The sequence below is a fragment of the Vicugna pacos genome, unplaced genomic scaffold, assembly GCF_048564905.1.
Source record: "Vicugna pacos unplaced genomic scaffold, VicPac4 scaffold_17, whole genome shotgun sequence".
NCBI lineage: Eukaryota > Metazoa > Chordata > Mammalia > Artiodactyla > Camelidae > Vicugna > Vicugna pacos.
The window spans coordinates 4611203-4736165 of record NW_027328738.1 but is presented as its reverse complement, the minus strand read 5'-3'; the positions used below and the strand labels follow the sequence as shown (position 1 = coordinate 4736165).

Genomic DNA, 124963 nt, shown 5'->3' with positions numbered 1-124963 from the left:
ACTTCATTTCAATAACAGAATTATAATAGTTACAAATACTGTTTTGAAAAACTGAGGATAAATAAATATTCAAATTCAGGCAAAGAATCCACTCACTTACCACACTCCCTTCACCCCAGAGAAGACATAAACCCAGCATTTGCTGAATCTAGCGGAAGGCCATCGTTTCTTTGTGGGAGCTAAGTATTCAATTCCTATCTATTTCATACGAGAGTATTTGACCTTTATGGGGTTCCCTGTTGTTCACAGAGGATGAAGCTAGAGGAACTCTGATTCTAGGAGGGGCTTGCTCTTCTCTTACTGGCTTCATTGCAGCTCAGGTACTGATCCCTCAAAATGGATGCCTGAGTGGAGGGGAGGGAAGAGCAAGTGCTTGATAGCTAGGCCCAAAAGTGGGAAAAGGCTTACCTGGGCTTGGTGCACTTTGATCTGAATGGCTTGGAATTGCCCCTTGGGTCGTGTGGATTATCTGACCTCTTTCAAGAACATGAGCGTTTTTATCATCTCTGCCATCTCTTCTCTTTAGACGTCAGGGATCTCGGACCCGTTCTTGGAGCAGAGAATTGAGGAAATTCCTCCAGTCCACGGTGGCCCTCCGTAGGTTTCTACTAGTATCAGCGAGGTTCAATATGTCTCATGAATGCCTTTCGAGCCTGCTATCCTCTACAGCTGTCTCCAGGCCAGTATTCTCTATTGTAGCAGAACATCTCTCATCAATGTGTTCGCATCTCTCCTCAATCCGTGCAGCCAGCTTATCGTCCAGCTTCTCTTCGTGTCTCCCCTAAAGTCGACTTCACCAGGACTGGGCAAGTCTGAAAGTACCTCGGAGCCTGACCAGTAAGCTGATGACAGGCAGATCTTCCACTGTCTGCCCTTTCAGGTTCTGGAAACTGACCTGTGACCTCAGGTCTTTGGGCAGCAGCAGTATCTCGAACTTACACAGCTTCCCGGACCAAAGACCTAAGCCAAGCTCCACAGAGGGCGGCAGCCCCTCCATCACACTGATCCACCCACAGAACTCTGCCCGGTTACCTAGGATCCACCAGCCACAACAAGCCTCGCGGTACACAACAACATTCCACCTGGAATCCAACCGCTAACTGCCATCCCCAATGGCTGCTGCATCTTGTCAGTGTTGGGGGAGGGGCTGCATCCGACGAGAGGTTCCTAAGGTAAATGTGATTCTACCCACTAGCGTCCCATGGGCCTTTGTTCTTCCCTCTTTCCTTTTGTTCAGATCTGTATGCACTGTAGCAACGGAGGGAAGTGTGTCCATTTTCAGTTGATGTTTTCACACGTCTTTAAACTTTCTAAAAGTTCACACCACACAGAGACCCAATAAAGGAAACGTATGTTCCTGTAATATCCGTACATCCGGAATACATATGCGTCGCCTGATTTCTGCTGAAACACCCGCACTCTCAGGACATGGATCCTTTTGTTTAATGGGGGCTGAAATTCCAAGAAATGAAACCAACCCCAATGTGCACTTTACTGTCTGTCTCTTTTGCTCTTAGTACACTATTGCAGAGCTACTTGTCTTTGTTATAGGCTTATACCATTTCTTATCTACGTAGGGTAGAATATGGCAATCATTCATCCTATTGGAAGACTTGCAACTCTATATCACGGACAAGGACTCCATTTTCTTCCAAATCGGCATTTGGGTTAGGTCACGATATGCTCTTATGAATCAAAATTTACGAATATGAATGCACACGTCTGATTTCCGAATACAAGTGTGCTGAGTACATGCAAGCCGCGATACTGGGTCAATGCGTGCTGAATGATCCTTGATATCACCTTGAGTATTTACTTTTGAATAATCATGGTTCACTTTTTATATGTCAGCCAACCATACACTGTTGGTGCTTGTTTGTTGGTTTGATTCTTTGTTGGTCTACATCCCATTAGTTTTGCAAACACATCAGGACATGCATCTATCCTTTCGCTTAAACAGAGAGTCAAATAAGCTGATTCACTTAAGAGGGTGCTTCCAATCACCTATGATTTCCTGCTTCCCTCTCCCATCTTTAGGGTTTTGATGTCATCCTTGCCTTCTTCTTGTTTCTTCTTTGCCACTCATGCTCTTTTTGCATTTGCAATTATGGTTCTCTTCTTTCCATTTCATCTTGCTGCTTTTCTATTCAGGGGAGTATTCTCAACCATCCTTTTAGAAGAAGTTTTGAACTCCTGAATTCTTTTCAGATTTGCCGGTTTGTGGAATTCTCTAGCACTGCCGTTATTAGAAATGGTGGTCATGGGGCATAGGCTACCCTAGGTGGCAGCATTTGGCTATTCAGGATATGGTCTGTGTCCTGGCACTCCTCCTTGTCCTGCAATATTGCTGCCGAGATATCAGCTGAAACCCCTCTGGAGGTTTCCTTGTGACTATGTTGTTTCCTCCAGGTGCATTTTAAATCACTCGGATATTCGTGAACTTTGTTGATTTGAATCATACAGCTGCTGGTAGGTCTATTGGGATTCCTCCTAATTTGGATGCTGTGTAATTCCTGAATTCGTATAGATGATTCTTTCCTGGCTTTCAGCAATTTTCAGTCTGATTTTTCTACAGATAAATTTTCAGACATTTTTTTTCTTTATCTCTTGCTTTTCCTTCTGGGACTCTTATGAATTCTAGTCTTTCATGCCCTGTCTTAACCCAGTATTCAACAGCAATGTTTTCATTGCTTTGCACTTGCATTGCTATGTCCGCTTCTGACCGAAGGATTTCTGTTCCCCTGTTTTCACAGTCATTCACGCGTCCCTCTGCATTATCAAGTCTGCTAAGGACTGAATTTTGCCCAGATATTATCACATCCATTGAGTTTTCTGACATTTTTTGGCTTGTCTTTAGACTTTCTCTTCCCCTTTTCTGGTATTCTGCCTTTTGTGATTCTGATACAATGTTGTACTTCAGGGATTTCCTAACCTCCATTTTCAACACTTGGTCTGGAAAGCATTTTGCAGTCTAGTTGTTTGAAAGCTTAACTCTTGGGCCTTCAATATCTTTGGAAGTGAAAATGGAACTTCCTGTATCTTTTACTGTACTTCTTCAAATATTCTGCTCAGGTAATATCAGGTATCTAATGTAAAATCCAGGGCTTTGTTAAGTGAAAATTTTAGACTCTTGGCTCTACACAATTCCATGGGATTTCTGTGAGGACAATTTCTCCTAGACATTGATGCCATATCGTGTTCCTGTGTGTGTTGTCTGGTATATCTCCTATTGCTGGTGTTGCATTTGTTGTGATGAAAAACCCATACTATTTCAATTAGCATAACTTCAATTTGATTACACTTATCTCACAATTCTGGAAGTGCGCAGGACACTTCCTCTTGTGGAAATGAGGCTTCTAAAGGATCTCAGCTCTGCATTCTGCTCTATGTCATTTTGGAGTGTTTCCAAAAGAGCAAACTGAGAGTGCGCTTGTGCTTTGTAGTGCCACGGGAATGTTCCAAAGAAAGCAGTTCGTCTCAGAGCTTCTCTGTCTACTGAAACACCAGTGGAAGCACAACCATGGATGTCACACATCAGGGCCTGCTGGAATGATCCCGCAGACGGACCTTGGTGTCCTCGGTGCCGTACCGTGCCGGTGGCATCCAAAATGTAGCATCCGCTTTTGGGAGATAGTGCTGAAGGAAATGCTTCCTCTTCTCATGCTGTGGACTTGGACCACTTTTAGTTGTCCTCTCATCCTTGTGGCACGGGTGCACGAAGGCCAGCACAGAGCTGTTGCGCATCCTGTGCCTCAAACCAAACCATAATCCCAGCCCAGGTTATGAATGTAGCATATCCTAAGGCTTTTCATTTTGACTTCAAATACAAGGCCCCCTGGATACTTCAGAACAGATGCACGATAGCTCTGATTCAGCCCCACACGTGCTCTATTGGCAAAATGCCCAATTGGTCCCAGGTCCTGCAGATGCACTGGGTGTGGCCATGGGACATATCAGTAATCTCAACCGCGCGACAAGTGTGGTTGCTTTATCATTGGTACACAGTTCGGTTTGCTCTCTTGATTCGACCCACCACATCCCACAATGCACTCCAGATCCCTGAGACTCAGCATGTGCCATCATCCGTATCCCTATCCCTCACTGACCGTTGCCTCTGCTACCTCAAATTTTGCAGCTGGGATCTTATTCTCAGAATCAACTGTGGTGATATTTTGCGCTGGTTTCTTTGAGTTCTCTCAGCCAAGCATCTGCTGTGCACTCTTGTAAATCTCAGCACATCACCTTCTATCCCATGTCTCCTGTCCGCTTGAGAGTGTGCGTCCAAGTTAAACAGAGTTTCACCCTTGTTGCTCCATCTCCAGGGGTCAGACCCTGCACTGGTTTCCATTCCCTGCTTTGCCTTCTCCTGCTTTAGGGGTTCTGAGGCCTCATCCTATCTTTGGAAGTAACAGACCTCTCTTCGGCAAGTGTCCTTTGCCAAGGGCTGTGTGAGTGGTTGTTTCCATTGTTCTGTTCATGGGAGCGAGTGAGTGCAGGTTGCACTTATTCTCTGCCAACTGGGCATCGATGAATCAACACTATCCAGATACATTTCACAGAAATGTGATATTTGCTTAGCTCTTTGTTTCTATACAGCCGTGGTGTGAGGGATTGTCCGAAGACAACTATTTTTGACATTGTGTTGATATCCCATTTGCAGTCTTTAAGAAGTTTAACAGAACTCATTTACATGTTTTGGGAGTTATACGAAAATGGAGTTATTTTTTGAAACACACTAAATCGACCTAGAAGCCAGACTTGTCAATTTTGGTAACATTGTGTCAGCTCTACGGAAAAGCTAGACAGATAGAATGCAAACTAGCAGTCCAAACTGTTCAAGGGGTCATGTCAGCTCTTTACGGTTGAAGCCTCTGAACCCAACAGGAACAATGAAATAACTATTGGAAATATGAAATAACCCCAACCTTGAATAAACTTGTACATGTGGTGCCCTTTACTCCCAATGACACCTACTGGCCAATGTTGGCATTTCAAGGGGTAACATCCCTCTCTAGGAAAATACAAGAGGAAAGAAACCAAATATATACATTTAGGTTTGAATCCAAAAGGACCTAGAGGCATTATAGCTAGGAGAACCCTGCTGCAGTTATGCTAGTCTATTGAGAACCAGGTGTTCTTCTATCAGTGATGAGAACGCTTAATCATCCGATCATGTTGGGTAAAGCCATTTAACGCAACCAAGTCTGCACCCGCATGATATATTGCCCCCGGGGGCTTGACTCAAGTGAAAGACGATCCACATAAGCTGTGTCTTTAATATAATTGGCGACTTTTACAGTACAGTTCACTTTCTGACTTGTACTATTTACCTATACTGTCTGGAAAAAGTGAGGCCTAATACAGATTCAAGTTCAGTCAAAGATTCCCCTCTCTTACCACACTCCCTTCACCCCAGGGAAGACATAAACACAACATTTGCTGAATCTAGCGGAAGGACATCGTTTCTAGGTGTGAGCTAAGTATTCAATTCCTATCTAGTTCAGCCGAGACTATTTGACTTTAAGGAGATCACTGTTTTTCACAGAGTGTGAAGCGGGAGGAAATCTGATTCAAGGAGGGGCGTGCTCCTCTCATAACGGCTTCATTGCAGCTCAGGTACTGATCCTTCAAAATGGATGCCTGAGTGGAGGGGAGGGAAGGGCAAGTGCTTGCTAGCAAGGCCCAAACCTGGGAAAAGGCTTACCTGGGCTTGGTGAATTCTGGTCAGAGTGGCTTGGGAAGGCCCATTTTGACGTGTGGATTCTCACGACCAAGAACAGGAGCATTTTGATCATCTCTGCCATTTCTTCTCCTTCAGACGTCAGGGACCTTGGACCCGTTATTGGAGAAGAGAATTGAGGAACTTCCTCAAGTCCACGTTGGCACTCCGTATGTTTCTGCCTGTATCAGTGAGTTTCAATATGTCTCATGAATGTCTTTTGAGCCTGGTATCCTCTACAGCTGTCTCCACGCCAGTATTCTCCATTGTAGCAGAACATCTCTCATCCATGTGTTCGCATCTCTCCTCAATCCGTGCAGCCAGCTTACCGGCCAGCTTCTCTTCGTGTCTCCCCTAAAGTCGACTTCACCAGGACTGGGCAAGTCTGAAAGTACCTCGGAGCCTGACCAGTAAGCTGATGACAGGCAGATCTTCCACTGTCTGCCCTTTCAGGTTCTGGAAACTGACCTGTGACCTCAGGTCTTTGGGCAGCAGCAGTATCTCGAACTTACACAGCTTCCCGGACCAAAGACCTAAGCCAAGCTCCACAGAGGGCGGCAGCCCCTCCATCACACTGATCCACCCACAGAACTCTGCCCGGTTACCTAGGATCCAACAGCCACAACAAGCCTCGCGGTAAACACCAACATTCCACCTGGAATCCAACCGCTAACTGCCATCCCCAATGGCTGCTGCATCTTGTCAGTGTTGGGGGAGGGGCTGCATCCGACGAGAGGTTCCTAAGGTAAATGTGATTCTACCCACTAGCGTCCCATGGGCCTTTCTTCTTCCCTCTTTCCTTTTGTTCAGAGCTCTATGCACCGTACCAATGGAGGGAAGTGTGTCCCTTTTCAGTTGATGGTTTCACACGTCTTTAAACTTTCTAACAGTTCACAGTACACAGGGACCCACTAAAGGAGACTTATGTTCCTATAATATCCGTACACCCGGAATACATATGCGTCGCCTGATTTCTGCTGAAACACCCACACTCTCAGGACATGGATCCATTGGATTCATGGGGGCTGAAATTCCAAGAAATGAAACCAACCCCAATGTGCACTTTGCTGTCGGTCTCTTTTGCACTTAGTACACTTTGGCAGAGCTACTTGCCTTTGTTATAGGCTTCTTACATTTCTTCTCTACGTAGCCTAGAATATGGCATTCCTTCATCCTGTTGGAAGACATACAAGTCTACATCACGGACTAGGAATCCATTTGATTCCAAATCGGCATTAGTGTTAGGTCACGATATGCTCTTATGAATCAAAATGTACGAATATGAATGCACGCTTCTGATTTCCGAATACAAGTGTGCTGAGTACATGCAAGCCACGATACTGGGTCGATGCGTTCTGAATGACCCTTGACCTCACCTTGAGTATTTTCTTTTGAATAATCATGGTTCCCTTTGTATATGTCAGCCAACCATACCATTTTGGTGCTTGTTTGTTGGTTTGATTCTTTGTTGGTCTTCTTCTCGCTTGTTTTGCAAACACGTCAGGCCATGCATCTCTCCTTTCGCTTCAAACAGAGTCAAATAAGCTGATTCACTTAAGAGAGTGCTTCCAATCACCTATGATTTCCTGCTTCCCTCTCCCATCTTTAGGGTTTTGATGTCCTCCTTAAGTTCTTCTTCTTTCTTCTCTGCCACACATGCTCTTCTTGCATTTCCAATAATGGTTTCTTCTTTCCATTCCATCTTGCTGCTTTTCTATTCAGGGGAGTTTTCTCAACCTTTCTTTTAGAAAAACTTTTGAACTGCTGAATTCTTTTAAGATTTGCCGGTCTGTAGAATTCTCTAGCTCTGCCGTTATTTGAAATGGTGTTCATGTGGCATAGGCTACCCTAGGTGGCAGCATTTGGCCATTCAGGATATGGTCTGTGTCCTGGCACTCCTCCCTGTCCTGCAATATTGCTGCCGAGATATCAGCTGAAACCCCTCTGGAGGTTTCCTTGTGACTATGTTGTTTCCTCCAGGTGCATTTTAAATCACTCGGATATTCGTGAACTTTGTTGATTTGAATCATACAGCTGCTGGTAGGTCTATTGGGATTCCACCTCCTTCGGATGCTGTGTAGTTCCTGAATTCGCATAGATGATTCTTTCTTGGCTTTCAGCAAGTTTCAGTCTGATTTTTCTACAGATAAATTTTCAGACACTTTTTGTTTCTTTATCTCTTGCTTTTCCATCTGGGACTCATGATTTCTATTCTTTCATGCCCTGTCTTAACCCAGGGTTCAACTGCAATGTTTTCATTTGTTTGCACTTGCTTTCCTATGTCTGCTTCTGACCGAGGTTTTTCTCTTCCCCTGTCTTCACAGTCATTCACGTGTCCCTCTGCATTATCTAGTCTGCTAAGGACTGAATTTTAGCCCTGATATTATCACAACCATTGAGTTTCCTGATATTTTTGGCTCGTGTTGAGACTTTCTCTTCCCCTTTTCTGGTATTCTGCCTTTTGTGATTCTGAGACACTGGTGTTCTTCAGTGTTTTCCTGACCTTCATTTTCAACACTTGTTCTGGATAGCATTTTGCAGACTAGTTGTTTGAAAGCTTATCTTTTGCGCCTTCAATATCTTTGGAACTGAAAATGGTACTTCCTGTTTCTTTTACTGTTCTTCATCTCTACTGGTCAGGTAATATCAGGTATCTAATGTAGACTTCTAGGGCTTTGTTAATTGAAAAATTTAGACTCTTGTCTCTACGCAATTCCATGGGATTTCTGTGAGGACAATTTCTCCTAGGCATTGATGCCATAACCTGTACCTGTGTGTGTTGTTTGGTATATCTCCAATTGCTGGTGTTGCATTAGTTGTGATGAACAACCCATACTACTTCGATTAGCATAACTTCATTTTGATTATACTTATCTCACACTTCTGAAAGTGCACAGGACACTTCCTCTTGTGGAAATGAAGCTTCTAAAAGTTCTCAGCTCTGCATTCTTCTCTATGTCATTTTGGAGTGTTTCCAAAACAGCAAACTGAGAGTGCTCTTCTGCTTTTTATTGCCACGGGAATGTCCCAATGAAATGAGTTCTTTCCAGAGCTTCTCTGTCTACAGAAACACCAGTGGAAGCATATCTATGGATGTCACATATCAGGGCCTGCTGGAATGATCCCGCAGACCTTCCTTGTTGTCCTAGGTGCCGTACCGTGCCGGTGCCATCCAAAATGTAGCATCCGCTTTTGGGAGATAGTGCTGAAGGGAATGCTTCCTCTTCTCGCGCTGTGGACTTGGACCACTCTCCCTTGTCCTCTCATCCTTGTCGCACGGGTGCACGAAGGCAACCACAGAGTTGTTGCGCATCCTGTGACTCAAACCAAACCATAATCCCAGCCCAGGTTATGAATGTAGCATATCCTAAGGCTTTTCATTCTGATTTCAAATTCAAGGCCCCCTGGATCCCTCAGACCAGATGCACGATATCTCTGATTCAGCCCCACACGTGCTCTATTGGCAAAATTCCCAATTGGTCCCTGGTCCTGCAGATGTACTGGGTGTGGCCATGGGACATATCGGTAATCGCAACCGCGCGACCAGTGTGGTTGATTTATTATTGGTACACAGTTCGGTTTGCTCTCTTGATTCGACCCACCACATCCCACAACGCACTCCAGATCCCTGAGACTCAGCGTGTGCCATCATCCGTAGCTCTATGCCTCACTGACCATTGCCTCTGCTACCTCAAATTTGGCAGCTTGGATCTTGGTCTCAGAATTAACTGTGGGGATATTTTGCGCTGGTTTCTTTGAGTTCTCTCAGCCAAGCATCTGCTGTGCACTCTTGTAAATCTCAGCACATCACCTTCAAACCCATGTCTCCTGTCCGCTTGAGAGTGTGCGTCCAAGTTAAACAGAGTTTCACCCTTGTTGCTCCATCACCAGGGGTCCGAACCTGCACTGGTTTCCATTCCCTGCTTTGCATTCTCCTGCTTCCAGGTGTCCTGAGGCCTCATCCTGTCTTTGGGAGTAACAGACCTCTCTTCGGCCAGTGTCCTATGCTAAGGGCTGGGTGAGTGGATGTTTCCATTGCTCTGTACATGGGAGCGAGTGAGTGTAGGTTGCACTTCTTCTCTGCCAACTGGGCATCGATGAATCAACACTATCCAGATACATTTCACAGAAATGTGATATTTGCTTAGCTCTTTGTTTCTATACAGCCGTGGTGGGAGGGATTGTCCGAAGACAACTATTTTGACATTGTGTTGATATCCAATTTGCAGTCTTTAAGAAGTTTAACAGAACTCATTTACATGTTTTGGGAGTTATACGAAAATGGAGTTATTTTTTGAAACACACTAAATCAACCTAGAAGCCAGACTTGTCAATTTTGGTAACATTTTGTCAGCTCTACGGAAAAGCTAGACAGATAGAATGCAAACTAGCAGTCCAAACTGTTCAAGGGGTCATGTCAGCTCTTTAAGGTTGAAGCCTCCGAAACCAACAGGAACCATGAAATAACTTTTGGAAACATGGAATAACCCCCAACCTTGGATACACTTGTGCATGTGGTGCCCTGTATCCCAATGACACCTACTGGCCAATGTTGGCATTTCAAGGGGTAACATCCCTCTCTAGGAAAATACAAGAGGAAACAAACCAAATATATACATTTAGGTTTGAATCCAAAAGCACCTAGAGGCATTCTAGCTAGGAGAATCCTGCTGCAGTTATGCTAGTCTATTGAGAACCAGGTGTTTTTCTATCAGTGTTGAGAACGCTTAATCATCCGATCCTGTAGTTTAAAGCCATTTAACGCAACCAAGTCTGCACCCCCATGATATAGTGCCCCCGGGGGCTTGACTCAAGTGAAAGACGATCCACATAAGCTGTGTCTTTAATGTCATTGGCGACTTTTACAGTTCAGTTCACTTTCTGACTTGTACTATTTACCTTCACTGTCTTGAAAAACTGAAGCCTAATACAGATTCATGTTCAGTCAAAGATTCCCCTCACTTACCACACTCCCTTCACCCCAGGGAAGACATAAACACAACATTTGCTGAATCTAGCGGAAGGACATCGTTTCTAGGTGTGAGCTAAGTATTCAATTTTATCTATTTCAGCCGAGACTATTTGACCTTTAAGGTGTTCACTGTTGTTCACAGAGAGTGAAGCTGGAGGAACTCTGATTCTAGGAGGGGCTTGCTCTTCTCGTAATGGCTTCATTGCAGCTCAGGTACTGATCCTTCAAAATGGATGCCTGAGTGGAGGGGAGGCAAGGGCAAGTGCTCACTAGCTAGGCCCAAACCTGGGAAAAGGCTTACCTGGGCTTGTTGAATTTTGGTCTGAATGGCTTGGGAATGCCCCTTGGGACGTGTGGATTCTCACGACCTCTTCCAAGAACAGGAGCGTTTTGATCATCTCTGCCATTTCTTCTCCTTCAGACGTCAGGGACCTTGGACCCGTTATTGGAGAAGAGAATTGAGGAACTTCCTCAAGTCCACGTTGGCACTCCGTATGTTTCTGCCTGTATCAGTGAGTTTCAATATGTCTCATGAATGTCTTTTGAGCCTGGTATCCTCTACAGCTGTCTCCACGCCAGTATTCTCCATTGTAGCAGAACATCTCTCATCCATGTGTTCGCATCTCTCCTCAATCCGTGCAGCCAGCTTACCGGCCAGCTTCTCTTCGTGTCTCCCCTAAAGTCGACTTCACCAGGACTGGGCAAGTCTGAAAGTACCTCGGAGCCTGACCAGTAAGCTGATGACAGGCAGATCTTCCACTGTCTGCCCTTTCAGGTTCTGGAAACTGACCTGTGACCTCAGGTCTTTGGGCAGCAGCAGTATCTCGAACTTACACAGCTTCCCGGACCAAAGACCTAAGCCAAGCTCCACAGAGGGCGGCAGCCCCTCCATCACACTGATCCACCCACAGAACTCTGCCCGGTTACCTAGGATCCAACAGCCACAACAAGCCTCGCGGTAAACACCAACATTCCACCTGGAATCCAACCGCTAACTGCCATCCCCAATGGCTGCTGCATCTTGTCAGTGTTGGGGGAGGGGCTGCATCCGACGAGAGGTTCCTAAGGTAAATGTGATTCTACCCACTAGCGTCCCATGGGCCTTTCTTCTTCCCTCTTTCCTTTTGTTCAGAGCTCTATGCACCGTACCAATGGAGGGAAGTGTGTCCCTTTTCAGTTGATGGTTTCACACGTCTTTAAACTTTCTAACAGTTCACAGTACACAGGGACCCACTAAAGGAGACTTATGTTCCTATAATATCCGTACACCCGGAATACATATGCGTCGCCTGATTTCTGCTGAAACACCCACACTCTCAGGACATGGATCCATTGGATTCATGGGGGCTGAAATTCCAAGAAATGAAACCAACCCCAATGTGCACTTTGCTGTCGGTCTCTTTTGCACTTAGTACACTTTGGCAGAGCTACTTGCCTTTGTTATAGGCTTCTTACATTTCTTCTCTACGTAGCCTAGAATATGGCATTCCTTCATCCTGTTGGAAGACATACAAGTCTACATCACGGACTAGGAATCCATTTGATTCCAAATCGGCATTAGTGTTAGGTCACGATATGCTCTTATGAATCAAAATGTACGAATATGAATGCACGCTTCTGATTTCCGAATACAAGTGTGCTGAGTACATGCAAGCCACGATACTGGGTCGATGCGTTCTGAATGACCCTTGACCTCACCTTGAGTATTTTCTTTTGAATAATCATGGTTCCCTTTGTATATGTCAGCCAACCATACCATTTTGGTGCTTGTTTGTTGGTTTGATTCTTTGTTGGTCTTCTTCTCGCTTGTTTTGCAAACACGTCAGGCCATGCATCTCTCCTTTCGCTTCAAACAGAGTCAAATAAGCTGATTCACTTAAGAGAGTGCTTCCAATCACCTATGATTTCCTGCTTCCCTCTCCCATCTTTAGGGTTTTGATGTCCTCCTTAAGTTCTTCTTCTTTCTTCTCTGCCACACATGCTCTTCTTGCATTTCCAATAATGGTTTCTTCTTTCCATTCCATCTTGCTGCTTTTCTATTCAGGGGAGTTTTCTCAACCTTTCTTTTAGAAAAACTTTTGAACTGCTGAATTCTTTTAAGATTTGCCGGTCTGTAGAATTCTCTAGCTCTGCCGTTATTTGAAATGGTGTTCATGTGGCATAGGCTACCCTAGGTGGCAGCATTTGGCCATTCAGGATATGGTCTGTGTCCTGGCACTCCTCCCTGTCCTGCAATATTGCTGCCGAGATATCAGCTGAAACCCCTCTGGAGGTTTCCTTGTGACTATGTTGTTTCCTCCAGGTGCATTTTAAATCACTCGGATATTCGTGAACTTTGTTGATTTGAATCATACAGCTGCTGGTAGGTCTATTGGGATTCCACCTCCTTCGGATGCTGTGTAATTCCTGAATTCGCATAGATGATTCTTTCTTGGCTTTCAGCAAGTTTCAGTCTGATTTTTCTACAGATAAATTTTCAGACACTTTTTGTTTCTTTATCTCTTGCTTTTCCATCTGGGACTCATGATTTCTATTCTTTCATGCCCTGTCTTAACCCAGGGTTCAACTGCAATGTTTTCATTTGTTTGCACTTGCTTTCCTATGTCTGCTTCTGACCGAGGTTTTTCTCTTCCCCTGTCTTCACAGTCATTCACGCGTCCCTCTGCATTATCTAGTCTGCTAAGGACTGAATTTTAGCCCTGATATTATCACAACCATTGAGTTTCCTGATATTTTTGGCTCGTGTTGAGACTTTCTCTTCCCCTTTTCTGGTATTCTGCCTTTTGTGATTCTGAGACACTGGTGTTCTTCAGTGTTTTCCTGACCTTCATTTTCAACACTTGTTCTGGATAGCGTTTTGCAGACTAGTTGTTTGAAAGCTTATCTTTTGTGCCTTCAATATCTTTGGAACTGAAAATGGTACTTCCTGTTTCTTTTACTGTTCTTCTTCATCTCTACTGGTCAGGTAATATCAGGTATCTAATGTAGACTTCTAGGGCTTTGTTAATTGAAAAATTTAGACTCTTGTCTCTACACAATTCCATGGGATTTCTGTGAGGACAATTTCTCCTAGGCATTGATGCCATAACCTGTACCTGTGTGTGTTGTTTGGTATATCTCCAATTGCTGGTGTTGCATTAGTTGTGATGAACAACCCATTCTACTTCGATTAGCATAACTTCATTTTGATTATACTTATCTCACACTTCTGAAAGTGCACAGGACACTTCCTCTTGTGGAAATGAAGCTTCTAAAAGTTCTCAGCTCTGCATTCTTCTCTATGTCATTTTGGAGTGTTTCCAAAACAGCAAACTGAGAGTGCTCTTCTGCTTTTTATTGCCACGGGAATGTCCCAATGAAATGAGTTCTTTCCAGAGCTTCTCCTTCTACAGAAACACCAGTGGAAGCATATCTATGGATGTCACATATCAGGGCCTGCTGGAATGATCCCGCAGACCTTCCTTGTTGTCCTAGGTGCCGTACCGTGCCGGTGCCATCCAAAATGTAGCATCCGCTTTTGGGAGATAGTGCTGAAATGAATGCTTCCTCTTCTCGCGCTGTGGACTTGGACCACTCTCACTTGTCCTCTCATCCTTGTCGCACGGGTGCACGAATGCAACCACAGAGTTGTTGCACATCCTGTGACTCAAACCAAACCATAATCCCAGCCCAGGTTATGAATGTAGCATATCCTAAGGCTTTTCATTCTGATTTCAAATTCAAGGCCCCCTGGATCCCTCAGACCAGATGCACGATATCTCTGATTCAGCCCCACACGTGCTCTATTGGCAAAATTCCCAATTGGTCCCTGGTCCTGCAGATGTACTGGGTGTGGCCATGGGACATATCGGTAATGGCAACCGCGCGACCAGTGTGGTTGATTTATTATTGGTACACAGTTCGGTTTGCTCTCTTGATTCGACCCACCACATCCCACAACGCACTCCAGATCCCTGAGACTCAGCGTGTGCCATCATCCGTAGCTCTATGCCTCACTGACCATTGCCTCTGCTACCTCAAATTTGGCAGCTGGGATCTTGGTCTCAGAATTAACTGTGGGGATATTTTGCGCTGGTTTCTTTGAGTTCTCTCAGCCAAGCATCTGCTGTGCACTCTTGTAAATCTCAGCACATCACCTTCAAACCCATGTCTCCTGTCCGCTTGAGAGTGTGCGTCCAAGTTAAACAGAGTTTCACCCTTGTTGCTCCATCACCAGGGGTCCGAACCTGCACTGGTTTCCATTCCCTGCTTTGCATTCTCCTGCTTCCAGGTGTCCTGAGGCCTCATCCTGTCTTTGGGAGTAACAGACCTCTCTTCGGCCAGTGTCCTATGCTAAGGGCTGGGTGAGTGGATGTTTCCATTGCTCTGTACATGGGAGCGAGTGAGTGCAGGTTGCACTTCTTCTCTGCCAACTGGGCATTGATGAATCAACACTATCCAGATACATTTCACAGAAATGTGATATTTGCTTAGCTCTTTGTTTCTATACAGCCGTGGTGGGAGGGATTGTCCGAAGACAACTATTTTGACATTGTGTTGATATCCAATTTGCAGTCTTTAAGAAGTTTAACAGAACTCATTTACATGTTTTGGGAGTTATACGAAAATGGAGTTATTTTTTGAAACACACTAAATCGACCTAGAAGCCAGACTTGTCAATTTTGGTAACATTGTGTCAGCTCTACGGAAAAGCTAGACAGATAGAATGCAAACTAGCAGTCCAAACTGTTCAAGGGGTCATGTCAGCTCTTTAAGGTTGAAGCCTCCGAAACCAACAGGAACCATGAAATAACTTTTGGAAACATGGAATAACCCCCAACCTTGGATACACTTGTGCATGTGGTGCCCTGTATCCCAATGACACCTACTGGCCAATGTTGGCATTTCAAGGGGTAACATCCCTCTCTAGGAAAATACAAGAGGAAACAAACCAAATATATACATTTAGGTTTGAATCCAAAAGCACCTAGAGGCATTCTAGCTAGGAGAATCCTGCTGCAGTTATGCTAGTCTATTGAGAACCAGGTGTTTTTCTATCAGTGTTGAGAACGCTTAATCATCCGATCCTGTAGTTTAAAGCCATTTAACGCAACCAAGTCTGCACCCCCATGATATAGTGCCCCCGGGGGCTTGACTCAAGTGATAGACGATCCACATAAGCTGTGTCTTTAATGTCATTGGCGACTTTTACAGTTCAGTTCACTTTCTGACTTGTACTATTTACCTTCACTGTCTTGAAAAACTGAAGCCTAATACAGATTCATGTTCAGTCAAAGATTCCCCTCACTTACCACACTCCCTTCACCCCAGGGAAGACATAAACACAACATTTGCTGAATCTAGCGGAAGGACATCGTTTCTAGGTGTGAGCTAAGTATTCAATTTTATCTATTTCAGCCGAGACTATTTGACCTTTAAGGTGTTCACTGTTGTTCACAGAGAGTGAAGCTGGAGGAACTCTGATTCTAGGAGGGGCTTGCTCTTCTCGTAATGGCTTCATTGCAGCTCAGGTACTGATCCTTCAAAATGGATGCCTGAGTGGAGGGGAGGCAAGGGCAAGTGCTCACTAGCTAGGCCCAAACCTGGGAAAAGGCTTACCTGGGCTTGTTGAATTTTGGTCTGAATGGCTTGGGAATGCCCCTTGGGACGTGTGGATTCTCACGACCTCTTCCAAGAACAGGAGCGTTTTGATCATCTCTGCCATTTCTTCTCCTTCAGACGTCAGGGACCTTGGACCCGTTATTGGAGAAGAGAATTGAGGAACTTCCTCAAGTCCACGTTGGCACTCCGTATGTTTCTGCCTGTATCAGTGAGTTTCAATATGTCTCATGAATGTCTTTTGAGCCTGGTATCCTCTACAGCTGTCTCCACGCCAGTATTCTCCATTGTAGCAGAACATCTCTCATCCATGTGTTCGCATCTCTCCTCAATCCGTGCAGCCAGCTTACCGGCCAGCTTCTCTTCGTGTCTCCCCTAAAGTCGACTTCACCAGGACTGGGCAAGTCTGAAAGTACCTCGGAGCCTGACCAGTAAGCTGATGACAGGCAGATCTTCCACTGTCTGCCCTTTCAGGTTCTGGAAACTGACCTGTGACCTCAGGTCTTTGGGCAGCAGCAGTATCTCGAACTTACACAGCTTCCCGGACCAAAGACCTAAGCCAAGCTCCACAGAGGGCGGCAGCCCCTCCATCACACTGATCCACCCACAGAACTCTGCCCGGTTACCTAGGATCCAACAGCCACAACAAGCCTCGCGGTAAACACCAACATTCCACCTGGAATCCAACCGCTAACTGCCATCCCCAATGGCTGCTGCATCTTGTCAGTGTTGGGGGAGGGGCTGCATCCGACGAGAGGTTCCTAAGGTAAATGTGATTCTACCCACTAGCGTCCCATGGGCCTTTCTTCTTCCCTCTTTCCTTTTGTTCAGAGCTCTATGCACCGTACCAATGGAGGGAAGTGTGTCCCTTTTCAGTTGATGGTTTCACACGTCTTTAAACTTTCTAACAGTTCACAGTACACAGGGACCCACTAAAGGAGACTTATGTTCCTATAATATCCGTACACCCGGAATACATATGCGTCGCCTGATTTCTGCTGAAACACCCACACTCTCAGGACATGGATCCATTGGATTCATGGGGGCTGAAATTCCAAGAAATGAAACCAACCCCAATGTGCACTTTGCTGTCGGTCTCTTTTGCACTTAGTACACTTTGGCAGAGCTACTTGCCTTTGTTATAGGCTTCTTACATTTCTTCTCTACGTAGCCTAGAATATGGCATTCCTTCATCCTGTTGGAAGACATACAAGTCTACATCACGGACTAGGAATCCATTTGATTCCAAATCGGCATTAGTGTTAGGTCACGATATGCTCTTATGAATCAAAATGTACGAATATGAATGCACGCTTCTGATTTCCGAATACAAGTGTGCTGAGTACATGCAAGCCACGATACTGGGTCGATGCGTTCTGAATGACCCTTGACCTCACCTTGAGTATTTTCTTTTGAATAATCATGGTTCCCTTTGTATATGTCAGCCAACCATACCATTTTGGTGCTTGTTTGTTGGTTTGATTCTTTGTTGGTCTTCTTCTCGCTTGTTTTGCAAACACGTCAGGCCATGCATCTCTCCTTTCGCTTCAAACAGAGTCAAATAAGCTGATTCACTTAAGAGAGTGCTTCCAATCACCTATGATTTCCTGCTTCCCTCTCCCATCTTTAGGGTTTTGATGTCCTCCTTAAGTTCTTCTTCTTTCTTCTCTGCCACACATGCTCTTCTTGCATTTCCAATAATGGTTTCTTCTTTCCATTCCATCTTGCTGCTTTTCTATTCAGGGGAGTTTTCTCAACCTTTCTTTTAGAAAAACTTTTGAACTGCTGAATTCTTTTAAGATTTGCCGGTCTGTAGAATTCTCTAGCTCTGCCGTTATTTGAAATGGTGTTCATGTGGCATAGGCTACCCTAGGTGGCAGCATTTGGCCATTCAGGATATGGTCTGTGTCCTGGCACTCCTCCCTGTCCTGCAATATTGCTGCCGAGATATCAGCTGAAACCCCTCTGGAGGTTTCCTTGTGACTATGTTGTTTCCTCCAGGTGCATTTTAAATCACTCGGATATTCGTGAACTTTGTTGATTTGAATCATACAGCTGCTGGTAGGTCTATTGGGATTCCACCTCCTTCGGATGCTGTGTAATTCCTGAATTCGCATAGATGATTCTTTCTTGGCTTTCAGCAAGTTTCAGTCTGATTTTTCTACAGATAAATTTTCAGACACTTTTTGTTTCTTTATCTCTTGCTTTTCCATCTGGGACTCATGATTTCTATTCTTTCATGCCCTGTCTTAACCCAGGGTTCAACTGCAATGTTTTCATTTGTTTGCACTTGCTTTCCTATGTCTGCTTCTGACCGAGGTTTTTCTCTTCCCCTGTCTTCACAGTCATTCACGCGTCCCTCTGCATTATCTAGTCTGCTAAGGACTGAATTTTAGCCCTGATATTATCACAACCATTGAGTTTCCTGATATTTTTGGCTCGTGTTGAGACTTTCTCTTCCCCTTTTCTGGTATTCTGCCTTTTGTGATTCTGAGACACTGGTGTTCTTCAGTGTTTTCCTGACCTTCATTTTCAACACTTGTTCTGGATAGCGTTTTGCAGACTAGTTGTTTGAAAGCTTATCTTTTGCGCCTTCAATATCTTTGGAACTGAAAATGGTACTTCCTGTTTCTTTTACTGTTCTTCTTCATCTCTACTGGTCAGGTAATATCAGGTATCTAATGTAGACTTCTAGGGCTTTGTTAATTGAAAAATTTAGACTCTTGTCTCTACGCAATTCCATGGGATTTCTGTGAGGACAATTTCTCCTAGGCATTGATGCCATAACCTGTACCTGTGTGTGTTGTTTGGTATATCTCCAATTGCTGGTGTTGCATTAGTTGTGATGAACAACCCATTCTACTTCGATTAGCATAACTTCATTTTGATTATACTTATCTCACACTTCTGAAAGTGCACAGGACACTTCCTCTTGTGGAAATGAAGCTTCTAAAAGTTCTCAGCTCTGCATTCTTCTCTATGTCATTTTGGAGTGTTTCCAAAACAGCAAACTGAGAGTGCTCTTCTGCTTTTTATTGCCACGGGAATGTCCCAATGAAATCAGTTCTTTCCAGAGCTTCTCTGTCTACAGAAACACCTGTGGAAGCATATCTATGGATGTCACATATCAGGGCCTGCTGGAATGATCCCGCAGACCTTCCTTGTTGTCCTAGGTGCCGTACCGTGCCGGTGCCATCCAAAATGTAGCATCCGCTTTTGGGAGATAGTGCTGAAATGAATGCTTCCTCTTCTCGCGCTGTGGACTTGGACCACTCTCCCTTGTCCTCTCATCCTTGTGGCACGGGTGCACGAAGGCAACCACAGAGTTGTTGCGCATCCTGTGACTCAAACCAAACCATAATCCCAGCCCAGGTTATGAATGTAGCATATCCTAAGGCTTTTCATTCTGATTTCAAATTCAAGGCCCCCTGGATCCCTCAGACCAGATGCACGATATCTCTGATTCAGCCCCACGCGTGCTCTATTGGCAAAATTCCCAATTGGTCCCTGGTCCTGCAGATGTACTGGGTGTGGCCATGGGACATATCGGTAATGGCAACCGCGCGACCAGTGTGGTTGATTTATTATTGGTACACAGTTCGGTTTGCTCTCTTGATTCGACCCACCACATCCCACAACGCACTCCAGATCCCTGAGACTCAGCGTGTGCCATCATCCGTAGCTCTATGCCTCACTGACCATTGCCTCTGCTACCTCAAATTTGGCAGCTGGGATCTTGGTCTCAGAATTAACTGTGGGGATATTTTGCGCTGGTTTCTTTGAGTTCTCTCAGCCAAGCATCTGCTGTGCACTCTTGTAAATCTCAGCACATCACCTTCAAACCCATGTCTCCTGTCCGCTTGAGAGTGTGCGTCCAAGTTAAACAGAGTTTCACCCTTGTTGCTCCATCACCAGGGGTCCGAACCTGCACTGGTTTCCATTCCCTGCTTTGCATTCTCCTGCTTCCAGGTGTCCTGAGGCCTCATCCTGTCTTTGGGAGTAACAGACCTCTCTTCGGCCAGTGTCCTATGCTAAGGGCTGAGTGAGTGGATGTTTCCATTGCTCTGTACATGGGAGCGAGTGAGTGCAGGTTGCACTTCTTCTCTGCCAACTGGGCATCGATGAATCAACACTATCCAGATACATTTCACAGAAATGTGATATTTGCTTAGCTCTTTGTTTCTATACAGCCGTGGTGGGAGGGATTGTCCGAAGACAACTATTTTGACATTGTGTTGATATCCCATTTGCAGTCTTTAAGAAGTTTAACAGAACTCATTTACATGTTTTGGGAGTTATACGAAAATGGAGTTATTTTTTGAAACACACTAAATCGACCTAGAAGCCAGACTTGTCAATTTTGGTAACATTGTGTCAGCTCTACGGAAAAGCTAGACAGATAGAATGCAAACTAGCAGTCCAAACTGTTCAAGGGGTCATGTCAGCTCTTTAAGGTTGAAGCCTCCGAAACCAACAGGAACCATGAAATAACTTTTGGAAACATGGAATAACCCCCAACCTTGGATACACTTGTGCATGTGGTGCCCTGTATCCCAATGACACCTACTGGCCAATGTTGGCATTTCAAGGGGTAACATCCCTCTCTAGGAAAATACAAGAGGAAACAAACCAAATATATACATTTAGGTTTGAATCCAAAAGCACCTAGAGGCATTCTAGCTAGGAGAATCCTGCTGCAGTTATGCTAGTCTATTGAGAACCAGGTGTTTTTCTATCAGTGTTGAGAACGCTTAATCATCCGATCCTGTAGTTTAAAGCCATTTAACGCAACCAAGTCTGCACCCCCATGATATAGTGCCCCCGGGGGCTTGACTCAAGTGATAGACGATCCACATAAGCTGTGTCTTTAATGTCATTGGCGACTTTTACAGTTCAGTTCACTTTCTGACTTGTACTATTTACCTTCACTGTCTTGAAAAACTGAAGCCTAATACAGATTCATGTTCAGTCAAAGATTCCCCTCACTTACCACACTCCCTTCACCCCAGGGAAGACATAAACACAACATTTGCTGAATCTAGCGGAAGGACATCGTTTCTAGGTGTGAGCTAAGTATTCAATTTTATCTATTTCAGCCGAGACTATTTGACCTTTAAGGTGTTCACTGTTGTTCACAGAGAGTGAAGCTGGAGGAACTCTGATTCTAGGAGGGGCTTGCTCTTCTCGTAATGGCTTCATTGCAGCTCAGGTACTGATCCTTCAAAATGGATGCCTGAGTGGAGGGGAGGCAAGGGCAAGTGCTCACTAGCTAGGCCCAAACCTGGGAAAAGGCTTACCTGGGCTTGTTGAATTTTGGTCTGAATGGCTTGGGAATGCCCCTTGGGACGTGTGGATTCTCACGACCTCTTCCAAGAACAGGAGCGTTTTGATCATCTCTGCCATTTCTTCTCCTTCAGACGTCAGGGACCTTGGACCCGTTATTGGAGAAGAGAATTGAGGAACTTCCTCAAGTCCACGTTGGCACTCCGTATGTTTCTGCCTGTATCAGTGAGTTTCAATATGTCTCATGAATGTCTTTTGAGCCTGGTATCCTCTACAGCTGTCTCCACGCCAGTATTCTCCATTGTAGCAGAACATCTCTCATCCATGTGTTCGCATCTCTCCTCAATCCGTGCAGCCAGCTTACCGGCCAGCTTCTCTTCGTGTCTCCCCTAAAGTCGACTTCACCAGGACTGGGCAAGTCTGAAAGTACCTCGGAGCCTGACCAGTAAGCTGATGACAGGCAGATCTTCCACTGTCTGCCCTTTCAGGTTCTGGAAACTGACCTGTGACCTCAGGTCTTTGGGCAGCAGCAGTATCTCGAACTTACACAGCTTCCCGGACCAAAGACCTAAGCCAAGCTCCACAGAGGGCGGCAGCCCCTCCATCACACTGATCCACCCACAGAACTCTGCCCGGTTACCTAGGATCCAACAGCCACAACAAGCCTCGCGGTAAACACCAACATTCCACCTGGAATCCAACCGCTAACTGCCATCCCCAATGGCTGCTGCATCTTGTCAGTGTTGGGGGAGGGGCTGCATCCGACGAGAGGTTCCTAAGGTAAATGTGATTCTACCCACTAGCGTCCCATGGGCCTTTCTTCTTCCCTCTTTCCTTTTGTTCAGAGCTCTATGCACCGTACCAATGGAGGGAAGTGTGTCCCTTTTCAGTTGATGGTTTCACACGTCTTTAAACTTTCTAACAGTTCACAGTACACAGGGACCCACTAAAGGAGACTTATGTTCCTATAATATCCGTACACCCGGAATACATATGCGTCGCGTGATTTCTGCTGAAACACCCACACTCTCAGGACATGGATCCATTGGATTCATGGGGGCTGAAATTCCAAGAAATGAAACCAACCCCAATGTGCACTTTGCTGTCGGTCTCTTTTGCACTTAGTACACTTTGGCAGAGCTACTTGCCTTTGTTATAGGCTTCTTACATTTCTTCTCTACGTAGCCTAGAATATGGCATTCCTTCATCCTGTTGGAAGACATACAAGTCTACATCACGGACTAGGAATCCATTTGATTCCAAATCGGCATTAGTGTTAGGTCACGATATGCTCTTATGAATCAAAATGTACGAATATGAATGCACGCTTCTGATTTCCGAATACAAGTGTGCTGAGTACATGCAAGCCACGATACTGGGTCGATGCGTTCTGAATGACCCTTGACCTCACCTTGAGTATTTTCTTTTGAATAATCATGGTTCCCTTTGTATATGTCAGCCAACCATACCATTTTGGTGCTTGTTTGTTGGTTTGATTCTTTGTTGGTCTTCTTCTCGCTTGTTTTGCAAACACGTCAGGCCATGCATCTCTCCTTTCGCTTCAAACAGAGTCAAATAAGCTGATTCACTTAAGAGAGTGCTTCCAATCACCTATGATTTCCTGCTTCCCTCTCCCATCTTTAGGGTTTTGATGTCCTCCTTAAGTTCTTCTTCTTTCTTCTCTGCCACACATGCTCTTCTTGCATTTCCAATAATGGTTTCTTCTTTCCATTCCATCTTGCTGCTTTTCTATTCAGGGGAGTTTTCTCAACCTTTCTTTTAGAAAAACTTTTGAACTGCTGAATTCTTTTAAGATTTGCCGGTCTGTAGAATTCTCTAGCTCTGCCGTTATTTGAAATGGTGTTCATGTGGCATAGGCTACCCTAGGTGGCAGCATTTGGCCATTCAGGATATGGTCTGTGTCCTGGCACTCCTCCCTGTCCTGCAATATTGCTGCCGAGATATCAGCTGAAACCCCTCTGGAGGTTTCCTTGTGACTATGTTGTTTCCTCCAGGTGCATTTTAAATCACTCGGATATTCGTGAACTTTGTTGATTTGAATCATACAGCTGCTGGTAGGTCTATTGGGATTCCACCTCCTTCGGATGCTGTGTAATTCCTGAATTCGCATAGATGATTCTTTCTTGGCTTTCAGCAAGTTTCAGTCTGATTTTTCTACAGATAAATTTTCAGACACTTTTTGTTTCTTTATCTCTTGCTTTTCCATCTGGGACTCATGATTTCTATTCTTTCATGCCCTGTCTTAACCCAGGGTTCAACTGCAATGTTTTCATTTGTTTGCACTTGCTTTCCTATGTCTGCTTCTGACCGAGGTTTTTCTCTTCCCCTGTCTTCACAGTCATTCACGCGTCCCTCTGCATTATCTAGTCTGCTAAGGACTGAATTTTAGCCCTGATATTATCACAACCATTGAGTTTCCTGATATTTTTGGCTCGTGTTGAGACTTTCTCTTCCCCTTTTCTGGTATTCTGCCTTTTGTGATTCTGAGACACTGGTGTTCTTCAGTGTTTTCCTGACCTTCATTTTCAACACTTGTTCTGGATAGCGTTTTGCAGACTAGTTGTTTGAAAGCTTATCTTTTGCGCCTTCAATATCTTTGGAACTGAAAATGGTACTTCCTGTTTCTTTTACTGTTCTTCTTCATCTCTACTGGTCAGGTAATATCAGGTATCTAATGTAGACTTCTAGGGCTTTGTTAATTGAAAAATTTAGACTCTTGTCTCTACGCAATTCCATGGGATTTCTGTGAGGACAATTTCTCCTAGGCATTGATGCCATAACCTGTACCTGTGTGTGTTGTTTGGTATATCTCCAATTGCTGGTGTTGCATTAGTTGTGATGAACAACCCATTCTACTTCGATTAGCATAACTTCATTTTGATTATACTTATCTCACACTTCTGAAAGTGCACAGGACACTTCCTCTTGTGGAAATGAAGCTTCTAAAAGTTCTCAGCTCTGCATTCTTCTCTATGTCATTTTGGAGTGTTTCCAAAACAGCAAACTGAGAGTGCTCTTCTGCTTTTTATTGCCACGGGAATGTCCCAATGAAATGAGTTCTTTCCAGAGCTTCTCTGTCTACAGAAACACCTGTGGAAGCATATCTATGGATGTCACATATCAGGGCCTGCTGGAATGATCCCGCAGACCTTCCTTGTTGTCCTAGGTGCCGTACCGTGCCGGTGCCATCCAAAATGTAGCATCCGCTTTTGGGAGATAGTGCTGAAATGAATGCTTCCTCTTCTCGCGCTGTGGACTTGGACCACTCTCCCTTGTCCTCTCATCCTTGTGGCACGGGTGCACGAAGGCAACCACAGAGTTGTTGCGCATCCTGTGACTCAAACCAAACCATAATCCCAGCCCAGGTTATGAATGTAGCATATCCTAAGGCTTTTCATTCTGATTTCAAATTCAAGGCCCCCTGGATCCCTCAGACCAGATGCACGATATCTCTGATTCAGCCCCACGCGTGCTCTATTGGCAAAATTCCCAATTGGTCCCTGGTCCTGCAGATGTACTGGGTGTGGCCATGGGACATATCGGTAATGGCAACCGCGCGACCAGTGTGGTTGATTTATTATTGGTACACAGTTCGGTTTGCTCTCTTGATTCGACCCACCACATCCCACAACGCACTCCAGATCCCTGAGACTCAGCGTGTGCCATCATCCGTAGCTCTATGCCTCACTGACCATTGCCTCTGCTACCTCAAATTTGGCAGCTGGGATCTTGGTCTCAGAATTAACTGTGGGGATATTTTGCGCTGGTTTCTTTGAGTTCTCTCAGCCAAGCATCTGCTGTGCACTCTTGTAAATCTCAGCACATCACCTTCAAACCCATGTCTCCTGTCCGCTTGAGAGTGTGCGTCCAAGTTAAACAGAGTTTCACCCTTGTTGCTCCATCACCAGGGGTCCGAACCTGCACTGGTTTCCATTCCCTGCTTTGCATTCTCCTGCTTCCAGGTGTCCTGAGGCCTCATCCTGTCTTTGGGAGTAACAGACCTCTCTTCGGCCAGTGTCCTATGCTAAGGGCTGAGTGAGTGGATGTTTCCATTGCTCTGTACATGGGAGCGAGTGAGTGCAGGTTGCACTTCTTCTCTGCCAACTGGGCATCGATGAATCAACACTATCCAGATACATTTCACAGAAATGTGATATTTGCTTAGCTCTTTGTTTCTATACAGCCGTGGTGGGAGGGATTGTCCGAAGACAACTATTTTGACATTGTGTTGATATCCCATTTGCAGTCTTTAAGAAGTTTAACAGAACTCATTTACATGTTTTGGGAGTTATACGAAAATGGAGTTATTTTTTGAAACACACTAAATCGACCTAGAAGCCAGACTTGTCAATTTTGGTAACATTTTGTCAGCTCTACGGAAAAGCTAGACAGATAGAATGCAAACTAGCAGTCCAAACTGTTCAAGGGGTCATGTCAGCTCTTTAAGGTTGAAGCCTCCGAAACCAACAGGAACCATGAAATAACTTTTGGAAACATGGAATAACCCCCAACCTTGGATACACTTGTGCATGTGGTGCCCTGTATCCCAATGACACCTACTGGCCAATGTTGGCATTTCAAGGGGTAACATCCCTCTCTAGGAAAATACAAGAGGAAACAAACCAAATATATACATTTAGGTTTGAATCCAAAAGCACCTAGAGGCATTCTAGCTAGGAGAATCCTGCTGCAGTTATGCTAGTCTATTGAGAACCAGGTGTTTTTCTATCAGTGTTGAGAACGCTTAATCATCCGATCCTGTAGTTTAAAGCCATTTAACGCAACCAAGTCTGCACCCCCATGATATAGTGCCCCCGGGGGCTTGACTCAAGTGATAGACGATCCACATAAGCTGTGTCTTTAATGTCATTGGCGACTTTTACAGTTCAGTTCACTTTCTGACTTGTACTATTTACCTTCACTGTCTTGAAAAACTGAAGCCTAATACAGATTCATGTTCAGTCAAAGATTCCCCTCACTTACCACACTCCCTTCACCCCAGGGAAGACATAAACACAACATTTGCTGAATCTAGCGGAAGGACATCGTTTCTAGGTGTGAGCTAAGTATTCAATTTTATCTATTTCAGCCGAGACTATTTGACCTTTAAGGTGTTCACTGTTGTTCACAGAGAGTGAAGCTGGAGGAACTCTGATTCTAGGAGGGGCTTGCTCTTCTCGTAATGGCTTCATTGCAGCTCAGGTACTGATCCTTCAAAATGGATGCCTGAGTGGAGGGGAGGCAAGGGCAAGTGCTCACTAGCTAGGCCCAAACCTGGGAAAAGGCTTACCTGGGCTTGTTGAATTTTGGTCTGAATGGCTTGGGAATGCCCCTTGGGACGTGTGGATTCTCACGACCTCTTCCAAGAACAGGAGCGTTTTGATCATCTCTGCCATTTCTTCTCCTTCAGACGTCAGGGACCTTGGACCCGTTATTGGAGAAGAGAATTGAGGAACTTCCTCAAGTCCACGTTGGCACTCCGTATGTTTCTGCCTGTATCAGTGAGTTTCAATATGTCTCATGAATGTCTTTTGAGCCTGGTATCCTCTACAGCTGTCTCCACGCCAGTATTCTCCATTGTAGCAGAACATCTCTCATCCATGTGTTCGCATCTCTCCTCAATCCGTGCAGCCAGCTTACCGGCCAGCTTCTCTTCGTGTCTCCCCTAAAGTCGACTTCACCAGGACTGGGCAAGTCTGAAAGTACCTCGGAGCCTGACCAGTAAGCTGATGACAGGCAGATCTTCCACTGTCTGCCCTTTCAGGTTCTGGAAACTGACCTGTGACCTCAGGTCTTTGGGCAGCAGCAGTATCTCGAACTTACACAGCTTCCCGGACCAAAGACCTAAGCCAAGCTCCACAGAGGGCGGCAGCCCCTCCATCACACTGATCCACCCACAGAACTCTGCCCGGTTACCTAGGATCCAACAGCCACAACAAGCCTCGCGGTAAACACCAACATTCCACCTGGAATCCAACCGCTAACTGCCATCCCCAATGGCTGCTGCATCTTGTCAGTGTTGGGGGAGGGGCTGCATCCGACGAGAGGTTCCTAAGGGAAATGTGATTCTACCCACTAGCGTCCCATGGGCCTTTCTTCTTCCCTCTTTCCTTTTGTTCAGAGCTCTATGCACCGTACCAATGGAGGGAAGTGTGTCCCTTTTCAGTTGATGGTTTCACACGTCTTTAAACTTTCTAACAGTTCACAGTACACAGGGACCCACTAAAGGAGACTTATGTTCCTATAATATCCGTACACCCGGAATACATATGCGTCGCCTGATTTCTGCTGAAACACCCACACTCTCAGGACATGGATCCATTGGATTCATGGGGGCTGAAATTCCAAGAAATGAAACCAACCCCAATGTGCACTTTGCTGTCGGTCTCTTTTGCACTTAGTACACTTTGGCAGAGCTACTTGCCTTTGTTATAGGCTTCTTACATTTCTTCTCTACGTAGCCTAGAATATGGCATTCCTTCATCCTGTTGGAAGACATACAAGTCTACATCACGGACTAGGAATCCATTTGATTCCAAATCGGCATTAGTGTTAGGTCACGATATGCTCTTATGAATCAAAATGTACGAATATGAATGCACGCTTCTGATTTCCGAATACAAGTGTGCTGAGTACATGCAAGCCACGATACTGGGTCGATGCGTTCTGAATGACCCTTGACCTCACCTTGAGTATTTTCTTTTGAATAATCATGGTTCCCTTTGTATATGTCAGCCAACCATACCATTTTGGTGCTTGTTTGTTGGTTTGATTCTTTGTTGGTCTTCTTCTCGCTTGTTTTGCAAACACGTCAGGCCATGCATCTCTCCTTTCGCTTCAAACAGAGTCAAATAAGCTGATTCACTTAAGAGAGTGCTTCCAATCACCTATGATTTCCTGCTTCCCTCTCCCATCTTTAGGGTTTTGATGTCCTCCTTAAGTTCTTCTTCTTTCTTCTCTGCCACACATGCTCTTCTTGCATTTCCAATAATGGTTTCTTCTTTCCATTCCATCTTGCTGCTTTTCTATTCAGGGGAGTTTTCTCAACCTTTCTTTTAGAAAAACTTTTGAACTGCTGAATTCTTTTAAGATTTGCCGGTCTGTAGAATTCTCTAGCTCTGCCGTTATTTGAAATGGTGTTCATGTGGCATAGGCTACCCTAGGTGGCAGCATTTGGCCATTCAGGATATGGTCTGTGTCCTGGCACTCCTCCCTGTCCTGCAATATTGCTGCCGAGATATCAGCTGAAACCCCTCTGGAGGTTTCCTTGTGACTATGTTGTTTCCTCCAGGTGCATTTTAAATCACTCGGATATTCGTGAACTTTGTTGATTTGAATCATACAGCTGCTGGTAGGTCTATTGGGATTCCACCTCCTTCGGATGCTGTGTAGTTCCTGAATTCGCATAGATGATTCTTTCTTGGCTTTCAGCAAGTTTCAGTCTGATTTTTCTACAGATAAATTTTCAGACACTTTTTGTTTCTTTATCTCTTGCTTTTCCATCTGGGACTCATGATTTCTATTCTTTCATGCCCTGTCTTAACCCAGGGTTCAACTGCAATGTTTTCATTTGTTTGCACTTGCTTTCCTATGTCTGCTTCTGACCGAGGTTTTTCTCTTCCCCTGTCTTCACAGTCATTCACGCGTCCCTCTGCATTATCTAGTCTGCTAAGGACTGAATTTTAGCCCTGATATTATCACAACCATTGAGTTTCCTGATATTTTTGGCTCGTGTTGAGACTTTCTCTTCCCCTTTTCTGGTATTCTGCCTTTTGTGATTCTGAGACACTGGTGTTCTTCAGTGTTTTCCTGACCTTCATTTTCAACACTTGTTCTGGATAGCGTTTTGCAGACTAGTTGTTTGAAAGCTTATCTTTTGTGCCTTCAATATCTTTGGAACTGAAAATGGTACTTCCTGTTTCTTTTACTGTTCTTCTTCATCTCTACTGGTCAGGTAATATCAGGTATCTAATGTAGACTTCTAGGGCTTTGTTAATTGAAAATTTTAGACTCTTGTCTCTACGCAATTCCATGGGATTTCTGTGAGGACAATTTCTCCTAGGCATTGATGCCATAACCTGTACCTGTGTGTGTTGTTTGGTATATCTCCAATTGCTGGTGTTGCATTAGTTGTGATGAACAACCCATTCTACTTCGATTAGCATAACTTCATTTTGATTATACTTATCTCACACTTCTGAAAGTGCACAGGACACTTCCTCTTGTGGAAATGAAGCTTCTAAAAGTTCTCAGCTCTGCATTCTTCTCTATGTCATTTTGGAGTGTTTCCAAAACAGCAAACTGAGAGTGCTCTTCTGCTTTTTATTGCCACGGGAATGTCCCAATGAAATGAGTTCTTTCCAGAGCTTCTCTGTCTACAGAAACACCAGTGGAAGCATATCTATGGATGTCACATATCAGGGCCTGCTGGAATGATCCCGCAGACCTTCCTTGTTGTCCTAGGTGCCGTACCGTGCCGGTGCCATCCAAAATGTAGCATCCGCTTTTGGGAGATAGTGCTGAAGGGAATGCTTCCTCTTCTCGCGCTGTGGACTTGGACCACTCTCCCTTGTCCTCTCATCCTTGTCGCACGGGTGCACGAAGGCAACCACAGAGTTGTTGCGCATCCTGTGACTCAAACCAAACCATAATCCCAGCCCAGGTTATGAATGTAGCATATCCTAAGGCTTTTCATTCTGATTTCAAATTCAAGGCCCCCTGGATCCCTCAGACCAGATGCACGATATCTCTGATTCAGCCCCACACGTGCTCTATTGGCAAAATTCCCAATTGGTCCCTGGTCCTGCAGATGTACTGGGTGTGGCCATGGGACATATCGGTAATCGCAACCGCGCGACCAGTGTGGTTGATTTATTATTGGTACACAGTTCGGTTTGCTCTCTTGATTCGACCCACCACATCCCACAACGCACTCCAGATCCCTGAGACTCAGCGTGTGCCATCATCCGTAGCTCTATGCCTCACTGACCATTGCCTCTGCTACCTCAAATTTGGCAGCTGGGATCTTGGTCTCAGAATTAACTGTGGGGATATTTTGCGCTGGTTTCTTTGAGTTCTCTCAGCCAAGCATCTGCTGTGCACTCTTGTAAATCTCAGCACATCACCTTCAAACCCATGTCTCCTGTCCGCTTGAGAGTGTGCGTCCAAGTTAAACAGAGATTCACCCTTGTTGCTCCATCACCAGGGGTCCGAACCTGCACTGGTTTCCATTCCCTGCTTTGCATTCTCCTGCTTCCAGGTGTCCTGAGGCCTCATCCTGTCTTTGGGAGTAACAGACCTCTCTTCGGCCAGTGTCCTATGCTAAGGGCTGGGTGAGTGGATGTTTCCATTGCTCTGTACATGGGAGCGAGTGAGTGCAGGTTGCACTTCTTCTCTGCCAACTGGGCATCGATGAATCAACACTATCCAGATACATTTCACAGAAATGTGATATTTGCTTAGCTCTTTGTTTCTATACAGCCGTGGTGGGAGGGATTGTCCGAAGACAACTATTTTGACATTGTGTTGATATCCCATTTGCAGTCTTTAAGAAGTTTAACAGAACTCATTTACATGTTTTGGGAGTTATACGAAAATGGAGTTATTTTTTGAAACACACTAAATCGACCTAGAAGCCAGACTTGTCAATTTTGGTAACATTGTGTCAGCTCTACGGAAAAGCTAGACAGATAGAATGCAAACTAGCAGTCCAAACTGTTCAAGGGGTCATGTCAGCTCTTTAAGGTTGAAGCCTCCGAAACCAACAGGAACCATGAAATAACTTTTGGAAACATGGAATAACCCCCAACCTTGGATACACTTGTGCATGTGGTGCCCTGTATCCCAATGACACCTACTGGCCAATGTTGGCATTTCAAGGGGTAACATCCCTCTCTAGGAAAATACAAGAGGAAACAAACCAAATATATACATTTAGGTTTGAATCCAAAAGCACCTAGAGGCATTCTAGCTAGGAGAATCCTGCTGCAGTTATGCTAGTCTATTGAGAACCAGGTGTTTTTCTATCAGTGTTGAGAACGCTTAATCATCCGATCCTGTAGTTTAAAGCCATTTAACGCAACCAAGTCTGCACCCCCATGATATAGTGCCCCCGGGGGCTTGACTCAAGTGATAGACGATCCACATAAGCTGTGTCTTTAATGTCATTGGCGACTTTTACAGTTCAGTTCACTTTCTGACTTGTACTATTTACCTTCACTGTCTTGAAAAACTGAAGCCTAATACAGATTCATGTTCAGTCAAAGATTCCCCTCACTTACCACACTCCCTTCACCCCAGGGAAGACATAAACACAACATTTGCTGAATCTAGCGGAAGGACATCGTTTCTAGGTGTGAGCTAAGTATTCAATTTTATCTATTTCAGCCGAGACTATTTGACCTTTAAGGTGTTCACTGTTGTTCACAGAGAGTGAAGCTGGAGGAACTCTGATTCTAGGAGGGGCTTGCTCTTCTCGTAATGGCTTCATTGCAGCTCAGGTACTGATCCTTCAAAATGGATGCCTGAGTGGAGGGGAGGCAAGGGCAAGTGCTCACTAGCTAGGCCCAAACCTGGGAAAAGGCTTACCTGGGCTTGTTGAATTTTGGTCTGAATGGCTTGGGAATGCCCCTTGGGACGTGTGGATTCTCACGACCTCTTCCAAGAACAGGAGCGTTTTGATCATCTCTGCCATTTCTTCTCCTTCAGACGTCAGGGACCTTGGACCCGTTATTGGAGAAGAGAATTGAGGAACTTCCTCAAGTCCACGTTGGCACTCCGTATGTTTCTGCCTGTATCAGTGAGTTTCAATATGTCTCATGAATGTCTTTTGAGCCTGGTATCCTCTACAGCTGTCTCCACGCCAGTATTCTCCATTGTAGCAGAACATCTCTCATCCATGTGTTCGCATCTCTCCTCAATCCGTGCAGCCAGCTTATCGGCCAGCTTCTCTTCGTGTCTCCCCTAAAGTCGACTTCACCAGGACTGGGCAAGTCTGAAAGTACCTCGGAGCCTGACCAGTAAGCTGATGACAAGCAGATCTTCCACTGTCTGCCCTTTCAGGTTCTGGAAACTGACCTGTGACCTCAGGTCTTTGGGCAGCAGCAGTATCTCGAACTTACACAGCTTCCCGGACCAAAGACCTAAGCCAAGCTCCACAGAGGGCGGCAGCCCCTCCATCACACTGATCCACCCACAGAACTCTGCCTGGTTACCTAGGATCCAACAGCCACAACAAGCCTCGCGGTAAACACCAACATTCCACCTGGAATCCAACCGCTAACTGCCATCCCCAATGGCTGCTGCATCTTGTCAGTGTTGGGGGAGGGGCTGCATCCGACGAGAGGTTCCTAAGGTAAATGTGATTCTACCCACTAGCGTCCCATGGGCCTTTCTTCTTCCCTCTTTCCTTTTGTTCAGAGCTCTATGCACCGTACCAATGGAGGGAAGTGTGTCCCTTTTCAGTTGATGGTTTCACACGTCTTTAAACTTTCTAACAGTTCACAGTACACAGGGACCCACTAAAGGAGACTTATGTTCCTATAATATCCGTACACCCGGAATACATATGCGTCGCCTGATTTCTGCTGAAACACCCACACTCTCAGGACATGGATCCATTGGATTCATGGGGGCTGAAATTCCAAGAAATGAAACCAACCCCAATGTGCACTTTGCTGTCGGTCTCTTTTGCACTTAGTACACTTTGGCAGAGCTACTTGCCTTTGTTATAGGCTTCTTACATTTCTTCTCTACGTAGCCTAGAATATGGCATTCCTTCATCCTGTTGGAAGACATACAAGTCTACATCACGGACTAGGAATCCATTTGATTCCAAATCGGCATTAGTGTTAGGTCACGATATGCTCTTATGAATCAAAATGTACGAATATGAATGCACGCTTCTGATTTCCGAATACAAGTGTGCTGAGTACATGCAAGCCACGATACTGGGTCGATGCGTTCTGAATGACCCTTGACCTCACCTTGAGTATTTTCTTTTGAATAATCATGGTTCCCTTTGTATATGTCAGCCAACCATACCATTTTGGTGCTTGTTTGTTGGTTTGATTCTTTGTTGGTCTTCTTCTCGCTTGTTTTGCAAACACGTCAGGCCATGCATCTCTCCTTTCGCTTCAAACAGAGTCAAATAAGCTGATTCACTTAAGAGAGTGCTTCCAATCACCTATGATTTCCTGCTTCCCTCTCCCATCTTTAGGGTTTTGATGTCCTCCTTAAGTTCTTCTTCTTTCTTCTCTGCCACACATGCTCTTCTTGCATTTCCAATAATGGTTTCTTCTTTCCATTCCATCTTGCTGCTTTTCTATTCAGGGGAGTTTTCTCAACCTTTCTTTTAGAAAAACTTTTGAACTGCTGAATTCTTTTAAGATTTGCCGGTCTGTAGAATTCTCTAGCTCTGCCGTTATTTGAAATGGTGTTCATGTGGCATAGGCTACCCTAGGTGGCAGCATTTGGCCATTCAGGATATGGTCTGTGTCCTGGCACTCCTCCCTGTCCTGCAATATTGCTGCCGAGATATCAGCTGAAACCCCTCTGGAGGTTTCCTTGTGACTATGTTGTTTCCTCCAGGTGCATTTTAAATCACTCGGATATTCGTGAACTTTGTTGATTTGAATCATACAGCTGCTGGTAGGTCTATTGGGATTCCACCTCCTTCGGATGCTGTGTAATTCCTGAATTCGCATAGATGATTCTTTCTTGGCTTTCAGCAAGTTTCAGTCTGATTTTTCTACAGATAAATTTTCAGACACTTTTTGTTTCTTTATCTCTTGCTTTTCCATCTGGGACTCATGATTTCTATTCTTTCATGCCCTGTCTTAACCCAGGGTTCAACTGCAATGTTTTCATTTGTTTGCACTTGCTTTCCTATGTCTGCTTCTGACCGAGGTTTTTCTCTTCCCCTGTCTTCACAGTCATTCACGCGTCCCTCTGCATTATCTAGTCTGCTAAGGACTGAATTTTAGCCCTGATATTATCACAACCATTGAGTTTCCTGATATTTTTGGCTCGTGTTGAGACTTTCTCTTCCCCTTTTCTGGTATTCTGCCTTTTGTGATTCTGAGACACTGGTGTTCTTCAGTGTTTTCCTGACCTTCATTTTCAACACTTGTTCTGGATAGCGTTTTGCAGACTAGTTGTTTGAAAGCTTATCTTTTGCGCCTTCAATATCTTTGGAACTGAAAATGGTACTTCCTGTTTCTTTTACTGTTCTTCTTCATCTCTACTGGTCAGGTAATATCAGGTATCTAATGTAGACTTCTAGGGCTTTGTTAATTGAAAAATTTAGACTCTTGTCTCTACGCAATTCCATGGGATTTCTGTGAGGACAATTTCTCCTAGGCATTGATGCCATAACCTGTACCTGTGTGTGTTGTTTGGTATATCTCCAATTGCTGGTGTTGCATTAGTTGTGATGAACAACCCATTCTACTTCGATTAGCATAACTTCATTTTGATTATACTTATCTCACACTTCTGAAAGTGCACAGGACACTTCCTCTTGTGGAAATGAAGCTTCTAAAAGTTCTCAGCTCTGCATTCTTCTCTATGTCATTTTGGAGTGTTTCCAAAACAGCAAACTGAGAGTGCTCTTCTGCTTTTTATTGCCACGGGAATGTCCCAATGAAATGAGTTCTTTCCAGAGCTTCTCTGTCTACAGAAACACCTGTGGAAGCATATCTATGGATGTCACATATCAGGGCCTGCTGGAATGATCCCGCAGACCTTCCTTGTTGTCCTAGGTGCCGTACCGTGCCGGTGCCATCCAAAATGTAGCATCCGCTTTTGGGAGATAGTGCTGAAATGAATGCTTCCTCTTCTCGCGCTGTGGACTTGGACCACTCTCCCTTGTCCTCTCATCCTTGTGGCACGGGTGCACGAAGGCAACCACAGAGTTGTTGCGCATCCTGTGACTCAAACCAAACCATAATCCCAGCCCAGGTTATGAATGTAGCATATCCTAAGGCTTTTCATTCTGATTTCAAATTCAAGGCCCCCTGGATCCCTCAGACCAGATGCACGATATCTCTGATTCAGCCCCACGCGTGCTCTATTGGCAAAATTCCCAATTGGTCCCTGGTCCTGCAGATGTACTGGGTGTGGCCATGGGACATATCGGTAATCGCAACCGCGCGACCAGTGTGGTTGATTTATTATTGGTACACAGTTCGGTTTGCTCTCTTGATTCGACCCACCACATCCCACAACGCACTCCAGATCCCTGAGACTCAGCGTGTGCCATCATCCGTAGCTCTATGCCTCACTGACCATTGCCTCTGCTACCTCAAATTTGGCAGCTGGGATCTTGGTCTCAGAATTAACTGTGGGGATATTTTGCGCTGGTTTCTTTGAGTTCTCTCAGCCAAGCATCTGCTGTGCACTCTTGTAAATCTCAGCACATCACCTTCAAACCCATGTCTCCTGTCCGCTTGAGAGTGTGCGTCCAAGTTAAACAGAGTTTCACCCTTGTTGCTCCATCACCAGGGGTCCGAACCTGCACTGGTTTCCATTCCCTGCTTTGCATTCTCCTGCTTCCAGGTGTCCTGAGGCCTCATCCTGTCTTTGGGAGTAACAGACCTCTCTTCGGCCAGTGTCCTATGCTAAGGGCTGGGTGAGTGGATGTTTCCATTGCTCTGTACATGGGAGCGAGTGAGTGCAGGTTGCACTTCTTCTCTGCCAACTGGGCATCGATGAATCAACACTATCCAGATACATTTCACAGAAATGTGATATTTGCTTAGCTCTTTGTTTCTATACAGCCGTGGTGGGAGGGATTGTCCGAAGACAACTATTTTGACATTGTGTTGATATCCCATTTGCAGTCTTTAAGAAGTTTAACAGAACTCATTTACATGTTTTGGGAGTTATACGAAAATGGAGTTATTTTTTGAAACACACTAAATCGACCTAGAAGCCAGACTTGTCAATTTTGGTAACATTTTGTCAGCTCTACGGAAAAGCTAGACAGATAGAATGCAAACTAGCAGTCCAAACTGTTCAAGGGGTCATGTCAGCTCTTTAAGGTTGAAGCCTCCGAAACCAACAGGAACCATGAAATAACTTTTGGAAACATGGAATAACCCCCAACCTTGGATACACTTGTGCATGTGGTGCCCTGTATCCCAATGACACCTACTGGCCAATGTTGGCATTTCAAGGGGTAACATCCCTCTCTAGGAAAATACAAGAGGAAACAAACCAAATATATACATTTAGGTTTGAATCCAAAAGCACCTAGAGGCATTCTAGCTAGGAGAATCCTGCTGCAGTTATGCTAGTCTATTGAGAACCAGGTGTTTTTCTATCAGTGTTGAGAACGCTTAATCATCCGATCCTGTAGTTTAAAGCCATTTAACGCAACCAAGTCTACACCCCCATGATATAGTGCCCCCGGGGGCTTGACTCAAGTGAAAGACGATCCACATAAGCTGTTTCTTTAATGTCATTGGCGACTTTTACAGTTCAGTTCACTTTCTGACTTGTACTATTTACCTTCACTGTGTTGAAAAACTGAAGCCTAATACAGATTCATGTTCAGTCAAAGATTCCCCTCACTTACCACACTCCCTTCACCCCAGGGAAGACATAAACACAACATTTGCTGAATCTAGCGGAAGGACATCGTTTCTAGGTGTGAGCTAAGTATTCAATTTTATCTATTTCAGCCGAGACTATTTGACCTTTAAGGTGTTCACTGTTGTTCACAGAGAGTGAAGCTGGAGGAACTCTGATTCTAGGAGGGGCTTGCTCTTCTCGTAATGGCTTCATTGCAGCTCAGGTACTGATCCTTCAAAATGGATGCCTGAGTGGAGGGGAGGCAAGGGCAAGTGCTCACTAGCTAGGCCCAAACCTGGGAAAAGGCTTACCTGGGCTTGTTGAATTTTGGTCTGAATGGCTTGGGAATGCCCCTTGGGACGTGTGGATTCTCACGACCTCTTCCAAGAACAGGAGCGTTTTGATCATCTCTGCCATTTCTTCTCCTTCAGACGTCAGGGACCTTGGACCCGTTATTGGAGAAGAGAATTGAGGAACTTCCTCAAGTCCACGTTGGCACTCCGTATGTTTCTGCCTGTATCAGTGAGTTTCAATATGTCTCATGAATGTCTTTTGAGCCTGGTATCCTCTACAGCTGTCTCCACGCCAGTATTCTCCATTGTAGCAGAACATCTCTCATCCATGTGTTCGCATCTCTCCTCAATCCGTGCAGCCAGCTTACCGGCCAGCTTCTCTTCGTGTCTCCCCTAAAGTCGACTTCACCAGGACTGGGCAAGTCTGAAAGTACCTCGGAGTCTGACCAGTAAGCTGATGACAGGCAGATCTTCCACTGTCTGCCCTTTCAGGTTCTGGAAACTGACCTGTGACCTCAGGTCTTTGGGCAGCAGCAGTATCTCGAACTTACACAGCTTCCCGGACCAAAGACCTAAGCCAAGCTCCACAGAGGGCGGCAGCCCCTCCATCACACTGATCCACCCACAGAACTCTGCCCGGTTACCTAGGATCCAACAGCCACAACAAGCCCCGCGGTACACACCAACATTCCACCTGGAATCCAACCGCTAACTGCCATCCCCAATGGCTGCTGCATCTTGTCAGTGTTGGGGGAGGGGCTGCATCCGACGAGAGGTTCCTAAGGGAAATGTGATTCTACCCACTAGCGTCCCATGGGCCTTTCTTCTTCCCTCTTTCCTTTTGTTCAGAGCTCTATGCACCGTACCAATGGAGGGAAGTGTGTCCCTTTTCAGTTGATGGTTTCACACGTCTTTAAACTTTCTAACAGTTCACAGTACACAGGGACCCACTAAAGGAGACTTATGTTCCTATAATATCCGTACACCCGGAATACATATGCGTCGCCTGATTTCTGCTGAAACACCCACACTCTCAGGACATGGATCCATTGGATTCATGGGGGCTGAAATTCCAAGAAATGAAACCAACCCCAATGTGCACTTTGCTGTCGGTCTCTTTTGCACTTAGTACACTTTGGCAGAGCTACTTGCCTTTGTTATAGGCTTCTTACATTTCTTCTCTACGTAGCCTAGAATATGGCATTCCTTCATCCTGTTGGAAGACATACAAGTCTACATCACGGACTAGGAATCCATTTGATTCCAAATCGGCATTAGTGTTAGGTCACGATATGCTCTTATGAATCAAAATGTACGAATATGAATGCACGCTTCTGATTTCCGAATACAAGTGTGCTGAGTACATGCAAGCCACGATACTGGGTCGATGCGTTCTGAATGACCCTTGACCTCACCTTGAGTATTTTCTTTTGAATAATCATGGTTCCCTTTGTATATGTCAGCCAACCATACCAGTTTGGTGCTTGTTTGTTGGTTTGATTCTTTGTTGGTCTTCTTCTCGCTTGTTTTGCAAACACGTCAGGCCATGCATCTCTCCTTTCGCTTCAAACAGAGTCAAATAAGCTGATTCACTTAAGAGAGTGCTTCCAATCACCTATGATTTCCTGCTTCCCTCTCCCATCTTTAGGGTTTTGATGTCCTCCTTAAGTTCTTCTTCTTTCTTCTCTGCCACACATGCTCTTCTTGCATTTCCAATAATGGTTTCTTCTTTCCATTCCATCTTGCTGCTTTTCTATTCAGGGGAGTTTTCTCAACCTTTCTTTTAGAAAAACTTTTGAACTGCTGAATTCTTTTAAGATTTGCCGGTCTGTAGAATTCTCTAGCTCTGCCGTTATTTGAAATGGTGTTCATGTGGCATAGGCTACCCTAGGTGGCAGCATTTGGCCATTCAGGATATGGTCTGTGTCCTGGCACTCCTCCCTGTCCTGCAATATTACTGCCGAGATATCAGCTGAAACCCCTCTGGAGGTTTCCTTGTGACTATGTTGTTTCCTCCAGGTGCATTTTAAATCACTCGGATATTCGTGAACTTTGTTGATTTGAATCATACAGCTGCTGGTAGGTCTATTGGGATTCCACCTCCTTCGGATGCTGTGTAATTCCTGAATTCGCATAGATGATTCTTTCTTGGCTTTCAGCAAGTTTCAGTCTGATTTTTCTACAGATAAATTTTCAGACACTTTTTGTTTCTTTATCTCTTGCTTTTCCATCTGGGACTCATGATTTCTATTCTTTCATGCCCTGTCTTAACCCAGGGTTCAACTGCAATGTTTTCATTTGTTTGCACTTGCTTTCCTATGTCTGCTTCTGACCGAGGTTTTTCTCTTCCCCTGTCTTCACAGTCATTCACGCGTCCCTCTGCATTATCTAGTCTGCTAAGGACTGAATTTTAGCCCTGATATTATCACAACCATTGAGTTTCCTGATATTTTTGGCTCGTGTTGAGACTTTCTCTTCCCCTTTTCTGGTATTCTGCCTTTTGTGATTCTGAGACACTGGTGTTCTTCAGTGTTTTCCTGACCTTCATTTTCAACACTTGTTCTGGATAGCGTTTTGCAGACTAGTTGTTTGAAAGCTTATCTTTTGCGCCTTCAATATCTTTGGAACTGAAAATGGTACTTCCTGTTTCTTTTACTGTTCTTCTTCATCTCTACTGGTCAGGTAATATCAGGTATCTAATGTAGACTTCTAGGGCTTTGTTAATTGAAAATTTTAGACTCTTGTCTCTACGCAATTCCATGGGATTTCTGTGAGGACAATTTCTCCTAGGCATTGATGCCATAACCTGTACCTGTGTGTGTTGTTTGGTATATCTCCAATTGCTGGTGTTGCATTAGTTGTGATGAACAACCCATTCTACTTCGATTAGCATAACTTCATTTTGATTATACTTATCTCACACTTCTGAAAGTGCACAGGACACTTCCTCTTGTGGAAATGAAGCTTCTAAAAGTTCTCAGCTCTGCATTCTTCTCTATGTCATTTTGGAGTGTTTCCAAAACAGCAAACTGAGAGTGCTCTTCTGCTTTTTATTGCCACGGGAATGTCCCAATGAAATCAGTTCTTTCCAGAGCTTCTCTGTCTACAGAAACACCAGTGGAAGCATATCTATGGATGTCACATATCAGGGCCTGCTGGAATGATCCCGCAGACCTTCCTTGTTGTCCTAGGTGCCGTACCGTGCCGGTGCCATCCAAAATGTAGCATCCGCTTTTGGGAGATAGTGCTGAAGGGAATGCTTCCTCTTCTCGCGCTGTGGACTTGGACCACTCTCCCTTGTCCTCTCATCCTTGTCGCACGGGTGCACGAAGGCAACCACAGAGTTGTTGCGCATCCTGTGACTCAAACCAAACCATAATCCCAGCCCAGGTTATGAATGTAGCATATCCTAAGGCTTTTCATTCTGATTTCAAATTCAAGGCCCCCTGGATCCCTCAGACCAGATGCACGATATCTCTGATTCAGCCCCACACGTGCTCTATTGGCAAAATTCCCAATTGGTCCCTGGTCCTGCAGATGTACTGGGTGTGGCCATGGGACATATCGGTAATCGCAACCGCGCGACCAGTGTGGTTGATTTATTATTGGTACACAGTTCGGTTTGCTCTCTTGATTCGACCCACCACATCCCACAACGCACTCCAGATCCCTGAGACTCAGCGTGTGCCATCATCCGTAGCTCTATGCCTCACTGACCATTGCCTCTGCTACCTCAAATTTGGCAGCTGGGATCTTGGTCTCAGAATTAACTGTGGGGATATTTTGCGCTGGTTTCTTTGAGTTCTCTCAGCCAAGCATCTGCTGTGCACTCTTGTAAATCTCAGCACATCACCTTCAAACCCATGTCTCCTGTCCGCTTGAGAGTGTGCGTCCAAGTTAAACAGAGATTCACCCTTGTTGCTCCATCACCAGGGGTCCGAACCTGCACTGGTTTCCATTCCCTGCTTTGCATTCTCCTGCTTCCAGGTGTCCTGAGGCCTCATCCTGTCTTTGGGAGTAACAGACCTCTCTTCGGCCAGTGTCCTATGCTAAGGGCTGGGTGAGTGGATGTTTCCATTGCTCTGTACATGGGAGCGAGTGAGTGCAGGTTGCACTTCTTCTCTGCCAACTGGGCATCGATGAATCAACACTATCCAGATACATTTCACAGAAATGTGATATTTGCTTAGCTCTTTGTTTCTATACAGCCGTGGTGGGAGGGATTGTCCGAAGACAACTATTTTGACATTGTGTTGATATCCCATTTGCAGTCTTTAAGAAGTTTAACAGAACTCATTTACATGTTTTGGGAGTTATACGAAAATGGAGTTATTTTTTGAAACACACTAAATCGACCTAGAAGCCAGACTTGTCAATTTTGGTAACATTGTGTCAGCTCTACGGAAAAGCTAGACAGATAGAATGCAAACTAGCAGTCCAAACTGTTCAAGGGGTCATGTCAGCTCTTTAAGGTTGAAGCCTCCGAAACCAACAGGAACCATGAAATAACTTTTGGAAACATGGAATAACCCCCAACCTTGGATACACTTGTGCATGTGGTGCCCTGTATCCCAATGACACCTACTGGCCAATGTTGGCATTTCAAGGGGTAACATCCCTCTCTAGGAAAATACAAGAGGAAACAAACCAAATATATACATTTAGGTTTGAATCCAAAAGCACCTAGAGGCATTCTAGCTAGGAGAATCCTGCTGCAGTTATGCTAGTCTATTGAGAACCAGGTGTTTTTCTATCAGTGTTGAGAACGCTTAATCATCCGATCCTGTAGTTTAAAGCCATTTAACGCAACCAAGTCTGCACCCCCATGATATAGTGCCCCCGGGGGCTTGACTCAAGTGATAGACGATCCACATAAGCTGTGTCTTTAATGTCATTGGCGACTTTTACAGTTCAGTTCACTTTCTGACTTGTACTATTTACCTTCACTGTCTTGAAAAACTGAAGCCTAATACAGATTCATGTTCAGTCAAAGATTCCCCTCACTTACCACACTCCCTTCACCCCAGGGAAGACATAAACACAACATTTGCTGAATCTAGCGGAAGGACATCGTTTCTAGGTGTGAGCTAAGTATTCAATTTTATCTATTTCAGCCGAGACTATTTGACCTTTAAGGTGTTCACTGTTGTTCACAGAGAGTGAAGCTGGAGGAACTCTGATTCTAGGAGGGGCTTGCTCTTCTCGTAATGGCTTCATTGCAGCTCAGGTACTGATCCTTCAAAATGGATGCCTGAGTGGAGGGGAGGCAAGGGCAAGTGCTCACTAGCTAGGCCCAAACCTGGGAAAAGGCTTACCTGGGCTTGTTGAATTTTGGTCTGAATGGCTTGGGAATGCCCCTTGGGACGTGTGGATTCTCACGACCTCTTCCAAGAACAGGAGCGTTTTGATCATCTCTGCCATTTCTTCTCCTTCAGACGTCAGGGACCTTGGACCCGTTATTGGAGAAGAGAATTGAGGAACTTCCTCAAGTCCACGTTGGCACTCCGTATGTTTCTGCCTGTATCAGTGAGTTTCAATATGTCTCATGAATGTCTTTTGAGCCTGGTATCCTCTACAGCTGTCTCCACGCCAGTATTCTCCATTGTAGCAGAACATCTCTCATCCATGTGTTCGCATCTCTCCTCAATCCGTGCAGCCAGCTTATCGGCCAGCTTCTCTTCGTGTCTCCCCTAAAGTCGACTTCACCAGGACTGGGCAAGTCTGAAAGTACCTCGGAGCCTGACCAGTAAGCTGATGACAAGCAGATCTTCCACTGTCTGCCCTTTCAGGTTCTGGAAACTGACCTGTGACCTCAGGTCTTTGGGCAGCAGCAGTATCTCGAACTTACACAGCTTCCCGGACCAAAGACCTAAGCCAAGCTCCACAGAGGGCGGCAGCCCCTCCATCACACTGATCCACCCACAGAACTCTGCCTGGTTACCTAGGATCCAACAGCCACAACAAGCCTCGCGGTAAACACCAACATTCCACCTGGAATCCAACCGCTAACTGCCATCCCCAATGGCTGCTGCATCTTGTCAGTGTTGGGGGAGGGGCTGCATCCGACGAGAGGTTCCTAAGGGAAATGTGATTCTACCCACTAGCGTCCCATGGGCCTTTCTTCTTCCCTCTTTCCTTTTGTTCAGAGCTCTATGCACCGTACCAATGGAGGGAAGTGTGTCCCTTTTCAGTTGATGGTTTCACACGTCTTTAAACTTTCTAACAGTTCACAGTACACAGGGACCCACTAAAGGAGACTTATGTTCCTATAATATCCGTACACCCGGAATACATATGCGTCGCCTGATTTCTGCTGAAACACCCACACTCTCAGGACATGGATCCATTGGATTCATGGGGGCTGAAATTCCAAGAAATGAAACCAACCCCAATGTGCACTTTGCTGTCGGTCTCTTTTGCACTTAGTACACTTTGGCAGAGCTACTTGCCTTTGTTATAGGCTTCTTACATTTCTTCTCTACGTAGCCTAGAATATGGCATTCCTTCATCCTGTTGGAAGACATACAAGTCTACATCACGGACTAGGAATCCATTTGATTCCAAATCGGCATTAGTGTTAGGTCACGATATGCTCTTATGAATCAAAATGTACGAATATGAATGCACGCTTCTGATTTCCGAATACAAGTGTGCTGAGTACATGCAAGCCACGATACTGGGTCAATGCGTTCTGAATGACCCTTGACCTCACCTTGAGTATTTTCTTTTGAATAATCATGGTTCCCTTTGTATATGTCAGCCAACCATACCATTTTGGTGCTTGTTTGTTGGTTTGATTCTTTGTTGGTCTTCTTCTCGCTTGTTTTGCAAACACGTCAGGCCATGCATCTCTCCTTTCGCTTCAAACAGAGTCAAATAAGCTGATTCACTTAAGAGAGTGCTTCCAATCACCTATGATTTCCTGCTTCCCTCTCCCATCTTTAGGGTTTTGATGTCCTCCTTAAGTTCTTCTTCTTTCTTCTCTGCCACACATGCTCTTCTTGCATTTCCAATAATGGTTTCTTCTTTCCATTCCATCTTGCTGCTTTTCTATTCAGGGGAGTTTTCTCAACCTTTCTTTTAGAAAAACTTTTGAACTGCTGAATTCTTTTAAGATTTGCCGGTCTGTAGAATTCTCTAGCTCTGCCGTTATTTGAAATGGTGTTCATGTGGCATAGGCTACCCTAGGTGGCAGCATTTGGCCATTCAGGATATGGTCTGTGTCCTGGCACTCCTCCCTGTCCTGCAATATTGCTGCCGAGATATCAGCTGAAACCCCTCTGGAGGTTTCCTTGTGACTATGTTGTTTCCTCCAGGTGCATTTTAAATCACTCGGATATTCGTGAACTTTGTTGATTTGAATCATACAGCTGCTGGTAGGTCTATTGGGATTCCACCTCCTTCGGATGCTGTGTAATTCCTGAATTCGCATAGATGATTCTTTCTTGGCTTTCAGCAAGTTTCAGTCTGATTTTTCTACAGATAAATTTTCAGACACTTTTTGTTTCTTTATCTCTTGCTTTTCCATCTGGGACTCATGATTTCTATTCTTTCATGCCCTGTCTTAACCCAGGGTTCAACTGCAATGTTTTCATTTGTTTGCACTTGCTTTCCTATGTCTGCTTCTGACCGAGGTTTTTCTCTTCCCCTGTCTTCACAGTCATTCACGCGTCCCTCTGCATTATCTAGTCTGCTAAGGACTGAATTTTAGCCCTGATATTATCACAACCATTGAGTTTCCTGATATTTTTGGCTCGTGTTGAGACTTTCTCTTCCCCTTTTCTGGTATTCTGCCTTTTGTGATTCTGAGACACTGGTGTTCTTCAGTGTTTTCCTGACCTTCATTTTCAACACTTGTTCTGGATAGCGTTTTGCAGACTAGTTGTTTGAAAGCTTATCTTTTGCGCCTTCAATATCTTTGGAACTGAAAATGGTACTTCCTGTTTCTTTTACTGTTCTTCTTCATCTCTACTGGTCAGGTAATATCAGGTATCTAATGTAGACTTCTAGGGCTTTGTTAATTGAAAAATTTAGACTCTTGTCTCTACGCAATTCCATGGGATTTCTGTGAGGACAATTTCTCCTAGGCATTGATGCCATAACCTGTACCTGTGTGTGTTGTTTGGTATATCTCCAATTGCTGGTGTTGCATTAGTTGTGATGAACAACCCATTCTACTTCGATTAGCATAACTTCATTTTGATTATACTTATCTCACACTTCTGAAAGTGCACAGGACACTTCCTCTTGTGGAAATGAAGCTTCTAAAAGTTCTCAGCTCTGCATTCTTCTCTATGTCATTTTGGAGTGTTTCCAAAACAGCAAACTGAGAGTGCTCTTCTGCTTTTTATTGCCACGGGAATGTCCCAATGAAATGAGTTCTTTCCAGAGCTTCTCTGTCTACAGAAACACCTGTGGAAGCATATCTATGGATGTCACATATCAGGGCCTGCTGGAATGATCCCGCAGACCTTCCTTGTTGTCCTAGGTGCCGTACCGTGCCGGTGCCATCCAAAATGTAGCATCCGCTTTTGGGAGATAGTGCTGAAATGAATGCTTCCTCTTCTCGCGCTGTGGACTTGGACCACTCTCCCTTGTCCTCTCATCCTTGTGGCACGGGTGCACGAAGGCAACCACAGAGTTGTTGCGCATCCTGTGACTCAAACCAAACCATAATCCCAGCCCAGGTTATGAATGTAGCATATCCTAAGGCTTTTCATTCTGATTTCAAATTCAAGGCCCCCTGGATCCCTCAGACCAGATGCACGATATCTCTGATTCAGCCCCACGCGTGCTCTATTGGCAAAATTCCCAATTGGTCCCTGGTCCTGCAGATGTACTGGGTGTGGCCATGGGACATATCGGTAATCGCAACCGCGCGACCAGTGTGGTTGATTTATTATTGGTACACAGTTCGGTTTGCTCTCTTGATTCGACCCACCACATCCCACAACGCACTCCAGATCCCTGAGACTCAGCGTGTGCCATCATCCGTAGCTCTATGCCTCACTGACCATTGCCTCTGCTACCTCAAATTTGGCAGCTGGGATCTTGGTCTCAGAATTAACTGTGGGGATATTTTGCGCTGGTTTCTTTGAGTTCTCTCAGCCAAGCATCTGCTGTGCACTCTTGTAAATCTCAGCACATCACCTTCAAACCCATGTCTCCTGTCCGCTTGAGAGTGTGCGTCCAAGTTAAACAGAGTTTCACCCTTGTTGCTCCATCACCAGGGGTCCGAACCTGCACTGGTTTCCATTCCCTGCTTTGCATTCTCCTGCTTCCAGGTGTCCTGAGGCCTCATCCTGTCTTTGGGAGTAACAGACCTCTCTTCGGCCAGTGTCCTATGCTAAGGGCTGGGTGAGTGGATGTTTCCATTGCTCTGTACATGGGAGCGAGTGAGTGCAGGTTGCACTTCTTCTCTGCCAACTGGGCATCGATGAATCAACACTATCCAGATACATTTCACAGAAATGTGATATTTGCTTAGCTCTTTGTTTCTATACAGCCGTGGTGGGAGGGATTGTCCGAAGACAACTATTTTGACATTGTGTTGATATCCCATTTGCAGTCTTTAAGAAGTTTAACAGAACTCATTTACATGTTTTGGGAGTTATACGAAAATGGAGTTATTTTTTGAAACACACTAAATCGACCTAGAAGCCAGACTTGTCAATTTTGGTAACATTTTGTCAGCTCTACGGAAAAGCTAGACAGATAGAATGCAAACTAGCAGTCCAAACTGTTCAAGGGGTCATGTCAGCTCTTTAAGGTTGAAGCCTCCGAAACCAACAGGAACCATGAAATAACTTTTGGAAACATGGAATAACCCCCAACCTTGGATACACTTGTGCATGTGGTGCCCTGTATCCCAATGACACCTACTGGCCAATGTTGGCATTTCAAGGGGTAACATCCCTCTCTAGGAAAATACAAGAGGAAACAAACCAAATATATACATTTAGGTTTGAATCCAAAAGCACCTAGAGGCATTCTAGCTAGGAGAATCCTGCTGCAGTTATGCTAGTCTATTGAGAACCAGGTGTTTTTCTATCAGTGTTGAGAACGCTTAATCATCCGATCCTGTAGTTTAAAGCCATTTAACGCAACCAAGTCTACACCCCCATGATATAGTGCCCCCGGGGGCTTGACTCAAGGGAAAGACGATCCACATAAGCTGTTTCTTTAATGTCATTGGCGACTTTTACAGTTCAGTTCACTTTCTGACTTGTACTATTTACCTTCACTGTGTTGAAAAACTGAAGCCTAATACAGATTCATGTTCAGTCAAAGATTCCCCTCACTTACCACACTCCCTTCACCCCAGGGAAGACATAAACACAACATTTGCTGAATCTAGCGGAAGGACATCGTTTCTAGGTGTGAGCTAAGTATTCAATTTTATCTATTTCAGCCGAGACTATTTGACCTTTAAGGTGTTCACTGTTGTTCACAGAGAGTGAAGCTGGAGGAACTCTGATTCTAGGAGGGGCTTGCTCTTCTCGTAATGGCTTCATTGCAGCTCAGGTACTGATCCTTCAAAATGGATGCCTGAGTGGAGGGGAGGCAAGGGCAAGTGCTCACTAGCTAGGCCCAAACCTGGGAAAAGGCTTACCTGGGCTTGTTGAATTTTGGTCTGAATGGCTTGGGAATGCCCCTTGGGACGTGTGGATTCTCACGACCTCTTCCAAGAACAGGAGCGTTTTGATCATCTCTGCCATTTCTTCTCCTTCAGACGTCAGGGACCTTGGACCCGTTATTGGAGAAGAGAATTGAGGAACTTCCTCAAGTCCACGTTGGCACTCCGTATGTTTCTGCCTGTATCAGTGAGTTTCAATATGTCTCATGAATGTCTTTTGAGCCTGGTATCCTCTACAGCTGTCTCCACGCCAGTATTCTCCATTGTAGCAGAACATCTCTCATCCATGTGTTCGCATCTCTCCTCAATCCGTGCAGCCAGCTTACCGGCCAGCTTCTCTTCGTGTCTCCCCTAAAGTCGACTTCACCAGGACTGGGCAAGTCTGAAAGTACCTCGGAGCCTGACCAGTAAGCTGATGACAGGCAGATCTTCCACTGTCTGCCCTTTCAGGTTCTGGAAACTGACCTGTGACCTCAGGTCTTTGGGCAGCAGCAGTATCTCGAACTTACACAGCTTCCCGGACCAAAGACCTAAGCCAAGCTCCACAGAGGTCGGCAGCCCCTCCATCACACTGATCCACCCACAGAACTCTGCCCGGTTACCTAGGATCCAACAGCCACAACAAGCCTCGCGGTAAACACCAACATTCCACCTGGAATCCAACCGCTAACTGCCATCCCCAATGGCTGCTGCATCTTGTCAGTGTTGGGGGAGGGGCTGCATCCGACGAGAGGTTCCTAAGGTAAATGTGATTCTACCCACTAGCGTCCCATGGGCCTTTCTTCTTCCCTCTTTCCTTTTGTTCAGAGCTCTATGCACCGTACCAATGGAGGGAAGTGTGTCCCTTTTCAGTTGATGGTTTCACACGTCTTTAAACTTTCTAACAGTTCACAGTACACAGGGACCCACTAAAGGAGACTTATGTTCCTATAATATCCGTACACCCGGAATACATATGCGTCGCCTGATTTCTGCTGAAACACCCACACTCTCAGGACATGGATCCATTGGATTCATGGGGGCTGAAATTCCAAGAAATGAAACCAACCCCAATGTGCACTTTGCTGTCGGTCTCTTTTGCACTTAGTACACTTTGGCAGAGCTACTTGCCTTTGTTATAGGCTTCTTACATTTCTTCTCTACGTAGCCTAGAATATGGCATTCCTTCATCCTGTTGGAAGACATACAAGTCTACATCACGGACTAGGAATCCATTTGATTCCAAATCGGCATTAGTGTTAGGTCACGATATGCTCTTATGAATCAAAATGTACGAATATGAATGCACGCTTCTGATTTCCGAATACAAGTGTGCTGAGTACATGCAAGCCACGATACTGGGTCGATGCGTTCTGAATGACCCTTGACCTCACCTTGAGTATTTTCTTTTGAATAATCATGGTTCCCTTTGTATATGTCAGCCAACCATACCATTTTGGTGCTTGTTTGTTGGTTTGATTCTTTGTTGGTCTTCTTCTCGCTTGTTTTGCAAACACGTCAGGCCATGCATCTCTCCTTTCGCTTCAAACAGAGTCAAATAAGCTGATTCACTTAAGAGAGTGCTTCCAATCACCTATGATTTCCTGCTTCCCTCTCCCATCTTTAGGGTTTTGATGTCCTCCTTAAGTTCTTCTTCTTTCTTCTCTGCCACACATGCTCTTCTTGCATTTCCAATAATGGTTTCTTCTTTCCATTCCATCTTGCTGCTTTTCTATTCAGGGGAGTTTTCTCAACCTTTCTTTTAGAAAAACTTTTGAACTGCTGAATTCTTTTAAGATTTGCCGGTCTGTAGAATTCTCTAGCTCTGCCGTTATTTGAAATGGTGTTCATGTGGCATAGGCTACCCTAGGTGGCAGCATTTGGCCATTCAGGATATGGTCTGTGTCCTGGCACTCCTCCCTGTCCTGCAATATTGCTGCCGAGATATCAGCTGAAACCCCTCTGGAGGTTTCCTTGTGACTATGTTGTTTCCTCCAGGTGCATTTTAAATCACTCGGATATTCGTGAACTTTGTTGATTTGAATCATACAGCTGCTGGTAGGTCTATTGGGATTCCACCTCCTTCGGATGCTGTGTAATTCCTGAATTCGCATAGATGATTCTTTCTTGGCTTTCAGCAAGTTTCAGTCTGATTTTTCTACAGATAAATTTTCAGACACTTTTTGTTACTTTATCTCTTGCTTTTCCATCTGGGACTCATGATTTCTATTCTTTCATGCCCTGTCTTAACCCAGGGTTCAACTGCAATGTTTTCATTTGTTTGCACTTGCTTTCCTATGTCTGCTTCTGACCGAGGTTTTTCTCTTCCCCTGTCTTCACAGTCATTCACGCGTCCCTCTGCATTATCTAGTCTGCTAAGGACTGAATTTTAGCCCTGATATTATCACAACCATTGAGTTTCCTGATATTTTTGGCTCGTGTTGAGACTTTCTCTTCCCCTTTTCTGGTATTCTGCCTTTTGTGATTCTGAGACACTGGTGTTCTTCAGTGTTTTCCTGACCTTCATTTTCAACACTTGTTCTGGATAGCGTTTTGCAGACTAGTTGTTTGAAAGCTTATCTTTTGCGCCTTCAATATCTTTGGAACTGAAAATGGTACTTCCTGTTTCTTTTACTGTTCTTCTTCATCTCTACTGGTCAGGTAATATCAGGTATCTAATGTAGACTTCTAGGGCTTTGTTAATTGAAAATTTTAGACTCTTGTCTCTACGCAATTCCATGGGATTTCTGTGAGGACAATTTCTCCTAGGCATTGATGCCATAACCTGTACCTGTGTGTGTTGTTTGGTATATCTCCAATTGCTGGTGTTGCATTAGTTGTGATGAACAACCCATTCTACTTCGATTAGCATAACTTCATTTTGATTATACTTATCTCACACTTCTGAAAGTGCACAGGACACTTCCTCTTGTGGAAATGAAGCTTCTAAAAGTTCTCAGCTCTGCATTCTTCTCTATGTCATTTTGGAGTGTTTCCAAAACAGCAAACTGAGAGTGCTCTTCTGCTTTTTATTGCCACGGGAATGTCCCAATGAAATGAGTTCTTTCCAGAGCTTCTCTGTCTACAGAAACACCAGTGGAAGCATATCTATGGATGTCACATATCAGGGCCTGCTGGAATGATCCCGCAGACCTTCCTTGTTGTCCTAGGTGCCGTACCGTGCCGGTGCCATCCAAAATGTAGCATCCGCTTTTGGGAGATAGTGCTGAAGGGAATGCTTCCTCTTCTCGCGCTGTGGACTTGGACCACTCTTCCTTGTCCTCTCATCCTTGTGGCACGGGTGCACGAAGGCAACCACAGAGTTGTTGCGCATCCTGTGACTCAAACCAAACCATAATCCCAGCCCAGGTTATGAATGTAGCATATCCTAAGGCTTTTCATTCTGATTTCAAATTCAAGGCCCCCTGGATCCCTCAGACCAGATGCACGATATCTCTGATTCAGCCCCACACGTGCTCTATTGGCAAAATTCCCAATTGGTCCCTGGTCCTGCAGATGTACTGGGTGTGGCCATGGGACATATCGATAATCGCAACCGCGCGACCAGTGTGGTTGATTTATTATTGGTACACAGTTCGGTTTGCTCTCTTGATTCGACCCACCACATCCCACAACGCACTCCAGATCCCTGAGACTCAGCGTGTGCCATCATCCGTAGCTCTATGCCTCACTGACCATTGCCTCTGCTACCTCAAATTTGGCAGCTTGGATCTTGGTCTCAGAATTAACTGTGGGGATATTTTGCGCTGGTTTCTTTGAGTTCTCTCAGCCAAGCATCTGCTGTGCACTCTTGTAAATCTCAGCACATCACCTTCAAACCCATGTCTCCTGTCCGCTTGAGAGTGTGCGTCCAAGTTAAACAGAGTTTCACCCTTGTTGCTCCATCACCAGGGGTCCGAACCTGCACTGGTTTCCATTCCCTGCTTTGCATTCTCCTGCTTCCAGGTGTCCTGAGGCCTCATCCTGTCTTTGGGAGTAACAGACCTCTCTTCGGCCAGTGTCCTATGCTAAGGGCTGGGTGAGTGGATGTTTCCATTGCTCTGTACATGGGAGCGAGTGAGTGCAGGTTGCACTTCTTCTCTGCCAACTGGGCATCGATGAATCAACACTATCCAGATACATTTCACAGAAATGTGATATTTGCTTAGCTCTTTGTTTCTATACAGCCGTGGTGGGAGGGATTGTCCGAAGACAACTATTTTGACATTGTGTTGATATCCCATTTGCAGTCTTTAAGAAGTTTAATAGAACTCATTTACATGTTTTGGGAGTTATACGAAAATGGAGTTATTTTTTGAAACACACTAAATCGACCTAGAAGCCAGACTTGTCAATTTTGGTAACATTTTGTCAGCTCTACGGAAAAGCTAGACAGATAGAATGCAAACTAGCAGTCCAAACTGTTCAAGGGGTCATGTCAGCTCTTTAAGGTTGAAGCCTCCGAAACCAACAGGAACCATGAAATAACTTTTGGAAACATGGAATAACCCCCAACCTTTGATACACTTGTGCATGTGGTGCCCTGTATCCCAATGACACCTACTGGCCAATGTTGGCATTTCAAGGGGTAACATCCCTCTCTAGGAAAATACAAGAGGAAACAAACCAAATATATACATTTAGGTTTGAATCCAAAAGCACCTAGAGGCATTCTAGCTAGGAGAATCCTGCTGCAGTTATGCTAGTCTATTGAGAACCAGGTGTTTTTCTATCAGTGTTGAGAACGCTTAATCATCCGATCCTGTAGTTTAAAGCCATTTAACGCAACCAAGTCTGCACCCCCATGATATAGTGCCCCCGGGGGCTTGACTCAAGTGATAGACGATCCACATAAGCTGTGTCTTTAATGTCATTGGCGACTTTTACAGTTCAGTTCACTTTCTGACTTGTACTATTTACCTTCACTGTCTTGAAAAACTGAAGCCTAATACAGATTCATGTTCAGTCAAAGATTCCCCTCACTTACCACACTCCCTTCACCCCAGGGAAGACATAAACACAACATTTGCTGAATCTAGCGGAAGGACATCGTTTCTAGGTGTGAGCTAAGTATTCAATTTTATCTATTTCAGCCGAGACTATTTGACCTTTAAGGTGTTCACTGTTGTTCACAGAGAGTGAAGCTGGAGGAACTCTGATTCTAGGAGGGGCTTGCTCTTCTCGTAATGGCTTCATTGCAGCTCAGGTACTGATCCTTCAAAATGGATGCCTGAGTGGAGGGGAGGCAAGGGCAAGTGCTCACTAGCTAGGCCCAAACCTGGGAAAAGGCTTACCTGGGCTTGTTGAATTTTGGTCTGAATGGCTTGGGAATGCCCCTTGGGACGTGTGGATTCTCACGACCTCTTCCAAGAACAGGAGCGTTTTGATCATCTCTGCCATTTCTTCTCCTTCAGACGTCAGGGACCTTGGACCCGTTATTGGAGAAGAGAATTGAGGAACTTCCTCAAGTCCACGTTGGCACTCCGTATGTTTCTGCCTGTATCAGTGAGTTTCAATATGTCTCATGAATGTCTTTTGAGCCTGGTATCCTCTACAGCTGTCTCCACGCCAGTATTCTCCATTGTAGCAGAACATCTCTCATCCATGTGTTCGCATCTCTCCTCAATCCGTGCAGCCAGCTTACCGGCCAGCTTCTCTTCGTGTCTCCCCTAAAGTCGACTTCACCAGGACTGGGCAAGTCTGAAAGTACCTCGGAGCCTGACCAGTAAGCTGATGACAGGCAGATCTTCCACTGTCTGCCCTTTCAGGTTCTGGAAACTGACCTGTGACCTCAGGTCTTTGGGCAGCAGCAGTATCTCGAACTTACACAGCTTCCCGGACCAAAGACCTAAGCCAAGCTCCACAGAGGGCGGCAGCCCCTCCATCACACTGATCCACCCACAGAACTCTGCCCGGTTACCTAGGATCCAACAGCCACAACAAGCCTCGCGGTAAACACCAACATTCCACCTGGAATCCAACCGCTAACTGCCATCCCCAATGGCTGCTGCATCTTGTCAGTGTTGGGGGAGGGGCTGCATCCGACGAGAGGTTCCTAAGGGAAATGTGATTCTACCCACTAGCGTCCCATGGGCCTTTCTTCTTCCCTCTTTCCTTTTGTTCAGAGCTCTATGCACCGTACCAATGGAGGGAAGTGTGTCCCTTTTCAGTTGATGGTTTCACACGTCTTTAAACTTTCTAACAGTTCACAGTACACAGGGACCCACTAAAGGAGACTTATGTTCCTATAATATCCGTACACCCGGAATACATATGCGTCGCCTGATTTCTGCTGAAACACCCACACTCTCAGGACATGGATCCATTGGATTCATGGGGGCTGAAATTCCAAGAAATGAAACCAACCCCAATGTGCACTTTGCTGTCGGTCTCTTTTGCACTTAGTACACTTTGGCAGAGCTACTTGCCTTTGTTATAGGCTTCTTACATTTCTTCTCTACGTAGCCTAGAATATGGCATTCCTTCATCCTGTTGGAAGACATACAAGTCTACATCACGGACTAGGAATCCATTTGATTCCAAATCGGCATTAGTGTTAGGTCACGATATGCTCTTATGAATCAAAATGTACGAATATGAATGCACGCTTCTGATTTCCGAATACAAGTGTGCTGAGTACATGCAAGCCACGATACTGGGTCGATGCGTTCTGAATGACCCTTGACCTCACCTTGAGTATTTTCTTTTGAATAATCATGGTTCCCTTTGTATATGTCAGCCAACCATACCATTTTGGTGCTTGTTTGTTGGTTTGATTCTTTGTTGGTCTTCTTCTCGCTTGTTTTGCAAACACGTCAGGCCATGCATCTCTCCTTTCGCTTCAAACAGAGTCAAATAAGCTGATTCACTTAAGAGAGTGCTTCCAATCACCTATGATTTCCTGCTTCCCTCTCCCATCTTTAGGGTTTTGATGTCCTCCTTAAGTTCTTCTTCTTTCTTCTCTGCCACACATGCTCTTCTTGCATTTCCAATAATGGTTTCTTCTTTCCATTCCATCTTGCTGCTTTTCTATTCAGGGGAGTTTTCTCAACCTTTCTTTTAGAAAAACTTTTGAACTGCTGAATTCTTTTAAGATTTGCCGGTCTGTAGAATTCTCTAGCTCTGCCGTTATTTGAAATGGTGTTCATGTGGCATAGGCTACCCTAGGTGGCAGCATTTGGCCATTCAGGATATGGTCTGTGTCCTGGCACTCCTCCCTGTCCTGCAATATTGCTGCCGAGATATCAGCTGAAACCCCTCTGGAGGTTTCCTTGTGACTATGTTGTTTCCTCCAGGTGCATTTTAAATCACTCGGATATTCGTGAACTTTGTTGATTTGAATCATACAGCTGCTGGTAGGTCTATTGGGATTCCACCTCCTTCGGATGCTGTGTAATTCCTGAATTCGCATAGATGATTCTTTCTTGGCTTTCAGCAAGTTTCAGTCTGATTTTTCTACAGATAAATTTTCAGACACTTTTTGTTTCTTTATCTCTTGCTTTTCCATCTGGGACTCATGATTTCTATTCTTTCATGCCCTGTCTTAACCCAGGGTTCAACTGCAATGTTTTCATTTGTTTGCACTTGCTTTCCTATGTCTGCTTCTGACCGAGGTTTTTCTCTTCCCCTGTCTTCACAGTCATTCACGCGTCCCTCTGCATTATCTAGTCTGCTAAGGACTGAATTTTAGCCCTGATATTATCACAACCATTGAGTTTCCTGATATTTTTGGCTCGTGTTGAGACTTTCTCTTCCCCTTTTCTGGTATTCTGCCTTTTGTGATTCTGAGACACTGGTGTTCTTCAGTGTTTTCCTGACCTTCATTTTCAACACTTGTTCTGGATAGCGTTTTGCAGACTAGTTGTTTGAAAGCTTATCTTTTGCGCCTTCAATATCTTTGGAACTGAAAATGGTACTTCCTGTTTCTTTTACTGTTCTTCTTCATCTCTACTGGTCAGGTAATATCAGGTATCTAATGTAGACTTCTAGGGCTTTGTTAATTGAAAAATTTAGACTCTTGTCTCTACGCAATTCCATGGGATTTCTGTGAGGACAATTTCTCCTAGGCATTGATGCCATAACCTGTACCTGTGTGTGTTGTTTGGTATATCTCCAATTGCTGGTGTTGCATTAGTTGTGATGAACAACCCATACTACTTCGATTAGCATAACTTCATTTTGATTATACTTATCTCACACTTCTGAAAGTGCACAGGACACTTCCTCTTGTGGAAATGAAGCTTCTAAAAGTTCTCAGCTCTGCATTCTTCTCTATGTCATTTTGGAGTGTTTCCAAAACAGCAAACTGAGAGTGCTCTTCTGCTTTTTATTGCCACGGGAATGTCCCAATGAAATCAGTTCTTTCCAGAGCTTCTCTGTCTACAGAAACACCTGTGGAAGCATATCTATGGATGTCACATATCAGGGCCTGCTGGAATGATCCCGCAGACCTTCCTTGTTGTCCTAGGTGCCGTACCGTGCCGGTGCCATCCAAAATGTAGCATCCGCTTTTGGGAGATAGTGCTGAAATGAATGCTTCCTCTTCTCGCGCTGTGGACTTGGACCACTCTCCCTTGTCCTCTCATCCTTGTGGCACGGGTGCACGAAGGCAACCACAGAGTTGTTGCGCATCCTGTGACTCAAACCAAACCATAATCCCAGCCCAGGTTATGAATGTAGCATATCCTAAGGCTTTTCATTCTGATTTCAAATTCAAGGCCCCCTGGATCCCTCAGACCAGATGCACGATATCTCTGATTCAGCCCCACGCGTGCTCTATTGGCAAAATTCCCAATTGGTCCCTGGTCCTGCAGATGTACTGGGTGTGGCCATGGGACATATCGGTAATCGCAACCGCGCGACCAGTGTGGTTGATTTATTATTGGTACACAGTTCGGTTTGCTCTCTTGATTCGACCCACCACATCCCACAACGCACTCCAGATCCCTGAGACTCAGCGTGTGCCATCATCCGTAGCTCTATGCCTCACTGACCATTGCCTCTGCTACCTCAAATTTGGCAGCTGGGATCTTGGTCTCAGAATTAACTGTGGGGATATTTTGCGCTGGTTTCTTTGAGTTCTCTCAGCCAAGCATCTGCTGTGCACTCTTGTAAATCTCAGCACATCACCTTCAAACCCATGTCTCCTGTCCGCTTGAGAGTGTGCGTCCAAGTTAAACAGAGTTTCACCCTTGTTGCTCCATCACCAGGGGTCCGAACCTGCACTGGTTTCCATTCCCTGCTTTGCATTCTCCTGCTTCCAGGTGTCCTGAGGCCTCATCCTGTCTTTGGGAGTAACAGACCTCTCTTCGGCCAGTGTCCTATGCTAAGGGCTGAGTGAGTGGATGTTTCCATTGCTCTGTACATGGGAGCGAGTGAGTGCAGGTTGCACTTCTTCTCTGCCAACTGGGCATCGATGAATCAACACTATCCAGATACATTTCACAGAAATGTGATATTTGCTTAGCTCTTTGTTTCTATACAGCCGTGGTGGGAGGGATTGTCTGAAGACAACTATTTTGACATTGTGTTGATATCCCATTTGCAGTCTTTAAGAAGTTTAACAGAACTCATTTACATGTTTTGGGAGTTATACGAAAATGGAGTTATTTTTTGAAACACACTAAATCGACCTAGAAGCCAGACTTGTCAATTTTGGTAACATTTTGTCAGCTCTACGGAAAAGCTAGACAGATAGAATGCAAACTAGCAGTCCAAACTGTTCAAGGGGTCATGTCAGCTCTTTAAGGTTGAAGCCTCCGAAACCAACAGGAACCATGAAATAACTTTTGGAAACATGGAATAACCCCCAACCTTGGATACACTTGTGCATGTGGTGCCCTGTATCCCAATGACACCTACTGGCCAATGTTGGCATTTCAAGGGGTAACATCCCTCTCTAGGAAAATACAAGAGGAAACAAACCAAATATATACATTTAGGTTTGAATCCAAAAGCACCTAGAGGCATTCTAGCTAGGAGAATCCTGCTGCAGTTATGCTAGTCTATTGAGAACCAGGTGTTTTTCTATCAGTGTTGAGAACGCTTAATCATCCGATCCTGTAGTTTAAAGCCATTTAACGCAACCAAGTCTGCACCCCCATGATATAGTGCCCCCGGGGGCTTGACTCAAGTGATAGACGATCCACATAAGCTGTGTCTTTAATGTCATTGGCGACTTTTACAGTTCAGTTCACTTTCTGACTTGTACTATTTACCTTCACTGTCTTGAAAAACTGAAGCCTAATACAGATTCATGTTCAGTCAAAGATTCCCCTCACTTACCACACTCCCTTCACCCCAGGGAAGACATAAACACAACATTTGCTGAATCTAGCGGAAGGACATCGTTTCTAGGTGTGAGCTAAGTATTCAATTTTATCTATTTCAGCCGAGACTATTTGACCTTTAAGGTGTTCACTGTTGTTCACAGAGAGTGAAGCTGGAGGAACTCTGATTCTAGGAGGGGCTTGCTCTTCTCGTAATGGCTTCATTGCAGCTCAGGTACTGATCCTTCAAAATGGATGCCTGAGTGGAGGGGAGGCAAGGGCAAGTGCTCACTAGCTAGGCCCAAACCTGGGAAAAGGCTTACCTGGGCTTGTTGAATTTTGGTCTGAATGGCTTGGGAATGCCCCTTGGGACGTGTGGATTCTCACGACCTCTTCCAAGAACAGGAGCGTTTTGATCATCTCTGCCATTTCTTCTCCTTCAGACGTCAGGGACCTTGGACCCGTTATTGGAGAAGAGAATTGAGGAACTTCCTCAAGTCCACGTTGGCACTCCGTATGTTTCTGCCTGTATCAGTGAGTTTCAATATGTCTCATGAATGTCTTTTGAGCCTGGTATCCTCTACAGCTGTCTCCACGCCAGTATTCTCCATTGTAGCAGAACATCTCTCATCCATGTGTTCGCATCTCTCCTCAATCCGTGCAGCCAGCTTACCGGCCAGCTTCTCTTCGTGTCTCCCCTAAAGTCGACTTCACCAGGACTGGGCAAGTCTGAAAGTACCTCGGAGCCTGACCAGTAAGCTGATGACAGGCAGATCTTCCACTGTCTGCCCTTTCAGGTTCTGGAAACTGACCTGTGACCTCAGGTCTTTGGGCAGCAGCAGTATCTCGAACTTACACAGCTTCCCGGACCAAAGACCTAAGCCAAGCTCCACAGAGGGCGGCAGCCCCTCCATCACACTGATCCACCCACAGAACTCTGCCCGGTTACCTAGGATCCAACAGCCACAACAAGCCTCGCCGTACACACCAACATTCCACCTGGAATCCAACTGCTAACTGCCATCCCCAATGGCTGCTGCATCTTGTCAGTGTTGGGGGAGGGGCTGCATCCGACGAGAGGTTCCTAAGGTAAATGTGATTCTACCCACTAGCGTCCCATGGGCCTTTCTTCTTCCCTCTTTCCTTTTGTTCAGAGCTCTATGCACCGTACCAATGGAGGGAAGTGTGTCCCTTTTCAGTTGATGGTTTCACACGTCTTTAAACTTTCTAACAGTTCACAGTACACAGGGACCCACTAAAGGAGACTTATGTTCCTATAATATCCGTACACCCGGAATACATATGCGTCGCCTGATTTCTGCTGAAACACCCACACTCTCAGGACATGGATCCATTGGATTCATGGGGGCTGAAATTCCAAGAAATGAAACCAACCCCAATGTGCACTTTGCTGTCGGTCTCTTTTGCACTTAGTACACTTTGGCAGAGCTACTTGCCTTTGTTATAGGCTTCTTACATTTCTTCTCTACGTAGCCTAGAATATGGCATTCCTTCATCCTGTTGGAAGACATACAAGTCTACATCACGGACTAGGAATCCATTTGATTCCAAATCGGCATTAGTGTTAGGTCACGATATGCTCTTATGAATCAAAATTTACGAATATGAATGCACGCTTCTGATTTCCGAATACAAGTGTGCTGAGTACATGCAAGCCACGATACTGGGTCGATGCGTTCTGAATGACCCTTGACCTCACCTTGAGTATTTTCTTTTGAATAATCATGGTTCCCTTTGTATATGTCAGCCAACCATACCATTTTGGTGCTTGTTTGTTGGTTTGATTCTTTGTTGGTCTTCTTCTCGCTTGTTTTGCAAACACGTCAGGCCATGCATCTCTCCTTTCGCTTCAAACAGAGTCAAATAAGCTGATTCACTTAAGAGAGTGCTTCCAATCACCTATGATTTCCTGCTTCCCTCTCCCATCTTTAGGGTTTTGATGTCCTCCTTAAGTTCTTCTTCTTTCTTCTCTGCCACACATGCTCTTCTTGCATTTCCAATAATGGTTTCTTCTTTCCATTCCATCTTGCTGCTTTTCTATTCAGGGGAGTTTTCTCAACCTTTCTTTTAGAAAAACTTTTGAACTGCTGAATTCTTTTAAGATTTGCCGGTCTGTAGAATTCTCTAGCTCTGCCGTTATTTGAAATGGTGTTCATGTGGCATAGGCTACCCTAGGTGGCAGCATTTGGCCATTCAGGATATGGTCTGTGTCCTGGCACTCCTCCCTGTCCTGCAATATTGCTGCCGAGATATCAGCTGAAACCCCTCTGGAGGTTTCCTTGTGACTATGTTGTTTCCTCCAGGTGCATTTTAAATCACTCGGATATTCGTGAACTTTGTTGATTTGAATCATACAGCTGCTGGTAGGTCTATTGGGATTCCACCTCCTTCGGATGCTGTGTAATTCCTGAATTCGCATAGATGATTCTTTCTTGGCTTTCAGCAAGTTTCAGTCTGATTTTTCTACAGATAAATTTTCAGACACTTTTTGTTTCTTTATCTCTTGCTTTTCCATCTGGGACTCATGATTTCTATTCTTTCATGCCCTGTCTTAACCCAGGGTTCAACTGCAATGTTTTCATTTGTTTGCACTTGCTTTCCTATGTCTGCTTCTGACCGAGGTTTTTCTCTTCCCCTGTCTTCACAGTCATTCACGCGTCCCTCTGCATTATCTAGTCTGCTAAGGACTGAATTTTAGCCCTGATATTATCACAACCATTGAGTTTCCTGATATTTTTGGCTCGTGTTGAGACTTTCTCTTCCCCTTTTCTGGTATTCTGCCTTTTGTGATTCTGAGACACTGGTGTTCTTCAGTGTTTTCCTGACCTTCATTTTCAACACTTGTTCTGGATAGCGTTTTGCAGACTAGTTGTTTGAAAGCTTATCTTTTGCGCCTTCAATATCTTTGGAACTGAAAATGGTACTTCCTGTTTCTTTTACTGTTCTTCTTCATCTCTACTGGTCAGGTAATATCAGGTATCTAATGTAGACTTCTAGGGCTTTGTTAATTGAAAAATTTAGACTCTTGTCTCTACGCAATTCCATGGGATTTCTGTGAGGACAATTTCTCCTAGGCATTGATGCCATAACCTGTACCTGTGTGTGTTGTTTGGTATATCTCCAATTGCTGGTGTTGCATTAGTTGTGATGAACAACCCATACTACTTCGATTAGCATAACTTCATTTTGATTATACTTATCTCACACTTCTGAAAGTGCACAGGACACTTCCTCTTGTGGAAATGAAGCTTCTAAAAGTTCTCAGCTCTGCATTCTTCTCTATGTCATTTTGGAGTGTTTCCAAAACAGCAAACTGAGAGTGCTCTTCTGCTTTTTATTGCCACGGGAATGTCCCAATGAAATCAGTTCTTTCCAGAGCTTCTCTGTCTACAGAAACACCTGTGGAAGCATATCTATGGATGTCACATATCAGGGCCTGCTGGAATGATCCCGCAGACCTTCCTTGTTGTCCTAGGTGCCGTACCGTGCCGGTGCCATCCAAAATGTAGCATCCGCTTTTGGGAGATAGTGCTGAAATGAATGCTTCCTCTTCTCGCGCTGTGGACTTGGACCACTCTCCCTTGTCCTCTCATCCTTGTGGCACGGGTGCACGAAGGCAACCACAGAGTTGTTGCGCATCCTGTGACTCAAACCAAACCATAATCCCAGCCCAGGTTATGAATGTAGCATATCCTAAGGCTTTTCATTCTGATTTCAAATTCAAGGCCCCCTGGATCCCTCAGACCAGATGCACGATATCTCTGATTCAGCCCCACGCGTGCTCTATTGGCAAAATTCCCAATTGGTCCCTGGTCCTGCAGATGTACTGGGTGTGGCCATGGGACATATCGGTAATCGCAACCGCGCGACCAGTGTGGTTGATTTATTATTGGTACACAGTTCGGTTTGCTCTCTTGATTCGACCCACCACATCCCACAACGCACTCCAGATCCCTGAGACTCAGCGTGTGCCATCATCCGTAGCTCTATGCCTCACTGACCATTGCCTCTGCTACCTCAAATTTGGCAGCTGGGATCTTGGTCTCAGAATTAACTGTGGGGATATTTTGCGCTGGTTTCTTTGAGTTCTCTCAGCCAAGCATCTGCTGTGCACTCTTGTAAATCTCAGCACATCACCTTCAAACCCATGTCTCCTGTCCGCTTGAGAGTGTGCGTCCAAGTTAAACAGAGTTTCACCCTTGTTGCTCCATCACCAGGGGTCCGAACCTGCACTGGTTTCCATTCCCTGCTTTGCATTCTCCTGCTTCCAGGTGTCCTGAGGCCTCATCCTGTCTTTGGGAGTAACAGACCTCTCTTCGGCCAGTGTCCTATGCTAAGGGCTGAGTGAGTGGATGTTTCCATTGCTCTGTACATGGGAGCGAGTGAGTGCAGGTTGCACTTCTTCTCTGCCAACTGGGCATCGATGAATCAACACTATCCAGATACATTTCACAGAAATGTGATATTTGCTTAGCTCTTTGTTTCTATACAGCCGTGGTGGGAGGGATTGTCCGAAGACAACTATTTTGACATTGTGTTGATATCCCATTTGCAGTCTTTAAGAAGTTTAACAGAACTCATTTACATGTTTTGGGAGTTATACGAAAATGGAGTTATTTTTTGAAACACACTAAATCGACCTAGAAGCCAGACTTGTCAATTTTGGTAACATTGTGTCAGCTCTACGGAAAAGCTAGACAGATAGAATGCAAACTAGCAGTCCAAACTGTTCTAGGGGTCATGTCAGCTCTTTAAGGTTGAAGCCTCCGAAACCAACAGGAACCATGAAATAACTTTTGGAAACATGGAATAACCCCCAACCTTGGATACACTTGTGCATGTGGTGCCCTGTATCCCAATGACACCTACTGGCCAATGTTGGCATTTCAAGGGGTAACATCCCTCTCTAGGAAAATACAAGAGGAAACAAACCAAATATATACATTTAGGTTTGAATCCAAAAGCACCTAGAGGCATTCTAGCTAGGAGAATCCTGCTGCAGTTATGCTAGTCTATTGAGAACCAGGTGTTTTTCTATCAGTGTTGAGAACGCTTAATCATCCGATCCTGTAGTTTAAAGCCATTTAACGCAACCAAGTCTGCACCCCCATGATATAGTGCCCCCGGGGGCTTGACTCAAGTGATAGACGATCCACATAAGCTGTGTCTTTAATGTCATTGGCGACTTTTACAGTTCAGTTCACTTTCTGACTTGTACTATTTACCTTCACTGTCTTGAAAAACTGAAGCCTAATACAGATTCATGTTCAGTCAAAGATTCCCCTCACTTACCATACTCCCTTCACCCCAGGGAAGACATAAACACAACATTTGCTGAATCTAGCGGAAGGACATCGTTTCTAGGTGTGAGCTAAGTATTCAATTTTATCTATTTCAGCCGAGACTATTTGACCTTTAAGGTGTTCACTGTTGTTCACAGAGAGTGAAGCTGGAGGAACTCTGATTCTAGGAGGGGCTTGCTCTTCTCGTAATGGCTTCATTGCAGCTCAGGTACTGATCCTTCAAAATGGATGCCTGAGTGGAGGGGAGGCAAGGGCAAGTGCTCACTAGCTAGGCCCAAACCTGGGAAAAGGCTTACCTGGGCTTGTTGAATTTTGGTCTGAATGGCTTGGGAATGCCCCTTGGGACGTGTGGATTCTCACGACCTCTTCCAAGAACAGGAGCGTTTTGATCATCTCTGCCATTTCTTCTCCTTCAGACGTCAGGGACCTTGGACCCGTTATTGGAGAAGAGAATTGAGGAACTTCCTCAAGTCCACGTTGGCACTCCGTATGTTTCTGCCTGTATCAGTGAGTTTCAATATGTCTCATGAATGTCTTTTGAGCCTGGTATCCTCTACAGCTGTCTCCACGCCAGTATTCTCCATTGTAGCAGAACATCTCTCATCCATGTGTTCGCATCTCTCCTCAATCCGTGCAGCCAGCTTACCGGCCAGCTTCTCTTCGTGTCTCCCCTAAAGTCGACTTCACCAGGACTGGGCAAGTCTGAAAGTACCTCGGAGCCTGACCAGTAAGCTGATGACAGGCAGATCTTCCACTGTCTGCCCTTTCAGGTTCTGGAAACTGACCTGTGACCTCAGGTCTTTGGGCAGCAGCAGTATCTCGAACTTACACAGCTTCCCGGACCAAAGACCTAAGCCAAGCTCCACAGAGGGCGGCAGCCCCTCCATCACACTGATCCACCCACAGAACTCTGCCCGGTTACCTAGGATCCAACAGCCACAACAAGCCTCGCGGTAAACACCAACATTCCACCTGGAATCCAACCGCTAACTGCCATCCCCAATGGCTGCTGCATCTTGTCAGTGTTGGGGGAGGGGCTGCATCCGACGAGAGGTTCCTAAGGGAAATGTGATTCTACCCACTAGCGTCCCATGGGCCTTTCTTCTTCCCTCTTTCCTTTTGTTCAGAGCTCTATGCACCGTACCAATGGAGGGAAGTGTGTCCCTTTTCAGTTGATGGTTTCACACGTCTTTAAACTTTCTAACAGTTCACAGTACACAGGGACCCACTAAAGGAGACTTATGTTCCTATAATATCCGTACACCCGGAATACATATGCGTCGCCTGATTTCTGCTGAAACACCCACACTCTCAGGACATGGATCCATTGGATTCATGGGGGCTGAAATTCCAAGAAATGAAACCAACCCCAATGTGCACTTTGCTGTCGGTCTCTTTTGCACTTAGTACACTTTGGCAGAGCTACTTGCCTTTGTTATAGGCTTCTTACATTTCTTCTCTACGTAGCCTAGAATATGGCATTCCTTCATCCTGTTGGAAGACATACAAGTCTACATCACGGACTAGGAATCCATTTGATTCCAAATCGGCATTAGTGTTAGGTCACGATATGCTCTTATGAATCAAAGTTTACGAATATGAATGCACGCTTCTGATTTCCGAATACAAGTGTGCTGAGTACATGCAAGCCACGATACTGGGTCGATGCGTTCTGAATGACCCTTGACCTCACCTTGAGTATTTTCTTTTGAATAATCATGGTTCCCTTTGTATATGTCAGCCAACCATACCATTTTGGTGCTTGTTTGTTGGTTTGATTCTTTGTTGGTCTTCTTCTCGCTTGTTTTGCAAACACGTCAGGCCATGCATCTCTCCTTTCGCTTCAGACAGAGTCAAATAAGCTGATTCACTTAAGAGAGTGCTTCCAATCACCTATGATTTCCTGCTTCCGTCTCCCATCTTTAGGGTTTTGATGTCCTCCTTAAGTTCTTCTTCTTTCTTCTCTGCCACACATGCTCTTCTTGCATTTCCAATAATGGTTTCTTCTTTCCATTCCATCTTGCTGCTTTTCTATTCAGGGGAGTTTTCTCAACCTTTCTTTTAGAAAAACTTTTGAACTGCTGAATTCTTTTAAGATTTGCCGGTCTGTAGAATTCTCTAGCTCTGCCGTTATTTGAAATGGTGTTCATGTGGCATAGGCTACCCTAGGTGGCAGCATTTGGCCATTCAGGATATGGTCTGTGTCCTGGCACTCCTCCCTGTCCTGCAATATTGCTGCCGAGATATCAGCTGAAACCCCTCTGGAGGTTTCCTTGTGACTATGTTGTTTCCTCCAGGTGCATTTTAAATCACTCGGATATTCGTGAACTTTGTTGATTTGAATCATACAGCTGCTGGTAGGTCTATTGGGATTCCACCTCCTTCGGATGCTGTGTAATTCCTGAATTCGCATAGATGATTCTTTCTTGGCTTTCAGCAAGTTTCAGTCTGATTTTTCTACAGATAAATTTTCAGACACTTTTTGTTTCTTTATCTCTTGCTTTTCCATCTGGGACTCATGATTTCTATTCTTTCATGCCCTGTCTTAACCCAGGGTTCAACTGCAATGTTTTCATTTGTTTGCACTTGCTTTCCTATGTCTGCTTCTGACCGAGGTTTTTCTCTTCCCCTGTCTTCACAGTCATTCACGCGTCCCTCTGCATTATCTAGTCTGCTAAGGACTGAATTTTAGCCCTGATATTATCACAACCATTGAGTTTCCTGATATTTTTGGCTCGTGTTGAGACTTTCTCTTCCCCTTTTCTGGTATTCTGCCTTTTGTGATTCTGAGACACTGGTGTTCTTCAGTGTTTTCCTGACCTTCATTTTCAACACTTGTTCTGGATAGCGTTTTGCAGACTAGTTGTTTGAAAGCTTATCTTTTGCGCCTTCAATATCTTTGGAACTGAAAATGGTACTTCCTGTTTCTTTTACTGTTCTTCTTCATCTCTACTGGTCAGGTAATATCAGGTATCTAATGTAGACTTCTAGGGCTTTGTTAATTGAAAAATTTAGACTCTTGTCTCTACGCAATTCCATGGGATTTCTGTGAGGACAATTTCTCCTAGGCATTGATGCCATAACCTGTACCTGTGTGTGTTGTTTGGTATATCTCCAATTGCTGGTGTTGCATTAGTTGTGATGAACAACCCATACTACTTCGATTAGCATAACTTCATTTTGATTATACTTATCTCACACTTCTGAAAGTGCACAGGACACTTCCTCTTGTGGAAATGAAGCTTCTAAAAGTTCTCAGCTCTGCATTCTTCTCTATGTCATTTTGGAGTGTTTCCAAAACAGCAAACTGAGAGTGCTCTTCTGCTTTTTATTGCCACGGGAATGTCCCAATGAAATCAGTTCTTTCCAGAGCTTCTCTGTCTACAGAAACACCTGTGGAAGCATATCTATGGATGTCACATATCAGGGCCTGCTGGAATGATCCCGCAGACCTTCCTTGTTGTCCTAGGTGCCGTACCGTGCCGGTGCCATCCAAAATGTAGCATCCGCTTTTGGGAGATAGTGCTGAAATGAATGCTTCCTCTTCTCGCGCTGTGGACTTGGACCACTCTCCCTTGTCCTCTCATCCTTGTGGCACGGGTGCACGAAGGCAACCACAGAGTTGTTGCGCATCCTGTGACTCAAACCAAACCATAATCCCAGCCCAGGTTATGAATGTAGCATATCCTAAGGCTTTTCATTCTGATTTCAAATTCAAGGCCCCCTGGATCCCTCAGACCAGATGCACGATATCTCTGATTCAGCCCCACGCGTGCTCTATTGGCAAAATTCCCAATTGGTCCCTGGTCCTGCAGATGTACTGGGTGTGGCCATGGGACATATCGGTAATCGCAACCGCGCGACCAGTGTGGTTGATTTATTATTGGTACACAGTTCGGTTTGCTCTCTTGATTCGACCCACCACATCCCACAACGCACTCCAGATCCCTGAGACTCAGCGTGTGCCATCATCCGTAGCTCTATGCCTCACTGACCATTGCCTCTGCTACCTCAAATTTGGCAGCTGGGATCTTGGTCTCAGAATTAACTGTGGGGATATTTTGCGCTGGTTTCTTTGAGTTCTCTCAGCCAAGCATCTGCTGTGCACTCTTGTAAATCTCAGCACATCACCTTCAAACCCATGTCTCCTGTCCGCTTGAGAGTGTGCGTCCAAGTTAAACAGAGTTTCACCCTTGTTGCTCCATCACCAGGGGTCCGAACCTGCACTGGTTTCCATTCCCTGCTTTGCATTCTCCTGCTTCCAGGTGTCCTGAGGCCTCATCCTGTCTTTGGGAGTAACAGACCTCTCTTCGGCCAGTGTCCTATGCTAAGGGCTGAGTGAGTGGATGTTTCCATTGCTCTGTACATGGGAGCGAGTGAGTGCAGGTTGCACTTCTTCTCTGCCAACTGGGCATCGATGAATCAACACTATCCAGATACATTTCACAGAAATGTGATATTTGCTTAGCTCTTTGTTTCTATACAGCCGTGGTGGGAGGGATTGTCTGAAGACAACTATTTTGACATTGTGTTGATATCCCATTTGCAGTCTTTAAGAAGTTTAACAGAACTCATTTACATGTTTTGGGAGTTATACGAAAATGGAGTTATTTTTTGAAACACACTAAATCGACCTAGAAGCCAGACTTGTCAATTTTGGTAACATTTTGTCAGCTCTACGGAAAAGCTAGACAGATAGAATGCAAACTAGCAGTCCAAACTGTTCAAGGGGTCATGTCAGCTCTTTAAGGTTGAAGCCTCCGAAACCAACAGGAACCATGAAATAACTTTTGGAAACATGGAATAACCCCCAACCTTGGATACACTTGTGCATGTGGTGCCCTGTATCCCAATGACACCTACTGGCCAATGTTGGCATTTCAAGGGGTAACATCCCTCTCTAGGAAAATACAAGAGGAAACAAACCAAATATATACATTTAGGTTTGAATCCAAAAGCACCTAGAGGCATTCTAGCTAGGAGAATCCTGCTGCAGTTATGCTAGTCTATTGAGAACCAGGTGTTTTTCTATCAGTGTTGAGAACGCTTAATCATCCGATCCTGTAGTTTAAAGCCATTTAACGCAACCAAGTCTGCACCCCCATGATATAGTGCCCCCGGGGGCTTGACTCAAGTGATAGACGATCCACATAAGCTGTGTCTTTAATGTCATTGGCGACTTTTACAGTTCAGTTCACTTTCTGACTTGTACTATTTACCTTCACTGTCTTGAAAAACTGAAGCCTAATACAGATTCATGTTCAGTCAAAGATTCCCCTCACTTACCACACTCCCTTCACCCCAGGGAAGACATAAACACAACATTTGCTGAATCTAGCGGAAGGACATCGTTTCTAGGTGTGAGCTAAGTATTCAATTTTATCTATTTCAGCCGAGACTATTTGACCTTTAAGGTGTTCACTGTTGTTCACAGAGAGTGAAGCTGGAGGAACTCTGATTCTAGGAGGGGCTTGCTCTTCTCGTAATGGCTTCATTGCAGCTCAGGTACTGATCCTTCAAAATGGATGCCTGAGTGGAGGGGAGGCAAGGGCAAGTGCTCACTAGCTAGGCCCAAACCTGGGAAAAGGCTTACCTGGGCTTGTTGAATTTTGGTCTGAATGGCTTGGGAATGCCCCTTGGGACGTGTGGATTCTCACGACCTCTTCCAAGAACAGGAGCGTTTTGATCATCTCTGCCATTTCTTCTCCTTCAGACGTCAGGGACCTTGGACCCGTTATTGGAGAAGAGAATTGAGGAACTTCCTCAAGTCCACGTTGGCACTCCGTATGTTTCTGCCTGTATCAGTGAGTTTCAATATGTCTCATGAATGTCTTTTGAGCCTGGTATCCTCTACAGCTGTCTCCACGCCAGTATTCTCCATTGTAGCAGAACATCTCTCATCCATGTGTTCGCATCTCTCCTCAATCCGTGCAGCCAGCTTACCGGCCAGCTTCTCTTCGTGTCTCCCCTAAAGTCGACTTCACCAGGACTGGGCAAGTCTGAAAGTACCTCGGAGCCTGACCAGTAAGCTGATGACAGGCAGATCTTCCACTGTCTGCCCTTTCAGGTTCTGGAAACTGACCTGTGACCTCAGGTCTTTGGGCAGCAGCAGTATCTCGAACTTACACAGCTTCCCGGACCAAAGACCTAAGCCAAGCTCCACAGAGGGCGGCAGCCCCTCCATCACACTGATCCACCCACAGAACTCTGCCCGGTTACCTAGGATCCAACAGCCACAACAAGCCTCGCGGTAAACACCAACATTCCACCTGGAATCCAACCGCTAACTGCCATCCCCAATGGCTGCTGCATCTTGTCAGTGTTGGGGGAGGGGCTGCATCCGACGAGAGGTTCCTAAGGGAAATGTGATTCTACCCACTAGCGTCCCATGGGCCTTTCTTCTTCCCTCTTTCCTTTTGTTCAGAGCTCTATGCACCGTACCAATGGAGGGAAGTGTGTCCCTTTTCAGTTGATGGTTTCACACGTCTTTAAACTTTCTAACAGTTCACAGTACACAGGGACCCACTAAAGGAGACTTATGTTCCTATAATATCCGTACACCCGGAATACATATGCGTCGCCTGATTTCTGCTGAAACACCCACACTCTCAGGACATGGATCCATTGGATTCATGGGGGCTGAAATTCCAAGAAATGAAACCAACCCCAATGTGCACTTTGCTGTCGGTCTCTTTTGCACTTAGTACACTTTGGCAGAGCTACTTGCCTTTGTTATAGGCTTCTTACATTTCTTCTCTACGTAGCCTAGAATATGGCATTCCTTCATCCTGTTGGAAGACATACAAGTCTACATCACGGACTAGGAATCCATTTGATTCCAAATCGGCATTAGTGTTAGGTCACGATATGCTCTTATGAATCAAAATTTACGAATATGAATGCACGCTTCTGATTTCCGAATACAAGTGTGCTGAGTACATGCAAGCCACGATACTGGGTCGATGCGTTCTGAATGACCCTTGACCTCACCTTGAGTATTTTCTTTTGAATAATCATGGTTCCCTTTGTATATGTCAGCCAACCATACCATTTTGGTGCTTGTTTGTTGGTTTGATTCTTTGTTGGTCTTCTTCTCGCTTGTTTTGCAAACACGTCAGGCCATGCATCTCTCCTTTCGCTTCAAACAGAGTCAAATAAGCTGATTCACTTAAGAGAGTGCTTCCAATCACCTATGATTTCCTGCTTCCCTCTCCCATCTTTAGGGTTTTGATGTCCTCCTTAAGTTCTTCTTCTTTCTTCTCTGCCACACATGCTCTTCTTGCATTTCCAATAATGGTTTCTTCTTTCCATTCCATCTTGCTGCTTTTCTATTCAGGGGAGTTTTCTCAACCTTTCTTTTAGAAAAACTTTTGAACTGCTGAATTCTTTTAAGATTTGCCGGTCTGTAGAATTCTCTAGCTCTGCCGTTATTTGAAATGGTGTTCATGTGGCATAGGCTACCCTAGGTGGCAGCATTTGGCCATTCAGGATATGGTCTGTGTCCTGGCACTCCTCCCTGTCCTGCAATATTGCTGCCGAGATATCAGCTGAAACCCCTCTGGAGGTTTCCTTGTGACTATGTTGTTTCCTCCAGGTGCATTTTAAATCACTCGGATATTCGTGAACTTTGTTGATTTGAATCATACAGCTGCTGGTAGGTCTATTGGGATTCCACCTCCTTCGGATGCTGTGTAATTCCTGAATTCGCATAGATGATTCTTTCTTGGCTTTCAGCAAGTTTCAGTCTGATTTTTCTACAGATAAATTTTCAGACACTTTTTGTTTCTTTATCTCTTGCTTTTCCATCTGGGACTCATGATTTCTATTCTTTCATGCCCTGTCTTAACCCAGGGTTCAACTGCAATGTTTTCATTTGTTTGCACTTGCTTTCCTATGTCTGCTTCTGACCGAGGTTTTTCTCTTCCCCTGTCTTCACAGTCATTCACGCGTCCCTCTGCATTATCTAGTCTGCTAAGGACTGAATTTTAGCCCTGATATTATCACAACCATTGAGTTTCCTGATATTTTTGGCTCGTGTTGAGACTTTCTCTTCCCCTTTTCTGGTATTCTGCCTTTTGTGATTCTGAGACACTGGTGTTCTTCAGTGTTTTCCTGACCTTCATTTTCAACACTTGTTCTGGATAGCGTTTTGCAGACTAGTTGTTTGAAAGCTTATCTTTTGCGCCTTCAATATCTTTGGAACTGAAAATGGTACTTCCTGTTTCTTTTACTGTTCTTCTTCATCTCTACTGGTCAGGTAATATCAGGTATCTAATGTAGACTTCTAGGGCTTTGTTAATTGAAAAATTTAGACTCTTGTCTCTACGCAATTCCATGGGATTTCTGTGAGGACAATTTCTCCTAGGCATTGATGCCATAACCTGTACCTGTGTGTGTTGTTTGGTATATCTCCAATTGCTGGTGTTGCATTAGTTGTGATGAACAACCCATACTACTTCGATTAGCATAACTTCATTTTGATTATACTTATCTCACACTTCTGAAAGTGCACAGGACACTTCCTCTTGTGGAAATGAAGCTTCTAAAAGTTCTCAGCTCTGCATTCTTCTCTATGTCATTTTGGAGTGTTTCCAAAACAGCAAACTGAGAGTGCTCTTCTGCTTTTTATTGCCACGGGAATGTCCCAATGAAATCAGTTCTTTCCAGAGCTTCTCTGTCTACAGAAACACCTGTGGAAGCATATCTATGGATGTCACATATCAGGGCCTGCTGGAATGATCCCGCAGACCTTCCTTGTTGTCCTAGGTGCCGTACCGTGCCGGTGCCATCCAAAATGTAGCATCCGCTTTTGGGAGATAGTGCTGAAATGAATGCTTCCTCTTCTCGCGCTGTGGACTTGGACCACTCTCCCTTGTCCTCTCATCCTTGTGGCACGGGTGCACGAAGGCAACCACAGAGTTGTTGCGCATCCTGTGACTCAAACCAAACCATAATCCCAGCCCAGGTTATGAATGTAGCATATCCTAAGGCTTTTCATTCTGATTTCAAATTCAAGGCCCCCTGGATCCCTCAGACCAGATGCACGATATCTCTGATTCAGCCCCACGCGTGCTCTATTGGCAAAATTCCCAATTGGTCCCTGGTCCTGCAGATGTACTGGGTGTGGCCATGGGACATATCGGTAATCGCAACCGCGCGACCAGTGTGGTTGATTTATTATTGGTACACAGTTCGGTTTGCTCTCTTGATTCGACCCACCACATCCCACAACGCACTCCAGATCCCTGAGACTCAGCGTGTGCCATCATCCGTAGCTCTATGCCTCACTGACCATTGCCTCTGCTACCTCAAATTTGGCAGCTGGGATCTTGGTCTCAGAATTAACTGTGGGGATATTTTGCGCTGGTTTCTTTGAGTTCTCTCAGCCAAGCATCTGCTGTGCACTCTTGTAAATCTCAGCACATCACCTTCAAACCCATGTCTCCTGTCCGCTTGAGAGTGTGCGTCCAAGTTAAACAGAGTTTCACCCTTGTTGCTCCATCACCAGGGGTCCGAACCTGCACTGGTTTCCATTCCCTGCTTTGCATTCTCCTGCTTCCAGGTGTCCTGAGGCCTCATCCTGTCTTTGGGAGTAACAGACCTCTCTTCGGCCAGTGTCCTATGCTAAGGGCTGAGTGAGTGGATGTTTCCATTGCTCTGTACATGGGAGCGAGTGAGTGCAGGTTGCACTTCTTCTCTGCCAACTGGGCATCGATGAATCAACACTATCCAGATACATTTCACAGAAATGTGATATTTGCTTAGCTCTTTGTTTCTATACAGCCGTGGTGGGAGGGATTGTCTGAAGACAACTATTTTGACATTGTGTTGATATCCCATTTGCAGTCTTTAAGAAGTTTAACAGAACTCATTTACATGTTTTGGGAGTTATACGAAAATGGAGTTATTTTTTGAAACACACTAAATCGACCTAGAAGCCAGACTTGTCAATTTTGGTAACATTTTGTCAGCTCTACGGAAAAGCTAGACAGATAGAATGCAAACTAGCAGTCCAAACTGTTCAAGGGGTCATGTCAGCTCTTTAAGGTTGAAGCCTCCGAAACCAACAGGAACCATGAAATAACTTTTGGAAACATGGAATAACCCCCAACCTTGGATACACTTGTGCATGTGGTGCCCTGTATCCCAATGACACCTACTGGCCAATGTTGGCATTTCAAGGGGTAACATCCCTCTCTAGGAAAATACAAGAGGAAACAAACCAAATATATACATTTAGGTTTGAATCCAAAAGCACCTAGAGGCATTCTAGCTAGGAGAATCCTGCTGCAGTTATGCTAGTCTATTGAGAACCAGGTGTTTTTCTATCAGTGTTGAGAACGCTTAATCATCCGATCCTGTAGTTTAAAGCCATTTAACGCAACCAAGTCTGCACCCCCATGATATAGTGCCCCCGGGGGCTTGACTCAAGTGATAGACGATCCACATAAGCTGTGTCTTTAATGTCATTGGCGACTTTTACAGTTCAGTTCACTTTCTGACTTGTACTATTTACCTTCACTGTCTTGAAAAACTGAAGCCTAATACAGATTCATGTTCAGTCAAAGATTCCCCTCACTTACCACACTCCCTTCACCCCAGGGAAGACATAAACACAACATTTGCTGAATCTAGCGGAAGGACATCGTTTCTAGGTGTGAGCTAAGTATTCAATTTTATCTATTTCAGCCGAGACTATTTGACCTTTAAGGTGTTCACTGTTGTTCACAGAGAGTGAAGCTGGAGGAACTCTGATTCTAGGAGGGGCTTGCTCTTCTCGTAATGGCTTCATTGCAGCTCAGGTACTGATCCTTCAAAATGGATGCCTGAGTGGAGGGGAGGCAAGGGCAAGTGCTCACTAGCTAGGCCCAAACCTGGGAAAAGGCTTACCTGGGCTTGTTGAATTTTGGTCTGAATGGCTTGGGAATGCCCCTTGGGACGTGTGGATTCTCACGACCTCTTCCAAGAACAGGAGCGTTTTGATCATCTCTGCCATTTCTTCTCCTTCAGACGTCAGGGACCTTGGACCCGTTATTGGAGAAGAGAATTGAGGAACTTCCTCAAGTCCACGTTGGCACTCCGTATGTTTCTGCCTGTATCAGTGAGTTTCAATATGTCTCATGAATGTCTTTTGAGCCTGGTATCCTCTACAGCTGTCTCCACGCCAGTATTCTCCATTGTAGCAGAACATCTCTCATCCATGTGTTCGCATCTCTCCTCAATCCGTGCAGCCAGCTTACCGGCCAGCTTCTCTTCGTGTCTCCCCTAAAGTCGACTTCACCAGGACTGGGCAAGTCTGAAAGTACCTCGGAGCCTGACCAGTAAGCTGATGACAGGCAGATCTTCCACTGTCTGCCCTTTCAGGTTCTGGAAACTGACCTGTGACCTCAGGTCTTTGGGCAGCAGCAGTATCTCGAACTTACACAGCTTCCCGGACCAAAGACCTAAGCCAAGCTCCACAGAGGGCGGCAGCCCCTCCATCACACTGATCCACCCACAGAACTCTGCCCGGTTACCTAGGATCCAACAGCCACAACAAGCCTCGCGGTAAACACCAACATTCCACCTGGAATCCAACCGCTAACTGCCATCCCCAATGGCTGCTGCATCTTGTCAGTGTTGGGGGAGGGGCTGCATCCGACGAGAGGTTCCTAAGGGAAATGTGATTCTACCCACTAGCGTCCCATGGGCCTTTCTTCTTCCCTCTTTCCTTTTGTTCAGAGCTCTATGCACCGTACCAATGGAGGGAAGTGTGTCCCTTTTCAGTTGATGGTTTCACACGTCTTTAAACTTTCTAACAGTTCACAGTACACAGGGACCCACTAAAGGAGACTTATGTTCCTATAATATCCGTACACCCGGAATACATATGCGTCGCCTGATTTCTGCTGAAACACCCACACTCTCAGGACATGGATCCATTGGATTCATGGGGGCTGAAATTCCAAGAAATGAAACCAACCCCAATGTGCACTTTGCTGTCGGTCTCTTTTGCACTTAGTACACTTTGGCAGAGCTACTTGCCTTTGTTATAGGCTTCTTACATTTCTTCTCTACGTAGCCTAGAATATGGCATTCCTTCATCCTGTTGGAAGACATACAAGTCTACATCACGGACTAGGAATCCATTTGATTCCAAATCGGCATTAGTGTTAGGTCACGATATGCTCTTATGAATCAAAATTTACGAATATGAATGCACGCTTCTGATTTCCGAATACAAGTGTGCTGAGTACATGCAAGCCACGATACTGGGTCGATGCGTTCTGAATGACCCTTGACCTCACCTTGAGTATTTTCTTTTGAATAATCATGGTTCCCTTTGTATATGTCAGCCAACCATACCATTTTGGTGCTTGTTTGTTGGTTTGATTCTTTGTTGGTCTTCTTCTCGCTTGTTTTGCAAACACGTCAGGCCATGCATCTCTCCTTTCGCTTCAAACAGAGTCAAATAAGCTGATTCACTTAAGAGAGTGCTTCCAATCACCTATGATTTCCTGCTTCCCTCTCCCATCTTTAGGGTTTTGATGTCCTCCTTAAGTTCTTCTTCTTTCTTCTCTGCCACACATGCTCTTCTTGCATTTCCAATAATGGTTTCTTCTTTCCATTCCATCTTGCTGCTTTTCTATTCAGGGGAGTTTTCTCAACCTTTCTTTTAGAAAAACTTTTGAACTGCTGAATTCTTTTAAGATTTGCCGGTCTGTAGAATTCTCTAGCTCTGCCGTTATTTGAAATGGTGTTCATGTGGCATAGGCTACCCTAGGTGGCAGCATTTGGCCATTCAGGATATGGTCTGTGTCCTGGCACTCCTCCCTGTCCTGCAATATTGCTGCCGAGATATCAGCTGAAACCCCTCTGGAGGTTTCCTTGTGACTATGTTGTTTCCTCCAGGTGCATTTTAAATCACTCGGATATTCGTGAACTTTGTTGATTTGAATCATACAGCTGCTGGTAGGTCTATTGGGATTCCACCTCCTTCGGATGCTGTGTAATTCCTGAATTCGCATAGATGATTCTTTCTTGGCTTTCAGCAAGTTTCAGTCTGATTTTTCTACAGATAAATTTTCAGACACTTTTTGTTTCTTTATCTCTTGCTTTTCCATCTGGGACTCATGATTTCTATTCTTTCATGCCCTGTCTTAACCCAGGGTTCAACTGCAATGTTTTCATTTGTTTGCACTTGCTTTCCTATGTCTGCTTCTGACCGAGGTTTTTCTCTTCCCCTGTCTTCACAGTCATTCACGCGTCCCTCTGCATTATCTAGTCTGCTAAGGACTGAATTTTAGCCCTGATATTATCACAACCATTGAGTTTCCTGATATTTTTGGCTCGTGTTGAGACTTTCTCTTCCCCTTTTCTGGTATTCTGCCTTTTGTGATTCTGAGACACTGGTGTTCTTCAGTGTTTTCCTGACCTTCATTTTCAACACTTGTTCTGGATAGCGTTTTGCAGACTAGTTGTTTGAAAGCTTATCTTTTGCGCCTTCAATATCTTTGGAACTGAAAATGGTACTTCCTGTTTCTTTTACTGTTCTTCTTCATCTCTACTGGTCAGGTAATATCAGGTATCTAATGTAGACTTCTAGGGCTTTGTTAATTGAAAAATTTAGACTCTTGTCTCTACGCAATTCCATGGGATTTCTGTGAGGACAATTTCTCCTAGGCATTGATGCCATAACCTGTACCTGTGTGTGTTGTTTGGTATATCTCCAATTGCTGGTGTTGCATTAGTTGTGATGAACAACCCATACTACTTCGATTAGCATAACTTCATTTTGATTATACTTATCTCACACTTCTGAAAGTGCACAGGACACTTCCTCTTGTGGAAATGAAGCTTCTAAAAGTTCTCAGCTCTGCATTCTTCTCTATGTCATTTTGGAGTGTTTCCAAAACAGCAAACTGAGAGTGCTCTTCTGCTTTTTATTGCCACGGGAATGTCCCAATGAAATCAGTTCTTTCCAGAGCTTCTCTGTCTACAGAAACACCTGTGGAAGCATATCTATGGATGTCACATATCAGGGCCTGCTGGAATGATCCCGCAGACCTTCCTTGTTGTCCTAGGTGCCGTACCGTGCCGGTGCCATCCAAAATGTAGCATCCGCTTTTGGGAGATAGTGCTGAAATGAATGCTTCCTCTTCTCGCGCTGTGGACTTGGACCACTCTCCCTTGTCCTCTCATCCTTGTGGCACGGGTGCACGAAGGCAACCACAGAGTTGTTGCGCATCCTGTGACTCAAACCAAACCATAATCCCAGCCCAGGTTATGAATGTAGCATATCCTAAGGCTTTTCATTCTGATTTCAAATTCAAGGCCCCCTGGATCCCTCAGACCAGATGCACGATATCTCTGATTCAGCCCCACGCGTGCTCTATTGGCAAAATTCCCAATTGGTCCCTGGTCCTGCAGATGTACTGGGTGTGGCCATGGGACATATCGGTAATCGCAACCGCGCGACCAGTGTGGTTGATTTATTATTGGTACACAGTTCGGTTTGCTCTCTTGATTCGACCCACCACATCCCACAACGCACTCCAGATCCCTGAGACTCAGCGTGTGCCATCATCCGTAGCTCTATGCCTCACTGACCATTGCCTCTGCTACCTCAAATTTGGCAGCTGGGATCTTGGTCTCAGAATTAACTGTGGGGATATTTTGCGCTGGTTTCTTTGAGTTCTCTCAGCCAAGCATCTGCTGTGCACTCTTGTAAATCTCAGCACATCACCTTCAAACCCATGTCTCCTGTCCGCTTGAGAGTGTGCGTCCAAGTTAAACAGAGTTTCACCCTTGTTGCTCCATCACCAGGGGTCCGAACCTGCACTGGTTTCCATTCCCTGCTTTGCATTCTCCTGCTTCCAGGTGTCCTGAGGCCTCATCCTGTCTTTGGGAGTAACAGACCTCTCTTCGGCCAGTGTCCTATGCTAAGGGCTGAGTGAGTGGATGTTTCCATTGCTCTGTACATGGGAGCGAGTGAGTGCAGGTTGCACTTCTTCTCTGCCAACTGGGCATCGATGAATCAACACTATCCAGATACATTTCACAGAAATGTGATATTTGCTTAGCTCTTTGTTTCTATACAGCCGTGGTGGGAGGGATTGTCCGAAGACAACTATTTTGACATTGTGTTGATATCCCATTTGCAGTCTTTAAGAAGTTTAACAGAACTCATTTACATGTTTTGGGAGTTATACGAAAATGGAGTTATTTTTTGAAACACACTAAATCGACCTAGAAGCCAGACTTGTCAATTTTGGTAACATTGTGTCAGCTCTACGGAAAAGCTAGACAGATAGAATGCAAACTAGCAGTCCAAACTGTTCTAGGGGTCATGTCAGCTCTTTAAGGTTGAAGCCTCCGAAACCAACAGGAACCATGAAATAACTTTTGGAAACATGGAATAACCCCCAACCTTGGATACACTTGTGCATGTGGTGCCCTGTATCCCAATGACACCTACTGGCCAATGTTGGCATTTCAAGGGGTAACATCCCTCTCTAGGAAAATACAAGAGGAAACAAACCAAATATATACATTTAGGTTTGAATCCAAAAGCACCTAGAGGCATTCTAGCTAGGAGAATCCTGCTGCAGTTATGCTAGTCTATTGAGAACCAGGTGTTTTTCTATCAGTGTTGAGAACGCTTAATCATCCGATCCTGTAGTTTAAAGCCATTTAACGCAACCAAGTCTGCACCCCCATGATATAGTGCCCCCGGGGGCTTGACTCAAGTGATAGACGATCCACATAAGCTGTGTCTTTAATGTCATTGGCGACTTTTACAGTTCAGTTCACTTTCTGACTTGTACTATTTACCTTCACTGTCTTGAAAAACTGAAGCCTAATACAGATTCATGTTCAGTCAAAGATTCCCCTCACTTACCATACTCCCTTCACCCCAGGGAAGACATAAACACAACATTTGCTGAATCTAGCGGAAGGACATCGTTTCTAGGTGTGAGCTAAGTATTCAATTTTATCTATTTCAGCCGAGACTATTTGACCTTTAAGGTGTTCACTGTTGTTCACAGAGAGTGAAGCTGGAGGAACTCTGATTCTAGGAGGGGCTTGCTCTTCTCGTAATGGCTTCATTGCAGCTCAGGTACTGATCCTTCAAAATGGATGCCTGAGTGGAGGGGAGGCAAGGGCAAGTGCTCACTAGCTAGGCCCAAACCTGGGAAAAGGCTTACCTGGGCTTGTTGAATTTTGGTCTGAATGGCTTGGGAATGCCCCTTGGGACGTGTGGATTCTCACGACCTCTTCCAAGAACAGGAGCGTTTTGATCATCTCTGCCATTTCTTCTCCTTCAGACGTCAGGGACCTTGGACCCGTTATTGGAGAAGAGAATTGAGGAACTTCCTCAAGTCCACGTTGGCACTCCGTATGTTTCTGCCTGTATCAGTGAGTTTCAATATGTCTCATGAATGTCTTTTGAGCCTGGTATCCTCTACAGCTGTCTCCACGCCAGTATTCTCCATTGTAGCAGAACATCTCTCATCCATGTGTTCGCATCTCTCCTCAATCCGTGCAGCCAGCTTACCGGCCAGCTTCTCTTCGTGTCTCCCCTAAAGTCGACTTCACCAGGACTGGGCAAGTCTGAAAGTACCTCGGAGCCTGACCAGTAAGCTGATGACAGGCAGATCTTCCACTGTCTGCCCTTTCAGGTTCTGGAAACTGACCTGTGACCTCAGGTCTTTGGGCAGCAGCAGTATCTCGAACTTACACAGCTTCCCGGACCAAAGACCTAAGCCAAGCTCCACAGAGGGCGGCAGCCCCTCCATCACACTGATCCACCCACAGAACTCTGCCCGGTTACCTAGGATCCAACAGCCACAACAAGCCTCGCGGTAAACACCAACATTCCACCTGGAATCCAACCGCTAACTGCCATCCCCAATGGCTGCTGCATCTTGTCAGTGTTGGGGGAGGGGCTGCATCCGACGAGAGGTTCCTAAGGGAAATGTGATTCTACCCACTAGCGTCCCATGGGCCTTTCTTCTTCCCTCTTTCCTTTTGTTCAGAGCTCTATGCACCGTACCAATGGAGGGAAGTGTGTCCCTTTTCAGTTGATGGTTTCACACGTCTTTAAACTTTCTAACAGTTCACAGTACACAGGGACCCACTAAAGGAGACTTATGTTCCTATAATATCCGTACACCCGGAATACATATGCGTCGCCTGATTTCTGCTGAAACACCCACACTCTCAGGACATGGATCCATTGGATTCATGGGGGCTGAAATTCCAAGAAATGAAACCAACCCCAATGTGCACTTTGCTGTCGGTCTCTTTTGCACTTAGTACACTTTGGCAGAGCTACTTGCCTTTGTTATAGGCTTCTTACATTTCTTCTCTACGTAGCCTAGAATATGGCATTCCTTCATCCTGTTGGAAGACATACAAGTCTACATCACGGACTAGGAATCCATTTGATTCCAAATCGGCATTAGTGTTAGGTCACGATATGCTCTTATGAATCAAAGTTTACGAATATGAATGCACGCTTCTGATTTCCGAATACAAGTGTGCTGAGTACATGCAAGCCACGATACTGGGTCGATGCGTTCTGAATGACCCTTGACCTCACCTTGAGTATTTTCTTTTGAATAATCATGGTTCCCTTTGTATATGTCAGCCAACCATACCATTTTGGTGCTTGTTTGTTGGTTTGATTCTTTGTTGGTCTTCTTCTCGCTTGTTTTGCAAACACGTCAGGCCATGCATCTCTCCTTTCGCTTCAGACAGAGTCAAATAAGCTGATTCACTTAAGAGAGTGCTTCCAATCACCTATGATTTCCTGCTTCCGTCTCCCATCTTTAGGGTTTTGATGTCCTCCTTAAGTTCTTCTTCTTTCTTCTCTGCCACACATGCTCTTCTTGCATTTCCAATAATGGTTTCTTCTTTCCATTCCATCTTGCTGCTTTTCTATTCAGGGGAGTTTTCTCAACCTTTCTTTTAGAAAAACTTTTGAACTGCTGAATTCTTTTAAGATTTGCCGGTCTGTAGAATTCTCTAGCTCTGCCGTTATTTGAAATGGTGTTCATGTGGCATAGGCTACCCTAGGTGGCAGCATTTGGCCATTCAGGATATGGTCTGTGTCCTGGCACTCCTCCCTGTCCTGCAATATTGCTGCCGAGATATCAGCTGAAACCCCTCTGGAGGTTTCCTTGTGACTATGTTGTTTCCTCCAGGTGCATTTTAAATCACTCGGATATTCGTGAACTTTGTTGATTTGAATCATACAGCTGCTGGTAGGTCTATTGGGATTCCACCTCCTTCGGATGCTGTGTAATTCCTGAATTCGCATAGATGATTCTTTCTTGGCTTTCAGCAAGTTTCAGTCTGATTTTTCTACAGATAAATTTTCAGACACTTTTTGTTTCTTTATCTCTTGCTTTTCCATCTGGGACTCATGATTTCTATTCTTTCATGCCCTGTCTTAACCCAGGGTTCAACTGCAATGTTTTCATTTGTTTGCACTTGCTTTCCTATGTCTGCTTCTGACCGAGGTTTTTCTCTTCCCCTGTCTTCACAGTCATTCACGCGTCCCTCTGCATTATCTAGTCTGCTAAGGACTGAATTTTAGCCCTGATATTATCACAACCATTGAGTTTCCTGATATTTTTGGCTCGTGTTGAGACTTTCTCTTCCCCTTTTCTGGTATTCTGCCTTTTGTGATTCTGAGACACTGGTGTTCTTCAGTGTTTTCCTGACCTTCATTTTCAACACTTGTTCTGGATAGCGTTTTGCAGACTAGTTGTTTGAAAGCTTATCTTTTGCGCCTTCAATATCTTTGGAACTGAAAATGGTACTTCCTGTTTCTTTTACTGTTCTTCTTCATCTCTACTGGTCAGGTAATATCAGGTATCTAATGTAGACTTCTAGGGCTTTGTTAATTGAAAAATTTAGACTCTTGTCTCTACGCAATTCCATGGGATTTCTGTGAGGACAATTTCTCCTAGGCATTGATGCCATAACCTGTACCTGTGTGTGTTGTTTGGTATATCTCCAATTGCTGGTGTTGCATTAGTTGTGATGAACAACCCATACTACTTCGATTAGCATAACTTCATTTTGATTATACTTATCTCACACTTCTGAAAGTGCACAGGACACTTCCTCTTGTGGAAATGAAGCTTCTAAAAGTTCTCAGCTCTGCATTCTTCTCTATGTCATTTTGGAGTGTTTCCAAAACAGCAAACTGAGAGTGCTCTTCTGCTTTTTATTGCCACGGGAATGTCCCAATGAAATCAGTTCTTTCCAGAGCTTCTCTGTCTACAGAAACACCTGTGGAAGCATATCTATGGATGTCACATATCAGGGCCTGCTGGAATGATCCCGCAGACCTTCCTTGTTGTCCTAGGTGCCGTACCGTGCCGGTGCCATCCAAAATGTAGCATCCGCTTTTGGGAGATAGTGCTGAAATGAATGCTTCCTCTTCTCGCGCTGTGGACTTGGACCACTCTCCCTTGTCCTCTCATCCTTGTGGCACGGGTGCACGAAGGCAACCACAGAGTTGTTGCGCATCCTGTGACTCAAACCAAACCATAATCCCAGCCCAGGTTATGAATGTAGCATATCCTAAGGCTTTTCATTCTGATTTCAAATTCAAGGCCCCCTGGATCCCTCAGACCAGATGCACGATATCTCTGATTCAGCCCCACGCGTGCTCTATTGGCAAAATTCCCAATTGGTCCCTGGTCCTGCAGATGTACTGGGTGTGGCCATGGGACATATCGGTAATCGCAACCGCGCGACCAGTGTGGTTGATTTATTATTGGTACACAGTTCGGTTTGCTCTCTTGATTCGACCCACCACATCCCACAACGCACTCCAGATCCCTGAGACTCAGCGTGTGCCATCATCCGTAGCTCTATGCCTCACTGACCATTGCCTCTGCTACCTCAAATTTGGCAGCTGGGATCTTGGTCTCAGAATTAACTGTGGGGATATTTTGCGCTGGTTTCTTTGAGTTCTCTCAGCCAAGCATCTGCTGTGCACTCTTGTAAATCTCAGCACATCACCTTCAAACCCATGTCTCCTGTCCGCTTGAGAGTGTGCGTCCAAGTTAAACAGAGTTTCACCCTTGTTGCTCCATCACCAGGGGTCCGAACCTGCACTGGTTTCCATTCCCTGCTTTGCATTCTCCTGCTTCCAGGTGTCCTGAGGCCTCATCCTGTCTTTGGGAGTAACAGACCTCTCTTCGGCCAGTGTCCTATGCTAAGGGCTGAGTGAGTGGATGTTTCCATTGCTCTGTACATGGGAGCGAGTGAGTGCAGGTTGCACTTCTTCTCTGCCAACTGGGCATCGATGAATCAACACTATCCAGATACATTTCACAGAAATGTGATATTTGCTTAGCTCTTTGTTTCTATACAGCCGTGGTGGGAGGGATTGTCTGAAGACAACTATTTTGACATTGTGTTGATATCCCATTTGCAGTCTTTAAGAAGTTTAACAGAACTCATTTACATGTTTTGGGAGTTATACGAAAATGGAGTTATTTTTTGAAACACACTAAATCGACCTAGAAGCCAGACTTGTCAATTTTGGTAACATTTTGTCAGCTCTACGGAAAAGCTAGACAGATAGAATGCAAACTAGCAGTCCAAACTGTTCAAGGGGTCATGTCAGCTCTTTAAGGTTGAAGCCTCCGAAACCAACAGGAACCATGAAATAACTTTTGGAAACATGGAATAACCCCCAACCTTGGATACACTTGTGCATGTGGTGCCCTGTATCCCAATGACACCTACTGGCCAATGTTGGCATTTCAAGGGGTAACATCCCTCTCTAGGAAAATACAAGAGGAAACAAACCAAATATATACATTTAGGTTTGAATCCAAAAGCACCTAGAGGCATTCTAGCTAGGAGAATCCTGCTGCAGTTATGCTAGTCTATTGAGAACCAGGTGTTTTTCTATCAGTGTTGAGAACGCTTAATCATCCGATCCTGTAGTTTAAAGCCATTTAACGCAACCAAGTCTGCACCCCCATGATATAGTGCCCCCGGGGGCTTGACTCAAGTGATAGACGATCCACATAAGCTGTGTCTTTAATGTCATTGGCGACTTTTACAGTTCAGTTCACTTTCTGACTTGTACTATTTACCTTCACTGTCTTGAAAAACTGAAGCCTAATACAGATTCATGTTCAGTCAAAGATTCCCCTCACTTACCACACTCCCTTCACCCCAGGGAAGACATAAACACAACATTTGCTGAATCTAGCGGAAGGACATCGTTTCTAGGTGTGAGCTAAGTATTCAATTTTATCTATTTCAGCCGAGACTATTTGACCTTTAAGGTGTTCACTGTTGTTCACAGAGAGTGAAGCTGGAGGAACTCTGATTCTAGGAGGGGCTTGCTCTTCTCGTAATGGCTTCATTGCAGCTCAGGTACTGATCCTTCAAAATGGATGCCTGAGTGGAGGGGAGGCAAGGGCAAGTGCTCACTAGCTAGGCCCAAACCTGGGAAAAGGCTTACCTGGGCTTGTTGAATTTTGGTCTGAATGGCTTGGGAATGCCCCTTGGGACGTGTGGATTCTCACGACCTCTTCCAAGAACAGGAGCGTTTTGATCATCTCTGCCATTTCTTCTCCTTCAGACGTCAGGGACCTTGGACCCGTTATTGGAGAAGAGAATTGAGGAACTTCCTCAAGTCCACGTTGGCACTCCGTATGTTTCTGCCTGTATCAGTGAGTTTCAATATGTCTCATGAATGTCTTTTGAGCCTGGTATCCTCTACAGCTGTCTCCACGCCAGTATTCTCCATTGTAGCAGAACATCTCTCATCCATGTGTTCGCATCTCTCCTCAATCCGTGCAGCCAGCTTACCGGCCAGCTTCTCTTCGTGTCTCCCCTAAAGTCGACTTCACCAGGACTGGGCAAGTCTGAAAGTACCTCGGAGCCTGACCAGTAAGCTGATGACAGGCAGATCTTCCACTGTCTGCCCTTTCAGGTTCTGGAAACTGACCTGTGACCTCAGGTCTTTGGGCAGCAGCAGTATCTCGAACTTACACAGCTTCCCGGACCAAAGACCTAAGCCAAGCTCCACAGAGGGCGGCAGCCCCTCCATCACACTGATCCACCCACAGAACTCTGCCCGGTTACCTAGGATCCAACAGCCACAACAAGCCTCGCGGTAAACACCAACATTCCACCTGGAATCCAACCGCTAACTGCCATCCCCAATGGCTGCTGCATCTTGTCAGTGTTGGGGGAGGGGCTGCATCCGACGAGAGGTTCCTAAGGGAAATGTGATTCTACCCACTAGCGTCCCATGGGCCTTTCTTCTTCCCTCTTTCCTTTTGTTCAGAGCTCTATGCACCGTACCAATGGAGGGAAGTGTGTCCCTTTTCAGTTGATGGTTTCACACGTCTTTAAACTTTCTAACAGTTCACAGTACACAGGGACCCACTAAAGGAGACTTATGTTCCTATAATATCCGTACACCCGGAATACATATGCGTCGCCTGATTTCTGCTGAAACACCCACACTCTCAGGACATGGATCCATTGGATTCATGGGGGCTGAAATTCCAAGAAATGAAACCAACCCCAATGTGCACTTTGCTGTCGGTCTCTTTTGCACTTAGTACACTTTGGCAGAGCTACTTGCCTTTGTTATAGGCTTCTTACATTTCTTCTCTACGTAGCCTAGAATATGGCATTCCTTCATCCTGTTGGAAGACATACAAGTCTACATCACGGACTAGGAATCCATTTGATTCCAAATCGGCATTAGTGTTAGGTCACGATATGCTCTTATGAATCAAAGTTTACGAATATGAATGCACGCTTCTGATTTCCGAATACAAGTGTGCTGAGTACATGCAAGCCACGATACTGGGTCGATGCGTTCTGAATGACCCTTGACCTCACCTTGAGTATTTTCTTTTGAATAATCATGGTTCCCTTTGTATATGTCAGCCAACCATACCATTTTGGTGCTTGTTTGTTGGTTTGATTCTTTGTTGGTCTTCTTCTCGCTTGTTTTGCAAACACGTCAGGCCATGCATCTCTCCTTTCGCTTCAGACAGAGTCAAATAAGCTGATTCACTTAAGAGAGTGCTTCCAATCACCTATGATTTCCTGCTTCCGTCTCCCATCTTTAGGGTTTTGATGTCCTCCTTAAGTTCTTCTTCTTTCTTCTCTGCCACACATGCTCTTCTTGCATTTCCAATAATGGTTTCTTCTTTCCATTCCATCTTGCTGCTTTTCTATTCAGGGGAGTTTTCTCAACCTTTCTTTTAGAAAAACTTTTGAACTGCTGAATTCTTTTAAGATTTGCCGGTCTGTAGAATTCTCTAGCTCTGCCGTTATTTGAAATGGTGTTCATGTGGCATAGGCTACCCTAGGTGGCAGCATTTGGCCATTCAGGATATGGTCTGTGTCCTGGCACTCCTCCCTGTCCTGCAATATTGCTGCCGAGATATCAGCTGAAACCCCTCTGGAGGTTTCCTTGTGACTATGTTGTTTCCTCCAGGTGCATTTTAAATCACTCGGATATTCGTGAACTTTGTTGATTTGAATCATACAGCTGCTGGTAGGTCTATTGGGATTCCACCTCCTTCGGATGCTGTGTAATTCCTGAATTCGCATAGATGATTCTTTCTTGGCTTTCAGCAAGTTTCAGTCTGATTTTTCTACAGATAAATTTTCAGACACTTTTTGTTTCTTTATCTCTTGCTTTTCCATCTGGGACTCATGATTTCTATTCTTTCATGCCCTGTCTTAACCCAGGGTTCAACTGCAATGTTTTCATTTGTTTGCACTTGCTTTCCTATGTCTGCTTCTGACCGAGGTTTTTCTCTTCCCCTGTCTTCACAGTCATTCACGCGTCCCTCTGCATTATCTAGTCTGCTAAGGACTGAATTTTAGCCCTGATATTATCACAACCATTGAGTTTCCTGATATTTTTGGCTCGTGTTGAGACTTTCTCTTCCCCTTTTCTGGTATTCTGCCTTTTGTGATTCTGAGACACTGGTGTTCTTCAGTGTTTTCCTGACCTTCATTTTCAACACTTGTTCTGGATAGCGTTTTGCAGACTAGTTGTTTGAAAGCTTATCTTTTGCGCCTTCAATATCTTTGGAACTGAAAATGGTACTTCCTGTTTCTTTTACTGTTCTTCTTCATCTCTACTGGTCAGGTAATATCAGGTATCTAATGTAGACTTCTAGGGCTTTGTTAATTGAAAAATTTAGACTCTTGTCTCTACGCAATTCCATGGGATTTCTGTGAGGACAATTTCTCCTAGGCATTGATGCCATAACCTGTACCTGTGTGTGTTGTTTGGTATATCTCCAATTGCTGGTGTTGCATTAGTTGTGATGAACAACCCATACTACTTCGATTAGCATAACTTCATTTTGATTATACTTATCTCACACTTCTGAAAGTGCACAGGACACTTCCTCTTGTGGAAATGAAGCTTCTAAAAGTTCTCAGCTCTGCATTCTTCTCTATGTCATTTTGGAGTGTTTCCAAAACAGCAAACTGAGAGTGCTCTTCTGCTTTTTATTGCCACGGGAATGTCCCAATGAAATCAGTTCTTTCCAGAGCTTCTCTGTCTACAGAAACACCTGTGGAAGCATATCTATGGATGTCACATATCAGGGCCTGCTGGAATGATCCCGCAGACCTTCCTTGTTGTCCTAGGTGCCGTACCGTGCCGGTGCCATCCAAAATGTAGCATCCGCTTTTGGGAGATAGTGCTGAAATGAATGCTTCCTCTTCTCGCGCTGTGGACTTGGACCACTCTCCCTTGTCCTCTCATCCTTGTGGCACGGGTGCACGAAGGCAACCACAGAGTTGTTGCGCATCCTGTGACTCAAACCAAACCATAATCCCAGCCCAGGTTATGAATGTAGCATATCCTAAGGCTTTTCATTCTGATTTCAAATTCAAGGCCCCCTGGATCCCTCAGACCAGATGCACGATATCTCTGATTCAGCCCCACGCGTGCTCTATTGGCAAAATTCCCAATTGGTCCCTGGTCCTGCAGATGTACTGGGTGTGGCCATGGGACATATCGGTAATCGCAACCGCGCGACCAGTGTGGTTGATTTATTATTGGTACACAGTTCGGTTTGCTCTCTTGATTCGACCCACCACATCCCACAACGCACTCCAGATCCCTGAGACTCAGCGTGTGCCATCATCCGTAGCTCTATGCCTCACTGACCATTGCCTCTGCTACCTCAAATTTGGCAGCTGGGATCTTGGTCTCAGAATTAACTGTGGGGATATTTTGCGCTGGTTTCTTTGAGTTCTCTCAGCCAAGCATCTGCTGTGCACTCTTGTAAATCTCAGCACATCACCTTCAAACCCATGTCTCCTGTCTGCTTGAGAGTGTGCGTCCAAGTTAAACAGAGTTTCACCCTTGTTGCTCCATCACCAGGGGTCCGAACCTGCACTGGTTTCCATTCCCTGCTTTGCATTCTCCTGCTTCCAGGTGTCCTGAGGCCTCATCCTGTCTTTGGGAGTAACAGACCTCTCTTCGGCCAGTGTCCTATGCTAAGGGCTGAGTGAGTGGATGTTTCCATTGCTCTGTACATGGGAGCGAGTGAGTGCAGGTTGCACTTCTTCTCTGCCAACTGGGCATCGATGAATCAACACTATCCAGATACATTTCACAGAAATGTGATATTTGCTTAGCTCTTTGTTTCTATACAGCCGTGGTGGGAGGGATTGTCTGAAGACAACTATTTTGACATTGTGTTGATATCCCATTTGCAGTCTTTAAGAAGTTTAACAGAACTCATTTACATGTTTTGGGAGTTATACGAAAATGGAGTTATTTTTTGAAACACACTAAATCGACCTAGAAGCCAGACTTGTCAATTTTGGTAACATTTTGTCAGCTCTACGGAAAAGCTAGACAGATAGAATGCAAACTAGCAGTCCAAACTGTTCAAGGGGTCATGTCAGCTCTTTAAGGTTGAAGCCTCCGAAACCAACAGGAACCATGAAATAACTTTTGGAAACATGGAATAACCCCCAACCTTGGATACACTTGTGCATGTGGTGCCCTGTATCCCAATGACACCTACTGGCCAATGTTGGCATTTCAAGGGGTAACATCCCTCTCTAGGAAAATACAAGAGGAAACAAACCAAATATATACATTTAGGTTTGAATCCAAAAGCACCTAGAGGCATTCTAGCTAGGAGAATCCTGCTGCAGTTATGCTAGTCTATTGAGAACCAGGTGTTTTTCTATCAGTGTTGAGAACGCTTAATCATCCGATCCTGTAGTTTAAAGCCATTTAACGCAACCAAGTCTGCACCCCCATGATATAGTGCCCCCGGGGGCTTGACTCAAGTGATAGACGATCCACATAAGCTGTGTCTTTAATGTCATTGGCGACTTTTACAGTTCAGTTCACTTTCTGACTTGTACTATTTACCTTCACTGTCTTGAAAAACTGAAGCCTAATACAGATTCATGTTCAGTCAAAGATTCCCCTCACTTACCACACTCCCTTCACCCCAGGGAAGACATAAACACAACATTTGCTGAATCTAGCGGAAGGACATCGTTTCTAGGTGTGAGCTAAGTATTCAATTTTATCTATTTCAGCCGAGACTATTTGACCTTTAAGGTGTTCACTGTTGTTCACAGAGAGTGAAGCTGGAGGAACTCTGATTCTAGGAGGGGCTTGCTCTTCTCGTAATGGCTTCATTGCAGCTCAGGTACTGATCCTTCAAAATGGATGCCTGAGTGGAGGGGAGGCAAGGGCAAGTGCTCACTAGCTAGGCCCAAACCTGGGAAAAGGCTTACCTGGGCTTGTTGAATTTTGGTCTGAATGGCTTGGGAATGCCCCTTGGGACGTGTGGATTCTCACGACCTCTTCCAAGAACAGGAGCGTTTTGATCATCTCTGCCATTTCTTCTCCTTCAGACGTCAGGGACCTTGGACCCGTTATTGGAGAAGAGAATTGAGGAACTTCCTCAAGTCCACGTTGGCACTCCGTATGTTTCTGCCTGTATCAGTGAGTTTCAATATGTCTCATGAATGTCTTTTGAGCCTGGTATCCTCTACAGCTGTCTCCACGCCAGTATTCTCCATTGTAGCAGAACATCTCTCATCCATGTGTTCGCATCTCTCCTCAATCCGTGCAGCCAGCTTACCGGCCAGCTTCTCTTCGTGTCTCCCCTAAAGTCGACTTCACCAGGACTGGGCAAGTCTGAAAGTACCTCGGAGCCTGACCAGTAAGCTGATGACAGGCAGATCTTCCACTGTCTGCCCTTTCAGGTTCTGGAAACTGACCTGTGACCTCAGGTCTTTGGGCAGCAGCAGTATCTCGAACTTACACAGCTTCCCGGACCAAAGACCTAAGCCAAGCTCCACAGAGGGCGGCAGCCCCTCCATCACACTGATCCACCCACAGAACTCTGCCCGGTTACCTAGGATCCAACAGCCACAACAAGCCTCGCGGTAAACACCAACATTCCACCTGGAATCCAACCGCTAACTGCCATCCCCAATGGCTGCTGCATCTTGTCAGTGTTGGGGGAGGGGCTGCATCCGACGAGAGGTTCCTAAGGGAAATGTGATTCTACCCACTAGCGTCCCATGGGCCTTTCTTCTTCCCTCTTTCCTTTTGTTCAGAGCTCTATGCACCGTACCAATGGAGGGAAGTGTGTCCCTTTTCAGTTGATGGTTTCACACGTCTTTAAACTTTCTAACAGTTCACAGTACACAGGGACCCACTAAAGGAGACTTATGTTCCTATAATATCCGTACACCCGGAATACATATGCGTCGCCTGATTTCTGCTGAAACACCCACACTCTCAGGACATGGATCCATTGGATTCATGGGGGCTGAAATTCCAAGAAATGAAACCAACCCCAATGTGCACTTTGCTGTCGGTCTCTTTTGCACTTAGTACACTTTGGCAGAGCTACTTGCCTTTGTTATAGGCTTCTTACATTTCTTCTCTACGTAGCCTAGAATATGGCATTCCTTCATCCTGTTGGAAGACATACAAGTCTACATCACGGACTAGGAATCCATTTGATTCCAAATCGGCATTAGTGTTAGGTCACGATATGCTCTTATGAATCAAAATTTACGAATATGAATGCACGCTTCTGATTTCCGAATACAAGTGTGCTGAGTACATGCAAGCCACGATACTGGGTCGATGCGTTCTGAATGACCCTTGACCTCACCTTGAGTATTTTCTTTTGAATAATCATGGTTCCCTTTGTATATGTCAGCCAACCATACCATTTTGGTGCTTGTTTGTTGGTTTGATTCTTTGTTGGTCTTCTTCTCGCTTGTTTTGCAAACACGTCAGGCCATGCATCTCTCCTTTCGCTTCAAACAGAGTCAAATAAGCTGATTCACTTAAGAGAGTGCTTCCAATCACCTATGATTTCCTGCTTCCCTCTCCCATCTTTAGGGTTTTGATGTCCTCCTTAAGTTCTTCTTCTTTCTTCTCTGCCACACATGCTCTTCTTGCATTTCCAATAATGGTTTCTTCTTTCCATTCCATCTTGCTGCTTTTCTATTCAGGGGAGTTTTCTCAACCTTTCTTTTAGAAAAACTTTTGAACTGCTGAATTCTTTTAAGATTTGCCGGTCTGTAGAATTCTCTAGCTCTGCCGTTATTTGAAATGGTGTTCATGTGGCATAGGCTACCCTAGGTGGCAGCATTTGGCCATTCAGGATATGGTCTGTGTCCTGGCACTCCTCCCTGTCCTGCAATATTGCTGCCGAGATATCAGCTGAAACCCCTCTGGAGGTTTCCTTGTGACTATGTTGTTTCCTCCAGGTGCATTTTAAATCACTCGGATATTCGTGAACTTTGTTGATTTGAATCATACAGCTGCTGGTAGGTCTATTGGGATTCCACCTCCTTCGGATGCTGTGTAATTCCTGAATTCGCATAGATGATTCTTTCTTGGCTTTCAGCAAGTTTCAGTCTGATTTTTCTACAGATAAATTTTCAGACACTTTTTGTTTCTTTATCTCTTGCTTTTCCATCTGGGACTCATGATTTCTATTCTTTCATGCCCTGTCTTAACCCAGGGTTCAACTGCAATGTTTTCATTTGTTTGCACTTGCTTTCCTATGTCTGCTTCTGACCGAGGTTTTTCTCTTCCCCTGTCTTCACAGTCATTCACGCGTCCCTCTGCATTATCTAGTCTGCTAAGGACTGAATTTTAGCCCTGATATTATCACAACCATTGAGTTTCCTGATATTTTTGGCTCGTGTTGAGACTTTCTCTTCCCCTTTTCTGGTATTCTGCCTTTTGTGATTCTGAGACACTGGTGTTCTTCAGTGTTTTCCTGACCTTCATTTTCAACACTTGTTCTGGATAGCGTTTTGCAGACTAGTTGTTTGAAAGCTTATCTTTTGCGCCTTCAATATCTTTGGAACTGAAAATGGTACTTCCTGTTTCTTTTACTGTTCTTCTTCATCTCTACTGGTCAGGTAATATCAGGTATCTAATGTAGACTTCTAGGGCTTTGTTAATTGAAAAATTTAGACTCTTGTCTCTACGCAATTCCATGGGATTTCTGTGAGGACAATTTCTCCTAGGCATTGATGCCATAACCTGTACCTGTGTGTGTTGTTTGGTATATCTCCAATTGCTGGTGTTGCATTAGTTGTGATGAACAACCCATACTACTTCGATTAGCATAACTTCATTTTGATTATACTTATCTCACACTTCTGAAAGTGCACAGGACACTTCCTCTTGTGGAAATGAAGCTTCTAAAAGTTCTCAGCTCTGCATTCTTCTCTATGTCATTTTGGAGTGTTTCCAAAACAGCAAACTGAGAGTGCTCTTCTGCTTTTTATTGCCACGGGAATGTCCCAATGAAATCAGTTCTTTCCAGAGCTTCTCTGTCTACAGAAACACCTGTGGAAGCATATCTATGGATGTCACATATCAGGGCCTGCTGGAATGATCCCGCAGACCTTCCTTGTTGTCCTAGGTGCCGTACCGTGCCGGTGCCATCCAAAATGTAGCATCCGCTTTTGGGAGATAGTGCTGAAATGAATGCTTCCTCTTCTCGCGCTGTGGACTTGGACCACTCTCCCTTGTCCTCTCATCCTTGTGGCACGGGTGCACGAAGGCAACCACAGAGTTGTTGCGCATCCTGTGACTCAAACCAAACCATAATCCCAGCCCAGGTTATGAATGTAGCATATCCTAAGGCTTTTCATTCTGATTTCAAATTCAAGGCCCCCTGGATCCCTCAGACCAGATGCACGATATCTCTGATTCAGCCCCACGCGTGCTCTATTGGCAAAATTCCCAATTGGTCCCTGGTCCTGCAGATGTACTGGGTGTGGCCATGGGACATATCGGTAATCGCAACCGCGCGACCAGTGTGGTTGATTTATTATTGGTACACAGTTCGGTTTGCTCTCTTGATTCGACCCACCACATCCCACAACGCACTCCAGATCCCTGAGACTCAGCGTGTGCCATCATCCGTAGCTCTATGCCTCACTGACCATTGCCTCTGCTACCTCAAATTTGGCAGCTGGGATCTTGGTCTCAGAATTAACTGTGGGGATATTTTGCGCTGGTTTCTTTGAGTTCTCTCAGCCAAGCATCTGCTGTGCACTCTTGTAAATCTCAGCACATCACCTTCAAACCCATGTCTCCTGTCCGCTTGAGAGTGTGCGTCCAAGTTAAACAGAGTTTCACCCTTGTTGCTCCATCACCAGGGGTCCGAACCTGCACTGGTTTCCATTCCCTGCTTTGCATTCTCCTGCTTCCAGGTGTCCTGAGGCCTCATCCTGTCTTTGGGAGTAACAGACCTCTCTTCGGCCAGTGTCCTATGCTAAGGGCTGAGTGAGTGGATGTTTCCATTGCTCTGTACATGGGAGCGAGTGAGTGCAGGTTGCACTTCTTCTCTGCCAACTGGGCATCGATGAATCAACACTATCCAGATACATTTCACAGAAATGTGATATTTGCTTAGCTCTTTGTTTCTATACAGCCGTGGTGGGAGGGATTGTCCGAAGACAACTATTTTGACATTGTGTTGATATCCCATTTGCAGTCTTTAAGAAGTTTAACAGAACTCATTTACATGTTTTGGGAGTTATACGAAAATGGAGTTATTTTTTGAAACACACTAAATCGACCTAGAAGCCAGACTTGTCAATTTTGGTAACATTGTGTCAGCTCTACGGAAAAGCTAGACAGATAGAATGCAAACTAGCAGTCCAAACTGTTCTAGGGGTCATGTCAGCTCTTTAAGGTTGAAGCCTCCGAAACCAACAGGAACCATGAAATAACTTTTGGAAACATGGAATAACCCCCAACCTTGGATACACTTGTGCATGTGGTGCCCTGTATCCCAATGACACCTACTGGCCAATGTTGGCATTTCAAGGGGTAACATCCCTCTCTAGGAAAATACAAGAGGAAACAAACCAAATATATACATTTAGGTTTGAATCCAAAAGCACCTAGAGGCATTCTAGCTAGGAGAATCCTGCTGCAGTTATGCTAGTCTATTGAGAACCAGGTGTTTTTCTATCAGTGTTGAGAACGCTTAATCATCCGATCCTGTAGTTTAAAGCCATTTAACGCAACCAAGTCTGCACCCCCATGATATAGTGCCCCCGGGGGCTTGACTCAAGTGATAGACGATCCACATAAGCTGTGTCTTTAATGTCATTGGCGACTTTTACAGTTCAGTTCACTTTCTGACTTGTACTATTTACCTTCACTGTCTTGAAAAACTGAAGCCTAATACAGATTCATGTTCAGTCAAAGATTCCCCTCACTTACCATACTCCCTTCACCCCAGGGAAGACATAAACACAACATTTGCTGAATCTAGCGGAAGGACATCGTTTCTAGGTGTGAGCTAAGTATTCAATTTTATCTATTTCAGCCGAGACTATTTGACCTTTAAGGTGTTCACTGTTGTTCACAGAGAGTGAAGCTGGAGGAACTCTGATTCTAGGAGGGGCTTGCTCTTCTCGTAATGGCTTCATTGCAGCTCAGGTACTGATCCTTCAAAATGGATGCCTGAGTGGAGGGGAGGCAAGGGCAAGTGCTCACTAGCTAGGCCCAAACCTGGGAAAAGGCTTACCTGGGCTTGTTGAATTTTGGTCTGAATGGCTTGGGAATGCCCCTTGGGACGTGTGGATTCTCACGACCTCTTCCAAGAACAGGAGCGTTTTGATCATCTCTGCCATTTCTTCTCCTTCAGACGTCAGGGACCTTGGACCCGTTATTGGAGAAGAGAATTGAGGAACTTCCTCAAGTCCACGTTGGCACTCCGTATGTTTCTGCCTGTATCAGTGAGTTTCAATATGTCTCATGAATGTCTTTTGAGCCTGGTATCCTCTACAGCTGTCTCCACGCCAGTATTCTCCATTGTAGCAGAACATCTCTCATCCATGTGTTCGCATCTCTCCTCAATCCGTGCAGCCAGCTTACCGGCCAGCTTCTCTTCGTGTCTCCCCTAAAGTCGACTTCACCAGGACTGGGCAAGTCTGAAAGTACCTCGGAGCCTGACCAGTAAGCTGATGACAGGCAGATCTTCCACTGTCTGCCCTTTCAGGTTCTGGAAACTGACCTGTGACCTCAGGTCTTTGGGCAGCAGCAGTATCTCGAACTTACACAGCTTCCCGGACCAAAGACCTAAGCCAAGCTCCACAGAGGGCGGCAGCCCCTCCATCACACTGATCCACCCACAGAACTCTGCCCGGTTACCTAGGATCCAACAGCCACAACAAGCCTCGCGGTAAACACCAACATTCCACCTGGAATCCAACCGCTAACTGCCATCCCCAATGGCTGCTGCATCTTGTCAGTGTTGGGGGAGGGGCTGCATCCGACGAGAGGTTCCTAAGGGAAATGTGATTCTACCCACTAGCGTCCCATGGGCCTTTCTTCTTCCCTCTTTCCTTTTGTTCAGAGCTCTATGCACCGTACCAATGGAGGGAAGTGTGTCCCTTTTCAGTTGATGGTTTCACACGTCTTTAAACTTTCTAACAGTTCACAGTACACAGGGACCCACTAAAGGAGACTTATGTTCCTATAATATCCGTACACCCGGAATACATATGCGTCGCCTGATTTCTGCTGAAACACCCACACTCTCAGGACATGGATCCATTGGATTCATGGGGGCTGAAATTCCAAGAAATGAAACCAACCCCAATGTGCACTTTGCTGTCGGTCTCTTTTGCACTTAGTACACTTTGGCAGAGCTACTTGCCTTTGTTATAGGCTTCTTACATTTCTTCTCTACGTAGCCTAGAATATGGCATTCCTTCATCCTGTTGGAAGACATACAAGTCTACATCACGGACTAGGAATCCATTTGATTCCAAATCGGCATTAGTGTTAGGTCACGATATGCTCTTATGAATCAAAATTTACGAATATGAATGCACGCTTCTGATTTCCGAATACAAGTGTGCTGAGTACATGCAAGCCACGATACTGGGTCGATGCGTTCTGAATGACCCTTGACCTCACCTTGAGTATTTTCTTTTGAATAATCATGGTTCCCTTTGTATATGTCAGCCAACCATACCATTTTGGTGCTTGTTTGTTGGTTTGATTCTTTGTTGGTCTTCTTCTCGCTTGTTTTGCAAACACGTCAGGCCATGCATCTCTCCTTTCGCTTCAAACAGAGTCAAATAAGCTGATTCACTTAAGAGAGTGCTTCCAATCACCTATGATTTCCTGCTTCCCTCTCCCATCTTTAGGGTTTTGATGTCCTCCTTAAGTTCTTCTTCTTTCTTCTCTGCCACACATGCTCTTCTTGCATTTCCAATAATGGTTTCTTCTTTCCATTCCATCTTGCTGCTTTTCTATTCAGGGGAGTTTTCTCAACCTTTCTTTTAGAAAAACTTTTGAACTGCTGAATTCTTTTAAGATTTGCCGGTCTGTAGAATTCTCTAGCTCTGCCGTTATTTGAAATGGTGTTCATGTGGCATAGGCTACCCTAGGTGGCAGCATTTGGCCATTCAGGATATGGTCTGTGTCCTGGCACTCCTCCCTGTCCTGCAATATTGCTGCCGAGATATCAGCTGAAACCCCTCTGGAGGTTTCCTTGTGACTATGTTGTTTCCTCCAGGTGCATTTTAAATCACTCGGATATTCGTGAACTTTGTTGATTTGAATCATACAGCTGCTGGTAGGTCTATTGGGATTCCACCTCCTTCGGATGCTGTGTAATTCCTGAATTCGCATAGATGATTCTTTCTTGGCTTTCAGCAAGTTTCAGTCTGATTTTTCTACAGATAAATTTTCAGACACTTTTTGTTTCTTTATCTCTTGCTTTTCCATCTGGGACTCATGATTTCTATTCTTTCATGCCCTGTCTTAACCCAGGGTTCAACTGCAATGTTTTCATTTGTTTGCACTTGCTTTCCTATGTCTGCTTCTGACCGAGGTTTTTCTCTTCCCCTGTCTTCACAGTCATTCACGCGTCCCTCTGCATTATCTAGTCTGCTAAGGACTGAATTTTAGCCCTGATATTATCACAACCATTGAGTTTCCTGATATTTTTGGCTCGTGTTGAGACTTTGTCTTCCCCTTTTCTGGTATTCTGCCTTTTGTGATTCTGAGACACTGGTGTTCTTCAGTGTTTTCCTGACCTTCATTTTCAACACTTGTTCTGGATAGCGTTTTGCAGACTAGTTGTTTGAAAGCTTATCTTTTGCGCCTTCAATATCTTTGGAACTGAAAATGGTACTTCCTGTTTCTTTTACTGTTCTTCTTCATCTCTACTGGTCAGGTAATATCAGGTATCTAATGTAGACTTCTAGGGCTTTGTTAATTGAAAATTTTAGACTCTTGTCTCTACGCAATTCCACGGGATTTCTGTGAGGACAATTTCTCCTAGGCATTGATGCCATAACCTGTACCTGTGTGTGTTGTTTGGTATATCTCCAATTGCTGGTGTTGCATTAGTTGTGATGAACAACCCATTCTACTTCGATTAGCATAACTTCATTTTGATTATACTTATCTCACACTTCTGAAAGTGCACAGGACACTTCCTCTTGTGGAAATGAAGCTTCTAAAAGTTCTCAGCTCTGCATTCTTCTCTATGTCATTTTGGAGTGTTTCCAAAACAGCAAACTGAGAGTGCTCTTCTGCTTTTTATTGCCACGGGAATGTCCCAATGAAATCAGTTCTTTCCAGAGCTTCTCTGTCTACAGAAACACCAGTGGAAGCATATCTATGGATGTCACATATCAGGGCCTGCTGGAATGATCCCGCAGACCTTCCTTGTTGTCCTAGGTGCCGTACCGTGCCGGTGCCATCCAAAATGTAGCATCCGCTTTTGGGAGATAGTGCTGAAATGAATGCTTCCTCTTCTCGCGCTGTGGACTTGGACCACTCTCCCTTGTCCTCTCATCCTTGTGGCACGGGTGCACGAAGGCAACCACAGAGTTGTTGCGCATCCTGTGACTCAAACCAAACCATAATCCCAGCCCAGGTTATGAATGTAGCATATCCTAAGGCTTTTCATTCTGATTTCAAATTCAAGGCCCCCTGGATCCCTCAGACCAGATGCACGATATCTCTGATTCAGCCCCACGCGTGCTCTATTGGCAAAATTCCCAATTGGTCCCTGGTCCTGCAGATGTACTGGGTGTGGCCATGGGACATATCGGTAATCGCAACCGCGCGACCAGTGTGGTTGATTTATTATTGGTACACAGTTCGGTTTGCTCTCTTGATTCGACCCACCACATCCCACAACGCACTCCAGATCCCTGAGACTCAGCGTGTGCCATCATCCGTAGCTCTATGCCTCACTGACCATTGCCTCTGCTACCTCAAATTTGGCAGCTGGGATCTTGGTCTCAGAATTAACTGTGGGGATATTTTGCGCTGGTTTCTTTGAGTTCTCTCAGCCAAGCATCTGCTGTGCACTCTTGTAAATCTCAGCACATCACCTTCAAACCCATGTCTCCTGTCCGCTTGAGAGTGTGCGTCCAAGTTAAACAGAGTTTCACCTTTGTTGCTCCATCACCAGGGGTCCGAACCTGCACTGGTTTCCATTCCCTGCTTTGCATTCTCCTGCTTCCAGGTGTCCTGAGGCCTCATCCTGTCTTTGGGAGTAACAGACCTCTCTTCGGCCAGTGTCCTATGCTAAGGGCTGAGTGAGTGGATGTTTCCATTGCTCTGTACATGGGAGCGAGTGAGTGCAGGTTGCACTTCTTCTCTGCCAACTGGGCATCGATGAATCAACACTATCCAGATACATTTCACAGAAATGTGATATTTGCTTAGCTCTTTGTTTCTATACAGCCGTGGTGGGAGGGATTGTCCGAAGACAACTATTTTGACATTGTGTTGATATCCCATTTGCAGTCTTTAAGAAGTTTAACAGAACTCATTTACATGTTTTGGGAGTTATACGAAAATGGAGTTATTTTTTGAAACACACTAAATCGACCTAGAAGCCAGACTTGTCAATTTTGGTAACATTTTGTCAGCTGTACGGAAAAGCTAGACAGATAGAATGCAAACTAGCAGTCCAAACTGTTCTAGGGGTCATGTCAGCTCTTTAAGGTTGAAGCCTCCGAAACCAACAGGAACCATGAAATAACTTTTGGAAACATGGAATAACCCCCAACCTTGGATACACTTGTGCATGTGGTGCCCTGTATCCCAATGACACCTACTGGCCAATGTTGGCATTTCAAGGGGTAACATCCCTCTCTAGGAAAATACAAGAGGAAACAAACCAAATATATACATTTAGGTTTGAATCCAAAAGCACCTAGAGGCATTCTAGCTAGGAGAATCCTGCTGCAGTTATGCTAGTCTATTGAGAACCAGGTGTTTTTCTATCAGTGTTGAGAACGCTTAATCATCCGATCCTGTAGTTTAAAGCCATTTAACGCAACCAAGTCTGCACCCCCATGATATAGTGCCCCCGGGGGCTTGACTCAAGTGATAGACGATCCACATAAGCTGTGTCTTTAATGTCATTGGCGACTTTTACAGTTCAGTTCACTTTCTGACTTGTACTATTTACCTTCACTGTCTTGAAAAACTGAAGCCTAATACAGATTCATGTTCAGTCAAAGATTCCCCTCACTTACCATACTCCCTTCACCCCAGGGAAGACATAAACACAACATTTGCTGAATCTAGCGGAAGGACATCGTTTCTAGGTGTGAGCTAAGTATTCAATTTTATCTATTTCAGCCGAGACTATTTGACCTTTAAGGTGTTCACTGTTGTTCACAGAGAGTGAAGCTGGAGGAACTCTGATTCTAGGAGGGGCTTGCTCTTCTCGTAATGGCTTCATTGCAGCTCAGGTACTGATCCTTCAAAATGGATGCCTGAGTGGAGGGGAGGCAAGGGCAAGTGCTCACTAGCTAGGCCCAAACCTGGGAAAAGGCTTACCTGGGCTTGTTGAATTTTGGTCTGAATGGCTTGGGAATGCCCCTTGGGACGTGTGGATTCTCACGACCTCTTCCAAGAACAGGAGCGTTTTGATCATCTCTGCCATTTCTTCTCCTTCAGACGTCAGGGACCTTGGACCCGTTATTGGAGAAGAGAATTGAGGAACTTCCTCAAGTCCACGTTGGCACTCCGTATGTTTCTGCCTGTATCAGTGAGTTTCAATATGTCTCATGAATGTCTTTTGAGCCTGGTATCCTCTACAGCTGTCTCCACGCCAGTATTCTCCATTGTAGCAGAACATCTCTCATCCATGTGTTCGCATCTCTCCTCAATCCGTGCAGCCAGCTTACCGGCCAGCTTCTCTTCGTGTCTCCCCTAAAGTCGACTTCACCAGGACTGGGCAAGTCTGAAAGTACCTCGGAGCCTGACCAGTAAGCTGATGACAGGCAGATCTTCCACTGTCTGCCCTTTCAGGTTCTGGAAACTGACCTGTGACCTCAGGTCTTTGGGCAGCAGCAGTATCTCGAACTTACACAGCTTCCCGGACCAAAGACCTAAGCCAAGCTCCACAGAGGGCGGCAGCCCCTCCATCACACTGATCCACCCACAGAACTCTGCCCGGTTACCTAGGATCCAACAGCCACAACAAGCCTCGCGGTAAACACCAACATTCCACCTGGAATCCAACCGCTAACTGCCATCCCCAATGGCTGCTGCATCTTGTCAGTGTTGGGGGAGGGGCTGCATCCGACGAGAGGTTCCTAAGGGAAATGTGATTCTACCCACTAGCGTCCCATGGGCCTTTCTTCTTCCCTCTTTCCTTTTGTTCAGAGCTCTATGCACCGTACCAATGGAGGGAAGTGTGTCCCTTTTCAGTTGATGGTTTCACACGTCTTTAAACTTTCTAACAGTTCACAGTACACAGGGACCCACTAAAGGAGACTTATGTTCCTATAATATCCGTACACCCGGAATACATATGCGTCGCCTGATTTCTGCTGAAACACCCACACTCTCAGGACATGGATCCATTGGATTCATGGGGGCTGAAATTCCAAGAAATGAAACCAACCCCAATGTGCACTTTGCTGTCGGTCTCTTTTGCACTTAGTACACTTTGGCAGAGCTACTTGCCTTTGTTATAGGCTTCTTACATTTCTTCTCTACGTAGCCTAGAATATGGCATTCCTTCATCCTGTTGGAAGACATACAAGTCTACATCACAGACTAGGAATCCATTTGATTCCAAATCGGCATTAGTGTTAGGTCACGATATGCTCTTATGAATCAAAATTTACGAATATGAATGCACGCTTCTGATTTCCGAATACAAGTGTGCTGAGTACATGCAAGCCACGATACTGGGTCGATGCGTTCTGAATGACCCTTGACCTCACCTTGAGTATTTTCTTTTGAATAATCATGGTTCCCTTTGTATATGTCAGCCAACCATACCATTTTGGTGCTTGTTTGTTGGTTTGATTCTTTGTTGGTCTTCTTCTCGCTTGTTTTGCAAACACGTCAGGCCATGCATCTCTCCTTTCGCTTCAAACAGAGTCAAATAAGCTGATTCACTTAAGAGAGTGCTTCCAATCACCTATGATTTCCTGCTTCCCTCTCCCATCTTTAGGGTTTTGATGTCCTCCTTAAGTTCTTCTTCTTTCTTCTCTGCCACACATGCTCTTCTTGCATTTCCAATAATGGTTTCTTCTTTCCATTCCATCTTGCTGCTTTTCTATTCAGGGGAGTTTTCTCAACCTTTCTTTTAGAAAAACTTTTGAACTGCTGAATTCTTTTAAGATTTGCCGGTCTGTAGAATTCTCTAGCTCTGCCGTTATTTGAAATGGTGTTCATGTGGCATAGGCTACCCTAGGTGGCAGCATTTGGCCATTCAGGATATGGTCTGTGTCCTGGCACTCCTCCCTGTCCTGCAATATTGCTGCCGAGATATCAGCTGAAACCCCTCTGGAGGTTTCCTTGTGACTATGTTGTTTCCTCCAGGTGCATTTTAAATCACTCGGATATTCGTGAACTTTGTTGATTTGAATCATACAGCTGCTGGTAGGTCTATTGGGATTCCACCTCCTTCGGATGCTGTGTAATTCCTGAATTCGCATAGATGATTCTTTCTTGGCTTTCAGCAAGTTTCAGTCTGATTTTTCTACAGATAAATTTTCAGACACTTTTTGTTTCTTTATCTCTTGCTTTTCCATCTGGGACTCATGATTTCTATTCTTTCATGCCCTGTCTTAACCCAGGGTTCAACTGCAATGTTTTCATTTGTTTGCACTTGCTTTCCTATGTCTGCTTCTGACCGAGGTTTTTCTCTTCCCCTGTCTTCACAGTCATTCACGCGTCCCTCTGCATTATCTAGTCTGCTAAGGACTGAATTTTAGCCCTGATATTATCACAACCATTGAGTTTCCTGATATTTTTGGCTCGTGTTGAGACTTTCTCTTCCCCTTTTCTGGTATTCTGCCTTTTGTGATTCTGAGACACTGGTGTTCTTCAGTGTTTTCCTGACCTTCATTTTCAACACTTGTTCTGGATAGCGTTTTGCAGACTAGTTGTTTGAAAGCTTATCTTTTGCGCCTTCAATATCTTTGGAACTGAAAATGGTACTTCCTGTTTCTTTTACTGTTCTTCTTCATCTCTACTGGTCAGGTAATATCAGGTATCTAATGTAGACTTCTAGGGCTTTGTTAATTGAAAAATTTAGACTCTTGTCTCTACGCAATTCCATGGGATTTCTGTGAGGACAATTTCTCCTAGGCATTGATGCCATAACCTGTACCTGTGTGTGTTGTTTGGTATATCTCCAATTGCTGGTGTTGCATTAGTTGTGATGAACAACCCATACTACTTCGATTAGCATAACTTCATTTTGATTATACTTATCTCACACTTCTGAAAGTGCACAGGACACTTCCTCTTGTGGAAATGAAGCTTCTAAAAGTTCTCAGCTCTGCATTCTTCTCTATGTCATTTTGGAGTGTTTCCAAAACAGCAAACTGAGAGTGCTCTTCTGCTTTTTATTGCCACGGGAATGTCCCAATGAAATCAGTTCTTTCCAGAGCTTCTCTGTCTACAGAAACACCAGTGGAAGCATATCTATGGATGTCACATATCAGGGCCTGCTGGAATGATCCCGCAGACCTTCCTTGTTGTCCTAGGTGCCGTACCGTGCCGGTGCCATCCAAAATGTAGCATCCGCTTTTGGGAGATAGTGCTGAAATGAATGCTTCCTCTTCTCGCGCTGTGGACTTGGACCACTCTCCCTTGTCCTCTCATCCTTGTGGCACGGGTGCACGAAGGCAACCACAGAGTTGTTGCGCATCCTGTGACTCAAACCAAACCATAATCCCAGCCCAGGTTATGAATGTAGCATATCCTAAGGCTTTTCATTCTGATTTCAAATTCAAGGCCCCCTGGATCCCTCAGACCAGATGCACGATATCTCTGATTCAGCCCCACGCGTGCTCTATTGGCAAAATTCCCAATTGGTCCCTGGTCCTGCAGATGTACTGGGTGTGGCCATGGGACATATCGGTAATCGCAACCGCGCGACCAGTGTGGTTGATTTATTATTGGTACACAGTTCGGTTTGCTCTCTTGATTCGACCCACCACATCCCACAACGCACTCCAGATCCCTGAGACTCAGCGTGTGCCATCATCCGTAGCTCTATGCCTCACTGACCATTGCCTCTGCTACCTCAAATTTGGCAGCTGGGATCTTGGTCTCAGAATTAACTGTGGGGATATTTTGCGCTGGTTTCTTTGAGTTCTCTCAGCCAAGCATCTGCTGTGCACTCTTGTAAATCTCAGCACATCACCTTCAAACCCATGTCTCCTGTCCGCTTGAGAGTGTGCGTCCAAGTTAAACAGAGTTTCACCCTTGTTGCTCCATCACCAGGGGTCCGAACCTGCACTGGTTTCCATTCCCTGCTTTGCATTCTCCTGCTTCCAGGTGTCCTGAGGCCTCATCCTGTCTTTGGGAGTAACAGACCTCTCTTCGGCCAGTGTCCTATGCTAAGGGCTGAGTGAGTGGATGTTTCCATTGCTCTGTACATGGGAGCGAGTGAGTGCAGGTTGCACTTCTTCTCTGCCAACTGGGCATCGATGAATCAACACTATCCAGATACATTTCACAGAAATGTGATATTTGCTTAGCTCTTTGTTTCTATACAGCCGTGGTGGGAGGGATTGTCCGAAGACAACTATTTTGACATTGTGTTGATATCCCATTTGCAGTCTTTAAGAAGTTTAACAGAACTCATTTACATGTTTTGGGAGTTATACGAAAATGGAGTTATTTTTTGAAACACACTAAATCGACCTAGAAGCCAGACTTGTCAATTTTGGTAACATTTTGTCAGCTGTACGGAAAAGCTAGACAGATAGAATGCAAACTAGCAGTCCAAACTGTTCTAGGGGTCATGTCAGCTCTTTAAGGTTGAAGCCTCCGAAACCAACAGGAACCATGAAATAACTTTTGGAAACATGGAATAACCCCCAACCTTGGATACACTTGTGCATGTGGTGCCCTGTATCCCAATGACACCTACTGGCCAATGTTGGCATTTCAAGGGGTAACATCCCTCTCTAGGAAAATACAAGAGGAAACAAACCAAATATATACATTTAGGTTTGAATCCAAAAGCACCTAGAGGCATTCTAGCTAGGAGAATCCTGCTGCAGTTATGCTAGTCTATTGAGAACCAGGTGTTTTTCTATCAGTGTTGAGAACGCTTAATCATCCGATCCTGTAGTTTAAAGCCATTTAACGCAACCAAGTCTGCACCCCCATGATATAGTGCCCCCGGGGGCTTGACTCAAGTGATAGACGATCCACATAAGCTGTGTCTTTAATGTCATTGGCGACTTTTACAGTTCAGTTCACTTTCTGACTTGTACTATTTACCTTCACTGTCTTGAAAAACTGAAGCCTAATACAGATTCATGTTCAGTCAAAGATTCCCCTCACTTACCACACTCCCTTCACCCCAGGGAAGACATAAACACAACATTTGCTGAATCTAGCGGAAGGACATCGTTTCTAGGTGTGAGCTAAGTATTCAATTTTATCTATTTCAGCCGAGACTATTTGACCTTTAAGGTGTTCACTGTTGTTCACAGAGAGTGAAGCTGGAGGAACTCTGATTCTAGGAGGGGCTTGCTCTTCTCGTAATGGCTTCATTGCAGCTCAGGTACTGATCCTTCAAAATGGATGCCTGAGTGGAGGGGAGGCAAGGGCAAGTGCTCACTAGCTAGGCCCAAACCTGGGAAAAGGCTTACCTGGGCTTGTTGAATTTTGGTCTGAATGGCTTGGGAATGCCCCTTGGGACGTGTGGATTCTCACGACCTCTTCCAAGAACAGGAGCGTTTTGATCATCTCTGCCATTTCTTCTCCTTCAGACGTCAGGGACCTTGGACCCGTTATTGGAGAAGAGAATTGAGGAACTTCCTCAAGTCCACGTTGGCACTCCGTATGTTTCTGCCTGTATCAGTGAGTTTCAATATGTCTCATGAATGTCTTTTGAGCCTGGTATCCTCTACAGCTGTCTCCACGCCAGTATTCTCCATTGTAGCAGAACATCTCTCATCCATGTGTTCGCATCTCTCCTCAATCCGTGCAGCCACCTTACCGGCCAGCTTCTCTTCGTGTCTCCCCTAAAGTCGACTTCACCAGGACTGGGCAAGTCTGAAAGTACCTCGGAGCCTGACCAGTAAGCTGATGACAGGCAGATCTTCCACTGTCTGCCCTTTCAGGTTCTGGAAACTGACCTGTGACCTCAGGTCTTTGGGCAGCAGCAGTATCTCGAACTTACACAGCTTCCCGGACCAAAGACCTAAGCCAAGCTCCACAGAGGGCGGCAGCCCCTCCATCACACTGATCCACCCACAGAACTCTGCCCGGTTACCTAGGATCCAACAGCCACAACAAGCCTCGCCGTACACACCAACATTCCACCTGGAATCCAACTGCTAACTGCCATCCCCAATGGCTGCTGCATCTTGTCAGTGTTGGGGGAGGGGCTGCATCCGACGAGAGGTTCCTAAGGTAAATGTGATTCTACCCACTAGCGTCCCATGGGCCTTTCTTCTTCCCTCTTTCCTTTTGTTCAGAGCTCTATGCACCGTACCAATGGAGGGAAGTGTGTCCCTTTTCAGTTGATGGTTTCACACGTCTTTAAACTTTCTAACAGTTCACAGTACACAGGGACCCACTAAAGGAGACTTATGTTCCTATAATATCCGTACACCCGGAATACATATGCGTCGCCTGATTTCTGCTGAAACACCCACACTCTCAGGACATGGATCCATTGGATTCATGGGGGCTGAAATTCCAAGAAATGAAACCAACCCCAATGTGCACTTTGCTGTCGGTCTCTTTTGCACTTAGTACACTTTGGCAGAGCTACTTGCCTTTGTTATAGGCTTCTTACATTTCTTCTCTACGTAGCCTAGAATATGGCATTCCTTCATCCTGTTGGAAGACATACAAGTCTACATCACGGACTAGGAATCCATTTGATTCCAAATCGGCATTAGTGTTAGGTCACGATATGCTCTTATGAATCAAAGTTTACGAATATGAATGCACGCTTCTGATTTCCGAATACAAGTGTGCTGAGTACATGCAAGCCACGATACTGGGTCGATGCGTTCTGAATGACCCTTGACCTCACCTTGAGTATTTTCTTTTGAATAATCATGGTTCCCTTTGTATATGTCAGCCAACCATACCATTTTGGTGCTTGTTTGTTGGTTTGATTCTTTGTTGGTCTTCTTCTCGCTTGTTTTGCAAACACGTCAGGCCATGCATCTCTCCTTTCGCTTCAGACAGAGTCAAATAAGCTGATTCACTTAAGAGAGTGCTTCCAATCACCTATGATTTCCTGCTTCCCTCTCCCATCTTTAGGGTTTTGATGTCCTCCTTAAGTTCTTCTTCTTTCTTCTCTGCCACACATGCTCTTCTTGCATTTCCAATAATGGTTTCTTCTTTCCATTCCATCTTGCTGCTTTTCTATTCAGGGGAGTTTTCTCAACCTTTCTTTTAGAAAAACTTTTGAACTGCTGAATTCTTTTAAGATTTGCCGGTCTGTAGAATTCTCTAGCTCTGCCGTTATTTGAAATGGTGTTCATGTGGCATAGGCTACCCTAGGTGGCAGCATTTGGCCATTCAGGATATGGTCTGTGTCCTGGCACTCCTCCCTGTCCTGCAATATTGCTGCCGAGATATCAGCTGAAACCCCTCTGGAGGTTTCCTTGTGACTATGTTGTTTCCTCCAGGTGCATTTTAAATCACTCGGATATTCGTGAACTTTGTTGATTTGAATCATACAGCTGCTGGTAGGTCTATTGGGATTCCACCTCCTTCGGATGCTGTGTAATTCCTGAATTCGCATAGATGATTCTTTCTTGGCTTTCAGCAAGTTTCAGTCTGATTTTTCTACAGATAAATTTTCAGACACTTTTTGTTTCTTTATCTCTTGCTTTTCCATCTGGGACTCATGATTTCTATTCTTTCATGCCCTGTCTTAACCCAGGGTTCAACTGCAATGTTTTCATTTGTTTGCACTTGCTTTCCTATGTCTGCTTCTGACCGAGGTTTTTCTCTTCCCCTGTCTTCACAGTCATTCACGCGTCCCTCTGCATTATCTAGTCTGCTAAGGACTGAATTTTAGCCCTGATATTATCACAACCATTGAGTTTCCTGATATTTTTGGCTCGTGTTGAGACTTTCTCTTCCCCTTTTCTGGTATTCTGCCTTTTGTAATTCTGAGACACTGGTGTTCTTCAGTGTTTTCCTGACCTTCATTTTCAACACTTGTTCTGGATAGCGTTTTGCAGACTAGTTGTTTGAAAGCTTATCTTTTGCGCCTTCAATATCTTTGGAACTGAAAATGGTACTTCCTGTTTCTTTTACTGTTCTTCTTCATCTCTACTGGTCAGGTAATATCAGGTATCTAATGTAGACTTCTAGGGCTTTGTTAATTGAAAAATTTAGACTCTTGTCTCTACGCAATTCCATGGGATTTCTGTGAGGACAATTTCTCCTAGGCATTGATGCCATAACCTGTACCTGTGTGTGTTGTTTGGTATATCTCCAATTGCTGGTGTTGCATTAGTTGTGATGAACAACCCATACTACTTCGATTAGCATAACTTCATTTTGATTATACTTATCTCACACTTCTGAAAGTGCACAGGACACTTCCTCTTGTGGAAATGAAGCTTCTAAAAGTTCTCAGCTCTGCATTCTTCTCTATGTCATTTTGGAGTGTTTCCAAAACAGCAAACTGAGAGTGCTCTTCTGCTTTTTATTGCCACGGGAATGTCCCAATGAAATCAGTTCTTTCCAGAGCTTCTCTGTCTACAGAAACACCTGTGGAAGCATATCTATGGATGTCACATATCAGGGCCTGCTGGAATGATCCCGCAGACCTTCCTTGTTGTCCTAGGTGCCGTACCGTGCCGGTGCCATCCAAAATGTAGCATCCGCTTTTGGGAGATAGTGCTGAAATGAATGCTTCCTCTTCTCGCGCTGTGGACTTGGACCACTCTCCCTTGTCCTCTCATCCTTGTGGCACGGGTGCACGAAGGCAACCACAGAGTTGTTGCGCATCCTGTGACTCAAACCAAACCATAATCCCAGCCCAGGTTATGAATGTAGCATATCCTAAGGCTTTTCATTCTGATTTCAAATTCAAGGCCCCCTGGATCCCTCAGACCAGATGCACGATATCTCTGATTCAGCCCCACGCGTGCTCTATTGGCAAAATTCCCAATTGGTCCCTGGTCCTGCAGATGTACTGGGTGTGGCCATGGGACATATCGGTAATCGCAACCGCGCGACCAGTGTGGTTGATTTATTATTGGTACACAGTTCAGTTTGCTCTCTTGATTCGACCCACCACATCCCACAACGCACTCCAGATCCCTGAGACTCAGCGTGTGCCATCATCCGTAGCTCTATGCCTCACTGACCATTGCCTCTGCTACCTCAAATTTGGCAGCTTGGATCTTGGTCTCAGAATTAACTGTGGGGATATTTTGCGCTGGTTTCTTTGAGTTCTCTCAGCCAAGCATCTGCTGTGCACTCTTGTAAATCTCAGCACATCACCTTCAAACCCATGTCTCCTGTCCGCTTGAGAGTGTGCGTCCAAGTTAAACAGAGTTTCACCCTTGTTGCTCCATCACCAGGGGTCCGAACCTGCACTGGTTTCCATTCCCTGCTTTGCATTCTCCTGCTTCCAGGTGTCCTGAGGCCTCATCCTGTCTTTGGGAGTAACAGACCTCTCTTCGGCCAGTGTCCTATGCTAAGGGCTGAGTGAGTGGATGTTTCCATTGCTCTGTACATGGGAGCGAGTGAGTGCAGGTTGCACTTCTTCTCTGCCAACTGGGCATCGATGAATCAACACTATCCAGATACATTTCACAGAAATGTGATATTTGCTTAGCTCTTTGTTTCTATACAGCCGTGGTGGGAGGGATTGTCCGAAGACAACTATTTTGACATTGTGTTGATATCCCATTTGCAGTCTTTAAGAAGTTTAACAGAACTCATTTACATGTTTTGGGAGTTATACGAAAATGGAGTTATTTTTTGAAACACACTAAATCGACCTAGAAGCCAGACTTGTCAATTTTGGTAACATTTTGTCAGCTCTACGGAAAAGCTAGACAGATAGAATGCAAACTAGCAGTCCAAACTGTTCTAGGGGTCATGTCAGCTCTTTAAGGTTGAAGCCTCCGAAACCAACAGGAACCATGAAATAACTTTTGGAAACATGGAATAACCCCCAACCTTGGATACACTTGTGCATGTGGTGCCCTGTATCCCAATGACACCTACTGGCCAATGTTGGCATTTCAAGGGGTAACATCCCTCTCTAGGAAAATACAAGAGGAAACAAACCAAATATATACATTTAGGTTTGAATCCAAAAGCACCTAGAGGCATTCTAGCTAGGAGAATCCTGCTGCAGTTATGCTAGTCTATTGAGAACCAGGTGTTTTTCTATCAGTGTTGAGAACGCTTAATCATCCGATCCTGTAGTTTAAAGCCATTTAACGCAACCAAGTCTGCACCCCCATGATATAGTGCCCCCGGGGGCTTGACTCAAGTGATAGACGATCCACATAAGCTGTGTCTTTAATGTCATTGGCGACTTTTACAGTTCAGTTCACTTTCTGACTTGTACTATTTACCTTCACTGTCTTGAAAAACTGAAGCCTAATACAGATTCATGTTCAGTCAAAGATTCCCCTCACTTACCATACTCCCTTCACCCCAGGGAAGACATAAACACAACATTTGCTGAATCTAGCGGAAGGACATCGTTTCTAGGTGTGAGCTAAGTATTCAATTTTATCTATTTCAGCCGAGACTATTTGACCTTTAAGGTGTTCACTGTTGTTCACAGAGAGTGAAGCTGGAGGAACTCTGATTCTAGGAGGGGCTTGCTCTTCTCGTAATGGCTTCATTGCAGCTCAGGTACTGATCCTTCAAAATGGATGCCTGAGTGGAGGGGAGGCAAGGGCAAGTGCTCACTAGCTAGGCCCAAACCTGGGAAAAGGCTTACCTGGGCTTGTTGAATTTTGGTCTGAATGGCTTGGGAATGCCCCTTGGGACGTGTGGATTCTCACGACCTCTTCCAAGAACAGGAGCGTTTTGATCATCTCTGCCATTTCTTCTCCTTCAGACGTCAGGGACCTTGGACCCGTTATTGGAGAAGAGAATTGAGGAACTTCCTCAAGTCCACGTTGGCACTCCGTATGTTTCTGCCTGTATCAGTGAGTTTCAATATGTCTCATGAATGTCTTTTGAGCCTGGTATCCTCTACAGCTGTCTCCACGCCAGTATTCTCCATTGTAGCAGAACATCTCTCATCCATGTGTTCGCATCTCTCCTCAATCCGTGCAGCCAGCTTACCGGCCAGCTTCTCTTCGTGTCTCCCCTAAAGTCGACTTCACCAGGACTGGGCAAGTCTGAAAGTACCTCGGAGCCTGACCAGTAAGCTGATGACAGGCAGATCTTCCACTGTCTGCCCTTTCAGGTTCTGGAAACTGACCTGTGACCTCAGGTCTTTGGGCAGCAGCAGTATCTCGAACTTACACAGCTTCCCGGACCAAAGACCTAAGCCAAGCTCCACAGAGGGCGGCAGCCCCTCCATCACACTGATCCACCCACAGAACTCTGCCCGGTTACCTAGGATCCAACAGCCACAACAAGCCTCGCGGTAAACACCAACATTCCACCTGGAATCCAACCGCTAACTGCCATCCCCAATGGCTGCTGCATCTTGTCAGTGTTGGGGGAGGGGCTGCATCCGACGAGAGGTTCCTAAGGGAAATGTGATTCTACCCACTAGCGTCCCATGGGCCTTTCTTCTTCCCTCTTTCCTTTTGTTCAGAGCTCTATGCACCGTACCAATGGAGGGAAGTGTGTCCCTTTTCAGTTGATGGTTTCACACGTCTTTAAACTTTCTAACAGTTCACAGTACACAGGGACCCACTAAAGGAGACTTATGTTCCTATAATATCCGTACACCCGGAATACATATGCGTCGCCTGATTTCTGCTGAAACACCCACACTCTCAGGACATGGATCCATTGGATTCATGGGGGCTGAAATTCCAAGAAATGAAACCAACCCCAATGTGCACTTTGCTGTCGGTCTCTTTTGCACTTAGTACACTTTGGCAGAGCTACTTGCCTTTGTTATAGGCTTCTTACATTTCTTCTCTACGTAGCCTAGAATATGGCATTCCTTCATCCTGTTGGAAGACATACAAGTCTACATCACGGACTAGGAATCCATTTGATTCCAAATCGGCATTAGTGTTAGGTCACGATATGCTCTTATGAATCAAAGTTTACGAATATGAATGCACGCTTCTGATTTCCGAATACAAGTGTGCTGAGTACATGCAAGCCACGATACTGGGTCGATGCGTTCTGAATGACCCTTGACCTCACCTTGAGTATTTTCTTTTGAATAATCATGGTTCCCTTTGTATATGTCAGCCAACCATACCATTTTGGTGCTTGTTTGTTGGTTTGATTCTTTGTTGGTCTTCTTCTCGCTTGTTTTGCAAACACGTCAGGCCATGCATCTCTCCTTTCGCTTCAGACAGAGTCAAATAAGCTGATTCACTTAAGAGAGTGCTTCCAATCACCTATGATTTCCTGCTTCCGTCTCCCATCTTTAGGGTTTTGATGTCCTCCTTAAGTTCTTCTTCTTTCTTCTCTGCCACACATGCTCTTCTTGCATTTCCAATAATGGTTTCTTCTTTCCATTCCATCTTGCTGCTTTTCTATTCAGGGGAGTTTTCTCAACCTTTCTTTTAGAAAAACTTTTGAACTGCTGAATTCTTTTAAGATTTGCCGGTCTGTAGAATTCTCTAGCTCTGCCGTTATTTGAAATGGTGTTCATGTGGCATAGGCTACCCTAGGTGGCAGCATTTGGCCATTCAGGATATGGTCTGTGTCCTGGCACTCCTCCCTGTCCTGCAATATTGCTGCCGAGATATCAGCTGAAACCCCTCTGGAGGTTTCCTTGTGACTATGTTGTTTCCTCCAGGTGCATTTTAAATCACTCGGATATTCGTGAACTTTGTTGATTTGAATCATACAGCTGCTGGTAGGTCTATTGGGATTCCACCTCCTTCGGATGCTGTGTAATTCCTGAATTCGCATAGATGATTCTTTCTTGGCTTTCAGCAAGTTTCAGTCTGATTTTTCTACAGATAAATTTTCAGACACTTTTTGTTTCTTTATCTCTTGCTTTTCCATCTGGGACTCATGATTTCTATTCTTTCATGCCCTGTCTTAACCCAGGGTTCAACTGCAATGTTTTCATTTGTTTGCACTTGCTTTCCTATGTCTGCTTCTGACCGAGGTTTTTCTCTTCCCCTGTCTTCACAGTCATTCACGCGTCCCTCTGCATTATCTAGTCTGCTAAGGACTGAATTTTAGCCCTGATATTATCACAACCATTGAGTTTCCTGATATTTTTGGCTCGTGTTGAGACTTTCTCTTCCCCTTTTCTGGTATTCTGCCTTTTGTGATTCTGAGACACTGGTGTTCTTCAGTGTTTTCCTGACCTTCATTTTCAACACTTGTTCTGGATAGCGTTTTGCAGACTAGTTGTTTGAAAGCTTATCTTTTGCGCCTTCAATATCTTTGGAACTGAAAATGGTACTTCCTGTTTCTTTTACTGTTCTTCTTCATCTCTACTGGTCAGGTAATATCAGGTATCTAATGTAGACTTCTAGGGCTTTGTTAATTGAAAAATTTAGACTCTTGTCTCTACGCAATTCCATGGGATTTCTGTGAGGACAATTTCTCCTAGGCATTGATGCCATAACCTGTACCTGTGTGTGTTGTTTGGTATATCTCCAATTGCTGGTGTTGCATTAGTTGTGATGAACAACCCATACTACTTCGATTAGCATAACTTCATTTTGATTATACTTATCTCACACTTCTGAAAGTGCACAGGACACTTCCTCTTGTGGAAATGAAGCTTCTAAAAGTTCTCAGCTCTGCATTCTTCTCTATGTCATTTTGGAGTGTTTCCAAAACAGCAAACTGAGAGTGCTCTTCTGCTTTTTATTGCCACGGGAATGTCCCAATGAAATCAGTTCTTTCCAGAGCTTCTCTGTCTACAGAAACACCAGTGGAAGCATATCTATGGATGTCACATATCAGGGTCTGCTGGAATGATCCCGCAGACCTTCCTTGTTGTCCTAGGTGCCGTACCGTGCCGGTGCCATCCAAAATGTAGCATCCGCTTTTGGGAGATAGTGCTGAAGGGAATGCTTCCTCTTCTCGCGCTGTGGACTTGGACCACTCTCCCTTGTCCTCTCATCCTTGTGGCACGGGTGCACGAAGGCAACCACAGAGTTGTTGCGCATCCTGTGACTCAAACCAAACCATAATCCCAGCCCAGGTTATGAATGTAGCATATCCTAAGGCTTTTCATTCTGATTTCAAATTCAAGGCCCCCTGGATCCCTCAGACCAGATGCACGATATCTCTGATTCAGCCCCACACGTGCTCTATTGGCAAAATTCCCAATTGGTCCCTGGTCCTGCAGATGTACTGAGTGTGGCCATGGGACATATCGGTAATGGCAACCGCGCGACCAGTGTGATTGATTTATTATTGGTACAGTTCGGTTTGCTCTCTTGATTCGACCCACCACATCCCACAACGCACTCCAGATCCCTGAGACTCAGCGTGTGCCATCATCCGTAGCTCTATGCCTCACTGACCATTGCCTCTGCTACCTCAAATTTGGCAGCTGGGTTCTTGGTCTCAGAATTAACTGTGGGGATATTTTGCGCTGGTTTCTTTGAGTTCTCTCAGCCAAGCATCTGCTGTGCACTCTTGTAAATCTCAGCACATCACCTTCAAACCCATGTCTCCTGTCCGCTTGAGAGTGTGCGTCCAAGTTAAACAGAGTTTCACCCTTGTTGCTCCATCACCAGGGGTCCGAACCTGCACTGGTTTCCATTCCCTGCTTTGCATTCTCCTGCTTCCAGGTGTCCTGAGGCCTCATCCTGTCTTTGGGATTAACAGACCTCTCTTCGGCCAGTGTCCTATGCTAAGGGCTGAGTGAGTGGATGTTTCCATTGCTCTGTACATGGGAGCGAGTGAGTGCAGGTTGCACTTCTTCTCTGCCAACTGGGCATCGATGAATCAACACTATCCAGATACATTTCACAGAAATGTGATATTTGCTTAGCTCTTTGTTTCTATACAGCCGTGGTGGGAGGGATTGTCCGAAGACAACTATTTTGACATTGTGTTGATATCCCATTTGCAGTCTTTAAGAAGTTTAACAGAACTCATTTACATGTTTTGGGAGTTATACGAAAATGGAGTTATTTTTTGAAACACACTAAATCGACCTAGAATCCAGACTTGTCAATTTTGGTAACATTTTGTCAGCTCTACGGAAAAGCTAGACAGATAGAATGCAAACTAGCAGTAGAAACTGTTCAAGGGGTCATGTCAGCTCTTTAAGGTTGAAGCCTCCGAAACCAACAGGAACCATGAAATAACTTTAGGAAACATGGAATAACCCCCAACCTTGGATACACTTGTGCTTGTGGTGCCCTGTATCCCAATGACACCTACTGGCCAATGTTGGCATTTCAAGGGGTAACATCCCTCTCTAGGAAAATACAAGAGGAAACAAACCAAATATATACATTTAGGTTTGAATCCAAAAGCACCTAGAGGCATTCTAGCTAGGAGAATCCTGCTGCAGTTATGCTAGTCTATTGAGAACCAGGTGTTTTTCTATCAGTGTTGAGAACGCTTAATCATCCGATCCTGTAGTTTAAAGCCATTTAACGCAACCAAGTCTGCACCCCCATGATATAGTGCCCCCGGGGGCTTGACTCAAGTGATAGACGATCCACATAAGCTGTGTCTTTAATGTCATTGGCGAATTTTACAGTTCAGTTCACTTTCTGACTTGTACTATTTACCTTCACTGTCTTGAAAAACTGAAGCCTAATACAGATTCATGTTCAGTCAAAGATTCCCCTCACTTACCACACTCCCTTCACCCCAGGGAAGACATAAACACAACATTTGCTGATTCTAGCGGAAGGACATCGTTTCTAGGTGTGAGCTAAGTATTCAATTTTATCTATTTCAGCCGAGACTATTTGACCTTTAAGGTGTTCACTGTTGTTCACAGAGAGTGAAGCTGGAGGAACTCTGATTCTAGGAGGGGCTTGCTCTTCTCGTAATGACTTCATTGCAGCTCAGGTACTGATCCTTCAAAATGGATGCCTGAGTGGAGGGGAGGCAAGGGCAAGTGCTCACTAGCTAGGCCCAAACCTGGGAAAAGGCTTACCTGGGCTTGTTGAATTTTGGTCTGAATGGCTTGGGAATGCCCCTTGGGACGTGTGGATTCTCACGACCTCTTCCAAGAACAGGAGCGTTTTGATCATCTCTGCCATTTCTTCTCCTTCAGACGTCAGGGACCTTGGACCCATTATTGGAGAAGAGAATTGAGGAACTTCCTCAAGTCCACGTTGGCACTCCGTATGTTTCTGCCTGTATCAGTGAGTTTCAATATGTCTCATGAATGTCTTTTGAGCCTGGTATCCTCTACAGCTGTCTCCACGCCAGTATTCTCCATTGTAGCAGAACATCTCTCATCCATGTGTTCGCATCTCTCCTCAATCCGTGCAGCCAGCTTACCGGCCAGCTTCTCTTCGTGTCTCCCCTAAAGTCGACTTCACCAGGACTGGGCAAGTCTGAAAGTACCTCGGAGCCTGACCAGTAAGCTGATGACAGGCAGATCTTCCACTGTCTGCCCTTTCAGGTTCTGGAAACTGACCTGTGACCTCAGGTCTTTGGGCAGCAGCAGTATCTCGAACTTACACAGCTTCCCGGACCAAAGACCTAAGCCAAGCTCCACAGAGGGCGGCAGCCCCTCCATCACACTGATCCACCCACAGAACTCTGCCCGGTTACCTAGGATCAAACAGCCACAACAAGCCTCGCGGTAAACACCAACATTCCACCTGGAATCCAACCGCTAACTGCCATCCCCAATGGCTGCTGCATCTTGTCAGTGTTGGGGGAGGGGCTGCATCCGACGAGAGGTTCCTAAGGTAAATGTGATTCTACCCACTAGCGTCCCATGGGCCTTTCTTCTTCCCTCTTTCCTTTTGTTCAGAGCTCTATGCACCGTACCAATGGAGGGAAGTGTGTCCCTTTTCAGTTGATGGTTTCACACGTCTTTAAACTTTCTGACAGTTCACAGTACACAGGGACCCACTAAAGGAGACTTATGTTCCTATAATATCCATACACCCGGAATACATATGCGTCGCCTGATTTCTGCTGAAACACCCACACTCTCAGGACATGGATCCATTGGATTCATGGGGGCTGAAATTCCAAGAAATGAAACCAACCCCAATGTGCACTTTGCTGTCGGTCTCTTTTGCACTTAGTACACTTTGGCAGAGCTACTTGCCTTTGTTATAGGCTTCTTACATTTCTTCTCTACGTAGCCTAGAATATGGCATTCCTTCATCCTGTTGGAAGACATACAAGTCTACATCACGGACTAGGAATCCATTTGATTCCAAATCGGCATTAGTGTTAGGTCACGATATGCTCTTATGAATCAAAATGTACGAATATGAATGCACGCTTCTGATTTCCGAATACAAGTGTGCTGAGTACATGCAAGCCACGATACTGGGTCGATGCGTTCTGAATGACCCTTGACCTCACCTTGAGTATTTTCTTTTGAATAATCATGGTTCCCTTTGTATATGTCAGCCAACCATACCATTTTGGTGCTTGTTTGTTGGTTTGATTCTTTGTTGGTCTTCTTCTCGCTTGTTTTGCAAACACGTCAGGCCATGCATCTCTCCTTTCGCTTCAAACAGAGTCAAATAAGCTGATTCACTTAAGAGAGTGCTTCCAATCACCTATGATTTCCTGCTTCCCTCTCCCATCTTTAGGGTTTTGATGTCCTCCTTAAGTTCTTCTTCTTTCTTCTCTGCCACACATGCTCTTCTTGCATTTCCAATAATGGTTTCTTCTTTCCATTCCATCTTGCTGCTTTTCTATTCAGGGGAGTTTTCTCAACCTTTCTTTTAGAAAAACTTTTGAACTGCTGAATTCTTTTAAGATTTGCCAGTCTGTAGAATTCTCTAGCTCTGCCGTTATTTGAAATGGTGTTCATGTGGCATAGGCTACCCTAGGTGGCAGCATTTGGCCATTCAGGATATGGTCTGTGTCCTGGCACTCCTCCCTGTCCTGCAATATTGCTGCCGAGATATCAGCTGAAACCCCTCTGGAGGTTTCCTTGTGACTATGTTGTTTCCTCCAGGTGCATTTTAAATCACTCGGATATTCGTGAACTTTGTTGATTTGAATCATACAGCTGCTGGTAGGTCTATTGGGATTCCACCTCCTTCGGATGCTGTGTAATTCCTGAATTCGCATAGATGATTCTTTCTTGGCTTTCAGCAAGTTTCAGTCTGATTTTTCTACAGATAAATTTTCAGACACTTTTTGTTTCTTTATCTCTTGCTTTTCCATCTGGGACTCATGATTTCTATTCTTTCATGCCCTGTCTTAACCCAGGGTTCAACTGCAATGTTTTCATTTGTTTGCACTTGCTTTCCTATGTCTGCTTCTGACCGAGGTTTTTCTCTTCCCCTGTCTTCACAGTCATTCACGCGTCCCTCTGCATTATCTAGTCTGCTAAGGACTGAATTTTAGCCCTGATATTATCACAACCATTGAGTTTCCTGATATTTTTGGCTCGTGTTGAGACTTTCTCTTCCCCTTTTCTGGTATTCTGCCTTTTGTAATTCTGAGACACTGGTGTTCCTCAGTGTTTTCCTGACCTTCATTTTCAACACTTGTTCTGGATAGCGTTTTGCAGACTAGTTGTTTGAAAGCTTATCTTTTGCGCCTTCAATATCTTTGGAACTGAAAATGGTACTTCCTGTTTCTTTTACTGTTCTTCTTCATCTCTACTGGTCAGGTAATATCAGGTATCTAATGTAGACTTCTAGGGCTTTGTTAATTGAAAATTTTAGACTCTTGTCTCTACGCAATTCCATGGGATTTCTGTGAGGACAATTTCTCCTAGACATTGATGCCATAACCTGTACCTGTGTGTGTTGTTTGGTATATCTCCAATTGCTGGTGTTGCATTAGTTGTGATGAACAACCCATACTACTTCGATTAGCATAACTTCATTTTGATTATACTTATCTCACACTTCTGAAAGTGCACAGGACACTTCCTCTTGTGGAAATGAAGCTTCTAAAAGTTCTCAGCTCTGCATTCTTCTCTATGTCATTTTGGAGTGTTTCCAAAACAGCAAACTGAGAGTGCTCTTCTGCTTTTTATTGCCACGGGAATGTCCCAATGAAATGAGTTCTTTCCAGAGCTTCTCTGTCTACAGAAACACCAGTGGAAGCATATCTATGGATGTCACATATCAGGGCCTGCTGGAATGATCCCGCAGACCTTCCTTGTTGTCCTAGGTGCCGTACCGTGCCGGTGCCATCCAAAATGTAGCATCCGCTTTTGGGAGATAGTGCTGAAGTGAATGCTTCCTCTTCTCACGCTGTGGACTTGGACCACTCTCCCTTGTCCTCTCATCCTTGTCGCACGGGTGCACGAAGGCAACCACAGAGTTGTTGCGCATCCTGTGACTCAAACCAAACCATAATCCCAGCCCAGGTTATGAATGTAGCATATCCTAAGGCTTTTCATTCTGATTTCAAATTCAAGGCCCCTGGATCCCTCAGACCAGATGCACGATATCTCTGATTCAGCCCCACACGTGCTCTATTGGCAAAATTCCCAATTGGTCCCTGGTCCTGCAGATGTACTGGGTGTGGCCATGGGACATATCGGTAATCGCAACCGCGCGACCAGTGTGGTTGATTTATTATTGGTACACAGTTCGGTTTGCTCTCTTGATTCGACCCACCACATCCCACAACGCACTCCAGATCCCTGAGACTCAGCGTGTGCCATCATCCGTAGCTCTATGCCTCACTGACCATTGCCTCTGCTACCTCAAATTTGGCAGCTGGGATCTTGGTCTCAGAATTAACTGTGGGGATATTTTGCGCTGGTTTCTTTGAGTTCTCTCAGCCAAGCATCTGCTGTGCACTCTTGTAAATCTCAGCACATCACCTTCAAACCCATGTCTCCTGTCCGCTTGAGAGTGTGCGTCCAAGTTAAACAGAGTTTCACCCTTGTTGCTCCATCACCAGGGGTCCGAACCTGCACTGGTTTCCATTCCCTGCTTTGCATTCTCCTGCTTCCAGGTGTCCTGAGGCCTCATCCTGTCTTTGGGATTAACAGACCTCTCTTCGGCCAGTGTCCTATGCTAAGGGCTGGGTGAGTGGATGTTTCCATTGCTCTGTACATGGGAGCGAGTGAGTGCAGGTTGCACTTCTTCTCTGCCAACTGGGCATCGATGAATCAACACTATCCAGATACATTTCACAGAAATGTGATATTTGCTTAGCTCTTTGTATCTATACAGCCGTGGTGGGAGGGATTGTCCGAAGACAAGTATTTTGACATTGTGTTGATATCCCATTTGCAGTCTTTAAGAAGTTTAACAGAACTCATTTACATGTTTTGGGAGTTATACGAAAATGGAGTTATTTTTTGAAACACACTAAATCGACCTAGAAGCCAGACTTGTCAATTTTGGTAACATTTTGTCAGCTCTACGGAAAAGCTAGACAGATAGAATGCAAACTAGCAGTCCAAACTGTTCAAGGGGTCATGTCAGCTCTTTAAGGTTGAAGCCTCCGAAACCAACAGGAACCATGAAATAACTTTAGGAAACATGGAATAACCCCCAACCTTGGATACACTTGTGCTTGTGGTGCCCTGTATCCCAATGACACCTACTGGCCAATGTTGGCATTTCAAGGGGTAACATCCCTCTCTAGGAAAATACAAGAGGAAACAAACCAAATATATACATTTAGGTTTGAATCCAAAAGCACCTAGAGGCATTCTAGCTAGGAGAATCCTGCTGCAGTTATGCTAGTCTATTGAGAACCAGGTGTTTTTCTATCAGTGTTGAGAACGCTTAATCATCCGATCCTGTAGTTTAAAGCCATTTAACGCAACCAAGTCGGCACCCCCATGATATAGTGCCCCCGGGGGCTTGACTCAAGTGATAGACGATCCACATAAGCTGTGTCTTTAATGTCATTGGCGACTTTTACAGTTCAGTTCACTTTCTGACTTGTACTATTTACCTTCACTGTCTTGAAAAACTGAAGCCTAATACAGATTCATGTTCAGTCAAAGATTCCCCTCACTTACCACACTCCCTTCACCCCAGGGAAGACATAAACACAACATTTGCTGATTCTAGCGGAAGGACATCGTTTCTAGGTGTGAGCTAAGTATTCAATTTTATCTATTTCAGCCGAGACTATTTGACCTTTAAGGTGTTCACTGTTGTTCACAGAGAGTGAAGCTGGAGGAACTCTGATTCTAGGAGGGGCTTGCTCTTCTCGTAATGGCTTCATTGCAGCTCAGGTACTGATCCTTCAAAATGGATGCCTGAGTGGAGGGGAGGCAAGGGCAAGTGCTCACTAGCTAGGCCCAAACCTGGGAAAAGGCTTACCTGGGCTTGTTGAATTTTGGTCTGAATGGCTTGGGAATGCCCCTTGGGACGTGTGGATTCTCACGACCTCTTCCAAGAACAGGAGCGTTTTGATCATCTCTGCCATTTCTTCTCCTTCAGACGTCAGGGACCTTGGACCCGTTATTGGAGAAGAGAATTGAGGAACTTCCTCAAGTCCACGTTGGCACTCCGTATGTTTCTGCCTGTATCAGTGAGTTTCAATATGTCTCATGAATGTCTTTTGAGCCTGGTATCCTCTACAGCTGTCTCCACGCCAGTATTCTCCATTGTAGCAGAACATCTCTCATCCATGTGTTCGCATCTCTCCTCAATCCGTGCAGCCAGCTTACCGGCCAGCTTCTCTTCGTGTCTCCCCTAAAGTCGACTTCACCAGGACTGGGCAAGTCTGAAAGTACCTCGGAGTCTGACCAGTAAGCTGATGACAGGCAGATCTTCCACTGTCTGCCCTTTCAGGTTCTGGAAACTGACCTGTGACCTCAGGTCTTTGGGCAGCAGCAGTATCTCGAACTTACACAGCTTCCCGGACCAAAGACCTAAGCCAAGCTCCACAGAGGGCGGCAGCCCCTCCATCACACTGATCCACCCACAGAACTCTGCCCGGTTACCTAGGATCCAACAGCCACAACAAGCCTCGCGGTAAACACCAACATTCCACCTGGAATCCAACCGCTAACTGCCATCCCCAATGGCTGCTGCATCTTGTCAGTGTTGGGGGAGGGGCTGCATCCGACGAGAGGTTCCTAAGGTAAATGTGATTCTACCCACTAGCGTCCCATGGGCCTTTCTTCTTCCCTCTTTCCTTTTGTTCAGAGCTCTATGCACCGTACCAATGGAGGGAAGTGTGTCCCTTTTCAGTTGATGGTTTCACACGTCTTTAAACTTTCTAACAGTTCACAGTACACAGGGACCCACTAAAGGAGACTTATGTTCCTATAATATCCATACACCCGGAATACATATGCGTCGCCTGATTTCTGCTGAAACACCCACACTCTCAGGACATGGATCCATTGGATTCATGGGGGCTGAAATTCCAAGAAATGAAACCAACCCCAATGTGCACTTTGCTGTCGGTCTCTTTTGCACTTAGTACACTTTGGCAGAGCTACTTGCCTTTGTTATAGGCTTCTTACATTTCTTCTCTACGTAGCCTAGAATATGGCATTCCTTCATCCTGTTGGAAGACATACAAGTCTACATCACGGACTAGGAATCCATTTGATTCCAAATCGGCATTAGTGTTAGGTCACGATATGCTCTTATGAATCAAAATGTACGAATATGAATGCACGCTTCTGATTTCCGAATACAAGTGTGCTGAGTACATGCAAGCCACGATACTGGGTCGATGCGTTCTGAATGACCCTTGACCTCACCTTGAGTATTTTCTTTTGAATAATCATGGTTCCCTTTGTATATGTCAGCCAACCATACCATTTTGGTGCTTGTTTGTTGGTTTGATTCTTTGTTGGTCTTCTTCTCGCTTGTTTTGCAAACACGTCAGGCCATGCATCTCTCCTTTCGCTTCAAACAGAGTCAAATAAGCTGATTCACTTAAGAGAGTGCTTCCAATCACCTATGATTTCCTGCTTCCCTCTCCCATCTTTAGGGTTTTGATGTCCTCCTTAAGTTCTTCTTCTTTCTTCTCTGCCACACATGCTCTTCTTGCATTTCCAATAATGGTTTCTTCTTTCCATTCCATCTTGCTGCTTTTCTATTCAGGGGAGTTTTCTCAACCTTTCTTTTAGAAAAACTTTTGAACTGCTGAATTCTTTTAAGATTTGCCGGTCTGTAGAATTCTCTAGCTCTGCCGTTATTTGAAATGGTGTTCATGTGGCATAGGCTACCCTAGGTGGCAGCATTTGGCCATTCAGGATATGGTCTGTGTCCTGGCACTCCTCCCTGTCCTGCAATATTGCTGCCGAGATATCAGCTGAAACCCCTCTGGAGGTTTCCTTGTGACTATGTTGTTTCCTCCAGGTGCATTTTAAATCACTCGGATATTCGTGAACTTTGTTGATTTGAATCATACAGCTGCTGGTAGGTCTATTGGGATTCCACCTCCTTCGGATGCTGTGTAATTCCTGAATTCGCATAGATGATTCTTTCTTGGCTTTCAGCAAGTTTCAGTCTGATTTTTCTACAGATAAATTTTCAGACACTTTTTGTTTCTTTATCTCTTGCTTTTCCATCTGGGACTCATGATTTCTATTCTTTCATGCCCTGTCTTAACCCAGGGTTCAACTGCAATGTTTTCATTTGTTTGCACTTGCTTTCCTATGTCTGCTTCTGACCGAGGTTTTTCTCTTCCCCTGTCTTCACAGTCATTCACGCGTCCCTCTGCATTATCTAGTCTGCTAAGGACTGAATTTTAGCCCTGATATTATCACAACCATTGAGTTTCCTGATATTTTTGGCTCGTGTTGAGACTTTCTCTTCCCCTTTTCTGGTATTCTGCCTTTTGTGATTCTGAGACACTGGTGTTCTTCAGTGTTTTCCTGACCTTCATTTTCAACACTTGTTCTGGATAGCGTTTTGCAGACTAGTTGTTTGAAAGCTTATCTTTTGCGCCTTCAATATCTTTGGAACTGAAAATGGTACTTCCTGTTTCTTTTACTGTTCTTCTTCATCTCTACTGGTCAGGTAATATCAGGTATCTAATGTAGACTTCTAGGGCTTTGTTAATTGAAAATTTTAGACTCTTGTCTCTACGCAA

At 45.0% G+C, this 124963-nt stretch overlaps 16 long non-coding RNA genes across 29 annotated transcripts in view; all 16 read left to right on the top strand.

Moving 5' to 3' along the window:
* The first annotated feature begins 6291 nt into the window (after positions 1-6291).
* On the top strand, positions 6292-11526 carry LOC140692785 (uncharacterized). Of its 3 annotated transcripts, XR_012068361.1 has the most exons (4): positions 6292-6464; positions 10834-10904; positions 11113-11203; positions 11286-11503. It is a non-coding gene; the product is annotated as an uncharacterized lncRNA (long non-coding RNA). The 3 variants fall into 3 exon arrangements; XR_012068360.1 differs by lacking the exon at positions 6292-6464 and having other exon boundaries at positions 10674-10904; positions 11334-11526; XR_012068359.1 differs by lacking the exon at positions 6292-6464 and having other exon boundaries at positions 10674-10904.
* A 71-nt stretch (positions 11527-11597) lies between these two features.
* On the top strand, positions 11598-16859 carry LOC140692787 (uncharacterized). 2 transcript variants are annotated; one of them, XR_012068364.1, is made up of 4 exons: positions 11598-11758; positions 16131-16201; positions 16410-16480; positions 16631-16859. It is a non-coding gene; the product is annotated as an uncharacterized lncRNA (long non-coding RNA). The 2 variants fall into 2 exon arrangements; XR_012068363.1 differs by having other exon boundaries at positions 16410-16500; positions 16583-16800.
* Positions 16860-16885: 26 nt separating this feature from the next.
* On the top strand, positions 16886-22156 carry LOC140692784 (uncharacterized). Of its 2 annotated transcripts, none has more exons than XR_012068357.1 (4): positions 16886-17055; positions 21428-21498; positions 21707-21777; positions 21928-22156. It is a non-coding gene; the product is annotated as an uncharacterized lncRNA (long non-coding RNA). The 2 variants fall into 2 exon arrangements; XR_012068358.1 differs by having other exon boundaries at positions 21707-21797; positions 21880-22091.
* A 14-nt stretch (positions 22157-22170) lies between these two features.
* LOC140692783 (uncharacterized) lies at positions 22171-27451 on the top strand. Of its 2 annotated transcripts, none has more exons than XR_012068356.1 (4): positions 22171-22352; positions 26725-26795; positions 27004-27074; positions 27225-27451. It is a non-coding gene; the product is annotated as an uncharacterized lncRNA (long non-coding RNA). The 2 variants fall into 2 exon arrangements; XR_012068355.1 differs by having other exon boundaries at positions 27004-27094; positions 27177-27394.
* A 5357-nt stretch (positions 27452-32808) lies between these two features.
* LOC140692792 (uncharacterized) lies at positions 32809-37870 on the top strand. Its single transcript, XR_012068372.1, has 4 exons — positions 32809-32946; positions 37319-37389; positions 37598-37688; positions 37771-37870. It is a non-coding gene; the product is annotated as an uncharacterized lncRNA (long non-coding RNA).
* Positions 37871-47748: 9878 nt separating this feature from the next.
* On the top strand, positions 47749-48618 carry LOC140692791 (uncharacterized). 2 transcript variants are annotated; one of them, XR_012068370.1, is made up of 3 exons: positions 47749-47983; positions 48192-48282; positions 48413-48618. It is a non-coding gene; the product is annotated as an uncharacterized lncRNA (long non-coding RNA). The 2 variants fall into 2 exon arrangements; XR_012068371.1 differs by having other exon boundaries at positions 48365-48575.
* A 37-nt stretch (positions 48619-48655) lies between these two features.
* On the top strand, positions 48656-53873 carry LOC140692786 (uncharacterized). Its single transcript, XR_012068362.1, has 4 exons — positions 48656-48837; positions 53210-53280; positions 53489-53579; positions 53662-53873. It is a non-coding gene; the product is annotated as an uncharacterized lncRNA (long non-coding RNA).
* Positions 53874-58351: 4478 nt separating this feature from the next.
* LOC140692790 (uncharacterized) lies at positions 58352-59192 on the top strand. The gene is made up of 3 exons (XR_012068369.1): positions 58352-58577; positions 58786-58856; positions 58959-59192. It is a non-coding gene; the product is annotated as an uncharacterized lncRNA (long non-coding RNA).
* Positions 59193-59247: 55 nt separating this feature from the next.
* On the top strand, positions 59248-64509 carry LOC140692788 (uncharacterized). Of its 3 annotated transcripts, XR_012068366.1 has the most exons (4): positions 59248-59431; positions 63804-63874; positions 64083-64173; positions 64304-64509. It is a non-coding gene; the product is annotated as an uncharacterized lncRNA (long non-coding RNA). The 3 variants fall into 3 exon arrangements; XR_012068365.1 differs by lacking the exon at positions 59248-59431 and having other exon boundaries at positions 63675-63874; XR_012068367.1 differs by lacking the exon at positions 59248-59431 and having other exon boundaries at positions 63675-63874; positions 64256-64473.
* A 4413-nt stretch (positions 64510-68922) lies between these two features.
* Positions 68923-69806, top strand: LOC140692777 (uncharacterized). Of its 2 annotated transcripts, none has more exons than XR_012068349.1 (3): positions 68923-69171; positions 69380-69470; positions 69601-69806. It is a non-coding gene; the product is annotated as an uncharacterized lncRNA (long non-coding RNA). The 2 variants fall into 2 exon arrangements; XR_012068348.1 differs by having other exon boundaries at positions 69380-69450; positions 69553-69775.
* A 4421-nt stretch (positions 69807-74227) lies between these two features.
* On the top strand, positions 74228-75102 carry LOC140692812 (uncharacterized). 2 transcript variants are annotated; one of them, XR_012068413.1, is made up of 3 exons: positions 74228-74468; positions 74677-74767; positions 74898-75102. It is a non-coding gene; the product is annotated as an uncharacterized lncRNA (long non-coding RNA). The 2 variants fall into 2 exon arrangements; XR_012068412.1 differs by having other exon boundaries at positions 74677-74747; positions 74850-75081.
* A 9711-nt stretch (positions 75103-84813) lies between these two features.
* LOC140692811 (uncharacterized) lies at positions 84814-85677 on the top strand. 2 transcript variants are annotated; one of them, XR_012068411.1, is made up of 3 exons: positions 84814-85062; positions 85271-85341; positions 85444-85677. It is a non-coding gene; the product is annotated as an uncharacterized lncRNA (long non-coding RNA). The 2 variants fall into 2 exon arrangements; XR_012068410.1 differs by having other exon boundaries at positions 85271-85361; positions 85444-85661.
* A 4456-nt stretch (positions 85678-90133) lies between these two features.
* On the top strand, positions 90134-91012 carry LOC140692750 (uncharacterized). 3 transcript variants are annotated; one of them, XR_012068317.1, is made up of 3 exons: positions 90134-90359; positions 90568-90638; positions 90789-91012. It is a non-coding gene; the product is annotated as an uncharacterized lncRNA (long non-coding RNA). The 3 variants fall into 3 exon arrangements; XR_012068319.1 differs by having other exon boundaries at positions 90568-90658; positions 90789-90994; XR_012068318.1 differs by having other exon boundaries at positions 90741-90974.
* A 4435-nt stretch (positions 91013-95447) lies between these two features.
* LOC140692751 (uncharacterized) lies at positions 95448-96255 on the top strand. Its single transcript, XR_012068320.1, has 3 exons — positions 95448-95656; positions 95865-95955; positions 96038-96255. It is a non-coding gene; the product is annotated as an uncharacterized lncRNA (long non-coding RNA).
* A 10665-nt stretch (positions 96256-106920) lies between these two features.
* Positions 106921-112146, top strand: LOC140692778 (uncharacterized). The gene is made up of 4 exons (XR_012068350.1): positions 106921-107104; positions 111477-111547; positions 111756-111846; positions 111929-112146. It is a non-coding gene; the product is annotated as an uncharacterized lncRNA (long non-coding RNA).
* Positions 112147-122832: 10686 nt separating this feature from the next.
* LOC140692771 (uncharacterized) overlaps positions 122833-124963 on the top strand; it is a 5217-nt gene continuing 3086 nt past the window's right edge. Inside the window, exon 1 of the long non-coding RNA XR_012068341.1 lies at positions 122833-122992. This is a non-coding gene — a long non-coding RNA (uncharacterized lncRNA). The remainder of the gene's footprint in view (positions 122993-124963) is intronic.